General features: G+C 40.3%; 2 protein-coding genes across 7 annotated transcripts; one reads left to right on the top strand and one right to left on the bottom strand.

Annotated features, from left to right (window-relative positions):
• The first annotated feature begins 48,461 nt into the window (after window positions 1-48,461).
• POC5 (POC5 centriolar protein) lies at window positions 48,462-87,995 on the top strand. 6 transcript variants are annotated; one of them, XM_037032236.1, is made up of 12 exons: window positions 48,462-48,585; window positions 52,202-52,348; window positions 54,861-55,002; window positions 57,291-57,377; window positions 64,184-64,389; window positions 65,762-65,938; window positions 68,390-68,494; window positions 72,015-72,194; window positions 73,328-73,481; window positions 79,505-79,785; window positions 83,028-83,204; window positions 86,174-87,995. In XM_037032236.1, the coding sequence occupies exons 2-12, from the start codon at window positions 52,214-52,216 to the stop codon at window positions 86,315-86,317; spliced, it is 1,788 nt and encodes a 595-aa protein (XP_036888131.1). In that variant the 5' UTR covers window positions 48,462-48,585; window positions 52,202-52,213; the 3' UTR covers window positions 86,318-87,995. The 6 variants fall into 6 exon arrangements, with proteins under 6 accessions (XP_036888131.1, XP_036888135.1, XP_036888134.1 ...); XM_037032240.1 differs by having other exon boundaries at window positions 48,463-48,849; window positions 52,202-52,297; window positions 57,309-57,377; XM_037032239.1 differs by having other exon boundaries at window positions 48,463-48,849; window positions 52,202-52,297; window positions 57,294-57,377.
• A 1,498-nt stretch (window positions 87,996-89,493) lies between these two features.
• ANKDD1B (ankyrin repeat and death domain containing 1B) lies at window positions 89,494-140,040 on the bottom strand. Its single transcript, XM_037032398.1, is given in 21 exon segments — window positions 89,494-89,555; window positions 90,566-90,697; window positions 94,182-94,235; window positions 94,238-94,382; window positions 94,732-94,832; window positions 97,583-97,775; window positions 101,221-101,319; window positions 103,792-103,819; window positions 103,821-103,888; window positions 115,434-115,453; window positions 115,456-115,528; window positions 116,196-116,199; window positions 116,306-116,403; window positions 124,120-124,224; window positions 124,330-124,409; window positions 124,412-124,427; window positions 131,395-131,493; window positions 134,228-134,277; window positions 134,280-134,330; window positions 139,530-139,908; window positions 140,029-140,040. Coding segments are annotated over 21 exon segments (1,869 nt in total).
• Between the last annotated feature and the right edge of the window lie 4,139 nt (window positions 140,041-144,179).

The following is a 144,179-nucleotide window of genomic DNA, read 5'->3' as shown; positions in this document are numbered from 1 at the left end:
AGAAATCTTGTGCTCTGTGTATTTAGCGAGAATTTTAAATGATTAATGGAAATGTAATCATGCATTACATAGCTCAGCTGTGAACAGCATTTGCACACATATTCATAGTAACACAGCACTCATTATTTAGACAAAAATTTTAACATAACACTATTTGCAAAATAAAAGAAGCTTAGCTTGGGGGAGGATGGAAAAAGTTCAAGAGAATCAAATTTTCAATGATAAATTGTCAACAGATAAATTCTAAATTTGAAAAAATAGCATAAACATGCTTTTCAGAAACACAGGATAAACACCTGTGCTGGTATTAGGTGTTTATTCTCAGCTCTGTATTTCATCTTCCACCTGTTCTCTTCTCTCTAATAAGGGAGGTATCTGATCTCTGCAGGCATTATTCTTCAGGATGCCCTGTCAATTGGAAACAGATGGCTTGGCCAATGGGCGGCACTGTCAGGAAGCTAAATAGCAAGAGGAAGAGAAAAGACAGTATTTTTCTCCTCCTTCTATGCCTCAGGTCTCATCTCAAGCACTGTGTTTCCTCGATGACATCAGCTCCTTCCAGACAAGTCCCCAGTGGTTCTAGGTTCTGCTTGGTTACCCTTGCTACTGAGCTGATCCTCCCATGTCTCTCCATCCTAGGCTTCCTGATGTTACAAATCTTTCGGTTGCTCACCAAGCCCCATTTGGCCTCTCAACTTTTCCATTACTAATTCCTGCATAAAGGTTACTCTATCATGAGAGTTTTGGTTTTGCCTAGCATGTGGCTGAAAAAGCGTCATTCCAAGTACAAATATGGTAAACTACGAGTTCATTACTTTCTTTAACGCATCAGAGACTGAGATCAAAAAGCAACCAAGTAGGACCAAAAGCCAAGGAAAGACAGGAGCCTCCAAGGAAATAGAAGCACTTGCTTACTTATGGCAGAGCAAGAGAGGATGAAAAACTGGGCACCAAACAAGCGGGCGAGAAGAATTCAGGTAAATTCCTAAAAAGTTGCTAAAGGCTCTGTGTGGAATACTGTGATATGATAGAACCATGGAGTTTCAGGCACAAGGAGAGTTCATACTTATTTGCAGTTCTCCACAGATGTCCACATAAGAAAAACTGGGGCAGGGTGGGAGACAGGAGACACAAGGTCCACTGAAAACTTTCTCTTCTGTGGAACTGGGGTAAGGGCAGCAAACCCTGTCACCCCAATAGAATGTGATAAGCAAAGGATGTACATCTAAACTCAAAACAACCTTAAACAAACAAACAACAACAAAGAAAAACAACCCTAAACATAGCTAAGAAGTCAATAGTGGAGGTAAATGAAATATTATAAAATAATCAATTGACCCTCCTCAAAAGAGGGGAAAAGGAACAAATAACATATGGGAGAAATAAAAAACAGGAACAAAGTAGTAGTTTTAAATTTAACCATATCAATAATCGCACTAAATATAAATAACTAGAACACTTTAACTAAAAGGCAGAGATTATCAGAGTGATTTAAAAGAAATCCACAGACATGTTAAAAGTAAAAGGGTGGAATGAGATATAACAGCAGTCCCTCCACTCTGGGTCCTTAAGTCTGGATTTATACTCCCAGCTTTCCTGGTTCTCCAGCTTGCAGATGGCAGGTCCTGGGGCTTCTCCACCTCCATAATCATGTAAGCCATTCCCATAATAAATCTCCTCTTACAGATATACTAATGATTCTTTTTTTTCATGGAGAACCCTAAGACAACATACATGGGACAAAGCATTTGTATACAAAATACTATACAAGATCTCTTAAACTTAGATACAAGAAGAAAAACAACTCAAGAAAAATTTGACAAATGTACAATAAGCACATAACAAACATGCTCAGCATTATTGGCGATAAGGGAAATGCAAATTAAAAGAATCATAGGGGAAAAGGGATGGACTCACATGAACAAGTATAAAGGACACATGGACAATAACTAAGGTGGGGGGCAGAAATGGGAGGGAGGTGGGGAGCACTGGGGGGGCCAGGGCTGGGAATACAAGACAGAAAACTGTACTTGAACAAGAATTAAATAAAAATAAAAATTCAAAAAAATAAATTCAAAACCCAAAAAAAAAGTACATTGAAGATTCACTGTTCTCACTAGAATAGTTAAAATTTCAAATATTCCCATACCAAATGTTGAAGAGAATGTGGAGCAATTAAATTCTATCCATTGCTGGTAGAAATGCAAAATCAAACAATCACTTTGGAAAAAAGTGTAATAAACTCTTATAAAGTTAAACCTACTCTTGCCATAAGATTTAGGAATTCTACTCCTAAGCATTTACAAGAATGTAAATACTTGTAAAAGAATATTCACAGGAGTTCCATTCATAACAGATGAAAATTGAAAACAATACAAATATCTATCAATACATGAACAGATAAACAAGTTGATCTGTTCCTACCCCAGTGGCACTGCATGCGTGAGTCTGGAGAACACTACACTAAGTGCAATAAGCCAGTCAGAGAAAGACAATTATCATATGATTTCACTCATTTGTGGAATCTAATGAACTAAACTAACATGCAAAATAGAGACAGACTCATAGAGAATGGGCTGACAGCTCAGTGGGGAGTTGTTTGGGGTGGTGGAGGAATTAAGCAAAAAGGGGGAAAAAAGAACTCGTGGACATGGACAACAGTGTGGTGATTGTGAGTACGAGGGAGGTGGGTAGGGTTGGAAGAGAATACGGAAGAGATAAATACAATTAAAAGTGATGTAAAAAACAAGTTGAGTAAAAATAACTAGTTAGTGATATGTTTTAATACTTTGTCTGGCATGTTTTGAGAAATTTTGCAAATTTTACTTCCAAATTAACTCCCAAATATTCTTTTCAATAGAATAGAATACCCCCAACCCAAAACTCTGATAAATTCTCATTCAAGGAGGGAAATTGTGCAAGACTAAACCTACCTATCCAAGGATAAGGCAACATAGTCACTTCCTCAGGACCTTTTCAGGAAATGGAATTGCTCTTACTAGATATCTGCTAACCTACACCACAACTCACTACTAATCTCCCACTAGGACACTTTGATTTTTCTATTAATAGTGCTGTGTTCTTGAGTTTGGGGCGATGGATATCAAGAGATTTGCTGTAATCAGTACAGTTCATCATGTGCTCAAGGCCAGTTCTTCACAAACACAATCAGAATTAGAAAGCAATCATATGTTGTTACTGGAACTGAATTCAGTTTAGTTTAATTCAATAATCATATTGTGTCAGACAAGGTGCTAATTTCTGTAAGGACTCAAAGATGAAAAAGTCATGAGCCCTGTTGTCAAGGATCTTTCACTTTGTGATGGTGGCAACCACATAATCCAAAAAGCTTTGGGGAAGCAAACTGTCCTAAGGATGCAGAGAGGCTGTGTAGGCACAGAAGAGAAACTTCCTATTTAGATAAGAAAAATAGCAACACAACAAAACCAAAACTTTGCCCTGGCCAGTGTCGCTCATTTGGTTGGAACTTCTTCCAGTAACTGAAAGGTTATAGGTGTGATTCCTGGCCAGGGCATACACCTATGTTGCAGGTTTGATTCCCAGTCCAGGCGCTTATAGGAGGGCAACAAATCAATGCTTCTCTCTCATCTCATCTTTCTTTCTCTCTCTTCCTCTCTCTCTCTAAAAGCAATGAAAACAAAAAAATCCTTGGGTGAAGAAAAAAAGAAAAGCAAGATGACAAAATATTATATTAATATTTTAATATTCTACATTAAAATATTGATTTAATTTCTTATATCTTTTATGTAGCAAAACCTGAGGGCTAGAAACTTGCTGAACTTGGTGCTTTGGTGACTAAGTTCAGTTTGCTTCACTGCTCTTCCAACTGCAAGGTTTAGAACATTCTGAGCTTATATTTTGTTTTACAATAATATTTCTCACATTACCTGCTTAGGCAGTCATTCCCTTTTAGCTAAAAATAGAATTTTCCTTAAAAATTTAACAGAAAAGTTAATGCAGGAATGAATGGTAGGGCAACTTTCCATTTCATGTTTTATTGTTAATTATAAATTTACTGCATAATTTCATTTCCTAAGGAAGCTTACATTTAGTTCTAATTATAAGAGACAAGTGGTGTGTATCAGAAGCAGCTGCTCCAGAGAGAATTTCTGCTAATAGTCATTTCCAAATTACACACACACGAATGCACTCAGCTTGTATCTTTCCCTTTCAACCTTGATGTGTGTGGGTTGTAATTTTTTCACATGCAGTAAAAAGAAAAATCAGGTAATATCTCAAGATTTTATTAGGCCTATTTACTTCATTTTTTCAATTCTATGAATAGCTGTTCAGGATAACCCCATTAAAATCACTTTTTTAAATGTAGGGATGAAAGGGAGGAAGGACTAGGGAGAGAGTGATTGAAGAATAAAGAAGATAGGGAAGGAAAATGACAAGAGGAAAGAAACATGAAAAGAACAAAAAAGGTGAATAGGAAAAAGTTCAGATAGCAAGCACACTACTGGAAGAGCACAGAATAAAGAGAAAAACATGACTCCCCGTGCTGTTTCCACATTATAACAACACATCCTGGGTTAACAGTGAAATGTAAGCTAGAATGTTGAAGCTCAAGAGTTAGACACTCCATGGTCATTCCTGATTTCCTGTTCCCTACTATGTGAAGCCACGGATAAATTATTTTCTAAGAGTTTGATTCCCCGACTATAAAACAATATTAATAATAATACCTGCTACCAAAGGTTGACATCAGAAAGGAAAATAAGAACTATAATGTAATATTCACATCATACCCATCAGATAAGGAAAAATACTCATATCTGGTAATAACAAGTATTGTAGAGGAGGTCAAGAAGTGAGATTTGAATGCACATTTGGTGGGAATGTAAAGTGGTAAGTAATTTAACAACAGAAAAAGTTAGACATGCACATACTCTTCATCCCAGCTCTGCATTCAAAATCTGCCTTTGCTCTGTATTAACCACGTGCTACTAGGCATGTTTCTTAATCTCCGTAGGCTCTGATTTCCCAACTATAAAATGAAAGCAACAATAATACTCTTCTCATAGTGTAGTCTGATTCAGCCAGTACATAATGGCTGTCAATGCCCAGCCCCCTTGCCTCACTCAACTCAGGACAACTCTAAAGGGTCATCCGATTCTCGAGCTTGAAGTACAATTGGCAGAACCTTATGTTGCAGGTGCATCTTATTTCAACTTCTTCCTCTGCCCAATCCTTTCTCCTTTATTTTCTTGTAAGTATTATTCCTGAGAGCTTTTCCTAACTTCCTGCACACAAATCTCCACTTAAGACAAGTAGCATCACCATCACAATCACTTTGACGTCTGTTGTTCATTCCCAGGCCCCAGGTTCATGGCTTTATGTTCACTACAGTAACACATCCCTCAGTCCTTCATGTGAAGGACCACTTCTCCCCTGTGGAAAGAGTGGTCCTCACACTCTCCAAAGTGATGACCCACTTGAATGGTTAAGCTTTAACATCTCCTTAGCATTGCTAGTAACGGTGGTGGATGATGAGCTAGGATGAGCAGAAAGAACAGAAAGAGATTTTTCAGCTGACGAAAGTTCCCCAGTGCAGCCTAGACTGCATCAATAGAATAGGATCAAAGTGAGATCTGATGAAAGTTTAATGGCAGAAGTCAACTACTGAAATAAGTCACTATTAGGAAAGCAGAGATGACTGGTAGTTATTGAAATAGAGATTTAATAATTAGCTCTGGAAGGGTGGGATTTTCAGAGCTGTGTTAATTTGCCCACAGGCAAAAGCCCACAAAAAAAGTAAAGGATCCATGCCATGGAATGACAGCAACCTGGAGCAAGAAATAAAATGATACCTGATGGCACTGGGGCCCAACCAAACCCCACAGAGAGGAAATTATGTTATTAAATGTCAAAACTCAGTGATTCCCTTTCCTTGCTAAGGAAAGCCAGCTACTTCCATCCAGCAATTTATAGAATAAACAGATATTTTGTGTATGTGAATACATAGAAGTGGTCACATTTCTTTTAAAACATTCAGAGATATTTCTAGTAAACCTACCTACGGTCATCCTCTTTTATGTTTCCCCAAAATTAAGTGTGTTGACTCTTCCTGTCAACTTTAACATGAATCTTTTAGAACAATAATATAACAGGGGCCTCAACATGAGCAGTCAACCTGTCAATAGATTTTTCTTTCTAAAATTGGAATGTCAGTTCTCCTTTCTGCAGAGAGCTTTAATTATCTGATGACTACAGTTTTCAGAATTACCTAAATAGCTTTCCAGAATAGTGTCTGTGAAGGTGCAAACACTGGGCACTGGGAAAAGTTATCCAACAAAATGAGCACATTTTGTGACTTCTAGGCATATACCACTTGCAGTGGCTCAATTCCTAATTTATAAAGCATACTATCATTTCAGATTCCCATCTCAAAGCTTATTACTTATGTTTAAGCTACTTAAAAACAAAAGAAAATGAAAATGTAGAGACACATAAGAGATTCCATTAAGCCAGCTCTGCTACCCTTGAATTCACCAAGGCATAAAATTATCCCATGTCAGCCAGCTCATGTGCTGAAGTCCCAGCAGCTCATTGGCTGGGTCTTCCCTACTAATGAACTGAACCTACCTTTGCTAAGTGCAAGTCCCTCTGTGGAGATCAAGAAAAAAGCATGGCTAAGGGCAACCAGAGGTACAAAGAGCTTTTTCACTGGGCTCCTGGGGACCTAGCAAAGGTAGTGAATATCACATTACCTTGCAAGTCAGTGGGGACAGTGCCACAGCTAGAGGAGAGGTGCAGTGCTGAGCTCAAGACCACCCAAAGGCACAGAGAGGGCACTGGGAACCTTAGATGGAAACCAAATTGGAATTTGATGTGACCCAAAGTTGAGGGCAGAGGTGCTGACGATGGAGGGGCACACATTAATATTTTATGACCAACATGCAAAAAACAACAGAGAGAGAATAAATATTAAACTTGCTCACAACTTTAAAAAACAGCTAAAAATCTTTATTTCTATAATACCTCTTTCTCTGAAGAGCTCAGGACAATTAATACTCACACTTAATGAGTTCTCATAGTTTGAAGTTTCTCATAATTGAGAAGATTTTACAGAGATGACTCATACAAGAGACTTTGAAGGAATATTTTTAAAGAGGAAGAAATATTTATATGTGAAGTCAGGTCACTTTTGTCCACCATCTGGTGGGACAAATATTGTTTTCCCAAGTTGTCATGGGTGCTCCTCTGCCCAGCACACCCTTAGGACTGGGATGGAAAACCTCTTAGCCAGATCCCTCATTTGGAAATCCCTCGGAGCTCTGTATTGAGAGACATTCAGAGACCCAGCCCCAAGTGCCAACTGTGCGGGAAGGATGCTGTGATCAATTTATGTCTTGCACGGATAGAGAAGCATAACAAATATTTAACAGCAAGCTTGCCCTAACAGTTTCTTCTAGAGAAGATTGTCCCAGAACAGATAACCTCTTTGTGTTGCCAATCGGTCAACCAGAGCAGATTGGACTGTTGTGGTACATTTCCATTATCTGGTTCACAGAAAGTGGGTCAGGACCAACATTAATGCATAGAAGAAAGGCATGGGATGCTCACACTGTGTCAAAATGGAGTTCTCAGTCTCCTTTATGTTTCATTCCTTCCCAGGTGGTTGGGAGTCTTTTAATAAAACCGTTAAGCCATGAAAATCAATCCTTAATCTTGTTTCCTTTTTAAAGTATATTTTATTGATTATGCTATTACAGTTGTCCCAAATTTTTTCTCCCCTTTATCCCCCCTCACCCTCCACCCCCACCCACCCTCCAGCACTCCACCTTCCTTAGTTCATGTCTTGGGTTGTACATATAAGTTCTTTGCCTTCTCTATTTCCTACTCTATTCTTAACCCCCACCCCTGCCCCATCTATTCTATGCCTACCAATTATGCTTCTTATTCCCTGTACCTTTTCCCTCCCATTCGTTCCCCCGCCCCCTCCCCACTGATAGCCCTCCATGTGATCTCCATTTCTGTGATTCCATTGTTGTTCTAGTTGTTTGCTTAGTTTTTGTTTTTGTTTTCTAGGTTCTGTTTTTTATAGTTGTAAGTTTGTTGTCATTTTACTGTTCATAGTTTATGATCTATTTCTTAGGTAAGTCCCTTTATCGCTTCATATAATAAGGGCTTGGTAATGATGAACCCCTTTAACTTTACTTTATGTAGGAAGCATTTTATCTTCTTTCCCATTCCAAATGATAGCTTTTCTAGACAGAGTTATCTTGGATGTAGGTCATTGACTTTCATGACTTTATATATTTCTTTCCAGCCCCTTCTTGCCTGAAAAATTTCTTTTGAGAAATCAGCTGATAGTCTTATGAGAACTCCTTTGTAGGTAACTGTCTCCTTTTTCCTCTTGCTACTTTTAGGATTCTCTTCTTTAATTTAATCTTGGGTAATGTAATTATGAAGTGCTTTGGTGTGTTCCTCCTTGGGTCCAATTTCTTTGGCCCTCTCTGGGCTTTCTGAAATTCTATTTTCTTCACCAGCCTGGGGAAGTTTTTCTTCATTATTTTTTCAAATAAGTTTTCAATTTCTTGCTCTTCCTCTTCTCCTTCTGGCAGCCCTATAATTCAGATGTTGGAGCACTTAAAGTTGTCCCAGAGGTTCCTCATCCTCTCTTCATTTTTTTGAATTCTTCATTCTGCTCTGGTTGGGTATTTATTTCTTCATTTTGCTCCAAATCACTGATTTGAGTCCTCGTTCCCTTCCCTTCACTGCTGGTTCCCTGTATATTTTCCTTTATTTCACTTTGTGTAGCCTTCATTTCTTCCTTAATCTTGTGACTAAGCTCAATCCATTCTGTGAGCATCCTGATTACCAGTGTTTTGAACTCTGCATCAAATAGGTTGTCTATCTCCTTATCACTTAACTCTTTTTCTGGAGTTTTGATCTGTTCTTTCATTTGGGCCATATTTCTTTGTCTCCCTGCACCTACTACATTATAAGGCATGGAGCCTTAGGTATTCACCAGGGCTGAGCAACCCTCCATGCTGTGTTGTGGTGCTATGGGGCAGAAGTCAGAGAGGGAACAATGCTGCTCAGTCACTCCACTCTAGCCCCATTTTCCAATGAACTCTCCTGTGAGACTGGGAGTTTCTCCAGCCTTCGTAACCCCCACAGAATTTTATAGCTAGAGGTTTTAAGTCTCTAGTTTCCCAGTTGGCCAGCCCTGCCTCACCCACACCTTGCTACAGATCCTCTCCACCCAGCTGCCCATCTCTGCCCCTCCTACCAGTCTGAATGAATGTTTCTTTAACTCCTTGGTTGTTGGAGTTCCATGCAGTTTGATTTTCTGGCAGTTCTGGTTGTTTGTTTTTTCATTGGTTGGTATTCTTCTTTTGGTTGTGTGAGGAAGCAAAGCATTTCTGCCTATGCCTCCATCTTGGCCAGAACCAAAATCAATCCTTATTAACTAGAGAAAGGTTAGCTTTTGTTCTGGGTGCTCCTGTCACAATAAAAGACCTAAGGGAGCTATTGACAAGAGCTCACTACCATCTGTTCAGGAAATGACCAGCTGATTCAGTCCCTGTGGCTGAAAAAATCACCACAAATCGGTGGCTCAAAGCAACACACATTTATTCTCTTATAGCTTACAGTTCCTGATGTGAGAAGAGCTGAAATCAAGGTGCAGAGCTTCATTTCTTCCAGAGGCTTTAGCGGAGAATTTATTTCCTTGCTTTTTTTCACCTCCAACTGCATACTTTGCATTTCCTGGTTCATGGCCCCTTCCTCCAACTCCAAAGCCAGCAGCGTAGCATCTTCTGTCTGTCTTCTCATTTATTTTCCTTCTATAGTCAAAACCCCTCTGCCTCTCTTTTATGAGAACACTTGTGATTACATTTAGGGCCCAACCAGATAATCCTAGACAATTTCCTCATCTCATAATCTTTAACCTAATCACAGCTGCAAAGTCCCTTTTGTCATATAAGGTAACATTCACACCAGTTCCAGGGATTAGGATCTGGATCTCTTTGGAGGCCATTATTCAGAAGCTTACCACAGCCAGAAACCATGACTGCCCAGCCTTCACCACACAAGCAAAAGAAAGCTGGGCATGTGGAGAAAGGGAAAACACAGGAAAGGAAAAAGGGAAGGGCATGAGTACAGGAGGTAGTCGGTCTAAGAATGAGTTTGTAGGGTCTGGAAAAAGCAAAGAATGTCATACACCCTCCTCTGGACTCTGGATTGTTCTCTTTTTGTAATTTAATGTACCCACTTGCCCATCTAGACAAAACAATGCCCACCAATGAGGTTTTGAGTTTATTTTTTCTAGCTAAATTTTTTATTTTTCCTAATTATAATACTAATAGCTATTTATATCAGAATTTTGGGAACTTCAGAAACTAAAAATCACCTATAATACCTCCATTATTAACAGTTTGACATGTGCTCAATTCATCTGAATATCTGAGTCCATCTTTCTTAACTAAGTCCTTGACTTAGTTAATTTCAAATTCAGCCTTACCAAGAAATCCTTACTCAGAAAGTCAGAAACAGTCTTTAAATTTGTTTTTTTTGTGTTTTATTTTTAATGAAAAGACCAAGGTATAACAAAGGTGAAGTGCTTCATGCAAAATCACTTCATTACAGTCAACAGTAAACATGAGACTGGTCTCTTTCTTTTCATTATTCTGTTCTAGCCATCATCAAAGATTTCTTGGTATTTCACATTCATTTACACACACCCATATTGCTAGTCAAGATTTCAGTAATTTATTTGTTATATATGTTGATTGCACATCAATATTTTGACCATTTTCCAAGTCATAAATCAATATCTTCCTTTCCCTAGTCTACACTGTTATTGTAGATCATAAATTGAAGTACAAATTAACCAATAATTTAGCTTCTCAAATCCCTGGAGAAGAAAGAGCACAGATAAGCCCAACATGATTATTTTGTTATTGTTGTTTTTGTTGAGCATACTTTTGATGGTGAGAAAACTAGTGGGTGTTTTCCCTCATTGATGGTCAATGTGACTGTCACACACAAACATGTCAATTGAGCTTTAGTTATTAGACAACAAATCAATAACCATAGCACTTTTACACTTCAGAATGGGTTTCCTTCTTAAGTGAGCTAAAGGAGACTCTCAAAAGAGAGAGAGTTCAATGAGCTTGAAAATGAAGCTATTGAATGAGCTTGAAAATGAAGCTATTCATTTGAATTGAAGAGATCCAATGCATTCTCCCTCTCACTCCATATTAACCCATTATTCCTGTTATGGAGAAAAGTATAGGGGCGAAAATGCCTTCAGCACTGCCAGCTAAACACTACACAAATTTTTCTTTCGGGACTCAACTTTCTAGCTCTTCACACAGAGATTGCAGTATAGCTGGACGCTTTTGAGTTACTGTCTTACTCCATCTATCTCTTTGAGTGTAATTCTGATCTGATTGTTAGGATTTGAGTATTCACAGAGCTGGGTTAAGAGATGGGCTAGCAAGCAGCAGCCAGCTCAAATGGGCATTTAAAGAACACTGGAGTAAACCATAAGTAGAATGCCATTAACCCAGGCTTTCAAAATCCATCCCTTACATAATTGGTAAAATGTAATCTCCCCCTATTTCCTCTGAGGTAGAAAGTAATCTTTAGAGAGGGTAAACACACTCCTTGCTAGAGCCAACCCATGTCTTTTGAGCATTTTTGTGACACACAAAGGTTACAGTGGTACCAGTTCTAAGAACAGTCATCTAACAGAAGCCTGGACATTGACAAAATTAGAGTTAAATGACACACAGCATAGCGTGTTACTGAAAAGAAGAAAGAAATTTCAAGTTCTATAATACACTTCCAAGAACTTGTTTGATTTTTTGTTTTCCCAAGAAAACTGAAGAAAGGACAAGATGCACAGACAAGTGGGGGAAAAAAACATAAACAAGCTTTCCGATATAAACAAGACCCTCTTCCCAAATCCTGTTACCTCTAATCAGCTGGAAAAACAGAGAAATGAAAGATAGCTTTTAAAAAGTTAGAATTTTCTGAAGTAATTGTTTGTTTTGAACATTTAAAAAGTACAATTTTGGAAAAAAGGGAACAACTGTAATTGAACAACAACAAAAAGTTTAAAAAACTCACATGAACAAGTATAAAGGACACATGGACAATAACTAAGGTGGGGGTGGAAATGGGAGGGAGGTGGGGAGCACTGGGGGTGGGCAGGGCTGGGAATATAAGACAGAAAACTGTACTTGAACAAGAATTAAATTTTTTAAAAAAGAAGAATATGGAAAATAATGTTCCATAAATTGTACCATTTTAAATAAACTCTACCAGCCTCTCTAACCTTTAAATAAATAAATAAATAAATAAATAAATAAATAAAAAGTATAACTTTATGATTAATAGAAAATCAGTTTCCTTCTACCTCTACAAAACGAATATGTAAGAAAAATATCTTACATATTTTTAAATACTGGCTTGAAGAGAGCCCTGAAATGTCAGCTTGCTGACGACACCTACGAGTCTCACTATGGATCTTCGCTGTGTCACACACTCACACATTCTCTACCAGCTTTCACCTCCAAACAGCTGGTCCCACAAGGACAATCTCTGCAGCCAAATCACTGGGCTTTGCCACTTTCTATTCATACAGTTTTGTTGACATTTCCTAACCTCTGCACAGGCCTCAGTCTCCTCCTCTGTAAAAGCTAATAAGCATAGTACTACCTCGCATGGTTAGTGCGATGACTAAATGTTCAGAAACATGTAAAGTGCTTAGCATTCCTGGAAAATAGTAATCATTCACAAAATTATAACATCATTATTATAACTTGGGTGCTGATACATGAATTTAAATTTTATTGTACTTTATTTAGGTGTTATTATTTCAAGCTTTATTGAGGTATAATTGATAGAAAATAAACTATTTAAAATGTACAACTTGAGAAATTTTAACATATATACACACCCCAGAACCATGACCAAAAGCAAGATAGTGAACATATTCATCACCCTGAAAAGTTTCCACATTGTTCTTTTGTAATCTCCCTCCTGAGTCCACCCTATACCCCCAACATCAGGCAACAACTATGTTTTTTTTTTGTTACCATATATTAGCTTGCATTTTCCTAAAATGCTATGTAAATGCAAGCATATTGTATGTAGTCTTTTTTGGTATGGTTTATTTCACTCAGCATTATTAAAGATTAATTCATGTTACCACACATGGATTAATACCTGAGTTAATGGTATTGTGCTGACATCAGTCTTCTGGCTGTGCTGATGTACTGTGCTTATGTAAGATATTATCATTGGGGAAGCTTGGTAAGAGGTATGCAGGAATTATATTAGCATTTAGCAACTTGTGAGTCTTAAACCATTTTTTAAAAAGAGCTTTCTTTAATAAGTTATAGCCCAACCTCTACCATATTTTAGGGAAGTTAAGGGAAAGGTCTGTCCTACTTATGGAATGAAATAGGTAAGAAGTTGAGAATTCAATATAGATTGGCTAACCCAATCACTATTTTTAGAGATATACATATATAATATATAAATACTCTTGGTAGATAAATATGGCCACTGGACAGAGTTCTAGCCATAAATATATATGTAGAAGCCTGCTGGTGCTAACTCTTTCCTGTGTGCCTTTTTCCTGCCTGGACTGGAATAGGATCTGGAGGTACAAGCAGCCATTTTGCAACCATGAGGATGAAAACCACAGGATAAGATTGGTGGCACAAAAGGAGTATAGATTATATACCTCTGAACTTGTTTTGTGACAAAAATAGATTTGTATCATATAAGCCACTACAGTGTAGTGAAAGCTGAATGCCAATCTCTTTAAGGAGAAAACTATACCTTTTCTTCTGAAGCAGTGGAGCTCCCCAGTAGAGGGACAGCCGGGTCACACAAAGCATGAGAGCTATCAGCCACAGAGGTACCACTGTGAAGGTGTGCCAAGGAGAATGGAAGCAAGACAGTGAGGAAGTGGGGCTTACCACATATGAGGCAGTACCTCAGGATTCCTCCCACATATCTGAGTATACCTTGGGGAGGATAAATAAAGGCAGTGGGTCTTAAGCCATCATAATTTGGGTACATTTGGGAAACCTAGATTCCTTGCTGGTCCCCAAGATCACTACTATGGGAAAGGCAGGGTGAAACCAAGTAAAACATACTCACTAAACACCAAGCTAAATTCATCTCGGTAGCTAGTTTCTCCTCTAGAGACTAAATGAAACAAGGTCCTTTCTCCTGGGGCTTCTGACATTAAGGGCGTTCTGCAGTCCACGCGTCAGTAAACATCTCTAGTCCTCACCCACCATCAGCACCATCTCAATTACTTGAGGGGCAAGAGACTCCACCTCTTTTCTTCTCTTTCTACCAGCTTTGAAAACTTTTATGACATTATTTCATACTTGACCTATCTATGGGTTTGCGGTTTTTATTTGCCATGTTTAATGTGTGGTTTCTTCATGATTTTGTAACACGCTTTTGTAAATGTTGCTACATTTTCTAATGTTTAGGTTTTGGACTTTCAGTGACGTTCTGAGCAACACCATCCTAACATACAGGCCAAGGGCCAGCACATCCCACCTTACCATTCTGTTTTGGTAAACAGTTCTGTTGGTTCACTGCCATCCTTACTGTTCACTGATTGCCTATGGCTGCTTTGCTGAGTTGAGTAGTTGCGACAGAGATCCAATGGCCCCACAGAGCCTAAAATAGTTACTATTTGTCCTTTACAGAAAGAAGTTTGTCAACCCCTGGCATAGGCTATCATGTATTCCAAGTTAATAGAAAACATCAGCATATCCAAACTCAAATTTATGTTGTTTATGTGCTAGCCATTTGAAGGAAATCCTTAATTTACCTGTTGGTGATTGATTTTTGCCATACTTTCTGTAAAAGCACATTTATGCTTTTATTCAGTACCCTCAATTGCTATATAACATTGTGAATTAAAAACCTGATGTTAAAATGTAGCTTATTATTTGCAATATATGGTTTGATCTTCACATATAAAGCATAAGATACATGTAAAATACCATTCATGGATTTGTTATAGTATTCTTTCTGAATTATTACTGTTAATATTGGTTTATTTTCAAAGGAACTTTTTTGACAGGAGGAATCCTCCCATAATTATTTATATAAAACATATTATCACTCTTTTTGGATCAGTGAACTAGATGACAGCTTAATCTGAGGAATTAAAAAAACTTTAGAGAAATCATTTGCAGTTTTGGCAAAAAAATATTTATATATACATTGCCTTTTGGAATAGAGACACTGAATATCCCTGTTCATGAGGTTCATGATACTGAATAAGAAAACTGTAAGACAATAAATAATTGTGGAAAGCAAAATGCCTGCCCACTAAAATGAGATTTTTTAAAAATAAGTCAGCAACAGAGAAAAATAAAATGGAATGAAAATATATTTTCAATATATTTAAAATAAAATTGTGCAATTTAGGAAGCCCCAAAACAACGAGCCCAAAATAAAACTGCTTCCTCTTTGGGATGCAGAAAGGCCATCCTGGAAGTGTCAGTGGAAATTGGAACAAGTGCTAGAGAGCAATTTTGCAATATCCATAGTTGTAGTCTTAAAAGTGTTTGCACCTTTTAAACCTCAGGTACACACCTCTAGGTATGTACCTGAGGAAATAGCCTGATATGTGGATGAAGATGTGCACTTTGACATTAACTACAACATTACTCATCAGCAAAAATAAGAGTAAAATTAATCAAATGTTAACCATATTTTAGAAACTGCTGGATATCGGTGATTCAGTGAATAGGCTTCAGTGAGGGAGTAACATTTCAGCTGAGAAGCAAAAGAACTGGAAGTTAACCTTTCAAGAGAGAGTGAAAATGGATGTATTTGTGGTATCTAAATGCTGGTCTATAGAATAGTGCCGCTGGCTCCCAAGAATCACCCGGATCATACGGTATTCGTCTTTCACCACCTGGCTTACTTCACTCAGCATAATGCTTTCCAGTTCTAGCCATGCTGTTGCAAAGGGTAGGAGCTCCTTCTTTCTTTCTGCTGCATAGAATTCCATTGTGTAAGTGTACTATAGTTTTTGGATCCATTCATTTACTGATGGGCACGTAGGTTGCAATTGTGCTGCTATGAACATTGGGTTGCACAGGTTCTTTTGGATTGGTGTTTCAGAGTTCTTAGGATATACTCCTAGCAGTGGCTCACCTTTAACAGGAACCTAAACGACAAAACAAATAAGCGAGTAAAATATAACCAAAGACACTGAAGTACAGACCAGGCTGACAGGGACCAGAGGGGAAAGAAGAGGGAATTTCAGGGGAAAAGGGGGAGGATTCTTAGGAACAAGTATAGAGGACACATGGACAAAAACTAGCAGGGGTGGAAATGGGAGGGAGATGGGGAGCACTGGGGGGTGGGCTGGGATGGGAGTAAAAGACAGAAAACTGTACTTGAACAATAATTAATTAATTAAAGAAAGGAAGGAAGAAAATAAATAAATAAATAATTTTACAAAATGAAAAAAAAAAGAATCACCTGGAAAAAACATTTTAAAAATACAGATTCCCAGGGCCCTCTCCTCTAGATTCAGATTTTTTAAACTAGGAGTGAGGTCTGGAATGGGCATTTTGTTTTTACAAGCTTCATCCCATGATCCTGGTGCACACCCAGGGCTGGATATACATATATACACAAGAACTCAACAGGCCATTCAGTGGGTTCTGATATCCAATTCTCACTCCTCCATACTTCATAACTAATAACCATTAACATGACATTTCCACACTATATTCATCAGGACATGCTTTCTATGAGATATTAATAATAAATCATTATCTAAATGTACAAACAAAAGTAAGTTTCCACATTCAAAAAATTTGAGAAACACTGGGTTCAAATAAAGTTAGAGCATTTTCTTTACTTCTAAAAGCTGTCTCCACATGGTAGGATATGGTAGGTAGCATTTCTCTAGTTTATTTGACCAAGAAACCCTCTTTTTGGTATGTCCTATCTTAATGTTTTGCAGAACTGATGTTCTATAGAACACAGTTCAAGAAACTGTCTTACCCAGAAGGCCTAGGAAGCAGTATATGGGATGCTGCTATCTCAACGCTCTACCATGAACCCTGTTGTACTTGTCCCTCTTCCCAATTTTCCACCATGCTGTGATGTCTCCTTTCCACAGCATTTTCCATGCTGTGATGATCCCCTTGTGTCTGGTCACAGATGGCTCTCTCTCTTCCTCCATGAACTTGAGCATGCATAGTCACTGAGGATTAAGTCATTACCACTGATTAGCATAAAGGATTTGCTTCCCTCTAGTTAGCTCTATAGTATTGTTGTGGTTGTGGTAGAGGGGTGTCTCTCTCTCTCTCTGTCACTGGAGCACAGGTTTTCTGCAGGTGTCACCATTCTTGCATGCTGAAAGAGCAGGTGGAAAGGGATCCTCCTTTTGAGCTTCTCCAAGTCCTGCCTGACACCATTAAATCCCCTGAAGCAACCCAGGATATAGTTTTTGTTCTTGGTGCCAGATATTGTGTGGATAAAACTAAAAAGTGTTACAGATACAAGAACCTATTGCCCCTCAACCACAATCTCTAAAGTCAGATAGTATCCATCACATAAGAGGAACCAGTCAATGTCCAAGTCAGAAATAAATGTTCACATGGATTTTATAAGCTTTAAATATTACAGTAAGTTCTAGTTCTCCCCCAATTTGATTCCTCTCCTGTCACCATGGCAATTTGTAAGAGAAAAGAGAAATCAGGAGAGGTTCCTGATCTTGCCCCTTAAAAAGCACACACACACATAGTGTGTACAAGGTCCTTAGGGATTTATTTGTTTGTTTATGAACTTTTGACTCCCTTCACCCATTGATTCTGTCTTGACCAGATGCTCTTATATTCCTTTAGTAATAAAAATAGGTGGTTACTATATATAGAAAACATATTCTTTGCATTTCCTAATCAATACTCTACTTCATAAAGGCCTTCAAAGGTCTAAACAAAGTAAAGAATCTGGGGAGAAAAAAGAAAAAGGAACAGCAAAAACATGCAATTATATAACCACTCAAAATCATGCTGCCCTGAGGAAGATAACAAGAGAGGGAGAAAATGTGAAAGATTTTTTACCCGTCAATGCTATTTTAACATGAGATTAGTATTAATGCTCTATGTGATTGATTCATAATTGTATATCTCCAACAGAGACTGCAGAGGCTGGGCCTAAAATCACAGTCTGTGAAGTCTGGGTCATGCAAGAGTACAAAGTGACCCATATGGCATCACCATGGTGACCATACTTGAAACTGTTCCTCCCAGGGTGACTTGACAACAGATAGTAGCAGAATCATTAACAAAACTTCCGTAGAGACAAATGGAACTGATGGTGCAGTTATAACTAGTGAGCACGGGTGGAGCCCCAAGGAGAAGACAGGAGCTGGTCTTCTCTGGCCTTTATGAGTGCCATGATATAATCCCCTGGGTTTCTGCACTTCTCCAAAGGGAAATCCATCACCAAGTAATAGTATCAGCTATTGGAATTGGAGGTGCTTTTATAATTAAATGTTATATTTTTGTTCCTTTGAATTCTAATTCCTTGTTATAAAATTTGCAAGTGGTTATCCCAGAGAGTTTTACAACAATGAAGGACTGTTTGATAAAGGTATGCCCTTATTCTACATTTCTTTTTTTGATTCCCTAACCCAACACTGGAAAAACCAAGGACCAACCCATCAGTTCCATGGACTAGTAAACGGACTGGGACCTGCAAAGAAATGAGATACATGTTGACTAGAATATGCAATGAGCTGACAGCAAACAGCAGGTACACCTGGAAGCTTGGTGGTGTTAACTGAACAAGTTTAGCCTTTGTCAAAGTACCTTCTATGAATTACAACCCGGAAACTAGAGAATTGGCTGCTCCCAGTCCTGTGTGCAGTAATCTGATAGATAAAATAGAATATGGTAGCACCAATGATATTCCTCTACACTTCTGCGTGGGGGAGCCATGAGAATGCACTGCTCAGGTCTGTTGGCAAGAACAGAATGGACTGACTGGCCCAGCTGCATCCCTCTGGATCCATCACTGTGTCTGCACCAAGATCAGCCATGCTTCTGAGTCTTGACTGTGCATTGGGGCGTAGGGAGTGTGGTACTAGAGCAGTCCATCCTGTAGAATGTGAAACTCCAACAGGAGACAGGCTGGAGAGCTCTCCATTTATCTGGCTGACACATTCCTAGAACTGCACTGCAGTCTGAGACTCTCCTTCTCCACTCCTACTTCCATCTCCCTCTCCGTCACAGGTATCAGACTTGTATCAGAGCCTGCAGTTCTCTCCATCCCTGCTGTTCTCTCTCCCTTTTATCTTTCACTAGCATCTCCCTCAGTAAATCTGCACACCTACGTCTATCTGGTGACTGTTTACCCAAGAAACCAAATGATGCAGAGTTTTTACATGAAATAATCAACACCTGAATATTGACTTTAACTCTCTCAAAGTCTTTTTTGTACATAATCTTATTTGATTCATATAACTATTTGTCAGGTTTTACTGAGATCCTTCATGAATATAGAAGTTCTTCCTCCTTAAATAAATAATAATGCCCTACAAGTATCTGCGACCACACAGACCTATTAAAAATAAACTTCTTTTTAAAGCTGTATTATTCATTCATCCAGTCAACAAATACTGAATCACTTCTGTGAACCTACTGGTAAAGATTCTTTGCTTGATTAAACTTTAGTCAGAATCCTAAGCCCTCTCCTTGGCCCATCTGTGTACTACCATGTAAAATCAAGTTTTAACAAGAACCTTGCTAAGTCAGTTTAGCAAGAACTTCACACCCTCAATATCTGCTCACCCTGGATACCATGTTTTTGTGGATTGATATAATTTATTGCTATGAGACTATGTTCAGCATTGATTCTAATGTGTTTTGTGTGTGTGTGTGTGTGTGTGTGTGTGTGAGCTCTGAGAATCTTTGTTCATATATAAACAGATGGCACTGGAGAAAATTTTTCTCTGAAACAGTGTCATTCAATTCTTTGAACTATTCCCACTTTACATGCCAAACCACCCAGTGCCACATCTTCAAATATTATTTTTGTGACCCATCAGCTGACAATGCAATTAGATCCTCCTCAATTTTGTTGAAAGCACAGAAGTGAACATCATCCTGAATTGTGAAGAGATTACGCATCATTAAAAACATCTATTTTTCAATGTGGGGGAAATTCGTCAAAAACACTTTTCTAAGACTGATCAAAATACTACTAATTATACTGCTTACTCTTTTATTTAGAGGCATCTTCTTTGGCCTAATAGACTCATAATAGACTCAGGTTGGGAAAACTAAGATCATTAGTTATATTCAATGTTGTTAACATGTTTTTGGTAAATTGTTAAATCTGCAGCTTATAAAGTTTTTTTTTTAAATGTACTAACAAAGGTATATTGAAAACACTCATCATATAACCTAATTAGAAAAGTTACTTTTCATTGCCAAGCAATAACCAATCAGAATTCTGATTCCATTCTTCATTTCAAATAAACCCACCTTCTGAATTCCAGTTGTAGATGCCTACGTAGATGAAGCATGGAGCCATGCCGAGTCTGTCACCTGGATATGAGAGAGGCGTGGACAGCCCCTGTTCTAGGGGTAATTACGGCTTTTGACATGATTTGTACTAATTTCCGAAAAGGAATTATATTCATTGTTCCAGTCAACTTTAAGGTATTTACAATAAAACATTTATGTAATTATTATCATTAACATCTGTTTATATTCTATTGGATGTGCTTAATGATTAGGCTGATGGCATAGTTACAAAACAAAATCAAATAGGAAATCTTAGATCCAATACTTTGTGGTGGGAAAGAAAGTGGATGAGAGTCCACTGGAGGAACCGCATCATGGGCTACATGAAAACTTTTGCCATGGATCCTTGTGCGGTGTTGAGAGCAGGGTAGTGTTCATCACGCCAGTCCCATTTAATTCACTCACAAAATACAGCTGATTTTCATGCAACACAATGTTAGTATTAAGTGCAAAATAGGCCATGGTCCACATCCTGGCAGAACTTATATTTTTACTGAAAAGATAATACATATTCTTACCCATGTAAAATTTAAAAGCCTCCCCCCCACAAAAAGGCACAGAATATAGTCCTTCAAAAAACAAAAGGGATAACTGTGAACTGGTATAGTTAGAACAGGTTTCAAGGGTCTTGATCTGAGCCTTAAAAGATAGAGTGAAAGGAAAACAGGCATTCTAGGTAGAGGGGGAAAAAGTAAGGAATTACTTGGAGGTGAGTCACAGATCAGTGAAGAAACCACCAGTCTGGCACAGTGACATTGAATTTGAAAACAATGTAAGAAAAAGTTCAGATTATAAAAAACCTGAAATGAACTAGACAGACTGAAGCTTGATTTCATAAACAATGGAGAGCCATAGGAGCTTGTGTACAAAGGAGAAATACAAAATATCTTACGTTTCATAAACGGGAAAGTGTAAGAGTAAAGATTGGAGAGTGCTAAGAGCATATTGCAATAAACCAAGTCTCAAGTGCGGTGATAGTGATGGTATGGGCCATGGAGCCAAAAGGGCAATAAACTTAAACTTGACTTCTAGTCCCAGCTTTGTACTAACTGGCTTAATAATCTTGGACAAAGCACTTAAACTCTGCACCTCTTTTTTCCCCCCACTCCAGGGAATCCTTGAGGTTAAATAAAGCATCTTTGAAGGCAATAGCAAGCCAACAAGAATGGACCAAATCAGATTTAGTAGTAGTAACAGGGGTAGTTATTGTTGTCATCATTATAATAGTTAATTGGGGGTATCATTTGGAGAAAACCTTCTGCTACTTAAAAAGTTCTGAAAAAAACTGGACTATATGGGCTTTCTCCAAAGAGGTAAAATTTGAGATTCAATGGAGGAGAGCAGATTTACAAGAAAAGACTTCATAGGAGTTTGCAACCGAGTGCATAGAGAAGGAAAGAATGAAAGGTCTCAAAGAAGAATGAATGACTGGAAGACAAGAAGCAATAATGATCAAAAGGAGCAGGAGTTAGTTCCTGTGAGAAATGTTGAGTTTTCCCTAGTTTGAGGGCTAAACTAGGGTGAAACTTTGTATTTTTTCTTCACTGTTTTGTAATCCTTTCAAATTAGATTTTAAACTATAATCTGAAACATCAAAAAAGGTTATGTTATTTAAAAGATTATTTAAAATAATAAAATAATCTTTTAAATAACTAATGATCTCTTAGTTTTTCCAACTTGTTATGAGTCTATTAGGCCAAGAAGATGCTTTTAAACAAAAGAGTTATAACTGCTATAACTAGCAGTTATTTGATCAGTCTTAGAAAAGTGTTTTTGATGAATTTCCCCCAAATTGAAAAACTGATGTTTTTAATGATGGGTAATCTCTTCACAATTCAGGATGATGTTCACTTCTGTGCTTTCAACAAAACTGAGGAGGATCTAATTGCATTGTCAGCTGATGGGTCTCTAAAAATATTATTTAGGTGATATTCCCACTATCACCTAAAATATTATATATGGTACCTTTTGTCATTTATTAGAAATGGAATCAATATAATCTCCAATTGAGGATACAATTATATAACTGTGTACTTAGGAAAAAATAATTTTGCTTCTATGACACAGATATTTACAGTATATCTTTGGGGCTTAAATTATTGGCTTGAATTTTCTGTTTCCCACATGGAAACCAAACCACAATCTCAAGAAGCATTCTTCTCCTAAGGTAATTTGATACATCACCTTGTGAAATGTTACCTTTGCCTCAGATTGTTCCCACTAGATTCTGGATGGCATATTGAAGAATGCTTCGAGCAAACAAAACTATAATCCTTTCATATATAAAATCAGCATATATTTTAAATTTCTTATGCAATTACAGTATCACATGTAACTGGGGGCAAAAGCTACAGGAACAAAGTGTAATGGATCATGATGATTGTTTAGGAACAGCTTGAACCTCCTTACAGCCTACAAGAAGGCTATGTGGGCTGAATTCCAAAATACTGTAAATGGACTTTACTGCAAAACACACATTTTGGGGGACAAATATGTTTTCTTATAACTTACAACAGAGAAGGACTCTCAGGTAATAGGATTAATGCCAATGGAAAGCTATTATTCCCCATCTCCTTCCATTTTGTGTATTTCTTAATAAAAAGCACACAATCACTCACAGAATGGTTTCTAAACCATGATACATTTTGTTCCCACTGCTTGCCAGTAATGTAACAAATTACATTTTTCTACCATTTCACTGGTGCTGTGATTCTTCTCTTCTGAATGGAATTATTACACATGGTAAATTGATTGGATTTAATGTTTTGAGATGAAAGAGTTTTTGATTCATTGTCTCCATAATCTACATGTGCTATACTTATATTTAAAATGATTATATTAAGCACAGAAAGAAGGAAAGAATAGAAATGTACCACAAGTCCATTCCACTGTAGCTTCTAATATCCTCAAGCTCCTCGAGGATATCTTCTAATACCCTTAGCTCCTTGGAAGTAATTTTCATTGAGTACAGGGCTACTTTTGTTCAGATGAAATTTTTTCAAGCTATGGTCTTTCAGCAGGCTCTTAATGAACAGAAGCCTCCCACATCCTGAAAAATCATGTCCCTTTAGTGTGACTGAGATGATAACCTTCAATTCCCCACTGAGGGATTACAGGCAAATACATTAGGGAAGACTAATAGCCAAAGACATTTGACAATGGTAATGCCGTTCTGCCTCTAAGGTGACCTCCACCCCTAACCCCTCCCCGGAAACCTGGCATGCTCAAATGGAATCTTTCATCAGGAGAGAATGCCATTGTTAAATGGCTCTTTGGTTGCCTAAGAACCATGACACAGATTTAGCTGCCCCATAAGCATGTTAGCACCTTACTTTTGGAACACAACAGAAAACTCTCTTCATTAATTTCAATTCTCCCAATCCAAGTCCTCCCAGGCAGAACCCTCACACACACTCTCTCCTTATTTCTTGTTTTGTGACTCTTCAAACTATTTCTGATAGACTCACGCAAACATTTAATGGTGCAGAACAAGTAAAGCAGCAGTCCACCCCACCCCACTGAAGAGTGTGCTCCAGTCTTCACTGAAGACTCAGAGTGAATCAGATGGAGAGAAAAAATAGTAATAGCACAAAATTGCAGCCGAAGAACTAAATGTCAACCTGTGACCCAGAAAAAGGTGACATTGCTGATTACAGTTACCCAAGAGCTAGTTGTCGTGCCTGCTGCATTCTTCAAAGAACAGGTAAAATGGCCATGGCCAGTGTGGCTCAGTGGATTGAGTGCTGACCTGCAAACCAGAGGGTTGCTGGTTCAATTCCCAATCAGGGCACAGGCCTGGGTTGCAGGCCAGGTCCCCAGGAGGGGCACACGAGAGGTAACCATACATTTGATGTTTCTCTCCTTCTCTCTCCCTCCCTTCCCCTCCATCTAAAAAAATAAATAAAATTTTTTAAAAAAGGAAAAGAACAAGTAGAATGTAGAGCAGGTTTTTCTTCCAAAGGATATCAAAACATTCTGTTGTTTAAACACATTCTGGCAAAATAAAACACTTACCTGTTCTCCCAAGAAATCAGAGGTATGTGTCAAAAACCTGATCTTTGTATTTACTTTTTTGTAGTGTCCCAATTTTCTGCCCTGTGTATAGGTAGCTTTACAAAGTTTTATATATTGGGTTGCCCAGAATGTTCATTTTGGTTTGTTCTGTAAGATGGCTTTAATAGCGCTCAGTTGTCTTCAACTTCATTTGAAACAATTTTGTTAGACTGCATTGTGACAGCTGTCACCTCAGCATGCATTTTTAAAAAAACTTACCAGAACTGGTGAATTTTTGTGTAGCCATTTTAATATTGAAGATGGAAGAAAATACAACATTTTCAGCATATTGTGACTTACTTCAAGAAAGGTAAAAATGCAACTGAAATGAAAACAAAGATTTGTGCAGCATATGGAGAAGGTGCCATAACAGATCAAATGTGTCAAAAGTGGTTTGTGAAGTTTCCTGCTGGACATTTCTCACTGGACGATGCTCCATAGTCAGGTAGAACAGCTGAAGTCGATAGCAATCAAATTGAGACATCAATTAGAACAATCAACATATAGCTAACACACTCAAAATATCCAAATCCATAAAGTTATTGGTGAAAATGAAAAAATTTGTCTTTAATTTTACAGAAAAAATCAAAACAGACTCTTTGGTCAACCCAACAGAAAAAGGGAAGGGAAGGGAAGGGGAAAAGGGAAAGGAAGTGGAAAAGGGGAGGGGAGGGGAGTTGGGGGGGGAGAGAAAGGAAAGAAGGAAGGAAGGAAGAAGGAGGGAAGAAAAGAAATAGAGAGAGAGAAGAAAGGTAGGCTTATATACAAAATACAAAATATGTGTGTTCTCATTTGTATTTCAAAATATTGGAGAGGAGAAATTCTTTGGGTTATAACTACTTCCTTTTTCAATATTTTTAAATGAAATATAGGAAACCCTTCACTAGAAATAGCCAGTAAATTTGCTTATGTGTAAGAGAAGACAGCTCATGCTGACCCAGACCTTCTATCTTTCTACTTGTTACTGGCATTTTCCTTCCTTCCGCCATCCTTCTCCCATTGTTTCTATGCTTCCACTTCTTCCTGGATCCTCACCTACCTTCTTATTCCCACCATTCCACATACCATGATCCACTTGTGCCTTCGCCCTACAATTAGTGAGTTGAGTGACCATGACAAGAAGATAAATTGTCAGGGGAAGACTAGGGATCAGGGTAAGGAAAACTTCTCTGAACACTCTGCTTTTTAACACACCCAACTGCAATCTCTGAGGGAAAAGACAGAAAGACTTTGCTGCTCTTCCCTGTCCAGCCCCTCCCATACTTGCCTCATAGCTGACTGGTTCAGCCACAATTGGGGATGGGAGAAATGAAGGGCTAGATAAGAGAAGGAGGCCCAGGATCGGATGCTTACTCCCCTCCCCCACCTTGACACAATGTAAGCCCCTTGGAAAAGCGGAGGAGAAACCCTAAGTAACTGAAATTAGGATTTTGCCGAGTTGCAGAATAAAGACTCAAAGTACAAATTTACTGCAGTCCCTTTTCTCACACACTCAGGTTTGTGGCCCGGGAGTCATATCTAACGCAGCAGGAACAGGATTCTTTCTCAACATAAGGAGCATCTGCTCCAAATCAATACCCAACAAGTGACTTACAGAAAGATATTAGCAGCATTCTCATTGAAAATAAGGATTAAAACAAAAATATACGTACTACTATCATTCTTCTGTTGAGTTCTATTAAAAAGGAAAGAAATTGAAAATAAAAATAAGCACTTTGACTACAGGAAATGAGGACACAAATTATTATTGTTTGTAGCTCACATGAGAATCAATTGAAAAATTCAAATTATTATTTTTTATTTGGGGGAAGTAATCAGATACAAGAAAAATATATACTTTTGAAGTCTTGACTATATAGCATCAATGACCAAGAAGATGTAATGGGAGAAAACCAAGTCTATGAAAAAGTAATACAGGTATAAACCACAAATCACCTATGAGTAAACTTAAGCAAAGACAGTGTGATTGATATGAAAAAGCCAGATTTTTTTCTGAGAGACAGAAAAGATATGTATCAAAGAGAAGCATGGTATACATAAGGACGGAAACACCAAATACCACTAATGGCAATAAAAGGCATCACTGAGAGACACAGAGTAATGGGATTTGGTAAGACTTAAGTTATTTTAATTAATGAGCACATACTCTATGCCAGGGATTGTTCAAGGTGTTTCACATTCTACTTTCATTTTGTTTCATCTTTCCAACAAACTATCAAGGATTACTATCCCCATTTTACAGATACTGTACAAAATCTGTACTTTTAACCACTTTGATACATTACCTCTATTGAAAAGTCTAAGTCAGGGGTGTCAAATTCATTTTCACCAGGGGCCACATCAGCCTCAAGGTTGCCTTCAAAGGGACAAATGCAATTTCAACTCCTTAACAGTTGAGGAGTAGTTACATTTATACAGTCCTAAAATTATTTCGGCCCTTCGAAGGTAACCATGAGGCTGACGTGGCCCCCTCGTGAAAATGAGTTTGACACCCTTGGTCTGGGTTTCACTCCAAAAGCATATAGCTTTAAGAAAACACCTGTAGAAATTTTTTAAATGATAGAGCTATTCTAAAGTTTTTCAAAAATAAGGTGTAAAGGGGAATAAAAAAATTTAAAGAGCAATGCCACAGAAGAATTAACAGAGAAATCAAACAAGAAACAGACCCTAGTCTACACAAATTTTTAACACTTGGTCAAGGAAGCATTACAAGTCAATGGGAAAAAATCATTGATTATATTTTAAATAATGTTGAGAAAATTGACAAAGTAAGTTCTAAAACTTTTAAATAATTCATTTTTAAGAACCTAGATCCTTTCATTCTTACATAAAACCTTTTCCAGTGTAACATAATACCAAATGCATAATCTGTTGTTCAGTTACAGTTGTCCCCATTTTCCCCCACTACTCTCCCCTGCCCCACCCCCCCCACTCCCCACATTCAATCCTCCCCCATAGATGTACACATCATCATCACAAACTAGAAGAAACCATGTAAGGATAGACTAAGAATAAAAGCAAAAGAAAGTACAAAGCGGACTTCCGGCCAAGATGGAGGCATGGGTAGACATACTGTGCCTCCTTGCACAACCAAAATAAGGACAACAATTCAGAAACAAAATAACAAGAACTGACAGAAAATTGAATTGTATGGAAGTCCGACAACCAAGGAGTTAAAACAGACACATTCATCCAGACCAGTAGGCAGGGCAGAGTCAGGAAGCTGAGCAAAGGGCTCGAGGAAAAAAAAAAAAAAAGGAGTGGCACTCAGGGTACAAGTTGGGAGCAGACATGCAAGTCAGCAGCGGAGGTGGGGAGGGGACCCTGGGTATATAGGCGGCGGCTGGTGGACCCCAGGCAAGGGGTGCCAACAGGCAGACCCAGTGAGGAGGCAATTGAGAAGCCAGGCATAGCACACAAGGCCACTGGCTGACTGGATGGTCCCACAGTCATGCACAGATAAACCAGGTGAAACTGAGGAGTAAGACAGACCAGCAACCCAGGGTCCCAGCATGGGGAAATAGATGCTCAAAACACCAACTGAAAACACCCATGGGAGCTGAGGTGCCGGGAGAGACTCCCAGCTTTGCAGGAGAGTTCGTTGGAAAGACCCACAGGGTCCTAGAATATACACAAACCCACCCACATGGGAATCAGCACCAGAAAGCCCTACTTTGCTTGGGGGAAGTGCAGAAGGGACTGAAATCAGACAGAGCAGAGCAAGCACCACTGTTCCTTCTTGGACCCCCCCCCCAACATACAGGGTCACAACCCAGCAACTGAGTTGCCCCACCCTGGTGAACACCTAAGGCTCCACTCCTCAATGTAACAGGCACTACAAGACAAAAAAATGTTACAAATGGAAGAACAGATCAAAGCTCCACAGCAAATACAACTAAGCAATGAAAAGGTAGCCAACCTATCAGATGAACACTTCAAAGCACTGGTGATCAGGATGCTCACAGAACTGGTTGAATTTGGTCACAAATTAGATTTAAAAAATGAAGGCACACTAAGTGAAATGAAGGGAAATGCACAAGGAACCAATAGTGATGGGAAGAAAACTGGGACTCAAACTAATGGAGTGGACCAGAAGGAAGACAGAAACAACCAAATAGAAAAGAATGAAGAAACAAGAATTCAAAAAAATGAGGAGAGGCTTAGGAATCTCCAGGACATCTTTAAACGTTCCAACACCTGAATTACAGGGGTACCAGAAGGGGAAAAGGAAGAGCAACAGTGGAAAACTTTTCTAAACAAATAATAAAGGAGAACTTCCCCAATCTGGCAAAGGAAATAGACTTCCAGGAAGTCCAGGAAGCTCAGAGAGTTCCAAAGAAGGCGGACCCATGAAGAAACATACCAATAAATTGGAAAGGAAGAAACAAAACTGTCATTGTTTGCAGATGGCATGATAGTGTACATGGAAAATCCTATAGACCCTACCAAAAAACTGCTCAAACTAATAAATGAATTTGGCAAAACAGCGGGTTACAAAGTCAATATCCAGAAATCAAAGTCATTTTTGTGTACTAACAATAAATCAGCAGAAGCAGAAATCAAGAAAAAAAAATCCCACTCAATATAGCAAAAACAAGAATAAAATATCTGGGAATAAACCTAACCAAGAAAGTAAAAGACCTGTATGCAGAAAACTATACAATACTGAAGACAGAAATCAAGGAAGACACAAACAAATGGAAATATATACCGTGTTCATGGATGGGAAGAATTAACATCATCAAAATATCCATACTACCCAAGCAATTTACTGATTCAATGTCATACCTATTAAAGTACCAATGGCATATTTCACAGACATAGAACAAATACTTCAAAAATTTATATGGAACCATAAATGACCCCAAATAGCAGCTGCAATGTTAAGAAAGAAGAACAAAGTAGGAGGGATCACAATACCTGATATAAAACTGTATTACAAGGCCACTGTAATCAAAACAGCCTGGTACTGGCATAAAAACAGGCACAGAGACCAATGGAACAGAACAGAGAGCCCAGAAATAAACCCAACTCTCTACAGTCAATTAATATTGACAAAGGGGGCAGTAACATAAAATGGAGTAAAAATAGCCTCTTCAACAAATGGTGTTGGGAGAACTGGACAGCTACATGCAAAAAAATGAAACTCGAGCACCAACTTACACCATACACCAAAATAAATTCAAGGTGGATAAAAGACTTAAATATAAGCTGTGACACCATTAAAGTCCTACAGGAGAACATTGGCAGGAAAATCTCAGATATTTCACACAGCAACATTTTTACTGATATGTCCCCTAGAGCAAGGAACATAAAGGAAGGAATAAACAAATGGGATCTCATCAAAATAAAAAGCTTCTGTGTGGCTAAAGAAAACAGCATTAAAATAAAAAGACAACCAACTGTATGGGAAAACATATTTGACAATGATACCTCAGACAAAGGTTTAATCTCCAAAATATACAAAGAACTCACATGACTTCACTCTAAGAAGACAACTAACCCAATTAAAAAATGGGGAAAGGACTTGAACAGACAATTCTCCAAGGAGGACATACAGAGGATCCAGAGACACATGAAAAGATGCTCAATATCACTAGCTATCAGAGAGATGCAAATTAAAACCACAACGAGATACCACTTTACACCGGTGAGAATGGCTATCATAAACAAAGCAATAAACAACAAAAGTTGGAGAGGGTGTGGGGAAAAGGGGACTCGGGTCCACTGTTGGTGGGATTGCAGACTGGTACAACTATTATGGAAAACAGTATGGAATTTTTCTCAGAAAGCTAAAAATGGATCTGCCTTTTGACCCAGAAATTCCACTGCTAGGATTATATCCTAAGAGCCCTGAAACACTAATCCAAAAGAACATATGCACCCCAATGTTCATAGCAGCACAATTTACAATAGCCAAGAGCTGAAAGCAACCTAGGTGCCCGTCAGTAAATGAATGGATCAAAAAACTATGGTACATATACACAATGGAATTCTATGCAGCAGAAAGAAAGAAGGAGCTCCTACCCTTTGCAACAGCATGGATGGAACTAGAAAGCATTATGCTGAGTGAAATAAGTCACGTGTTGAAAGACAAATACCATATGATCTCACCTTTAACAGGAAGCTAAACAACAACACAAACAAGCAAGCAAAATAAAGACACTGAAATAGAGAACAGGGGAACAGTGACCAGAGGGGAGAGGGGAGGGAATTTCAGGGAAAAAAGGGGATGGATGTAGAGGAACTAGTATAAAGGACATATAAACAACAACTAAGGGGGATGGAAATGGGAGGGAGGTGGGGATCATGGGGGGGTGGGCTGAGATGGCAGTAAAAGACAGAAAACTGTACTTGAAAAATAATTTTTAAAAAAGTAACAGTGTACTTACTAAAAAAAAAACCAACTTACAGATTTTTCTGATCTAACTTCTAATATGGTAAATATAAATAGATGTAGCCCACATAAACCAAAGTCCTTTGGGTTTTTCAGTAAGGTATAAGGGGTCCTGAAAACAAAAAGTCTAACAACAGATGATTTGTCCCAATAATCATGTGACCCTCCTTGATTTTTCTTACAGCCCCAGCTGCCTCCATGGGTCCACTGCATAGCAGAACACACAGCTGTGCGCTGCTGCACTGAGAGGCCCCTGGCCCACTGCCTGTTTATAAATCATTTGTTTCTGTTAGACAACTAAGGGGTACTTTGAAGGTAGTGCATCTATAGCTGAGATCATTGCTTAGTGGGAGTGAGAGGTCCTGGTGATTAGGAGAGAGTAGGGATTTGACAAAAACTCACCACCCCCAAAATAGGCCTTTCAGGTTTCCAAGGCCAGAAATAGTTTTCTGACCAGTTCTTAAAGAAATTGCAAATACCATCTGAGTCACTGTACATCATAATATGGCACAGCAACACCTGCTTTTCATGTTTGGGATTCACCTCATACCCTAATCCCCAGCCCTGGAAATAAGTTGTACACAGGAATTAAAATTATAAAAGAATACACACACACTTATTCACTTGCCATCTTTCACAAACTTATTTGGAATTGGAAGCCAGGAGACAAACATAATAATAATAATGTAATAATTTTCTCTTCTGTGAGGAAACATAAACGGAAGCCACTCTCTTCTCAGGGGCGTGGTAATGCAAGAAGTCATAATTTTACACATATTCTGGTTTTTAAAAACATCTTCTTAGTTGATAGTAAATCAGTTTTATTGTATTTAAGGAGATTTTTTAACTCATGAAGCTAAGTTTCTCAAAACAATTTTTTTCTGATACGAACATTTTCTAATTTGCATCTTCAGTTTCTTGCCGGTTCTGAGTATGTATTAGTCAGAACTCTTTCTCTAGCAGGTGCTAGATCCCTCACTTAAACTAAACCAAAAAAAAATACATATTAGCTCAGAAAAATTTACTCAGCAGGTGCTGACACAGAGCTCAAGCATAGCCAGAGCCAGGCACTAAAGTTTCAGGACCTTTTGTCTCCACTACCTGCCTCTAAACGGCTTCATTGTGCAGGCAGTCTCTCCACCTAGGCAGTCAAGATAGTGACTGCAATCATGCCTAGTTTTATATTATCTCAGATTAGCAAATAAGGCAGAAAGAGACCTTTGGTCTGTCAGTATTCACAGTTTGTGTGCCCAACCATATAGTGCACTAAGATTAGTCCAGCCCTGGTCACACGGTGTCTTAGGATTCTTCGTAGAAATAGAACCATTGTACATATACTATATATCATAAACATATATATGTATATACACATATATAGCCACATATACAGTCATACCTCAGTACCTGTCTGCTTCAGAACCTGTGAAACCCTGTACTCATCGCATTTTGACAAGAAAAAAAGGTTTCGGCACTTGGCACTTGCTCAGGACTCACTGCACTTGCCTGATCTTGCATGAGTCATGATGCTGCCCCACCAGAGAAAATGCTTCATCACTAATCACTTACTTGCCACTTGTAGGTTTTTTAAAAGATTTTATTTATTTATTTATTTATTTACTTATTTATGGGCTTTTTTTTTTTTAAGACAAGAGAAGGGAAGGAGAAAGAAGGGAAGGAGAAAGAGAAGGAAAGAAACATCAATGTGTGAGAGATTCTCACACCCCCTCAACTGGGAACCTGGCCCACAAGCCAGGCATGTGCCCTGACTGGGAATCAGATCAGCAACTTCTGGGTTCACAGACCAGCACTTAATCCATGGAGCTACACCAGCCAGGGCACCACTCGTGGTCTTGGCATTTGTCACAGGTTCTGGAACCAATTAACAACAAGTACCAAGGTGCCACTGTATTATATGTGATATTTATCTCTATATGGCATATGGCTGCAGATATCATATAGAGGGAGATTTGTTATGAGGAATTAGCTCCCATTATGATAGAGGCTAAGAAGCCCCACAACATGCAAGTTGGAGACCAGAAACGCTAGTGGTATAATACTAATTTGAGTCCACAGCCCTGAGCACCAGGGGAACTAATGGTGTAAATCCCAGTTCAAGAGCAGAAGACTGAAAATGACCTGGCTCAAGCAGGCAAGCAAGAAGGGAATAAATCCTCCCTTCCTCCACTTTTTGTTCTGTTCAGGCCTTCAACAATAGAGGACTACATGATGCCCACCCACACAGGGAAGGGCCACATACTTCACTGAATCTGCGGATCCAAATGCTAATCTCACGGACACACCCAGAAATCATATTTAATCTGGGCACCTGGTGGCCCAGTCAGGTTGACACACAAAATTAATCATTGCCTTGTATCAACCATGGGAAGGGTATGTAGATGTGTAAGACCTCATTACAGACATAGATACATGGTGGAACGAAGCTGGAGAAAGAGAGATCCACAAGAAAAAGATGCTGGCTGAAAAAAAAGCTCCCCACTACAACATAAGACAGGAACTCTGTTTAATGTACTCTCTGTTCCCACCCACAGCAGAACATCTTATCAACAGTACGGTTTTTATAAATAGGCAGTGCTTTACTTATATTTTTCATAATCATTACTCTACAGTTTTAAGAACTGTCTGATTTAAAGGAGTAAATTGATTGACACTGGAAAATCAAATGCTTCTTCATCCCACTCCATCTAACTACTCAAGAGAGAAGAAATTACAATTGGCAATAAATTATTATATAAGTAGAGACAGGGAAAGTAGAGATGGACAATTCATTGTCTTATTCAGGAACTAAATCAGAAAAGGCTACATGATGGATCTACTTAATAGTGCTTGAGTTCTTCTTCCCGAAACACTGTATCAATAGAATAAAGAAACATTCACCAGTAGAGTGAAAGGAAACACGTAACTGTCTCCTAATTTTGTGAAAGGATTTTAGTCTAAAATAAAACCAGAGGATATGAACAGGAGAATCTCAGGCAGGGGCCCTGAGGAAAATGAAACTTACTAAGAGACTTACCTTATTGACAGAAAACCAGAAACTTATCTCCTGCCCAATGAAGTTCAGCCAAGAATCTCTCTCCCATCCTGAAGACAATGAACTCACTGTGTGGGCGCTGGCTGAACTGGCCCACTTTATACTCCTTGCCCATAAATAGAGTCTACCCAAACCTTCTCCCGTTCCCCTGTAGCCTGCCTTTCCTGAATTAACATTCCTGTACTACTCTGAATAAACTCAATTTCCGGTCATCTGCCTGTTTGCCTCTGTATTTAAGTGGACAATTTGTTCTCAAAGCTCAAGTCTACAAATCACAGGGCTGAGAGTAGGGGTCATTCTTCTGTCAAGGTCTCCAGCTACAGAGGACACTACTAGTTCCCCATCTAATCCCCTGACAAGGCCACTTCAGTGTGAGCAGACTGTTAATTAAACAAGGACACCATTAGACCAAGATGGTTTTAATGCCATGGTGGCCTGTGTTAGGCTACAAAGGCCTCAAGGTTATGAAACGAAAACCTAAGGACAACCAATCACACACAGCACACAAGGTTTTAAGCTGAAGCCTAGCCCAGGGGTGTCATTTTCACCAGGGGCCACAACAGCTTCCAGGTTGCCTTCAAACAGCCAAATGTAATATGAGGTCTGTATAAATGTAACTACTCCTTAACTAGGGGCAAGGAGCTCCGCACTGCCACTGGGTAGAAACAAGGTGCTGGGCCAAATAAAATGAGGTGACAGGCCAGATTCAGCCCCAGGCCTTGCATTTGCCACCTGTGGCCTAGCCCACAAGTAATTTTCTCACTGTTTCTACCTTTTCTCTATAAACACCTCTCTGAGCACTCCTGCCAGGGAATGCTCCACACCATTTTGAGCTTAGCCCTGGCCAACTGAATCGATTTGTGCTCAATAAGTTCTTAAATTTTTAACACACCTCCATTTTTTCTCCACCTTATGAGGATAGTGTATCTTTACCGGAAATCTGTCTTTGGCCACCTGCACACCCACCCCCGCCCACCCACGCAAGCACCTGTGCACACATGCCAGCACGCACACCCTGCACGCCCTGCACGCACGCACGGACGCACGCACGCACGCGGAAGTCCTAATGCTCCTTCAATGTACTCCACTGATGTCTGGGAGCTGGGGTCTGTGCCGTCCACCGGAGTGCTCAGTGGGCCGAATTCTGATAACACACACTGCTGGCTGCCTTCCCTTCCTTCTCTGGAGACCTGCTTCCCTGCATTTATTTCCTTCACCTTCCAAATAAACTAAGTCCTCAGGTAACATTGTCCACAGGTTCTGCAACTTTGAGTGAAAGAAGCATAAAGAAATCAACTTTACCATAGATTAATTAATAGAAACAAGTTACATTCCTATAGCATTTCATGAAATGTTAAAACAAAGCAACATTGAACACAATGATTTTATTTGAGGAATTGCTGTACTTAGTTGAGTCCTTCTTGCAGAATCTGCTTCTAGGACAAGAGACAGTGTGAAAGAACCATGTCTTCAGTGGGCCATTCATGCTTTTTCTAACTTTGAGGTACACAGATCCTTTTTTCTCCAGCTTTAATAAGGCATAAGTAACAAATAAGAATTGCATATTAATGTGATTTAATATGTGTACGTTGTGAAATAATTACCACAATCAAGTTACCACGTCCACCACCTCACATAGTTACCAGTGTGTGTGCGTTTGTGTGTGTGGTAAGAACACTTCGGATCCACTCCCTTGGCAAATTTCAAGTATATAATACATTACTACAAATTCTAATCACCATGCTGTACATTAAATCCCCATAAGTTATTCATCTTATAACTGCAAGTTTGTGAAGTACACACACCTTAGTTCAATACTGTGCCATGTCTCCAGAAGTCACTCTTTGGTCACTTTGATAAACTGGAAGACCTGTGGAACAAAAATAAGAGAAAAGGGCCTATAAATATATCCACTTGACGTCCACATAAAAGCTTTTGGAGTTACCCTTGGACCCCACTACAAAACCGAAATGCACAAGAATATAAAGTTAAGTTAGCGAGGGAATAACCAAGGTTATCTGGTTCCTTGCACCAACCCCCAGTCTTCCTGTTTGTAAATAAATAGAAGATTAGAATCAAATGGGTAAGGAGGCCACTGGGGGGAGAGAGGAGGCATTACTATGTGGCCCCATCATTTAATATATGGCCTCAAGCTGCTTTGTTGCCAATTTTCTAATCTCCTCCTTTGTGTCTGCACTTCAATAAACCTCAAGGGCAGCAACTTGGTGAACTGACATGTAATTGTTACCTACAGAATGCATAAGTTATATTCTATATGTTCTACTTAATATGGCAGGAATTCAAGCAATACATTTTTTTTAAGTAGTTCATTGGTTAAAAGAAAAAAGGCAGCTCTTGAAAGGTATTAGTTTTAGGTGTTCAGAAAATTTATCCTAACATATCCTTCCCCTCAAAGTCATATAATGACTTTTGAGAGCCCATTTATATTGGGCTCTAAGTTCCTTTAACCTCAATTTCTTAAATATTTTAAAGCCAATTCACAAAGCACTTGTGTTTCACATACAGGGCAGAGCAAAAGTAGCCTTACAGTGTGAGTACAGGAAATAGTTTATTTTTCTATTATTATTAATTATTGTATTTTTTCCATATGAACAACTGTAAACCTAGTTTTGCCCCATGCTGTGTAATAAATGTGCATTTAAGTGATGTTTGGCAACTACTATACTAAATGAGCAATTTAAAAACAGAAGCTATTTTACTTACAATTGCTCATAGATAGTCAATATAAATATACAAACAAAAGCCTACAATATTGTACTCCTGTCCCAAATAATCACGGACTTTAAAATGTCAATTACCTTAACGGTCCAAGCAGCTCATAAAAATTCATTGTCAGGAAAGAAGTGAAATTAGTGACGTAAACAATGTGTTCTTTATCTTTTAGTTCAATTATCTTAATGCCTAATTTTGTGATGGAATTTTTTGGAATATTGATTGCTTTCTTAAGAATCTACGGATTGCCTGGCTGGTGTGGCTCAGTGGATTGAGCGTGGGCCTGCGATCCACACGATCACGGTTCTATTCCCAGTCAGGGCACATGCCTGGGTTGCAGGCAAGTTCCCAGCAGGGGACTCACGAGAGCCAACCATACATTGATATTTCTCTCCTTCTCTCCTTTCCTTCCCCTCTAAAGATAAATAAATAAAAATTAAAAAAAAAAAGAATCTGCGGATTGCCTTAGTACATGCCAGAGGTTCAGTTGGGTATTTAAAAAGTATACAAGAAAGAAAAGCCCCTGTAAATTAGTTATAAACCTGAACTTGCAAATTGAATTATTTACTATGGAATAAATAATTCTTACTTTTGCTGAATTTGACAGTCTTTAATTCAATAACCCCCCAGAATCACTTAACACTTAAGGAAGAGGATATCTGACCCAGGTGTCAAAAGCTGTAATTCCATGGATCCAGGGGGCTGCTTCACTCCGGACCCACCTACAGGTGCAGTGGTTTAGTGGTTACCCTGCTAGAACTGAAAACAGCCAGCCTCCGAAAATGTGGTGGCCCTCTGGGGAGCCACCAACTGCCCATGCTTTCTTTTTTTAAGAGTTGCCCCTACTCTCAGCTCTGTGATTTGAAGACTTGCATTTTGAAAACAAAGAAATTGAGTTTATTCAGAACAGCAGAGGAAATTCAACTCAGGAGACACAAGCTACTTAAGGATTGGTTGCCTAAGAATATATGTGCATAGATCCCCAAAGAACAGAGATTAGAAAGAATATAGGGCAAGTCTATTTAATTATGAGGAGGGAGTCGTGCGGCCCCTGCACATCTGCATTTTTCCTTATTGCCATGACCCCACATTTACTTTTCATGCCTTCCTTCCTGGGGGGTGGGGGGGTGATTCCACCAGGCTTACACGCACTCTGGTTCCATTTGCCATTTTTTGTTCTTATTTCATGTCATTATATTATTTTTATTTTTGTCGAGGTATAATTAACATATCACATTAGCTTTAGGTATACAACATAATGATTTGATATTTATGTACATTACAAAATGATCATTACAGTAAATCTAGTTAAACATCCATCACCTCATTTTTTTTCCACATTCCCACCCACCCCAGCCATCCCTGCCTCCCACCCTCAATCCTACCCCCCGCTGGTTTTGTCTAGGTGTCCTTTGTACATGTTCCTTGATGACACTTCCCTCCTTTCCCCACTTTATCCATTGTTCCCCTCTTTACCCATGGTTCCTACACAGTAAAGACCCAAAGGGTTCATTTTGCCTTCACCTTCCAGCACAGGACTAAATGCTTCCCTCTCTGACCAACAGTTGTGGTGACTTCCCTTAGCCCTGTGAGTGTTAACAGGAAAATCCTGAACAAAACATTAGCAAATCAAAAATCAACCCAACAAAAATAAAAACAGATGATACATGACAGCAACTATAGTTTCTTGTATTTACCCAAGAATGAAAACATATGCCCATTAAACGACTTGTATAGGGATGTTAATAACAGCCCAAATATCTATTCACAGGTGAATAAATAAATTGTTATATATTTATACAATGAAATACCATTCAACACTAAAAAAAGAACAAATTAATCAGGAACACAGTAACATGATGAATTTTATAAACCTTACACTGGGTAAAAGTGGCTGGGGTAAAAAAGTACATACTGTATGATTCCACCTGCATGAAATTCTAGAATAAGTTAAAACTCATCTATAGTAACTTCTAAAAACCACACCAGTGTTTTGGTAAGGTGAGGGTGGAGGAGTGTTTGGTCCATCGGGGCAGGTATAACAAAATTACCATGGACTGGGTGACTTAAATGGCAAACATTTATTTCTCACAGTTCTGGAGGCCGGGCAGTCCAAGATAAGAAGCTGGCAGATTCAGTGCCTGGTGAGAGTCTGCTTCCTAGTTCATAGACGGCTGTCCTCTCTCTGTGCCTCACACGGTGGAGGAAGGCTAGCTAGCCCTCTTGTCTCTTTTTGTAAGGATACTAATGCCGTTTATGAGGGAGGCCCCACTTCACAGTACCAGCACATTACAGGTCAGGGTTTCAACCTGTGGGGTTGGTGAGCAGAAACACTCAGTTCACAGCAGGGAGGTTAATTGCCAAGTGGCACTGTTACCGAACAAGGGTCCGAGGGGGAGCAATACTTGGCCCACCGAGGGATGCCAAAAACTGCTTCAGAAAACAGAGGCCCCTCCCAAGGATGGTATACTAATATCTATTGGGCTCTTCTGTCCGCTGCCAATTGGAAAGACATCTCTCAATGCTAGAGATTTGTGAAAAGGAAACAAAATGTTTATTTAATGCTATTCAGGCCTAATGCCTTCATTAAAATATTAAAGTCTTTAAGGGTATATACCTACACACACACACACACACAGCACTCCCTTCTCCCACTGTCCCAACTCCGAGTACCGTAAGTCAGGAAAAGAGCACATGTCCGTTTTTCAGGTCGCTGGCACTGTGGGCTCTGTCTCCTTCCTGTCTAGGCAGGATCTCCAACTAATCCAAAGTCATGCAGCCACTGGCAAGAGTTCTTTGTACCAAGTTCCAGTCAAAGTCTCTCCTGCTTTCCAGGCCACTCGGCCAAAGTGAGCACCTCGGAGCCGCATGGGCCTCTTCTACCAAAGCCCCACTCCACCAAAAGCGCGCGTCTTTCTTCTTCACCTGGCCGCAGGGATCGCCGTTCTGGCAAAGCTGCGTGGTTTTCCCTTTCACCTGGCCAAGAGGGGTTCTGCACTCTGCTGAAACCGTGTGGCTCTCTCTCCTAATGGCTACAGGGGTCTACATCTTTCCAAAATAGCGTGGCTCTCCCCCTCACCTGGCCAAGACGGGGTCCTCACTCTGCTAAAGCCACATGGCTGTCTCACAGGCACTCTCTCTGAGCATCAGCCCCCAATCACTTCTGGGTAGCAGCCCCTCACTTCTCCCTGGCCCAAAACCTGGCCACAGCTATTTAACATACCTATGAAACCAGTTAGAGGTTATAGATATGTTAAATGACCATTCCACAGGTTATGCAAACTGTTGCTATGCAAAACAACTCTCAATGGCCCTGCTCCATTCGTCCCTTCCCCCAACTGACACCTGCGGGGGGGGGGGGGGGGGGGGGGGGGGGGGGGNCAATATTCCTGTACACTTTGAGTTCTGGACACCATTCCAAATCTTTTCTGCCCCCCCCCTTGGCTGCACCCTGTATCAGCACAAGCAAACTATGAAAAATGCGATCTTCTATACCTTGATTTTGATTGCAATTACATAGGTAGATATACTCAACAAGTCATGAACCCATATACTTAAAATATGTAAGTTTCATTATTGATGTGGTCACCAGCCAACAATGTCCGCGGCGTTGTGGGTGAGAGGAAACAAATTCACATGGACTACCGAGTCCTGTGGAGGAAAAGGGAAGGCTTGGCCACCCTCTCATGGGGAGAACACCCCAACCCTCGTGTTGACAAGCGTTTACTGATTTTCTGGGCACATTACATTGAGGATGGTCCTCATTTACTATGCACAGGTTCGCTTTAGTTAGTTACCTTTTACAGAAAACAAAGGAGAGGATGTTGCTAATTACATCAAAAAAGAAGGATATTTGCAAAGGTAAAGGGAAAAGTGGTTGAACTAGTTACACTCATCCTCGGAAGGTTTAGCATGGATTTTAGGAAGTTATTTTAAAGATAAAGTAAATGTTTTCTGCCTCAATTCAAGGTGAGGGAGGTTTAGCAAAAAGCAAGTCTCAAAGTGGCCTAGGTACAATGCAGGCCCGATTCCCCACAGGAAAACCTATCCATGGGCTTGGGTCCTGTGTACCAGATCTCAGTTTCCACTGGCCTTTCTGAGTGGGAGCTGGGCCCAGGCCACACAGAACAGTCTCCTATACAGTATTATAAACTGTACATTAAAATTGACTTAAAGAAAGGGTATTATTGAAAAGTGATGAATAAACAATCTTTTTTATGTAAAAATTTAAATATCAATTTCAATTTGAGGGGGGGGGTGCTCCGCTCACAGAGCTCTCCCCCCACCCTGCTCCACCTAAGACATGATCTGCTTGGGGAGGAAAGGTGTCCAGTCTCTCAAAGGAGAAGGACCAGCAGCCTGTTCCTCAGTGGACTTTCACTGGCTTAAATTTGCACAGAAATACAGGTAAATCGCATCAATCATTCTCAGGCAGTAAGAATCAAACAATAGATAACATGCAAAAAACTATGAGGGCTTATTCTGAGTTGGGGTCAGTTAGCTAAAGGGCCATAAAACTTTGGGAAACAAACTCATTTCCTGCTTGGTCCTTTATCAGAAAATTGAGGACATTCTTAGCAAAGCAGGTTTCACAGGATTTTGTGCATTCTTTCTTAGGCCTGATTGCCCTGGGGAACTGCCTGTTCCTGCCCAGAGCTGCACTGCCCTCCAGCATTGTTTCAGGCTTAAATCAGGTAGGGGGAGTAAGGCAGCCAAGAGATTAGGAGACGTTTTGCTAACAGAATGAGCACTCAGGTTATGTCAAAGCCAAGGGGTGAGGGCCCATTATCTGCTCTTTCTATAGGCCCCCAAGTCCTTCCCTGAGGGCCCCCTCAAAACCATGCCTGTCTTAGGTCATCCCTCCCTTGAGGAATCTTACCTGCCATTGGCTAACCAGTCATCCACCTGGGGCCAGGCAGGGTGAAGTAAAAGGGGGCGGAGGTGGTATTCCTGCCAGAGAGATAAGCTTTGTCTCCTTAGTGGCTTAAGGTCTCAAGGCCTCTTTACTCAGCCTTAGCCATGGGGGTAGTTACCGCTTCTGAAACCAGGCAGGGTAGTTCTCAACACAATTATTCCATTTTCTGACCACCACCTCGTCCTCTCCCTCAGTCTGCGTATTACCAATGCTACAATTCTTTGACCCTAGTGGGCCCTCCAACCTTCCACTCTCCTCCTACTTCCTGTCCTCCCTTTCTCCCTTATCTCCCTTAGGTTCCATTGTCTAGCTTTAGAATCCCTCATCATTCTTGCCCTCGCTTCAATTGGCTGAATGGTATCCCAAGTTAAAACACTGCCTACTTCACACTTTCATCTAAAGCTGAGTGGGGTTAGAGAAAACTACACAACTAGGATGACCGGACTCATTTTAAATTCATGACCACTAACTCCAGGGGGCCCATGGCGCTGCCAGCATGGCCCTAGTTAACCTTCTGCTCCACTCTTCCTAGCAACTATTTCTTATCTTCTCATGGAAGGGTTCCCCCAAATAGAAAAGAATTCTGTAATTAGAAGTAGAGTTCTGGTCAGAAAATGGCAACAGTCTTCTATTCTGCTTTTTAAAAGACTGGTACTTTGCTAAATTCCTCTTTGATATCAAATTTAAATGTTTCCTAGTATGAACATTAAAATTCCTAGTTTCGAACATCCTTTATTTGTAGAAAATATGCTACTTATAGAGGTAAATATTAAAATGACTTTACATTCAATCACTTGTGGTTGCTTTATCTCATTTATTAGATCTTTGATCATTTCCAGATTATAATTATTATATTCTTTCCTTTTTCCTTTCTTGTTTTCCTATGAAAATTTCCCTAGATTTATAACATGTTAGAATTTTTATAAGTTATCCCAAAATTTATGTCTAGAAAGAAGAGTAGATGTTTTTATTCTTTGTTCCCATCAGGGTTGGAGGTGGCAAATGATAAAATCTACTTTGGTTGGCTTCTTAGGTGGAAAAAGAATCAAAGGCTAGCAGGTAGCTCACAGAAGCTCTGTGGGGGCTTAAGAATCTGGCTCAAGGCTGAGCAGCCAGGAACAATGTTCAGTTACTCCTGCAGGAGCCACTACAGCCCCCACAGTCTGCCAGGACTGGCACAGATGCTGCCCAGCTCACACTGGTGATGCTCAGGAGCGGATGCCAGAAACTCTGGCACTGATGCCCCTGAACAGCCCAATACTACTGTTGTCATGCTTTCCAGCAGACAAATTTTGCATGCCTTCTTTCTTCCATTGCTCGCTCTGGATGCAAGTACATCTGATTGGTTAAATCCAAGCCACACACCTGTGCTCTTGCTGCAAGGGAACCTGGGAAAGCCAATTTTCTGCTTCAGCCTGCAGAAGTGAAACTGATAAGACATTTCCCAAGCATTAGAGTGTTTAAAGGATTGTGGGCAATCAGAAATGTTCACAAGACAAATGTCCACAGGAAGAGATTTCTCTCTGTTAGTGAGTGCTTCTGAAACCGGAAAAGTTGGTGTTCTTGCTGCCTGTCACTACCAGAACCAATAAGCAGAAGCAGGAATTGAATCATTATGGATGCTTTATTCAGATTGCTGGCAATCTAAGAAGACAGCCGGTTATGTACCCTAACAAACTGTCTTACATTTCCTTTCAAGCCAGCCTTTTTATAAGGAGGAAAAAGTGTAGGTAAGGGATTTGGAACTCAGGAAAGGGGTTAATCAGGTAAAAGCTGCAGTTTGGCAATTTCCCTAATGTCCTTTAATCCACTGCCCAGTGCTTTTCTATCTGGGTCCTGGGTGCTGGGCATCAGGGTGTCTCCCTCAGGAACACAATGGCTCAGATACCATCTTGATTGCTTATGGTTTCTTCTGAAGCACAAAGATTGAATTGCTCATAGTCTCCTGGAGTCAGGGTGGGCTGTACCTTCAGTTCCTAAAACAACAGCTTTTCACATGCTATTAACTATTAGCTATTACCTAAACTTAGGTAATGAAGTATTAACTATTAGCTAAAACTTATTAACTATTACCTAAAACTAAAATGTTCCAACTATTGAGTTCCTCCTTCACTTCCTCCATCTTAGGGTTCCATTGAATTCTCAGAAAACCTACTGACATGTGGAAATGATGATACTTACCAGGTACTGCACAGTGTGCTCCTTCATAGAGGAATATGGTACCAATACCAGAATAATGCAAGTGTCCCTTATTTCATCATATTCCAGATTCAGAGGAACTTCAGTTACAATCCCAACTCTAAGACAATAATGGTATTTGAAAGCTCAGAAAACATTTTGCACAAATAATTCACCTGCACCAAAAGCTAAGCATTTTATAACCCCCAAAATACTGTTGCTTGAGAATCAGATTAATATCTTAATTTTTTATAGGAAAGATAGTTTGACCATTTGCATTCTAAAAAATAATTGTGCCTTTAAAGCTACTCTCTTATTTACAAAATAATATAATAATATCAACTTTCAATATGATCATCTCTACTCCTTTATATAAATGCAGAAGTTGACTCTGATCTTTCAGGACACATATTTATTCTCTCTGTGTACCTGTTGACAGTGCAAATAATAAAACTTTTTTCACTGTTTCTTTTCAGTAGCAATTGTATAAATCACATCAGTCTGAAATTTCTTATTAAAATACAGAAAATTAAGTTCATTTACCCCTTTTGCGTCAAATTATTTTCAAATGTTTTCTTCATACAGTCACTGCCTTGTTTTTCCTCATAAACCTGCCTTGGTGGCTATGCAGGCATGGGTCACACTGCCACCTGGTGTGCTGAGACAAACTTACTTCCATTCTGCAGAAACTACTCCTGGCAGGGACCACACTCAGACCCTGCATTGCTGAGTCATACTGCATGTTCAACTCAGTTCTGGAGAACTTTGCAGGCGTACAGAAAGCCAGGAGAGAGGTTTGCATCAACAGCAAACACAAATCATTTCATAGAGGAAGGGGGAAACCATAAGTATTCAGCGTTTTTAATTCAGCAAATGTTTATTAAAGGGCCACTGCAGATAAGGTTTGTGCTTGGTCCTACAGGTGACCCAAAAATGAGGAAGACAATCCCCGCAGCAGAATACAGTATGGGTTAAGCACACAAAGTGCATGAGTGTGTACAAGATATAATATCAAAACAAGAGGAAACAAAACAAAAACAGACTTCTTAGAGGAGTGGTGTTAGGAATAGGCCTAGAAGGAGATTTGGGATTTTATGGTCAGAGAACTTGAAAAGGATGAGAAAATACACATGCCAAAAATACTAACATAATAAATTAAAACTTCTAGTTAAAAAAAAGAGAGTCTTATTTTATTATCTTATTTTATCATCAGCAAAGTGCACAAGAGAAAATTTACAGTTTTCACAATCACCTGTGATTAGAATCCTATTATTAGAAGGGTGAAAAATATTTAAATTGAAAAACTGAGTTAAACTTTGCTTTTCCTAAGAAGTAATTTCTAAGTGATAGTATTTGATAGCAATACTTCCATTAAGGTTTCTTTAACTCTCCTTTGCCTCAAAAAAAGACAAAAAACCTCCTATATAGATTTTTTGTAATTTTATTAAAATTATCATTGGAAATAATTTAGATAATATATTTATATTATGTTAATACAATTGCATATTCAGTGGCCATAAATGAATTAATAACTGTTTACTTTTAAAGTTTTTCTTAATAGAGACTTGGGTGTTCTTAGAAATTCAGCAAATTAGTTTCATCCCCTCATTCTAATTATAAAATTAATGCTTTTATACTGTAGATGTCAATATCTTCAAATACCATTTCAATTATTTGAATTATAGTACAGAGAGCTATCAGTTTATTTTGCAATCTTTAATTTAAATTTTGATTTTACAGAAGAGTGTGCCCTTGGCATATATTTTTCTTAGATTTCTGTAGTGTTTGCATAAACTCTGTAAGTGTTCTGTGTCATAGAAATAAATGGATGACCTGAGTTTTCATTACAATAGTCTTAAATACATACCCACTCATTTTGGGAAAATACTGTTTCATGTAAATTGAATAATACTCAACACAAAATACTTTCTAAATATATAATTCTATTAACCCTAACTTTTAAAAAGAACTTTTTGCTTTTTTCATGTTAACAAAATCTATATATTTTTGAAAGTTATATGATAGAGTTGCTTTACATAGTATTCAGATTACATATCTTATATATCTTAATAGATAAATATGACACTTGAGGATATCAAAATCTCATTTTTTAATGTAATTTCTCTTCTAGATGTTTGTAGACTAGACATAACCTTTAATTACTCTGGTTTCATGTATTTGCTTTCTTATTAATAAAAATTCTGAAGGGCAAAAATCATTCTAAAAATTCTTAAACTTTTGAGATAAATATACAATACAGTATTGTAATATGTAATAATAGTTAATAGTACATCACAATATTTTGCATATTATCCAGTTTTTACTGTGAATGTATTTCTGGTGCCATGGTTTAATGATGTAGAATTTTGTAACAACTAATAGCAGAATACGTGAAATGGCCTAGTATATTGTGTAATACATTTTGGGGTAAGCACCCTACAATCTAAGGATCTGCCCTTTCAGCGAGAAGTTACCCTGATGTGCAAGGCCACCCTCCGAAGCCCTAAAGACTCGAAACACAGCATCTGTATAGGACTCAAACATCAGTGGGACTCAGTGACACTGTCCTCTGAAAAACGAATTAACCCTACCTCACAGCTAGTCCCAGACTGCTTTATCAGGGGGAAGAAATGCTATGGGTAAGAAGAATTTTATATGGCTAGAGGATGGTAACAGAGAGGTTCAGGGACGAGTCTTTATAATTAGGAAGAACAGAAGGCTGATGACGGGGCTAAGAAATAAGTCCCTTCTGCAATAAAAAGGTCAGGAAGTGCAAAACACAACTGTGGAATCCAGGACACCAAACAAAATATTCTGAACAAGCTCTTACTCCACGACAAATATCCACCCCTGCACAGCACTGTCCGCTGCAGCCACGATGCCTACAACAACCTGTGTCTTTGCTTAGTGACAGTCTTTCTTCCTCTGCTCTTCTTGGCTCTCATTGTATGAAGCGATTCTAAATAGACTGTGTGGTCCAGCTACAGATCTGTTTGGAGACGTGCATGGTGAGTCACTTGCCCCAAAATAATCTACAATGTTCTTTTGATTGATGGATGGACAGATACATACATATATAAATACATAAGTATATATCCATTTATCCATCAATAGACATTTATTCCCTCCTTCTGTAATAAAAAAAATTGAAGCTGGGTGACTACCTGCCTAGTTAGACTACATTTCCCAGTCTACTTTGAAGTCAAAGTAACATGAATGGAAGTGACATTTATTTACCCTCGTCATCCCTTCAGTCAAAGTTGTTTTCATCTCCTTCCAGAACATCTAAAAAACATCTCATTGAACTCTAAATAAAATCTCAAATCCTTAACATAAGTCCCCCTCTCTATCTGTAGCCATAACTTGTGCCACTCTGCCCCTCACTACGACTTTTATTCATCATCCAAATACACTAAACACTTTCTTATATCAAGGTCTGAGCCACTATATTTATTTCGTAGGGATGCCATAACAAATTATCACAAACTGGGTGGCTTAAACACCACAAATGTATTCTCAGTTCTGGAGACCAGAAGTCCACAAGCAGCGTACCGGCAGAGCCATGCTCTCCTTCTGAAAGCTCTAGCCAAAGATCGTTCAGCCTCTTCCAGCTGCTAGTGGTTGCTGGCATCCTCTATGTCTCCTAGTTTATAGGGACATCACTCCAATCAAGTTAAATTTCCTTCGATAAGGACATTAGTTATTGAATTTAGGTTCACCCCAATATAGTATGATCTAATTTATTTTAACTTTATTACATTTATAATGCCCTACTTTCAAGTACGGTCACATTCACAGGTAGTAGAGGTTCGGACTTGAACATACTTTTTTTTGAGGACACCATTCAATCCATAACAGCCTCACTGTTCCCAGCAGAATATACTGAGAGATGAGAACACGGACTCCAGAGCCCAGATTGACTCAAGTAGCCAAGTGATCATAGGCAAGTCACGTAACCTCTCTGGCTTCTGTTTTTATATCCGTAAAATGACGATGAAAATAGCATCTGCATTATCCCATCTCAGGGATAATCTGAGAATTAAGTGAGCTGAGTACAGTTTCCAGAACATAGTTAAAATTTCACATTCCCTGGCCCTACTCAAAACTAAAGGAATGGCGAGGGCGGGGGGTTGGGGGGAATGGCGAGGAATCTGTACTTTAAAAAAAGTCCACATCCAAGAGACCCTTTTGCAAAGCACCTGTTAACGCAGGTGACTTTTATGCAGGAGGACCACACGCAAAGACCTGGTATTATGGAAAGACAACAGCATTCACCTCTGCTCATTTCAGGACTGCTCAGCGTGACCAAACCCCTTCTGAAGAGAAGTCACCTCCCAGCCTGCAGCCGCAGAACCGAACTGAGCATGCTCTCCCAAACGGGCAGGGTTCCTTAAGCCTCGCCTCTAGGGGAACTAGCCGGCGCAGGGGGCGGGGCTTTCTTTTCAAAGCTAAATTCGGTTTCTCCCAGCCTTGGTCTAGAACCCCGCCCCTGGCTCTCTGACCAATCACACGGTAGGTTGCTGAAGCTCGAGACCAATGCTCAGGGCCGTCCTTAATTCCTTTCTGCAGTTTGAAACTGTCAGGTTGCTGCTAAGGAAGTCCCTGTACTGGCTGTGGCTTTAGCTGTGACGCGAAGTGCAGACGCGGACGCAGAAGTCTGGGTTCGTGGAGAGCTGCGACGGTGAGTAGCTGCGCCCCCGGCCGACCCTGCACACCTGGCGGAGGCAGCGGAGTGAGATTTAAAGTTCCTTGGCCCGGATTTTCGCTCCCGAGGCTCGTACAGGACGGGGCTGGGAGCATCTTGCCCCGGACGTGGGCCTTTCTGCTGTTCTGCGAGGCAGCAAGGTCGAAAGCTTTTCCTCACCGAAGCGTCTGGAAGAGAGGGCAGGAAGGAGTGCCTGGAGTATAGCAGTTGCTGTCGCCTTAGGCTCTGGTCATTTAAAAAGTAAGGGGAAGAATAACCATTGTGTAACGCTTTATTGCTTTTAAGTAAGAATTTGATTAAAATGGGTGGGTAGGAAGGTGATCCAAGAGGACTACCCTCTTGGCTTACTCACAGCTGCTTTGCCCCTCTGCTTCTAGTCCTTGGCGTGGGAACGGCTGTTGGGCTCTCTTTTCTTGCCTGCATGTGGGGTCCATGAATGGGCGCAGGGACGTCACTCTGCCGCCAGCTTGCACCGAAATTCACTCTGCATCTGCCTCTTAGGGGTTACTTTTCAGTTCCCAAAACCCTCTTTCCCCATCAGCCAGGTCATCACCAAGATAAGATTTGATTTCTCTGGCAATAGAGAAGCACTCAGAACTTTTTATCTCCTGGTTTCTGATATGTTGGCTTAGAGAATAGTGAAAATTTAGTGAACTGATGATATACATCCGCCACCTAATAAAGCAAGCTTCATTTTCCTCCTTTGTTTCTGAACCTAGAAGCGAGGAAAATGCTACTTTATAGAGTTTCAAATAAATTGTTGTACCTTGTTGGCATCAGAGTAGGACAGCTGGAAGATTTAGAGCATATTTTCCAAAAGTATAATAGTTGCTTTGTGTCTGCAGTATCTATATTTAAAAACTCTTTAAGTCCAATCATACTTTTCAGTTAATTTGTTTTGCTTTGTTTTAATAATCAGCCTCACCCTACCCCTACTCCTATACCTAACTGGTCAGCAGGCACATCCTAAAGGGAGAAATGAATGAAAACAAATGGACCAAGTTATCACAGTGGTGGATTTGAAGTCCCAAGAAGCAGCCATTCCTTGCTGAGATGTATGTGCTTATTTTATCCTCCCTAATTGGCTTAACTAAAGACAGTCCTGCTGAGATTTAGTTTACTTATCATGTGCATACTCAGTGATACGCTTTGAATAAAGTTGAAATAACCTTTCCACAATCCAGCTCCAACCCATGTTTCTCCTATACAGCACTTTCTCCTTCAATTTACTCCCCTCTCACTTATTTTTTAGCCCACTGTGATTGAGACCTGCTCTACTTTCCACTGAAATTGTTCAGGCAAATACCATAGCAACTTCCCGATTTCGGAATTCAAGGGACTCTCTCCAAATCTCATCTTTCTTTGCCATGTGATTCTGACTTCTCCCTTCTTGAAGCTTTTGTGGTGCCATTCTTTCTGAAAGTTGTACCAATCTACTTCCTTTTTAATCTTTGCTGGCTATTCTCTTCCCCCTTTAAATGTTAATGGTTTTGGCTTTAACCTCTTCTCACTATGGTAGTGATCCTTAACTTTATTAGGGGTATGATTCCCTCTAAACACATATTGGCAGCTTGGGATCCTCTTCCTAGAAAAATACACGTGTGCATTTATACCAAAAATGTTGCATACAATTTGGGTATATGGGCTTCAGAGTAAGAAATCTTTCTTACACTCCTTCTCATAGGTAATCTTATCCTCTTCTTTTTTCAGCATTTCCTATTGGCTGACAATTCCTCAAACTGTATCTCCAACTAAAGTTCCAGTGCAGGGCTCCCACACTGCTGAACTCCAAGAAGCACCATTCACATCACGCCCCTTGTTAGTGGCAGTCCGTGGAGTGGTGTACAGCATAATGGGTGTGGCTGTATACTGCATACCTGCAGCTTCACCTCAGTGCCTTTTAGGGACCTGGTACCCAAAACATCTGATATTGAACCCACTGTTCTTCCTCCCAACCTGTTCATCATCCTACATTTTTTGCCTTGGTGAGTGGCACTATCATTCATCTAGTTACTCAAGCCAGACATCTGGAAGCCATCGACAATTCCCCCCTTTAACCCCTTAACCAATTATTGATCATGATCTGACATTCTCATTGCCAAAATACACCTGTCTCATAGTCAAACCCTCCATCCACTTCCCACTGCTTACTCCTGCATTCAGGGCCTCACTTATCTCCTGGATTACTGCCAGAGGGAACACTTACTTCTTGGACTACTTCATTCAGCTCTCAATTGATCTCTCTTTTTTCAGGACCCCAACTCTCCAATTCATCCTGAAAGTTGGCAGAGTGCTCTTTCTAAAAGACAAGCATGATCTGGTTGTCACTCATTTAAAACACTTTAATCCCTTCTCTCAAATAAAGACCAAACTTTTTAACATGACATAATCTTGACTTTCCATGATCTGACTGTTCCTAATGTGTGCCTGTTTCATCCTTAGCTAAGCCTTGCTTTGCACCCTGTGCTTCAGTCTCATAAACTACTTACGTTCCTGGCCCACATGTCTGTGGCCCTGTGTCTCTGCTTGTCCTGCTCTACTGCCTGGCATATCCTGATAGCTTCTGTCTGTCCTTCAGGTCTGAACACCGGGGTTCTCTTCTCTATTAAAATTTTCTGTGGGTCCACTTCTACTGCTTCACACCCTCATGATCTCACCCCGGGGGAAGTGGCTCCTCCTCCCTCCCTTGCACCTCTGTTGTTTTAGGATCTAACAGCACTTTTTTCTTTTTTTAAAAGATCTTTTTTATTTATCTTTAAAGGGGAAGATAAGGAGAGAGGGAGAGAAACATCAATGTATGATTGCCTCTCATATGTCCCCTGCTGGGAACTGGCCTGCAACCCAGGCATGTGCCCTGACTGGGAATCGAACCGCAATCGTGTGGTTCGCAGGTCCTCACTCAATCCACTGAGCTACACCAGCCAGGGCCTAACAGCACTTTTTTCATCAGTTGCTGGCCCTCTCTATAGACTGTAAAGTCCTTGAGGACTCTTCATCTTACTTCCTCACCAATGTTGTACATGTTACTAGTATCCAGGTCATTTGAACACTCACAACTTGTCTTTTAAATAACTTATTTACTAAAAGTACTTTGTTGTTGTTGTTGCTGTTTGGCTAAGGCTTTCAATAGTTTGTCTGTGTGTGTTTTAGAATCTGTCGTTTTGTATGGGCTTGCTTTTAAAATAATACTCCTGAAAGATAAGTTTCCCAAGCAGGGAATTAGCACAGATTGTTCGTTCTCCTTGGATCTGGATCCTCACAGAGTGCACAGCACTCGGGCTGTTGCACAATGCTGAACAGACCACAGTCTGCTGTGCTCTGCGGGCTCCGCTGCAGGTCTTCTGAGGAGCCTCCGTTTTTCTCTAACCTTTCGTGTATTTGTCTCCCCGCCTGTGCTGTCATATCCACTCACTAATTCTGGGAATGGAGTCTTTAACTACTTTCCCTTACCCAATGATTTCGTCCATAGTTGCTCAATATGTTGAATGATTTTAACATGTCACAATTATTGTTTATAGGTTAGGATGGATTCCATCTTTATTTTAGTTTAAATACTGTGGGGGAGAAACTAAAGTTTACGTATGTTTCACAGCGTTTGTGCAGAATGTCATCAGATGAGGAGAGGTGCTCCCCGCCAGCGACGCAGAACAACTCCAACCAAGGCAGCTCAGTCTCTTCAGACCTTCAGGTAGGACGACAGGCCTGTACCTGCCATGGCTTCTTTCCAGCAAGTAACAATGTGAGGAGAACCAGGGACACCTCTTCCACTCATGCGTGCCATTCACATTTATAGTTGTAATGTGTATATAATGGATAAAGTATATTAAAGTATATCAAACTTTGGGAATTATTTTACAAACTTTGGGAAATACCTTACATTGTTTTTTTAATAAATTTATTTTTTTAAGATTTTGTTTATCTTTAGAAGGGAAGGGAAAGAGAGAGGGAGAGAAATATCAATGGATGGTTGCTTCTCGTGTGTCCCCTGCTGGGAACTGGCCCCTGCTGGGGACTGGCTTGCAACCGAGGCATGTGCCCTGACTGGGAATCGAACCACGATCCTTTGGTTCACAGGCCCGTGCTCAATTCACTGAGGTACACCAGCCAGGGCCGAAATACCTTACATTGTTTTAACCTTTCAGAAAATAATCATTTTCACTCTGTACAAAGGCTTCAAACACACACAGGGAGGAAAAGCTGGAAATGTCAAGAATTTTTTCTTTCATGAATGGTGCTTTCACTTTCATGCCAATTAATACAATATCACACCATCCAGAGTTCTGGGGCCTGGACTCCTTAGTGTTCTAGGTTCCAGGCCCTGTTGCCACAACATGTAGCACATTCTGCTGCCAAGGTTTGGACAGTGACAGATAAATTGACTACAGAAGGTATGGATTTTACATGAAATATTTTATTCCTAAAAGTTTTATCATCAAAAATATGGATTCAGATCTCTAGAGTAGATTTTGAGAGAATACTGACATGGTCTATCTTGAGTTTTATATTTATATCGCTTAAGAGGAAAAAAGCTGGACATTATGTTAAGTAGAATAATTTCTTATTGACACTGTACAATATGAGAAAAGCTTTAGAAAAATATGAAACAAATGTGTTCCTTTCATTGAAATTACAGATTTAAAAAGTGGAAAGCTATTTTTAAAATATCTGTGATTAGCCCTGGCTGGTGTAGCTCAGTGGATTGAGCACGGGCCTGTGAACCACACGATAGCCGTTCGATTCCCAGTCAGGGCACATGCCTGGGTTGCAGGCCAGTTCCCAGCAGGGGACTCACTAGAAGCAACCACACATTGATATTCCTCTCCTTCTCTCCTTCCCTTCCCCTCTAAAGATAAATAAAATCTTTTTTTTTTAAATTTAAAAAATAAAATATCTGTGATTATTTACAGTAAAAACATGTGAATTGTGACAGATGTTATATCCTTGCCTCCCTTTGGATGGTAGCTCTCCCACTTAGTGCTGTCTTTTTAGGTGACAGAGCTTTCCTGTACCCTTCATGTCTGCTTTATGCGGACTTCGTTCAGGAAGGAACTGAGTAACTCATGTATACTTGTGATATTGTGATTTATAATAAGAGATATGTATTTGATTTGATCTTCATCCTGATTCCTGGCACAGAGTTCCTAAAACCATTGGGATTTCCTAAGTGATGAGAATGATAAAAGTACCTTTTGTTATCAGGTGATTTTTGAACCCTCACCTCAAGGTGGGGCCGGATGCCAGAGGAACCAACCATGCAATCAGACAGTTGGAACTTTCAGTCCTTCCCCCCGACCCCCATCCTCCCAGGAAGAGACAGGGTCTGGAAATGGAGTCCAGTCACCAATGGCCACGATTTAATCAATCATGGCTACGTAACGGAGCCTCCATGGAAACCCAAAAAAGAGAATTCAGGGAGCTTCTGGGTCGGTGGGCAGGTGGAAGTGCTAGGTGACTGGCGTGCCAGGAGAGGGCGTGGAGGGTCCGTGCCCCTTCCCCATACCTGGCCCGGTTCTATCTGGCTGTTCCTGAGTTACATCCTTTTATAATATACTGGTAATCTAGTAAAATGTTTGAGTTCTGTGAGCCACCCTAGGAAATTAATTGAACCTGAGGAAGGAGTCATTAGAACCACTGATACATAGCTGGTCTGTTAGAAGCACTGGGGATCAGAAGTTGTGGGTGGGGTGAGCAGTCTTGTGGGGCGGAGCCCTTGACCTGTGATCCGATGCTGTCTCTGGTGATAGTGTCAGAATTGAGTTGAAACGTAAGCCACCCAGCTGATGTCCAAGCACTGCTTGGTGGTGGTGGCGAAAACCCATACACTGTGATTGTTGGGTCTAGACACTTTATTACTAAAATGTCAACACCCTACAGGGGATCTCAAGTTGTTGTCAGGAGACAAAGCTTTACGTCAAAAGAATAGACCTCTGGAGTAGAATTTAGTAGAGGAACAAGGAAGGCTGTTCTAGACATGCCAGAAATCGTTTTGTGTTATTGGGTATCTGCCTGGAATGTCAGCCCAACTAAGATTCCATTTCTTAGAAACCCTCAATGTGTGACCCTACTGGTTCTTGACTACAGTTGAACGCCTACCCATGTTCCGTTATTGAAAACATTTCAAAATACAAATAACAAAAGTGATGTTAAAATAGCTCTACACTTTTATACGCAGTAAATATGCACCACCTTTGTCCTTTTGCCTGAGTCCGTTGTAGCAGTGCTATAAAACATTTGTTACTGGTTTCCCACAGGAAGAGTATGAAGAACTGCTTCGTTATGCTATAGTGACGCCAAATATTGAATCACGTGTTCCACAGCCGTCTCATCCTAAGGGAGAAGTGGTGGCAGATGTTAGATTTCCTACTATAATTGATGATATTCTTCATAATCAAGGTTATGTATATTTTTCAATATCTTCTAATTTAACATGTTATTTGAGCTTATTAATGTTATTGACGTACGATTGTGAGAATGCCTCTCCAGTTATTCTTCTCAGTCAACAATGTGTATCACTATTATCTGGGGAAACAGTTTACATTTTAATATGTTGTTCTTGGCTCTTCTAGGGCAGCTAGATTTTTATAAGCTTCTTTTTTATGAGCTTCTTTTGATTATTCTTATGAAAAGTAGTAAAGTTAAAGCAACATTGCATGTCTCCTAGTGCCGTATGTTGTGTCTCTGTACTTGCTCCAAGGGGAGTTTGCCATTATTATCTTGGAGAATAAATGCCCGATCTCTCAACTTAAAGATGGTCCATAGGCAGCCCTCAGAACCCCTTAAGTTTATGAACCACGTGCTAGGGCTTTGTCAGCAGTCTGTGTGGGGGCACGAAAGACTGGATTATCATCACATTTGTGGTGATAATCACAAATTGATCTCTCTTTTTTCAGGACCCCAACTCTCCAATTCATCCTGAAAGTTGGCAGGGTGCTCTTTCTAAAAGACAAGCATGATCTGGTTATCACTCATTTAAAACACTTTAATCCCTTCTCTCAAATAAAGACCAAACTTTTTAACATGGCATAATCATGACTTTCCATAATCTGACTGTTCCTAATGTGTGCCTGTTTCATCCTTAGCTAAGCCTTGCTTTGCACCCTGTGCTTCAGTTTCATAAACTACTTACGTTCCTGGCCCACATGTCCGTGCCCCTGTGTCTCTGCTTGTGCTGCTCTACTGCCTGGCATGTCCTGTCAGGGGACTCTGTCAGTGACAGAGCTGAGAGCTAGTACAGTCCAGGATGTATATTGATAGATGAGTAAAGGTAGAAAAAGGAGGGTGATATTCCTTTTACTTATGTGTTCCTTACTCGGTAAAGTACAGCATCCCAAACAACTTGCTCTGAATAAGGGTACAGAAAGCCCATGCAACACAGCCCTGATAATAGGCAGTTACACAACAATAGGTATGACTCTAAGGTTCCCTTCCTGAAGGCAGATGACACAGCTGTGTCAACAGGCTCCTGGGCTTCTGGTAGGTCTCAGCCCTAGTGTCCGTGGTCCTTCTCCCTCTGTAGACGTGGAGTTTACATTGCTTCTCAGTCTTTACCTACTGCATTGAATCAATAAATAGACGACAATTGTAAAGTAAATATATTTATTTACTCTACCACTGAAACATTCTAATTCTGAATATTTTCTACCCAAATTTTATTGATCTTGAAGTGATATGACCCTTAGATTTATTTATTCAGTATCAGTGATCCTGACAGTGTTTTGATCACAATGGCACCTCAATGGAGTTGGCGCCAAGCAAACCCAAAGTTCTGTGTACTGTCTTACAAATGTGCTCGGACAGCTGCGTTAGCCTCCTAAACCTCTGCCCTGAAGGTGGTCACTGAAAGCTTGCTTGCTTTCCCGTTGGCTACAGTACTGCTGTACTGTTGTTCCCAGTGACATGATGCGGAAGACCTTTCCTTGCTCCAACTCTGCAACCTTTCAAAGTACCATTTGGGATTTAAGACCCTGCTCTTTCTAGCATGTAAGATAGTATTTCTTTAAGCTTTGCCATTATCAAAAAGGACTTGGGACCTAAGCATACAACATTCAGTGAATTTAGATGATCCTGCTTCACACATAGACTGGGTTAGAATGGACTGTGTAACTTTACCATCGCATTCTCTTTACTCATAGCACTGCCATTGCTTGGTGCAAGCAGGGTGTGTCAAAGTTGGCAAGGTCATTCTTGTGAGGTTTTTCCTGGTTTCTTTTTCACCACGTATTGACTAAATACATGGAAGCAATACTGAGATGGAAGTAAGGAAGTCCCTGTTTTGAGGGGAGGTAGTATCACTTTAGTTGGACTGCAGCTAATGAAAAGCAGCAGGGCCCCTGGAAATATCACCCTTGGTAGGGAGCATAGTCTTTTCTAAGTTCTGATGTCATTTACCCACTGATTCTCGTAGTGTGAACTGAATGCCGCAGTACACTAAATTCTCCTTCACCATATTTGGTGGGTGAAATTGAGCTTATTAATGACACAGTAACACTCCTCTAGTTTGAGAGTCTTTATCCTCGTTCTTTGTTTTAACCTTCAACCTTGTTTTGACCCCAACATGTTGTATATTTCTTGTTCTAAAATTTTACTTATGTACCTTGCCTTCTTAAATTAGGTGCATGTGGTCAGGCATTTTATTTAAGAGTGCTTTGGTGTAAGGTTTTAAAAACACTTTTTCTTTTCAGCAGGAAATAGCCCTGCAGAGAGAGAAGCAAGGATGGAGGTTGGAAAAGGACGGGATGTAAATATTGTAAGTCATCCAAAGACAGAAGGTACGACTTTCCCTTGGCTCACTTTTTATTCATATCAACACTTTGTGGTTTGATGAATACCATCTATGTAGTAAGAGAAATAATTTTAGCATATTACTTATTGGCAAGATTTTAAAATGCTATTGTTGCTCATTTAGGGGTAGTATTATTTAAAATAATTTCACAAGATTCAAAATAGTACAGTTCAGACAGGTTTATGTATTACAGTGACATCCTTTCTTAGATCTGCTAGATTAAGGGCAAATATTTGTAAAGGTTGCATGGGATACCAGGCAGTTTGGCCAGTTTAAATTTTGTCCTAAACCTGTGCATCAGTCCCCAAGTAAGTGCACCAATGTAGTGATTTTCATCCTGTCTTTACACCACCTGTTCTATCATCCACATGCTTTTCTTCAGATATGTTTGTTTTTACCTTAACTTTATTTTAAAAGAAAAATTCACGTTATTATTGGTAACATAAAATGAATATACATTTGTCACCAATAAAAAGCAGTGGTAAAAATAAGTGAATCTAAAACAAAGTTACTAAAGTTTGGTTGAATACCAGTTGGTGGTGTGTTCCACCTGAAGTCTGCTTTTTCTTTGTTGAGAGATTAGCAAGTGTTACAGTGGTTTTAAAAGGGTACTAGCACCAGTTTGAAACCTTCTTTGACATAGAGTAATTAATATAATAAAAATAGAACACTTTTCATACTACGTGATTCAATGTTATTTAACTTAAGGGTCATTTAAGCCACTATTTTAAGAAATGCCTCTGTGCTTTAGTTTCCTCACTTGTAAATAGAGGGCTCGGGCAGTGTAACCTCTGAGGGGCCTTCTAAGTTTTTCTGTGCAACCTCCGCTTCTGGTTGAGGACAATCAGCTCGTTTTCAGGGAGGATCACCAGTGGGGTAGGGAGAGCTCCTGTGTGGGCTAATCTGCCCAGGAGCTCTGGAAGTTCTGTGCCACATCTTGGGAGCCTTGTTCACCTGAATGTGCTCAATGACCAGAGAATCTACATGTAAGCCCTCGAGGTCAGCATTACTCTCTTCATTTGTAAGCATGTGCAGCAAAAAATTAGCACTCTTTTTGACCCACTGACCCTGTGTCCATCTCCATTGTTTGGCGTGGGCACACCTACCAACTCCACCAGTGTATCAACAGAATGCCAGAATGTCTTGATTTGCGTGACTTTGTAGGGTTTTCTAGGTCAAGTGATTAGCAAATTATTTTCAGAGGTCACCTCATGCTGCTTTCTGGAAGAGCCTGAGCGCTTAAGTTACATGCTTCTATTTTTTTTTAAGATGAATATTTAAAAATGAATGAATAAATAAATAAAAGCCCTGGCCAGGTAGGCTCCATGGGTGGAGCAGCATCCCATACGCCAAAATATTGCTGTTCGATCCCCAGTCAGGGTACATAACCTAGGTTGTGGGTTCCATCCCTGCTTGGGGCACATATGGGAGACAATATTGATGTTTCTCCAGCACATCAGTATTTCTGTCTCTCTCTCTCTCTCTCTCTCTCTCTCTCTGTGTGTCTCTGCTTTCCTCTCTAAAACACATATCCTCAGGTGAGGGTTTAAAAAGAAAGAAAGAAAAAAAAGCAGAGGCTATTGCTTTTCCCATGAATGCAGATCTAGTTGGTAAAATCTACTAAAAGAGACGATTGACGTACTTTGTCATTCCATCGTATTGAGTTCCTAAACCATCTTCAGAATATATAGGTATTGTTTTTTAAATTTATTTTATTTATGCTTTTAAATTATATTTTAATTGATGTTGCTATTATAGATGTTTCAGTTTTTCCCCCTTTACCCCCTCTACCCAGCACCCCCCTCTCCCTCAGGTAATCCCCACACCATAGTTCATGTCCACAGGCCATGCATGTAAGTTCTCTGGCCACTCCATTACCTTTACTGTACTTTACAGCCCCATGGCTATTCTGTGACTACCTATTTGTACTTAATCCCCTTTTCATCCATCCCCCACACTGCTCTCCCATATGGCAACCATCAAAACACTTGCTGTACCCATCATGCTGTCTCTGTCCATGTTTGCTTAGTTTGTTTTTTAGATTCAGTTGTTGATAGATTTGTAATTTTTGCCATTTTCTTGTTCATAGTTTTGAGCTTATTTTTCTTAAATCTCTTTAACATTTCATATAATAATGGTTTGGTGAAGATGAACTCCTTTTTAAAAAAAGGTTTTTTTCTTGTCTGGGAAGCCTTTCTCTGGCCTTGATTCTAAATGATACCTTTGCTGGGTAGAGCAGTCTTGGCTGTAGGTCTCTGCTTTTCATGACTTTGAGATTTTCTTGCCAATAGCTTCAAGCCTACCAAGCTTCTTTTGAGAAATCAGCCAACAGTGTTATGAAAACACCCCTGTAGGTAACTAACTTCTTTCTTTTTGCTGCTTTTAGGATTCTCTCTATCTTTAACCTTTGGAATTTTAACTGTGATGTGTCTTGGAGTGGGCCTCTTTGCATCCATCTTGTTTGGGACTCTGTGCTTCCTGGGCTTGCATGTCTGTTTCCTTCACCAAATTAAGGAAGTTTTCTTTCATTATTTTATCCAGTAGATTTCCAGTTTCTTGCTCTTCTTCTTCTCCTACTTGCACCCCTATGATGCAAATGGTGGAATGCTTGAAGTTTTCCCAGAGGCTGCTTACACTATCCTCATTTTGGGTTTTGTTTGTTTGTTTGTTTGTTTTTGCACTTTTTTTCTTCTTGTTGTTCTGATTGGTTCTTTTTTACTTCCTATATTCCAAATCATTGATTTAATTTTTGTCTTCATCCACTCTACTGTTGTTTCCCTGTAAATTGTCCCTTATTTCAATGAGTATGTCGTTTGTTTCTGGCTGGATCTTTTTATGTTGTTGAGGTCCTCACTGAGTTCCTTAAGCATCCTTATAATCAGTGCTTTGAACTCTGCATCTGATAGATTGCTTACCTACATTTCATTTAGTTCTTTTTGTGGAGTTTTGATCTGGTCTTTCATGGGCCATGTTTCTTTGTCTCTTTGTTTAGCAGCCTCCCTGTGTTTGTTTCTATGTGTTAGGTAGAGCTGCTTGGACTCCATGTCTTGGTAGTGTGGCCTAATGTAGTGGCTGTCCTATAGGGCCCAGTGGCACGGCCTCCCCTATCATCCAAGCTGTGTACTCAAGGTGTGCCCTTCATGCAGGCTGAGTACACCCTTCTCTTTGAGCCTTGATTGCTGTTGATAGGATAATGGGAGGGATTTATCCAGGCCTGTCAGCTGGGAGGACTGTCTGTGACCACTGTCCACCAAAATGCCCTCTGCCCTCCTTGGAGGATCAGCTGTACAGAGGCAGAGTGGTGGTGCTACGACATGGTCGGCAGGTGTCCAGTGGTTGCACGGTCTCTGGGGTTTCCTGGTTGGTGCAGGCCGAGGTCACTGAGATAAAGCAATCTGAGATGGCTGCTGCTTGTGCTGGTCTTAGAGATTCCTTGGCAAAGCCAAGTTGTGAATCTCAGCTGACTGCTGCTACGGCCAGGCCTGGGGACACTTAGCAAGAGGTACAGGGGCTGGGGAAATACTGAAGCCTGCTGTTGCTTGTTTGGTGGGATTTAGGAAGTTGTGAAGCTTGATCCAAGACCAGCCATCATATGGAAAAGTCATGATTAACAGTTTGGATGGGCCTGTACATTGGGTGGGACAGGATCTCAGGGGATCTCCAGAGAGGGGCAAACAGTGTTAGCCAGCTCGATGGAGTGTCAGATATGGCACCTGCCTGCTGGCTCTGTGGCTCTGTGTGGGGAGGGCTCAGAAAAGAGACAATGGCCTCTGCCCTCCTTTCTGTCTGGGAGAAAACTGTCCCCCAGTTCTCACTTTGATTCCAAACACTTCAGTTCCTCTCATATACCACTGGTGCTTTTCAAGCTGCTACCCTGGTGCTGGAGCTCAGAGGGAATGAGTCTGAGTAGATGAGTCTCTGCGTGGGATTTTTAAGAGGAACTGCTAGGGGCTCTAGAATTTTCTTCCATGGACTCAATCTACCCTGGTTTTTGCAGCCAGGAGTTGTGGGGACTTTTCTTCCTGGCACTGGAACCCTGGGCTGGGGTCCCAGGAGTGGAGTTGGGACTCCTTGCTCCTGAGATATACCTCCCAAATTTTTGTCGTCCACACATGGTAGTAAGACCAGCCCGCTCCACTTCTCCGCCCCTCCTGCCCATCTTGATGGATGTGGTTTCTTTAATTTCGTGGTTGTCAGACTTCCATTCACCTCAATTTCCGATGCTTCTGAGTGATGGCTGTTCTCATTTCAGTTATAATTTTGATGTGGTTATATGAGACAAGCTGTGTTCACCTCTGTAGCCATCCTGACTGGAAGTGCCTAGGTAGTGGGTTCTTAGTTTAACTAGCTTGAAACATCTGTTGATGTTTTGTTGTTGGTTTTTGTTTTTTGTTTTTCAAAACATATATATTAGGCCTGGCTGGTATAGCTTAGTGGATTGAGTTCAGGCCTGGGAACCAAAGGGTCACAGGTTTGATTCCCAGTCAGGGCACATGCCAGGGTTGCAGGCCACATCTCCAGTGGGGACCATGTGAGAGGCAACCACACATTGATGTTTCTCTCCCTCTCTTTCTCCCTCCCTTCCCCTCTCTAAAAATAAATAAATAAATAAAAATCTTTTAAAAACAACAACAAAAGAAACCCATATATATTAGGTAATAATTTTCCTAATAATTTTTAAAAACATCTTCAAAGATTTCCTTTGAAATAACAAGTTCTATAGATTATCTTTGAGTCATTTTGTAAGGATGAGAGAAAAACCCTTCAGTCTTAGTTGTAGGAACCTCGTAACAAAAGTGTGATTATGTGAGAAATGATGATGAATCGTCTCCAATTCCAACATACATACGTGATAAAACAGTGACTTTTCTATTTTATACTTTTTAAAGATAGATATCAGTTCTCTTCCTGACTGTGGCTCTCACCCCCATTCCCATCCCCCACGTATATGAGCAGAGAATGGGTGTGTGAGTGTGTGTGTGTGTGTTTTATTTAAATATATAAATGTTATATTTCTCTTCTATGTGTCAGAGGCAAAAAGGGTGCCTTACAGTTGAGTGTCTGATGAAGTACATTACTGGTCTCTTCTCTACTTATAGGGTTGAATTTAGTAGTGTTAAAACCCACCCCAGCGTTTGACATAAAGTAGCAGTGACCTACATACAACCACTCTGACCTTGGTCAATTGTCTAACCCTTTCTGAACCTGTTTCTTCATCAGTAAAATGGAGATAATAATACCCTTCTTTTAGGGTAGCATGTATTTCAAGAGCTAATCCTTATAATATTGTTATTATAGAAACATACAAAGCACTTAGAACATGTTGATATGATTACACAGGTGATAATGGAGTCATCTCAGGCTAGAAGAGGATATATGAGGGGAGACCCCCCCCAAACCCAGAATTTATTTATAAAATACTGTACTGTATATTTATTCTTACATGTTTAAACTTCAGTCATCTTTAAGGTACCCTCCATTTGATGCAATACACATATTGAGACATTTTTCCACTGCTCCAAACAGTTACTGAATTCATCAATTTTAGTGCCTTTTAGTGTTTCTGCCTCTCCACCCCCCCCTCCACCCTTTTTCCACATCAGCAAAACATTTCCCTTTGAGGACTTCTTTTCATTCGAGGAAACAAAAAATTGCTCAGGACAGGATTGGATGAATAGGGAAGGTAGAGCACAGGGTCAAAAACATTTTTGGTCAAAAACTACTGAACATTTAGCGTGGTGTGGACAGGTGCATTCATAAGTCACCCATCATGAAATAGGCAAAAGCACTGGAAAAGTCTTCAGAAATAGCCAGATTAGCCCTGGCCAGTGTGGCTCAGTTGGTTGGGCATCCTTTTGCAAACCCAAAGGTTGCTGGTTCAATTCCCAGTCATGGTACATGCCTGGGTTGTGGGCTCTGTACCCTGCTCGTCAGGGCCCTTGAAGAAGGCAGAAGCCAACCTGTCGATGTTTCTCTTTCTCTGTCCCTTCCCCTCTCTCTAAAATGAAATTAAAATTTTTTTTAAAATTCTATAAGTTCTCTAGAAGGGGCTGGAAAGAAGTATTTCAAGTCATGAAATCCAAAGACCTACAGCCAAGATTGCTCTATCCAGCAAAGTTTTCATTTAGAATGGAAGGACAGACAAAGTGCTTCTCAGATAAGATCAAATTCAAGGAGTTCATCATCACCAAGCCCTTATTATATGAAATGTTAAAGGGACTTATCTAAGAAAAAGAAGATGAAAATATGAACAGTGAAAGGACAGCAAACTCACAGTTATTAACAACCACACCTAAAACAAAAGCAAACCAGGAGGACAGCTAGATCAGGAGTGGAACCATAGAAATGAAGAACATATGGAGGGTTAGCAACAAGGGAGTGGGATGAGGAGAAGGGGGAAGAAGGTACAGAAAATAGCATAGACAGAAGGGAGAAAACAGATAGGGGGAAGGGCAAGAATAGTAGGGGAAATACAGAATCTAAAGAACTTGAGACACGTCATCAGAAACTAAAGGGGGGGAATGGTGGGGGGTCGTGTGCAGGGTGGAGGGGAATGAAGGGGGGAATAGAACAACTATAATGGTATAATAAAATATTTTTTAAAAATAAATAAATATAAGAACAAGAAAAAATAAAAATTCTAAATAGCCAGAATATACGGAAATGTTTTTTCTCTGCATTTTTCTCAGCCTCTGTTGTAACTAACATCTTCTAGTCTTCTAATGAAAGTCCTGACTAATTTGGGTTGTTTTGAATTTGCCTTGACAGCTACAATTTTTTTTAAAATTCTAGGGTCGTCGCCAATATCATCACCAAGGAAGCCTCCTCACCCTGTCATAGATTTTTTCAGTTCAGATCTTTTAGGCAACTCTTCCTCAGCGGGGTCCAACTCGAGTCCTGCAGGTGTTCATGAATTGGCTGTGGGTGATCTTCTTGTTTCTGAGGAAAACCTTCAAAAGGTGGAAAACGTACTGGATCTTTGGAGTTCAGGCCTTAAGGTACTGTCATTGAATTGGCATAACAGTTTTGCTCTTAATTCCATTGTTTTTCTTTTCTTTGAATGAAAAGGTTTTTGTTTTGTTTTTTTTTTATCTTTAGTTTTTATAAGATCAGTGCAGTGTCTTAAATATGTGCTTCCCAGTCTTTAATGTCCATATAAATCACCTGGGAATCCTGTTGAATTGCATCCCCTTGGTTTTGGCGGGGCCTTGAGGTGCATTTCTAATAAGCTCTCAGGCGATGCGCTGGTTCAGAAAACGTACTTCGAATAGCATAGTTTTAAACAGTTGCTGGAACAGCTTTGAACATTCTACTGAATTTCTCAGGTTTTGAAAGACCCCGCCTGTGTGAGACTGGGACACTCTCTGAGCCTTCACTGTCTCGTAGCTGTGGCTAATGGAAATGTCTCCTTTTGTATGAAACACAAAATCCAACTTTAGCAACATATATTCATTTTATAGCCACTCTTATAGCACCGCGATATATAACTGATATGTCTATAAAAATTGATTCTTATTTTGGTGATGTTAGTGGCCTTTAAAACAAAGTATTATAGAAATGGCAGGGGTTTTTTTGCTATTTAAATATAATTAAGAAAATAATCATTTTTCTGAAGCAGTTTGAGAAAATAAAGCTGAGTATTAACATGAGTGGATAAATAATGGTCATGACAGTTCTGTGGTATCTGTATTTCTCAGTTATTTGAACTGTAAATTACAGATAAAATCTTTTCTACCATTTTCCCCAATGGAAAAGGTTTCATACTTCCAATCATGGTGTTGGTCAATTGAAATTGTGTACCACCAACCATTTCAATTGTTCTGTATTCAGATAACATGATTATTTGGTCTTTTTACTTAGGCCAATCAGTAGGGTGAAAATGGAGCAGACTTAGCAATTTGTTAAAGTGGCCATTGTGAGAAATGATCTGGGGGAAGAAAGCGTCAACTCCCGTGGTTCCCACCATCCCTACCTACCTAAACAACTTCTCAGTCCTCTGGCTCAGTGTAGGGCATAGCCCCTACATTTCTTTTTTCTTGATCCATCTTAATATGGACATTTAAGTCCTTGAATGAACAAAGGATCTGTTTGTTAGTGCCTGAGACCTGGAATTTTTTTAAATTATGAGATTTCATACAGGGTGACTTAAAATAGGAAATATTTCATAACCTTAGTATGGTGAATGTGAACTAAGAGGAACTGTAACTGTTAAACTTGTAGACATTTTCATTAGTGATTTTATTTTTTAAAAAATAGCTCTCACGTTGATTGCTTGTTCTGATTTTTTTAAATGTCTCTAAATTTTAGTGTAATTCTAAGAAGCACCATTAAGGAACAAACTGCCTAGTTATTAGTATCTTTACTTTTCAGACAAACGTCATATCTGAACTAACGAAATGGAGACTAAATTTTATTGACTGGCATCGTATAGAAATGAAAAAAGAGAAAGAAAAACATGCAGCACATTTAAAACAACTGTGCAACCAGATCAACAGCTTGAAGGAGCTGCAAAAAGCCTATGAAATCTCTATTGGGAGAAAAGATGAGGTGTTCTTTTCTTATATTTCTTTTTAACTAAGATTCAGTAAATGTCTAACTAAATAATAAACAGCAGGAAGTGGGTTTTTAGGTTATGCAAGATACAAGGGGAGGATCACTTCAGAAACTGGTAGAAAAATAGGTGCATAGATATATGATTTATTCTTCCGATTAAACATGCTATGGTCATGCCAATTTATTACCTTTGAAATCAACTTCAGTGTGCTTGACGTTTTAAGAGTGCATGCTAAATGTGGGAACACTGATTTTTTCTTCCTGGCTGCCCTTAAGAGAACTTTAGAAAACCAGCATTATCCACATTTTAAACCATCATTTTTAGGGGTCATATTAAGTATCTCACTTCTATCTGTGATGTTTTTATTCACAGATGAAGTCTTTTCTTTTTTTATTGATAAACAGCACTTTTTTTATCCTCACCCAAGGACCTTTTTTTTTTTTCATTGCTTTTAGAGAGAGGGAAAGGGAGTGAGAGAAACATCAGTTGGTTGCCTCCCTGATGGACTGGGATTCGGACCTGCAACCCTTTGGTACAGGATGATGCTCCAATCAACTGAGGCACACAAGTCAGGGCAACAAACAGCACTTTTTATTTCACTTTGTGTTTGCTTGTTTAGAACCTGAGAGTCGGGTTCAGGTGTCTGCTGATTTTGTGCCTCCAGATGGCAACTTAAACAAAGCAGGTGGGCAGAAATCTGCAGCTGCCCCCAGGAGGATGGTGGCTTTCAGGGAAGAGGGACTCACAGCAAGGTCTTCAGTTGCTTGACTGCAGATGCATCACTCACTGTTCTAGATGGAGACTACGACTAGATAGAATTAACTAGATAAAGATTATGAGTTTTTCAAAATTTAAAAAAAACATACATTTTTATTGGTATTACAAGGTGTAATATAAAATTGAACTTTTTCATAGTGTACTTTTTGAAACAAGATATTAATCTTAGTAATTTCTCTATTACCCTCAAAATTATATCCTAAGGTTTTTTAATATTTGAAGTTTAATGTTTTAAATTTTAAAGTATCACATAAAAAGAGTTGTATATATGTGTCACATTTTTGAAAATGAAAAAAGTGAATAACCATGTGCCAACATACAGCTTAAGAAAAAATGTTAACAATATCTAAGAATGTGTGCCCTTTTCCATTTTTGAAAATTTATACAGTATACTACCCAGCAGAGAGAACAAATGAACGCCTACCTTTTGTGACAGCATGGATGAAACTGGAGAATGTTATGCTAGGTGAAATAAGCCAGGCAGTGACAGAAAAATACCATATGATCTCACCTGTGAGAGGAAACTAATGAACAACATAAACTAATGAATAAAATAGAACCGCAGGCACAGAAACATGGAACAGACTGACAGTTACCAGAAGGGAGGGGTCACAGGAGGAGGAGGAGGATGGGAAGGAGGGGAAGGGACTAGTCAAAGAACAAGTATGAATGGCCAACAGACATGGACAGCAGTGTGGGGATGGGCTGTGGGAGCAGGAGGTGGGCTGGGCGGAGCAGCACAAAGGGGGGGAAATTGGGACAACTGTAATAGAATAACAGTTTGAAAAATGAAACTTATTTAAAGAACCAGAATAAATGTCTCTCAGTAAATGAGTCCAGTTTACAAAGTCTCTTTTTAATGTGGCCTTTTTTCAGATACATATTTCAGTTACTCGGTTCTTTATAAGAGTGAGTATTATCTTAGGATTTGAAAGATTTCGTGGCTTTTTATTAAAAAGAACAAGAATAATATCACTGAAGAAGTACATCAAAGTGTAATAATTATTTGCTTTTATGAGTTTAACAAATACAGAATGAAATTATTAAACAGTTGAGAAACATCTTATTAAAGATACTAAAGGTATTTTAGGGAATAGAAAAACGGTTATAATATGGCCTCTGCCTTCAATTCTAGTCAATAAAGACCTTTTTGTGTATGTAGCAAAACTTTCAATGTATGGTTGTTTTTCTAAAATTAAATGTCAGTGACCATACAGGGTTGGGCAAAAGGAGGTTTACAACTGTGAGTACGTGAAACAATTTATTCTTGTATTAGTTTTAATTGTATTATTTTCCATATGAACAACTATAAAACTACTTTTGCCCCACTGGTATTCATTCTTTTTTTTAACTATTTTAGTTTAAACTTGTATTTATTTTTATTTTTTATTGTATATTTTCCATTACCATTTTTATGTATATAAAATTTTTTGGTGATTACCAAGATACACATGAGATTTCTCTTTTGTTCCCCTTCATTCATTGATATGTAATATATTCGTGTTAGGCAGTTTGGGGTTTTTTTAAAAGATAATAATGAGGTTAACTGGATGAATATAGTAGTGATCCTTAGGTATTCTGTAGCATTTGTTGATATATGAGAAAAATTGCTTTACCAGTTGCTGTTATCACAACATCAGAATAATTGGTTTAACTGCTGCTTACAGGTGATTTCCAGCTTGTCTCATGCCATAGGCAAGCAAAAGGAAAGGATAGAGTTGATGAGAACATTCTTCCATTGGCGAATTGGCCATGTCAAATCCAGACAGGATGTAAGTATAAAAATGAAAAGACAACTGACAAATATTAGACTCCTGAACTTGAAAGTGTTTAGGATCACATACTAGAAAAAAGTTAAAGATGGTTTTATTTTCTAGTAAGTCAAAATGAATTTACAATTTAATGTATCTCTGATTTTAAATGAATTTGATTCAGTATAGTTTGGGATACAGTATAGTATAGTTATAACTATAGTTGTAGTATAGCTCATATTTTATAGATCTATTCATTTATCATTTCCCACTTCATAATACATCAATAAGAATTGTGCCTAGATTACAAATACCCTGGTAATGGAATGCCTTTAACAGATTTGACTCAGATGAAATTATGTGGGAAAAAATTTACAGTCTTTAACATATATGCTTCCTATATTGTTTCTACTTCTAAAGTACCTGAATACATTCTCTCAAGAAGAGGCAATGTTATATTTATACATTATAAAATTATGTAAATGTTTGTTATGTAGACTTACCTTAGAGTAAAAATTAAAGAAAGCCATGTCTGCATAGCTTTTTAATTATTCTCACTTTGTACGTAGTTTAAATTTGAACATTCTTTATTTTAATTAAATAAGAGCTGAATCAGTATATCAGAGTAAATAAAAACTGAGACAGAATAATAGTTTATTGTGTCAAAATTTGAAAAGTATGAGTATGGACTTCAGGTCCAGATAGAGGCATAGGTAAATATGGCTTGTCTTCTTGCACAACCACGTCAAATTACAACTAATATATAGAACAGCCATCATGCAGAACCATCAGAAGTTGAGTTGAATGAAGTCTGACAACTACAGAATTAAAGAAACCACATCCATCCAGACTGGTAGGAAAGGCAGAGGCAGGAATGTGTTGGTATCACATTTATCTATATATGGTAGATTAAAATTTGGGAGGAATATCTCAGGAGCAAGGACTCCCAATCCCAGCCCAGCCCAGGGATCCAGTGCCAGGAAGAAAAGTCCCCATAACTTCTGGCTGCAAAAACCAGGGCAGATGGAGTCATTGGAAGAAACTTTTGGAGTCCCAAGCAGTCTTCCTTAAAGAACCTACACAGGAACTTACTCAGACTTGCTCCCTCTGAGCTCCAGCACTGGGATAGCAGCTTAAAAGGCACCAGTGACATATAGGGAGGAACTCAAGTATCTGGCATCAAGGCAGGAGCTGGGGGAAAGCTTTCTCCCAGACAGAAAGGAAGGCAGAAGCTATTGTCCCTTTTCTGAGCCCTCCCCACACAGAGCCACAGAGCTGGCAGGTAGGTGCTATATCTGAGACTCTATCAAGCTGGATAACACTGTTTGCCTCACCCTGTAGATCCCCTGAGACTCCATTCCACCCAATTTATAGCCATCAGTGGTGGCTTTTCCATATGATTGACTGGTCTTGCCTCATGCTTTACAACTCCCTTAATCCTACTAACCAAACAATAGCAGGCCTTAGTTTATCCCCCAGTCCCTGAACCTCTTGTTCCATAGCCCAGGCAGAGAGTCATAGCAGCTCTACCTAATACATAGAAAGAGAAATAGGGAGGCTTCAGAAAGAGGAGACAAAGAAACATGCCCAGATGAAAGAACAGATCAAAACTCCACAAAAAGAACTAAATAAAATGTAGATAAATGATGTATCAGGTGGAGAGTTCAAAACACTGATTATAAGGATGCTGAAGGAACTTAGTGAGAACCTCAACAGCATGATAAAGGTCCAGTCAGAAACAATGGATACACTGATTAAAATAAAATAACAATTTACAGGGAAACAACAGCAGAATGGATGAAGCCAAGAATCAAATCAATGATTTGGAACATAAGGAAACCAAAAATCAACCAATCAGAACAACAAGAAGAAAGAAGAAATTAAATTCTAAAGGTTAAAGATAAAGAGAGTATCTTTAAAGCAGCAAGAGGAAAGAAGTTACATACAGGGGAGTTCCCATAAGACTATCAGCTGACTTTTAGAAAGAAATTTTGCAGACCAGAAGGGATTGGCAAGAAACACTCCAAGTCATGAAAAGCAGGGACTATGGCCAAGATTGCTCTACCCAGCAAAGCGATCATTTAGAATCAGAGGGCAGCTAAAAGCTTACCAGGCAAGAAAAAAACTAAAGGAGTTTATCATCACCATACCATTATAGGAAATGTTAAAGGGACTTATTTAAGAAAAAGAAGATCAAAACTATGAAGAAGAAAGTGGCAAAAAAAAATACAAATCTATCCACAATCGAATCTATAAAACAAACAAAGCAAACAGGAACAAAGACAGAATTATGGATATCGTGAGAGTTTTGCTAGTTACCAGAGGGGAGGGGAGTATGAGGGAGTGGGTGAAGAGGTAGGGGGATTAAGAAGAACAAAGAGGTAATTACAGAATAGCCATGGGGATGTAAAGTACAGTATAGGAAATGGAGCAGCCAAAGAACTCACACACATGACCCATGGACATGAACAATGATGGGGGAACTGCCAGAAGGATCAGGGCAGTGCTGGGTGGAGCGGGGCAAAGGGGAAAAAATCCACAACTGTAATAGCATAATCAATAAATTTTTCTAATTAAAAAAAATGAAAAGTATGAGTATGTATATATCCTAGACAGAGTATAAAGGCTCAACAGTGTAGAGGAAAAAACTATATATAGATATAGATATCTTTCATGTAATGCTCATGTGAGCCATCAAGTGATTGCTGTGCATTTAGTTCTAAGAGGTTAATATTTAAGGAAAAGGTATTTCTATTATATGTTTTTCTTTAAGCATACTTCTTAGTGCTTTTCAATAGATTAAATTTACATTAATCAAACTGAAAAGAGCTATGTAAAATGAGTATTTATACCATATTTTGAAAGCTATTTATCAAGTGACATAATGAGAATATATTATGTTTAAATGTTAGCTAAAATAGTTGAGGCTGCCATCACTTTTTGAATAGCTTTTCAAAGGTAAGAAAATTGAAAATTGGAATTATTTTAAAAGAATTTAAATTCACTGATAAAAAGAATGGCATATATTCCCGTTTGGATCAGTTTGGCACGATATATGATGCAAAGTATGTAAATTAAGTTAATCTTGCTGATGGTTGTGGCTACTAAACCGAAGAGAAAGCAGTGCCACCTGAAGCCACAGTCCGCTTCCTGCCTTCCAGCCACTGTTGTCCTCCTTGCCCTGCTTTCCGCTCCAGGGTGTGCAGATTCAGAACTAAGATGGCAATTGGCAAGTTACTCATTTTCTTTCACTTGGTTGTTGCTGTTGTTTCCCTAGCTTGATTAGTTACTTAAAATGATATAATGGATACAAGAGAGTTTAGGCTCTGGGATAAAGCAAGGATGGCTTTTTTCTGTCCACTGTGGGGCCTGGGCAGATTACTTAACCACTCTAAGCCTGTTCTCCTTTCTGCAGATAATAATTACACAGGGTTGAATGACAATGTATGCACAGTGCTTACCACGCTGTTACATTTCTTCTTATTACAGCTGGTACATTTTCTAGTACACTGTGTTTTAAGGTTGTATCACTTTCATTTAGGTTTACGAAGGTAAACTAGCTGACCAGTACTTCCAGAGAACTTTACTGAAGAAAGTGTGGAGGGCCTGGCGTTCCACGGTGCAGAAGAAATGGAAAGATGTGGTGGAGCGAGCTTGTCAAGCAAGAGCTGAAGAAGTTTGCGTCCAGATTTCCAATGATTATGAAGCCAAAGTTGCTATGGTAAAACATTTTCTTTATAAGTTTCACTTTCCTTTAATAGAAATAAAGACGAGTAGCATCACTCACAGTTAGTCTGTCGTTAGGCAGTATGACCTAGTTCTCTAATTCCATTTAATGCAGTGTATCTTCAGATGAGACTAGACTATTTGGGAAAGAACAACACTACTAAGTCAGACTTACAGACTTATTTATTCTTTCAAATGTTGTGACTCTTACGGCCTCCAAACTTGTGGGTACCTGTGTACCCGTCTCTTGAAAATGTAAATCACCCATCGATCCTTACATCTCCAAGAAAGTACACTTTCCTATGTTCTTCTTTGGCTTTTATTTAGATAAGAATAGAGACCAGAAAAAAAAAATGTTTATCCTCTTGTTAATTTAAATACACTTTGTTCATATAAGGTTGATTTAAAGCAGTTGTATATAAATTGGAATTATTTTCCCATTGACTTTTAATAATAAAGTTAGCATTGTTTCCATGGGAATACATTTAAAACTCAAAATGAAATAAAAACCATACTGAAGAATGCAGTAGGCCTCTTGAAATCAAACACTAACAGGGGAAAAAATCATCATTATAGTACAAGTTCTTAATATTAAAAGTCAATGTCATAATACTGATAATTTTCTGCAATTGAAAATGACATGCAAAAAAGAGTCTGTTTAGATTTGGTCTATGGGAAAGTGTGTTGTGTAACCAATATCACTTTGCACTTTAAATTTTATAATAACATTTAGTTTTTAAAAATTCTGTTCATATTGCAGGCATTTAGTTATTTTTTTTCTGAAGTGGTGAGGGCTGTCTGTGGCCCTTAATGTATTTTGTTTAACATCCTACATAAAAGATTTACAGTAAAAAGTGGCACATCTTTTTGTATAATTAAAACACATCAGCAACCTTCAGGGGGGCTGGTATGAAATTCCCTTTGTTTGAACTTTGACTTTATAGTTAGAAATGAAAATGGTTTGTTGACAGAAACAAGAGATATTGAGACACATAGCAGAAGAGGTATGTGGGAAATTATATTTAGTATTTCACCTAAAAGTCACTTCAAAGAATAAATTTATTTTTTAACAATAAATAATATTCTTCCTTTTATCATGAATCTTTAAAAAAAAACTCTTTATTTTAGTTATCTGGAGCTTTGGAAAATGCAAAAGCTGAAATCCAAAGAATGCAGCATGAAAAAGAGCAGTTTGAAGATTCCATGAAGAAAGCTTTTATGCGGGGTGTTTGTGCATTAAATCTTGAAGCCATGACAATATTTCAAAACAGAAATGATACAGGTTAGTGTTTACTTATGCTGCTCTGTCTACTTTCATAAGGGACTTGGGATTTCAGTGACTGGTACGGCCTACAGCGCTGATTTTCTGCAACAGCTATGTCTCATTCCGGCACTGTATTTTTAACTCCATGGTGTCGTTCCATTTCCAGTTTTAAATGTCATGAAAAGTCAGTCACATGGGGTTACTTATGGTATCTTAGATATGAACAAGTATACTGTCAACTCTTAAGTATTTAGGTTCATTGTTGCCATAATGCTTTGAATGTGTAACATTTTAAGGCGCTTTAATAATTATAATGCCTTTCAGTTCAAAACTTCTGTTGTTTTTTCCTAAGTAGCCAAATTCCTTGAACTATTTTTTTCATTAACTATTTCTTATCTAGTCATGGTTTCCTGTTTTTAAATATTGCTTGTTTTCTAGTTTGAGAGAAACCGCAACTAAAACTCATTTTCAATAGTTTTAAACACAAGACTATCTATAAAAGTAAAAAATAATAATAATAAACTAATTTCAAGAAAAGTCCATATATTGGCATGGATCTGAGTTGTTTGTGTCAGTTTCATCACCATGAAACTGACATGTGCTCTTGGAAGAGCATATGGTGAGAATCCTTTGCCACCAATTTATAACTAGCCCTATTTTTCTTATTGGGTTTTAAGGAATAAAGAAGATAATTTACCTTTTTTACCTGCTTAATAGGCAGTTCTTGTGGGAATACAGTGAAATATACTTAAAAATACTTTAAAAGACAAAAAATACTTGGGCCTGTAAGATGATAGCTGTGATATGGTTACTGTAGTCTTCATTCATTCAAGTTGGCCTCCCGTGCTTCATGCAAACACGTGAATATTTTTGCAGTATTATAGTAAATCCTATTTGAGCCTCATGGTTAACTTATCAATGAAACAATTTCATTTTGTAACAGCATTAACATGATTTCATCCCAGGGAATAGCTCCTCTGTGCTTGTTGTGCCTCATTTTTGTGCATCAACAAACTTTTATTATTTAAATTGTTCATGTTGTGGGTGGCACTGAGTTAAGGCAAATTGTTTTCTCTCTGAAACAGTTTGACTGTGGCCCATATGTAACTTAGAAACTTAGAATTATAGATTATCAAGGCTAAATAGTTTATCTTGCTGATACCCCAAAGTGTGCTTGATTTCTGTGATAAATCGTCTTTTAATTAAGTATCAACGCTGAAAACAACTCACTATCTCCGATAATAGGACAGTCTGCTTTCAGTTCTAATTATTATCAAATTATATGTATTAAATTGAAAATTTAATTATCTACTTAGAGGGAATATTGGGCTTCACAAGTAAGGTGACAAATTATTATTAGAACTTACATGCAATTTCTTAAATCTGTTTCTCATAATCTACTTATGGAGATTATGAATTGACTTAGGACAAAGTATTTTGCCACTTTTATAAATTGAACATCTTAAATAAATACAGCTGTCTCCTACAGGCAACCATTCATAACAGGATTCGGAGAAAATACATTCTGATAATTACCCAACATGATTTGTTTTGCTCTTGTTGCATTCATGATTAGCATCTTCTGCGGCTAATGTCAAGTTCTGGGAACCCAGCTGTTTTGAGTGGCCTTGTGCTTTATCTTAACAGTGAGGGACAGATATAACAGGAATAAGAAGACACAGAATAAGCAATAGTATTAGTGGAGCTACCAAAGGCAAAAAAAAGTTCAATGTATGAGGCAAGACCAAAAAACGGGGAATTATCTTTTGGAGGGTGGGCCCCGTGTAATGCAGGCTTCCCCCACTAGGTGAATGTTCCAGGAACACCTGTGTATCAGTGCACTAGCTGGTGGTGTTGTAAGAGGTTGTATTTGGCTTCAGTGAATTTTTCTGAAGACTCTTTTAATATTTGCCCATTTCATGATGGCTGTTCTACAAGTGCAATTCCACACACTGTGCTGAGTGTTCAGTAGTTTTTGACCAAAAATGGCATGACCCCTGTGCCCACCCTCCCTATTCACCTAATCTCACCCTGCGGGACTTTTTTTGTTGTTTTCCTGATTTAAAAAACTCCTCAAAGGGAAATGTTTTGCTGATGTGGAAGAAGTGAAATGAAAAAATGGCAGAAACACTAAAAGGCATAAAATTGAGTTCAAAAACTGTTTTGAGCAGTAGAAAAAAGTCTCAATAGGTGTAGTGCATCAAATGGAGAGTACCTTGAAGGTGACTGAAGTTTAAACACGTAAGAATAAATACACAATTTTTTATAAATGAATTCCAGGGTTTTGGGGGTCCCTCCTCATAACCTAATGCTGGATTTGCTCTGTGATGTTTAGGTTTTGTGGCATTTTAAAGACAGCTATTAATTCTCACAAGAAAAAATTACATTTGGCCTCTCTTTTTCTTTTAAGACAGTTGCCTTTTATAATACAATTTATTTTTAAAAAATTATTTAATCCTCACCCAAGGATATGTTTATTGATCTTAGAGAGGGAGGAAGGAGGCAGAGAGAGAGAAACAAACATCAATGTGAGAGAGAAGCATCAGTTACTTGCCTCCCACACCCCAACCAGGGATAGAACCTGCAATCTCGGTATGTGCCCTGACCAGGAATCGAACCTGCCATCTTTTGGTGTGTGGGACAGGGCTCCAACCTACTGAGCCACCCAGCCAGGGCATACTGCAATTTTTAATAATACAATGTTACAATGTTCTTAATGTATCTGTCTTATTAGAACAAAACTAGTATTTGATTTTTTTATTTGTCCTGATTCTCTGCTGTCTGTCATCTGCAGTGCATGTCAGTTTATGGCAGTTAAAGTAAGAGTAATTATGAAAACTTAGTTATCTCACAAGCAGGAACTGCATACATCTGCCACATCAGTGAGAGTTGGCCATCTGCCTTTCTTCCAGGGAGTCCCTTGGCCAGACATGACCTGTGCATTGGTCCCACATCACATACGAAGTCTACCATCCACCTAGAAAGTTATAGTCAGAATCACTTTCTGTGAAAAACATGCTAAAACTCTGTGTATGTGTGTATATGTATTTCAAAGTAAAAGTATTTTATACTGAATCAGTCCCTTTCGCCAAATGATTTCAGAAGACCTCTGCATTATAATCCTAATTAAACTTTGTTAATAAAGTTTACATGTTTTACACACATTTAGTCTAAGAAAAGGACTTATTCCAAAGCCTAAATTTGTAGAGGGGAAGAGAACAACATAGAATACTATTTATCCACAGGGTTACACACTCTATTCAGATAGTCTGAAACATCTCAGTGACTGAATTGTGAAACCCTCACCCTGGTCTTTGGCATCACATAGATAGAGTTTTAGAAATTTTGACCAAATTTTAATACTCTGAAAAGTACTCTAAAAAGTACCCTTCATCCTAGCTTGTGGAAGCTGATATTCACTCCCTTGATCTAAGGAGATAAGGTTACTTGAGTTTCACAAAAATCAGTTAAGTGTGCAAAATATGCTCTTAATTCATGACTTACATAATCTGCTTACAAGAGTTCATTTCTTTTACAATGTCAAAATTTACTTACTGATTTACTACTATTTGCTGAAAAATCAAAATTAAAAACACATTGTTTTGGTTAGGAGAGGAGCAGTGGAAGGAAAAGAGAGTGTATGGCAATACAAAATTATTCTGAAGATGTAAATAACGGGTCATTTATTGGGGTATTGCATGAAATAATGCAAAGGGGCCTATGTTCTTAGGCTCATGCGACCCTATTATTGTAATGATTGTGATAGCAGTACACTTGACTCAACTGAGGTACTGGCTGAGCACATAATTTATTTTTATCTTTTAAATAAGAGCAAGCCATTCATTAGCTTTTACATGTTGAAAGAAGTGGTCTGAAGTCTTTGGTGGTTAATGCTGACATTAACCAGTTAATACTGACAAATTAGTAGCTGAACATTGTATCCAATCTATGACAAATTTTTACATTTCTATTAAAACCAAATTGTAGGGACTTTCAGCCACGATGGAGGTGTAGGTAGATACACTTTGCCTCCACACACAACCAAAAGAAGGACAACAACAAATGTAAAAACTAAAAAATACCAGAAGTTCCAGAAAATCAAACTGTATGGAAGTCCAACAACCAAGGGTTAAAGAAGAAACACTCATCCAGGCTGGTAGGAGGAGCGGAGACTGCAGCTGGGTGGAGAGGACTCATAACAAGGCCGGGGCTGGTGGAGCAGATAGTCCCACATTCACATGCAGACAAACCAGGAGGACCAACTGGGGAGTGAGACAGACCGTGCAACCCAGGATTCCAGCACAGGGAAATAAAGCCTCAAAACACTGATTGAAAACACCTGTGGTGGTTGAGGCAGCGGCAAGAGAAACTCTCGGCTTCACAGGAGAGTTCCTTGGAGAGACCAACAGGGTCCTTGAATGTACACAAAACCCACCTACCTGGGAATCAGTACCTGAAGGGCCCAATTTGCTTGTGGGTAGCGGAAGAAGTGACTGAAAGCTGGCAGAGAGTGGAGCACATGACACTGTTCCCTCTTGGAGCATCAGCTCTCCTACATACAGCGTCACCACGCAGCAATGTGGGTTGCTCCGCCCTGGTGAACACCTAAGGCTCCGCCCCTCACTGCGTAACAGGCGCACCAAGACAAAAAGAAATATGACCCAAATGAAAGAACAAGTCAAAGCTCCAGAAAAAATATAACTAAGTAATGAAGAAATAGCCAACCTATCAGATGCAGAGTTCAAAACACTGGTAATCAGGATGCTCACAGAAATGGTTGAGTATGGTCTCAAAATAGAGGAAAAAGTTAAGGCCAGGAAAAGTGAATTAAAGGAAAATATACAGGGAAGCAACAGTGAAGGGAGGGAAACCAGGACTGAAATCAATGATTTGGAGCAGAAGGAAGAAACAAACATTCAGCCAAAACAGAATGAAGAAATAATAATTCAGAAAAATGAGGAGAGGCTTGGGAATTTCCAGGACAACTGTAAATGTTCCAATATCCAAGACATAGGGGTGCAGGAAGGAGAAGAGGAAGAGCAGTGAATTGAAAACTTACTTGGAAAACATAATGAAGGAGAACTTCCCTAATCTGACAAAGGAAATAGACTCCCAGGAAGTCCAGGAAGCTCAGAGAGTTCCAAAGAAGTTGGACCAAAGGAGAAACATACCAAGGCACATCATAATTACATTAGCCAAGATTAAAATGAAGGAGAGAATCCTAGAAGCAGCAAGAGATAAGGGGACAGTTATCAACAAAGGAGTTCCCATAAGACTTATCAGCTGATTTCTCAAAAGAAACCATGCAGGCAAGAAGGGGCTGGAAAGAAGTATTCCAAGTCATGAAAGGCAAGGACCTATATCCAAGATGACTCCATCCAGCAAAGCTTTCATTTAGAAAGGAAGGGCAGATAAAGTGCTTCCCAGATAAGATCAAGTTAAAGGAGTTCATCATCACCAAGTCTCTTATATGAAATGTTAAAGGGACTTATCTAAAAAAAAGATGGTCAAAAATACAAACAGTAAAATGACAACAAACTTAAAACTATCAACAACTCAACCTCAAAAGCAAAAACAAACTAAGCAAACAACTAGAACAGGAACAGAACCACAGAAATGGAGATCACATGGAGGCTTATCAGCAGGGAGGGGGCAGAGGGAGAAAAGATACAGGGAATAAGGAGCATAATTGGTAGGTACAAAATAGACGAGGAGGTTGAGAATAGTAAAGGAAATGGAGAAGCCAAAGAACTTATATGCATGACCCATGGACATGAACTAAGGTGGTGGAATGATGGCCGTAGGGGAGGTACAGGGTGGAGGGGAATAAAGGGGAGAGAAAAAGGGACAACTGTAACAGCATAATTAATAAACTATATCAAAGTTTAAAAAAACCTTGTAGCTATTATGTATTTTTTTCTATTTTTTCTTATTCTTTTTATCCCCTTCCTCCCTGCACCCTACCTATTATGTATTTTTATTGTTGTGGGGGTGAAAGCAATCTTGGAAGAATTTTAATGGAATTAATTTGTGATTTATAGGGATAGACTTCACAAATAATAAAAAGGAAGAATATGGTCCCGGTGTTCAAGGAAAAGAGCATCCTGTTCATTTGGATCCTTCAGCTCCTCCGATACCCTCAGCAGTTGCACCAGCACCGTCCTCCTCATCAGCAGCCACCATGGGAGTGACCAGCACTGCTGCCTTTCCCTCTGTGGCTTCCATCACTTCCACCGGGGCTGCTTCCGCTTCCTACACCCACCTTCCTGTTTCTGCTCCTCTCGCTGCTGGACCCACAGCTCCTGCTGCACCGGAAGAAATGGTTAGTGAGGTCCATGCGGGTGCCTGCACTGGGAAAGCATTCCCGACTTGTTTGCATATTGGATATTTTGAACTTAGAACATATTTTCTCTTGGAGAAAATGCCTATATGGTTTTAGGCCAAGTCACAGAAAGTAATTAGTACACAGAGTGGCTAAAACATTAATTTGTAAGTTCTTTGAAAAGTTCTATTACGGTAGTGATAATTGAACAAAACTAAATAACTTCTTCGTTTTACATTTGCCAAAACTACTTGGGAAAAATAAATTTAATTTAGAGGTTTTTTTAAATTTTAAAGAAAATTTGTTATATTAAAGGACTTACGAGGTAATGGCTCTTTTGTATATTTGCTGTTCAAAGGCAGCTTCCCCTTTTCCTGGATGCAGGCATGTTATTAACAGTATTGCTCCATAGCAACACCATCTTGGTTTGGTTAGGCTTTAATTTTTAATTCACAAATGAAGTGAAAATAGGAACAGTGTTCCTAGAGTCACCATTGCGGAATGCTTAGAGGGGAGGAGTGTTGTCTGGGGGTGGAGTAACTGTGCAAGAACTGACCGGAAGTGAAATAACCATGCTGTTAACACGGTGAGAATCGCAGCCTCCCTGCGTTACAGCCTCTCCGCGACTCCTCAGCCTCCCGGTGCTAAACCTGTATCTTCGGCGTTTCTCAGAGAAAGGTGTAGGGATCCAAGGCAAGCTTATCAGACTCACCTCTGCAGGGCTTTTTAAAAATCTCTATGCTCTTCCCTCCTCTAGCTCAGCACAAAGGCATATATAACTTTGTAAAGATCCTGAGATGGTTTTGATGTGCTTGTCTCCCTCTTCTTCCCCACCTGACCACTTACACAAGAGGAAAGGTAATGGCAGAATAGGTCTTAGGTCTTACAGTCCCCACAGGCCATCGGAAGGTGCCTTTGCTCAGAGTTACCAGGGCAGTTGGTGATGCCTAGCATTCCAGCTGCCTTTTGGGAACTGCCAACTTTAGGGAAAAAATATATTGAGATCTGCTCTTTATCATGTTTGCTCTTAATTGAAAGAAGTTTAAAAAAATGTTAAGAGAAATTTGAATGTGTGAGGGAGCTTTGACTTAGAAATAAGACACTAAAATTCAACCCTGGATATGTTCAGCTGTGTTTATTTTTCATGGTTATGCACTTTGAATTGTGATTCTATACAGATGATCTCATTTAAATAAACATTTAAATTTCCTGTTTATCATTTACATTGCATATAACACACATGAGGTAGATTTTTTCAAAATTCTTTTAAAATATGACTATACCATTTATTCATCTGCATTTATATATAAATCTGAAAATGCATGGGAAGAATTGAATGAATGTGCTTACCACCCTTTTTGTTACTAACTTTTAAACTGATCACCTGAGTTAATTTTGAAGTCTTTGAAACTTGAAAAACAGCTCTTATTCGCTCCCACCCTCCAACTATGTGCTACTCCTTCAGAAACAAATACACATTCAATTTCATTCACAGATGTACAGCCTTTGGGGCTAGGGAGAGAAGAGAATCACAAATCAAAGTGTAAGGCTACTTTTGTGCTTCCTTATATAATTATAATACTCAGATTCACCTCAATATGTCTTCTTGTTTTTAAAAAGAACCAAAATAACAAAAGTAGGATTTACAGTTGTTCGTATTTAATGCAATAAACAATAATACAAGAATAAGCTCTGTTTTGTGCTCTCACAACTGTGCACCTACTTTTCCCCACCCTATATATTAATTGGGTAACTTACCTAATGTGAAATCATCATAGTTAGGAAAAGAAGAGAGATGCGTGGTCCAGGCTAGTTATTGTTCTGTTCATTTTAATCACAGAGGCTTCCTGTGGACATTCAAAACTTTTCCCAGTCTTCCTCAGTACATCCAATAGCTAAAGGGAAGAGTGTCATTTGGGAAACAAATAACTGGAGAAAGGAGGATAATCATTCTAGTGAAATAATCTCCTCATTGTAAAAGTCTTTCCTTTCTGCTTATATCCTCAAAGAATTTCGTGGTGGGAAACTTTTTTCAAAAATACCTTAGACAGTTACACAGGCAAATAAATTGCAGTTTGTGAGTTTGAACAATAGATGGCACTTCGCTTTTTCTAACTCCATTTGAGATATATAACTGAGGGATTTCCGTTGGATTTTGAAGCTATTCAGTAAAGTTTCTCTTCGAATTTTCTCTTCATCTGAATAACTATGAGAGGGTATCATTAGGCCATTGCTGCTGCTCTCCCATTTTGTAAATGACGAGCTTGAGGCTTAGAGTAACTTGGCCGTGGACATGATTAGTAACAAGTAGAATATAGAACGCTTCGGTTCCCTCTTTTCCTATTCCTCTTGCTTTTGGCCTGGCTAATGTAATTAGTTATCAGAGGGAAAAAGTGAGTACATATATGTATTGCTCCTAATGTAAATATAATTTTTTATGGAGTGTTGTCTAGCAGGAAGCAACAAAATCTGTAAAAGCTACCATGTGTGACCTTTTCATCTGATCATTGCATTGTTTTGCAGTATATTTGACAGATAATCTCATAAGAAAATGGGAATTCTTTTTTTACAAAACTTTGCTATGTATAACAATAGTAAGAGAACTGAAATAATTAGATAAACTGTAGTTTGTTGACTTTAAAATCTCTCAAAAATTATAGCAGTTCTCTAGTCATGAAAAATTATACTAAAAAGGTAAGAAAAAAGGCAGAACACAAAACATATGCTTAATGATGATATTAATTCTGCATAAGGATCAGAAGAGTGAGAGAGGTGGTGAGAGAGGGAGATGGAGACGACTGAGGGTGTGTGAGGGGGATCTTCGTGGTGATGGGATAGTTCTGTGTGATACTTCTTGATTGCATGACAGTTACAGGAATCCGCACATGTAATAAAGTGATACAGATCTACCCACGCATTATGCCAGTGTTAGCTTCCTGGTTTTAGTATCACAGGGTCTCTCTACACCTTCTTGGCAACTTCCTATAAATCTACAATTCTAAATAAAATTCTTTTAAAAACTTTATGAAGTCCTATAAAATAGTTGGTATACCAAAGTTAAAGTACAGTGTTCAGTTTTGTGTTTTTTTGTCTCATTGTTTAAAATTTTTATATTATCCATGTTAAAGTTGGTTAAATATACAATTATTTTAAGTGCCTGTGTATTTTCCTCATAAGTTATAGAACCAACAGTACTATAAATTTGGATTTTGTACCAACTGGGTATTTCTTTGCTTCTCTAGCACATACCCAGAGTTGTGACCTCTGCACAGCAGAAAGCTGGAAGGACAATTACAGCCCGCATCACGGGGAGGTGTGACTTCGCTTCAAAACACAGAATTAGCAGCAGTTTAGCTATAATGGGAGTTTCTCCTCCCATGAGCTCGGTTGTAGTGGAAAAACATCATCCAGTCACGGTGGTAAGTCCACATTTAATAACCTTTTGTCGAAATCGTTTTCCTGAGATTTATACACTAATAAACAAACACTTAAATAACATGCTGAGGAGATCAACATTCATGATGACCAGTTCTTATTCTGCCTTTTACTGCTATGTCTTTCTATACTTAGAATTATCACACCTGCTCTGAATCTGCCTTTTTTCTTTTAAGAAATTAATTTCAAAAACATCATTTTTTCTCGATAGTATAAAAATGATCACATACAAAAAGTAATCTAGTATGTCAGCCATCAGAAGGGTAAAATATATAAATAATTACTCATTAATTTAAAAAAGGAATAATGTCCGCTCATTAACTAGCTGTTCATGTAGCAGGTTTTTGATCACAGGAAACACTTTCCTACTTTAATTTTTGCTCCTTTTAAAAAAAGTCTTCTTCCCCTTTTCCAATAAAATGGTCAGCATATTTCTAGTTAGGAAAACATTTTAAATTACAATAAATTCATGTGCCATAAAGAAAAGTACACCGAATTTAAGCAATAACAAACAAAAAAACCCTAAGTTAGTGCCTCGGGTATGCTATTTATTGCCTCTGTGATCATGTGGAAAACAAGTAAAACGTGGGAGCCTCCATGTTCTCTTGTGTAAAGTGGGAGTGAGGAGACCACTCGGCTCCTAGGGCTCGTTGTCAGAATTTGGGGTCAATGTGAAAATTAAATGAGATGTAGAAAGAAAGACTCTTTGTAAACTGTAAACTGTAAGCAAATTTAATTTAATAAAAATTACTTAAGAAAGATACAGGGATACCTCTGTTTTGTTTCTTATAACTGTATGTAATCAATAATTATCTCAAAAAGTTTAATTTTTAAAGTTACAAGAATATATCCCTAAAGAGAAACAGGATTGATTTCAAAAGAGAATAGCCCTCTATATAAATTCTTAATACTAGACAGCATCCTTCCTGCTTAGTATGTCAGAGTATTAGCAAAAAAGACATGGAATGATTTTAAATCCTTTTTTTCCTGGTCACTAGATTAAATCCAGAGAAGCTGGACTATTTAAATTTAGTCTCAGGCGAAGTGTGACCACGGGGAGGTGGAAGAGTGACGTGGAGGCGCCGAGTCAGAGAGGGGACGGGGGGGAGGGGCTGTGGCAGCCTCGTCGACTGGATGGACTCTGAAAGTCCTTAGTGCCGTCTCTGTGTATTGTGTAATATGTAGATAATCAGAAAGCAGAAGACATAAATGCATTTCTATTTGTATCAGCACTTAAGATGTATGTAAAGAGGTCTGCCAAGACAAAGAAGGCTCACAGAGAAATGTGTTTATTTTTAATTTAGACAACCTTTTGCTTTTGGATTAATAATAGAAATTCACATTCCATAGAAGAGAAAGAAGGACTAAAGACTTACAACCTGTTTCTGGTGTCTGTCTCCCACACTGCCCTTTGCTTAGTCAGCCTGTGCAGCACTTCTGCAGTAATTGGCCCCGAATCAGGAAGCCATGCCCTGCTCCAGTCGTTGTTATGTGACAGACACGGTGGCAGTCCTCTGTAAAACTTTTCACTTTTCCCAGGAATCAAGATCTAGAACCACCAGAAGCACTTACTACTAATAAAACAGTAATCGAATCTCTGACACGGTGGCCCCACCTGCCTGCCCGGTGGTTGCTTGCCCTGGGGCTGCTTCATTCCGGGTTCTGAAGATCAAGATAACAGTGGTAACAGGAATCCACTCCCTCAGTTCCTCTTGCTCATCCTCCTCAAGGAAAAATACCTCTTTCAACGGTGTCAGATTTTAGGGGGTTAGCAACTAAAATTTTATACTAGTGGCAAGACTATCTTCCATTTGCAATGATTACCCAGTTATTTATGCACAAAGAAACATTTATATAAAATAGTTTAAGAAGGTTATTTTTCCATTTTATTAAAATGGAACTTTTATTCTTAAAGCAGAATCTGAAATGAAGACCTGTGTAGCTGTATCATTGAGCTTTTGAAATACATAGTGAATGTTTTAATCAAATACATAATTTTACTTCAAGTATTTGACATGACTTTTCTAAGTAGAAGACTTAATCAGAATCTACACGTGCTGGTCAGTGACGTGGACTAAGTGCCTCAGCTGCATAACAAATGCCACTACTGCCTACTAAGAAGCTGTTTTGGATATAATACAGGGAAGTCTTATATGTGTACATATTATACATGTATATACATGTAATGTGTACTTATAAGCATAGTATGAGCTTAAACATGTTACATGTATAGGTGAAGGCAGATGTGCCCTGACTTTAATGCTTCCGTGCTCATGTCTGAGATGTTCCTCTGAGCATGGACATAGTGTACACATCCTCCCCTTAACATAGGTGCTCAACATCTAATTATCTCCTTATTTAGAAAGTTGTTGTCCATATTAAGAGAGCACCAGGCCTCTGGGAAGACTGCCTCATGTGTAATCATAAAATGTTTAGTCAACTCCCAGGTGAACCAGGAGAAATATGAGGGACCTGCTTTACTGGTGTGAAGCAAGGACCAGACCGGATTCCTCCAGGGCTTCCCGCATGGCCCCCAGGACTGGACTCCACGTATTAACAGTCAGATACAAGGAGGAAGAAGTTGGATAGAATGAGCGGAGAGGAGAGCTTGGGGCAGACCTTCTTCCAAACACCACAAAGTCCTTTTCTATACTTAGCTTCTATACCCATGACAAGATCCCACCCGAGTTAGTCCTCCTTGAGGAATGGATGGGTCCCATGGCTCCTCTGGAATACAGCTCTGATGTAAATCATGGGCACTGGGCAGTTGGTCTAACTGGTGTGGGCTCCTTTCAGAGGAGGACCACATCTTCTTTGTCTCACTGGCTGCTTCATCCAATTCATTGTGGATCTCCACCGACACAATGATTGTTGGGTTAAATTATAGATGATAAAATGATATTTGATATGTATAATTCTGTGGGATTATTAAAACAGATTTTTATCTTTTCAGCAAACCATTCCTCAAGCTGCTGCAGCAAAATATCCCCGGACTATTCATCCTGAAAGTACTGCTTTGGCTTCCAGGTCTCTCGGGACCAGATCTACTCACACTCAGTCTCTCGCGAGTGTTCACTCCATCAAAGTGGTTGACTAGAATGGATATGTTCGTATGAGGCTCTTTTAAGTCCTCCGGGTTTACCAAGGATTAGAAGTCTTTAGTTTCACATTTGTCCATCATGGGTACATGATGCTCATCTTTTCAAAACCACAAGAGACTTTTTCAAGCCACACCATCATTTGTAACTATATGTAGGATTATTTTAATGTTATTTTTTAATTTAAGCAATTAAGTAAAACTTTTTTAAATTAAAAAGAAACTGGACTATATTTTTTAATAGATTCAGCCTGTGGATGATTATATCATCAAAGTATATAAATTCTATTCTCTATATTATTCCAAAATTAATCATTTCCAGTGTTACCAAATAAACTTTTCAAAAGTATACTTTAAAAATTATTAAAACAATTAGAAACTAAGGTATTTTTATCTTTAAGTGAAAAAGATAAAGACCAAGAGTAATGATATTTTCATCATTACTTTTTTTGTGACTGTAGTATATTTATCTTCATTTTTCTAGTTCTGTAGTAATTAAAAATGGGGGAAATAGCAATACCTATGAATAATTTTTAATGTTAAAAGGGAAAAATTTACCAGCACAAAAAGTTACAGAAACATCAGAAGATAATTTCCTTTTAGAGTGAACCTATTTGTGGTATTCCTCCTCGCCTCTTTTGAATCTGTAGTTTTGAACTCATATTGTGTTCTCTGAACATCCACACAGCATCCTGCGGTAGCATAGCCCCTGGCAACGCAGCAAATCTTCCAAGCCTGGTAGAGACTTTTCACTGGCTGGCCACTAGGAGGGAACCACCAGGGTGAAACTGAGCCAGAACAGGACCAGGCTTCTGATGGTTTGGTTGCTGGCTACCTGGGTTGAAGTACTTACGGGTTACATAAAAACAAGTACAGTCTGGAGGATCTGTCTAGGACCTCAATTTTCATATTTTCAACAGAAATGTGTGTATTTAATAATGTGAAGCCTGTTCCATTTTGAACATGACCTAGCTGTATGCTCTAATAGTACTACAGGAAACAGTTTTTCTTACTGCCTTACATTGTCAACAGGACATCAGAGAATATGTGAGAGAGGCAAATATCCCATTTTCTAAAGGGGCAAACAAAGGCTTTTGTGTATTATTAAGAGTACCTGGCCATGTCTTAAAGAGTGTTAGATCCTTCTCACGCAGCACTTGTCCTGGGTTCTAGCCAAGCTACTCCTGTGGCAAACAGCTCACAGATAAGCACAAACCATCAGCAACTCATCTGCTGCCTGTACAGAGGCCATACTCCTCCCCTGGGCTTCCCCCACTCCCAGTCCAGTCACGAGAGGTGGGCGGGCTCTGCCGTTGTGGTAAACAGATCGGTTCCTCCTCTCTTCCCTGTGTGAAGTGTCCTGAGATGCACAGCCATCCCGTCTCTCATCTCTTGGAGGAGAGTGCCCCCAAGGTCAAATCAGTTGTGCTTGATACCAAACGGCAGCCAATTTAGTAATTCACCTTGGTCTTGGCTCTCTCTCCTTCCCCATATCACCCCTTTTCCTTCTCTCCTGTTTCCTTGGATTTGTACGCCTGAAAAAGGCAGTGGCAAATAAACTTGGGCTTCAGGCTTTGCTTTTTGAAGGACCTAGATTACAATTAGGAATGGTTTGCAGTATGCAAGCCATAACCATGTGGACAAACTGAAGGCAATTCTATGAATACTAATTAAGAATATTATAAGTATCTGCCCTGGCTGGTGTAGCTCAGTGGATTGAGCGTGGGCCTGTGAACCACACGATCGCAGTTCGATTCCCAGTCAGGGCACATGCCTGGGTTGCAGGCCAGTTCCCAGCGGGGGACTCATGAGAGGCAACCATACATTGATGTTTCTCTCCTTCTCTCTTTTCCTTCCCCTCTAAAGATAAATAAATAAATAATAAAATCTTTTAAAAAAAATATTATAAGTATCATTTTAAACTTTACCTGAGCTCTGAAAACTATATATTGTCTAAAGCATCAAGTAATTAGTGTTAGTCTACATTAACTTAAATTCAATGATTAAAACACTTTGTACAATAAGAGTATGTTTTCATATTTATTTTTATATAAAGAGGTTACCAGATTTTGGAGGGGAGAGGATTAGCAAAGTCACTAGAAACTGGCCAGATTGAAGACCATATGGAGGCCAGACTTTTCACTAAACACCTGTTAAAAACTTTTGGGAATCACATGAACATGTTACCTGTTTTAAACACTCAGAATGTTACATGGGCCAAAAATGTAGAAATAAAGTTCATGACAGAACAACTGGACCAAAACTGTTCATGATATTATTTCTGGCCTTAGACCTAGAGCCAGAATTTGACAATGAAGGACCTTGAATTTTAATGAATAGGTGCATATATGCTGACATAAATTGATACTTGATTTCATATTTATTTAGTAACTTTCTCAGATTATAAAAATAATACATGTTCATTGTGAAAAAATTGGAAAGTACCAAGGAGTACAAAGAAAATAAAATCACCTTTAATTAAATCCCCAAGAGAAAAAAAATATTGGTATATACGCTTTGGTATTTTTAAGTAAAATATTACACACATGTGTATTTAAAGCCAACAGCAACTACAAATTTCCAAAGCCAGTTTCTCTTACAAAAGAAATAGTAAATGATTTCAACACTATGGACGTGAGGTGACACATTTCACAGGCATTGTCCCGTCATCCTCAGCAAAATGCTGGGGTAGGCATTTCTCCCATTTTGTAGAGAAGGAAACTGAAAATTTGGGGATTTGAATATTAGAATGCCCAAAGGTTCATAAATAAGGAGCAAAACCATAACTCAAAAGCATGTCTCATTAAAACCCCAGGTTTTCCCATACACTGTGATGCTGCCCCCATCACGTTTTTAAACCATGATGTACAAAACCCTCCTAGACTGTGCTATCATACACGTTGCATCAAATGAAAGAAATGGGAAAATCTTATACAACTTGCCTTATGCAAAACCCTCCCAACATTTCGACTTCTCAGTGGTTGGAAAGTACACCATTTTTTCATCTGTTAAAGGATCCTGCTACCACCATCTTCACAGTGGAAAGGAAAATCAATCCTACTGCTAGAGGAGCTTTATGGCATTAACTGAATTTAAAAGGACTTTATGGCATTAAGTAAATTTAAAAGGACTGGACGCTGAGTGGAAAATCCTTTAAATGCAATTTCTCTAGGCACTTATGAAACTGCACGTTTCTTGGGCTCTGAGTCAGTTTCACTTTTGAATTGACAGATCTTTTCTGGAAAAAATAGCATAACATTTATTATTAATGGCTAACATTTATTAAGCACTTCCTATGCAGGCATTATTATGCACTTAGCCCCACAACAGCCCTTTGTCATAGACTGCGTCTTTCACTAGTTAATAAATGAGAATGCTGGCAGACTGGCACAACGCCTCAAGGCCACACAGCCTGTGAGCTGCGGTGGAGTGCAGGTACAAGTCCAGAGCTCATGCTCTTTACCACTTCAGAGAACTGCTCTAGTCACCCCCTGGGAATTCTTATGGAGACACTTTCACAGGAATGAATAAATATAAGGTTGAGGGGAAAACCCCAGTGCTATGAGTATAATGTCGTAGAAGGTAGGCTTTATCCATCTGTGCATTTATGGTCTCAGCTTCTGGTAAAGCTGCATCATGAGAATTATGGTAGCTGCTGCTATATTTTGCTTGAGTGGCTATTATTACATGCAAGTTATAACAACACCTAATTTACTGATAAGTTTTCAAAACATCTTCCCTGACAATATAATCTTTGACAGAGTGGTTTTTTAGCAGTAACCTCAGCCAGCAAAGCAACAGCCTGTCTACTCTTTTCTTTCAACCTAGACACCTGGACACACCATTTTTAAGTACACTGACTTGCAGTTTCCCAAACAGGGACCAAATAGCATCTGGAGCGAGACAATTCTTAGTTGTAGAGAACCTACAACCTGATACATAGATTCCTGTCCCCTGTCACCTCCCCCACCCTCTCACCCCTGCCCACACAGACACATAAACAAAAAGACCCCTATACTTGTTCAGATACCCAGTTGACACTGAGGTAGACACAGAACCACAGGGCTAAAGAAAACCAAGACGAGTACTGATTGAGTCATTCACTAGAGGAGAAGCTGCATGTTCTAACTGAGCCACAGTGATCACCCAGCTGGGGCTGTTGCTGTTCAGGGCAGTTGTATTTCTGTCAAGGGTCCCCCCACATTTTAAGGGAGCAGGAGTGTCTGTTTATTGAAAACCACCACTCACTGGCTAGTTCTGGGAAACCTGCCCACACCCGCTCTTCGTACAGGAGCCTGACTGGCGTGCCCTGCATCATCAGGGTCCCATGCAGCCAGATGAGCAGAGCCCTGTAGCCGTGTTCGCGGAAGCTGTTCTTCCCTGTGCCACACACAAAAGGTCAGAGGCCAAACTCCACCTGCAGACAATGTCTCTTTATTGCTGTGATCTCAATTCTGAGGTTTCTCCGGCTATGGTTGCAAATTCACTCCCCTCCTGATGAATGTTAGGTCATGGCCCAGTGGATGAGAGCCCTTCCAGTAGGCCTCACTGGGGCTGCTTCTGGGTAACCAGTGTTCGGACTGACCCCAGTACTTCCCGTGCACCTAGGCCTAGCCCTAAGGAGCTGACAGATTGCATAGCTGTGTCAGCTGTGTCCCTGCCCTGCAGTCAGGAACCATCTCAATGAGAAGTGGAGCTTTTCGAACACAAAGGGCATTGTTTCACCTGGGGATCTGGTTAAAATGCAGATTCTGGGACTTATGGCCAAGATGGAGGTGTAGGTGGACCCACTGTGCCTCCTCGCACAACCAAAATAAGAACAGCAAAAATTTAGAAACAAAATAGCAACCAGAACTGACAGAAAATTGAACTGTGTGAAAGTCAGACGGCCAAGGAGCTGAAATACACACATTCATCCAGACTGGTAGGCAGGGTGGCCGAGCAGAGAGGGGTTGCGGCACAAGAAGTGTTGACACCGAGTTCACAAGGCACCCTAGGTGTGCAAGATGGCAGTAGGCAGACCCTGGGCACCCAGGCAGCGGTTGGAAGACCCTGGGTGCGGGGCGGCAACGGGCAGACCCAATGACGGGGCGAGTGTAAAGTGAGGCACTGTGTGCAAGGTGGCTGCCTGACCAGGTGGTCCCACATTTGCAGGCAGATAACTGGGGAGCAAGACAGACCGTGAGACCCAGAGTCCCAGCACTGGGAAATAAAGCCTTAGAACACCAATTGAAAACACCTGTGGGGATTGACACGCAGGGAGAGACTCCCAGCCTCACAGGAGAGTTCATTGGTGAGACCCACAAGGTCCTACAATGCACACAAGCCCACCCACCTGGGAACCAGCATCAGAAGGGCCCAGTTTGCTTGTAGGAAGTGGCAGAGGGGACTGAAATCTGAGAGAGAGCGAAGCAAGCACCATTGTTCCCTCTCTGAGCCCGCCCCAACATATAGCATCACAACCCAGCAACTGGGTTGCCCCACCCTGGTGAACACCTAAGGCTCTGCCTCCGCCCCTTACTACATAACAGGTGCAACAAGACAAAAAAAAATGGCCAAAACAGAACAACAGATCAAAGCTCCAGAAATAATACAACTAAGTGATCAAGAGCTAGTCAACCTATCAGGTGCACAGTTCAAAGCACTGGTGATCAGGATGCTCACAGAATCCAAAACTTATTGGAACAGATAATAAAGGAGAACTTCCCCAATCTGACAAAGAAAATAGACTTTCAGGAAGTCCAGGAAACTCAGAGAGTCCCAAAGAAGTTGGACCCAAGAAGGAACACACCAAGGCACATCATAATTACCATTAGCCAGGATTAAAATGAAGGAGAGAATCCTAGAAGCAGCAAGAGATAAAGGGACAGTCACCTACAAAGGAGTGCCCATCAGACTGTCAGCAGATTTCTCAAAAGAGACCTTACAGGCAAGAAGGGGCTGGAAAGAAGTATTCCAAGTCATGAAAGACAAGGACCTACATCCAAGATTGCTCTATCCAGCAAAGCTATCATTTAGAATGGAAGGACAGATAAAGTGCTTCTCAGATAAGGTCAAGTTCAAGGAGTTCATCATCACCAAGCCCTCATTATATGAAATGTTAAAGGGACTTATCTAAGAAAAAGAAGATAAAAAAGATGAATAGTGAAAGGACAGCAAACTCACAATTATTAACAACCACACCTAAAAAGCAAACTAAGCAAACAACTAGAACAGAACAGAACCACCTAAATGGAGATCACATGAAGGGTTAGCAACAGGGGAGTGGGAGGAGGAGAAGGTATGGATAATATGTAGCATAGATGGTGAGGAGAAAATAGACAGGAGGAGGGCAAGAGTAGTGTGAGAAATGTAGACGCTAAAGAACTTATGAACTAAAGGGGGGAATGTGGGTGGGAGGGGATGTGCAGGGTGGAGGGGAATGAAGTGGGGGGAATGGGACAACTGTAATAGCATAATCAATAAAATATATTAAAATAAATAAAATAAAATGCAGATTCTGATCCAGTTGGTCTGGGGTGAGGATCTGCACATCTAAAAAGTTCTCAGGTGCTGCTGTTGCCACTGCTGTGTGTCACCCGCACTCCTAGCAATGAGCATGGACTGTCCCTCTGCTCCAGGTCCTGACAGAAGTCTGCATCCCCGCCATCTGGGACACTGCACACAGGGCCAAATACTCACTGGATACTGAACCCTGAGAAGTGGGGGGAGGGGTGCTGCAGTGCGGAGACGAGAACCCACTGCACTCCAAGCAGGAGTTCACAGTTACAAACACACGACCAGCTTCTAGCTCTATCAAGTGTGTGCCCCTGAGCAGACAGATGCCACAAGAGAAGGGACTGAGCTCCAGGGAGGGAGTTTGTCAGACAGACTGTGAGAGGGGCAGGCATTTTGGGGAGAGCAAAGTATATGCATGAAGAGTGTACTCTGAGGTGAATCCTCCTAAACTTACCCTTGTCAAACTAATTTTTCTCATATATCATCAGTAACATGTCACTCTTTTGCTCAAAAATACACAAACTCCCTAGTGCCAGTACCTGGGTCACACTAGAAGCAGATCGTGAATGTTACTGTTAGACCAACTGGAGCACAAACTCCCTCAAACATGCGCCAGTTTACCCAGCAGACGTACCCCCGCCTGGCCTAAACACGCTCCAAGCACTCTAACCCTGGACTGACACATTCCAAATTCCCCTCACCCCGATGGCAAGTACTCTGAGGGCACCCTGTAGTTCCAACTCATTTCTTTAGGTCAACAGAGATTTCCAGAAGACAACTTTCCTAAAGACTTCACAGAACACTATAGATGTCTAATTAACGACAAAGGGAAAATAACAAAGAACTCTTTCTGGAAACTGTAGTCAAGAGTCAACATCTATTTTTTTCACACGAAACCATGTCGTTAGAAGTAGCCGTGAACATGCCACAATTTGTGGTCCAAGTCGCACATGCCCACGGGCTGTGCTCCTGCACCTACGATGCCCAGCAGGAAGCAATGCGATCTGGCCCCAGCACAGGAGGCGTTCACATCTCACGGTATCCACGGCGGGGAGTGCTGTAAGTAGGAAATGTTGCCAAGAAAAGTGTTTAATTTGCCCTTCTGTGTTTAATTAGTTGGTTAATGCCAAACAAACTCTATATTTTCTAGGTTTGGGCCAAATCATTAAGAAGCAAAGCTAAGGACTCCAGCGGATGTGACCTCACTAATCCTGACAGCTAGCCTGGCTGAGTGAGTCCATGGCTCGGCATCTTCTGAGGGACCCGGAGTCTGTGTCCTTGGCACTTACTTGGAAGACCTGTCCCCGGAAGGACTGCTCTTCCTAACACGAAATGCCTCCTGCCACATCATCTAGGCCACGCTCACCTGACCACTGTTCCTGGATGGCTCTGATCTGCTCCTCCGTGAAGTTCCACGACAGGCCAGCCTCTGCCACCCGCTGGCCTTCGGCTGATGGTAAGCCAGGTGCCAGAGGAGACTGCGAATAAGCTTGGTCTCCTGACTGTGATCTTGCTTGAATATCAGAGGAAAGTTGGTTGTTGGGTCCCTGATGTCCTCATCGAGCTTCTAAATCAAAGTATCAGATGGTTTCAGACTTACTGCCTTTTCTGTTTATTGCCTTATTACAGAATATATATATTTTTTCAGATATAACTGGTAAGGTGGTAACCAGGACCATGCTTTCAATGTTACCTGCTCTTGGATCATTTTTGTCATTCAAAATGTAGACAAACATCTGAAATAAAAAGCTTGAGTACTCTGTCTGACACAGGTAATGCAAGGGATTTTCAGTGTCATGTCCCTTGCTTCTGTCTCAACCTGCTATTTACCCGCCTCCAAAGAAAACAGAGGTGGTACCTTGGCTAAAGAAATGTCACAGCAGCAGATGCATCTTTAATTGAATCATTCTTTGTACCTCTCTCCAGGCATAGTATCTCTCTGCTTTTATGAGCATGTCCCCAACGAGTCTGTGGTTGCTCCTGGAGGCCACAGCCAAGGCCATCTTGTCTTCCCTTGCTAAAAGTTGAAAATGAAAATCTCAGGTGGTGTGGCCTAGTGGTTAAGAGCGCTAAAAAACAAGAGAGCCTGGGTTCAAGTCTGTACCCTACTGCTTCATTGCCAGGTGAACCTGGGCCAGACCTTAGCTTCTCTCCATCTCAGTAACTACCCCATGGTGTAGTGGAAGAGGTGTATGTGATAACACATATCATGCCCTTAGGACAGTGCATGACATGCGCAAATTGTCCAAGACATAGTAGATATTGATAGTGTCTGGTGCTGTAGCAACTGGTCAAGGGAAAGAGTTTGGGCTCAGCAACCCACCATCAACAAGTAATGTTTTTTACACATGGTCTATCAACGAGAAAATATTCAGGTTCTCGTTGATAGAGAACCTGAATATTTCCCAATACCCTCAGGGGTCTCCCTGGCTCACTGCACTGGGATGTCCTCAGCAAACAAACAACATGATTGTACATTTTTCTCCTCAAAGGCATACTCCACCTGTGGCAGAAGCTTTAGCCAGTGGCCATGCCCCACCCCTCAATAGCCTTTTCTTCCTTCCTTGTATAGGCAAAGACCTCTGGGTTTTAGCTGGGCATTTGCCATTCTAAACATTTTCTAGCTTTCCTTGCATTTAGGTATGTGACCTAAGTTCTGGCCAATGGTATAAAAATGGAAGTGGCACACGCATCTTCTGGGAAGAATCTTTAAAGAGAGGAAGGGTGCCATTCTCCTTCTGTTCCTCTTCTTCCTGAGTAGAATGCTGTCACTAGTGCAGGACCTTAGGCAGCCACCTTAGACCAGGAAGTGGAAGCCATGTGTTGAGGCAGGCAGAGTAGTAAGACAGAAGAGGGCTGGGTCTTATTAAAAGTAACATCAAACATGACAACATGACTAGTTCATAGTACAGAATTCAGATTGCTGGACTCCTTGCTAACCTTTTTTCTACTATATCATACTGCCTCTAACCCAGGGTGAGGATTGAATCTTAACCAAATAGAATGATGGGTAAGGGCTGTTCTAGACATAATTTGGGGTATGAGTGGTCTGGTGCCTATACGGTACCTCACACAAATTACAAAATACACACCTCTGCCAAGATAGATACGTACAGGTTTGCAAGCAGTGTCCCCCTAGATATGTTCCCCCTAGATTTTATGCAGCACACAACCAAGACATCTCTACATTTTTTCCCTAAGCAAAAGGTGGTGGTTTTCATTTGTTTTGCAAATCATCCATGAAATTTTATTCAAGAATCCTAACAAAAATTATAATGAGTGGTCAGACATAACCCCAAAAGAAGTTCCAACCTTAGGAACTGATGTTTCTATGCTTAGGAATCCACGAACGTATCCCAATAATTCTCTCATATATGACTAGTTGCAATTCCCACCAACCCAAGTGATTCGGCTGTTAATTCAGGCATTAAGACCGAGGTGAGCCTGAAAATTAAGGCTGAATGTAATCAGCTTCTAATCAAAAGAGACAGTAATGAAATTAGGAAGAACTGCATTTTGCAGGCATTTACTAAGTCTCTAATTGTACACTGTTTAAATTCTGGCTTGTAAAGCCATTTGCGTCATCGTAATTAGTCTATTTTGGGAAAGCAGCCTTCTGAGAGCCAGAGTTTCCAGGCTCCCAGGAAACCTTGCCCGGGAGTGTGTGCTGGGGTGGAAATCTAAATACTGAAGCCATTGAGGGTAAAAGGCCTCCAGGGCCTTGTGACGTAAGTCTCAGGCCCAGAGAACAGGCTTCTGAAAAGTCCAATTTACACCAAATCTTGGCTCCTTTTATCCATTAGATCTTAATTCAGTTTTAGAAACAGTCACTTATCTTTGGTAAAAATTGTAGGAGCATATAGAAAAAGCAGCTTTTATTCATTAATTAAATATGTATTTGGTGCTAGCTATATTCCAGACCCTGAGAAGAAAGAGGGAGGAGAATGGAAATCTAGGAAAGTCAAGTCCTGAGGTCTAGTAAACTGCGGGCTTTTGTTCTGAAAACAAAGCCTAGTGGTAACATTAATGGCGTTTACCGGAATAGCCAGTCCACTAGCACAGGGGACCCAACGTGAATTCCCTGCCACTGCTACCTAGATTATCTACCCACAAAACTTCTCTGGGGTTGTGATGTATTCATGAGAAAGTAGAATAAAGTACAAAGAGAAAGCATTGGAAAATACTAACACTAAATGTTAATACTAATGCTAAATGCTATCAGAAGTTAACTGGTGGGATTCCACCTAGGTGATGAATCACGGGTTATTGTGTTTTCCTCAAGATGTTCTATGTTTTCCAGATTGTCCGCAGAGGGCTTGTATTACTTTTATGATCAGAAAAAAATGTAAAGTTAATTTTAAAAAACTGACATACAGAGATAAGTAGAATAGCACGTCACTACTTCAGGTCCTAAAGATATAAAATAGATGATTCTGAAATAGAGCAGGATGGATTCAGGCTTGCTCTAGGAATTAGGGATGCGCTGAGCTGATGACTGGTGTGCGGGAGACGAGGGCAGGAAAAGCTGCGAGTCGTGGAAGCTGCCTTTGCTGCCAGTTCCAGGAAACCATTGGACAACCTACGGGCCTACTGGGTTTGAGCCTTGGGTTTGGGTTTGAAGCCAGGCTTTTACTATGTGTGCGTCCTGCTGTCATTAAACCTCTCAAATCTTGTCTTGAAAATGGGGATTACTTTGTCCGCCTCACAGAGGAGACGTGAGGACTGAAAATACAGTGTGTGTGCGAGCCCCTAACAGAGCTGTCCCACAGTGGTCTCCTGCGTGGGCACCTTTCGGTGAAGTCAGGACAGCAGCAGTCATCTCACTCCGCTCCGACCGCTGAGCCGGCACTACTTCATCAAACAAGTCTACGCAGCAGCCAAGGGGAGCGAGCCACCCAAATGTCCCTTCACGGATGGAAAAATAAAATGCGGTACATTCATACAATAAACACCACTCAGCCTTAAAAAGGAATGAAATTCTGACACATGCACAACATGAATGAACCTTGAGGACATAAAGCTAAGTGAAATAAACCAGTCACAAAAGGGCAAATACTGTATGGTTATACTTACATGAGACATATCTAGAGACAAAGGTGAATGGCGGTTGCCAGGGGTTGGGGTGGTGTGGACGAGAAAACGGGTGGTGGTTCACAAAATTTCAGTTTCGCAAGATGAAAAGTTCTAGAGATTGGTTGCAGAATAGTGTGAATGTAATTAACAATTCTAAACTGCACTCTTAAAAATAGTTAAGATGGTAAATTTTATGTTATGTGTATTTTGTCATAATAAAAACTGGTTTCAAAGGTTATTTTTTAAATGAAAAAATACTTATTTAACATTAAAAGTCTTGGGAAACAAGGAACTGACACTGTATTTAGCCAAGCTATTTCTCTCTCTCTCTCTCTCTCTCTCTCTATATATATATATATATATATATATTATAAACACATACCATTGTTAACATAACAAGAACAGTTTGCATGACATCTATGTAACCTGGCAGCCAAGGAGAGGACTGGAATGCACATGTGAACAATGACAACTTCAGTGTACCAGTCAGTGGGAGTGGTAGATTCTGTTGAGTGATCACGTGTACTGTGTGGCCATTGCATTGAAAATGACTTTGCAAGTAGAACAACAAATATGCGTCAACTTTTGCATTAAGCTCAAACATTCCTCCACAAAAACTAATTGGATGAGTTAGAAGTCCACAGCTATAGGCAACTGGTACTGGCAGTTTCATCATGACAACACACCTGCTCATGCATCAAATCAGATGCAGAGTTTTTTGGAGAAACATCGCGTCACCCAGGTGACTCAGCCCCGCTACAGCCCAGATTTGGTGCTCTGGAACTTCCAGCTTTTCTCAAAACTAAAATCACCTTTGAAGGGGAAGAGACTGTTGATGAGATTCAGGAAAATCTGATAGGACAGCTGATGATGATTGGGAGAACTATGTGAGGTCCCAAGGTGCCTACTTAGAAGGGCACTAAGGCATCATTGTCCTGTGTACAATGTTTCTTGTACCTTGTATCTTCTTCAATAATTGTCTCTATTTTTCATTTACATGGCTGAATGTTTATATATATAAAACTCAATATACATAAGAAAATAGCCCTGGCTGGTGTGGCACAATGGATTGAGTGCTGGACTGTGGACCCAAAGGTCACTGGTTTGATTCCCAGTCTCGGGCACATTCCTGGGTTGCAGGCCAGGTCCCCAGTAGGGGGCACGTGAGAGGTGACTACACATTAAAGTTTCTCCCCCTCTCTTTCTCCCTCCCTTCACCTCTCTAAAAATAAGTAAATAAATCTTTTTTAAAAAGAAAATACATCAATAATGTTTAAAAATGATAATATCTAGATGGAGGGATCAGAGGTTATTTTTATTGCCTTCTCCATTCTTTTATATTTTGTAAATTTCCTGCATTGTAATATATATAGAACTATAAGACTTCAATTTTTTTCTGGAATAATAATTTCCCTATCAAGAGAATGAGAGTATTTCAACGAATTACATGAAATCTCAAGAAATCATCCATCGTAACCCCTCATCCAGACTAATGCTCATGTGAAACACTTCTAAACTATTAGGACAGAAAAAACATTGGTTATGATACAGCCCAACCCCCAAACCAGACAGAGGAAGCAACTTCCCCAGGGACACACAGCTGGGCAATAGCATCTAGCCCATCCTCTTCCGACCAGAGCACAGGGACAATTTGCTTAGGATGTTAGCATAACTGAAGTAGAAAAGCACTTACTAAAGACCCCCTTTGGCTGGCAGTGTGCCCCTCGGGGGGCTTATCATCCAAGACATTATTACATTTACACTGACAAACCTATCGAAGGTCTGTACTAACACGGAATAGAGACACAAGTGTAATACATCAAATGCCAATGAAATTTCATGTGACAATAGTGTTGTAAGTCTAGAAGGCATGAAAATGCATCAAAGTGTTAACAAGAGTTCTCTTTTGGGGGGGATTACAAACAAATTACAAGTTGTCATCTTGTTTTCTTATTTTTTTAACTTTCTTTAAGATTGTTATTTATTTATCTTTAGAGGGGAAGGGAAGGAGAGAAAGAGAGAAATATCAATGTATGGTTCCTCTCATGAGTCCCCTGCTGGGAACTGGCCTGCAAACCAGGCATGTGCCCCAACCAGGAACCAAACTGCAATTGTGTGGTTCGAGGCCCATGCTCAATCCACTGAGCTACACCAGCCAGGGCTTGTTTTCTTATTTTTATACATTTAGTGTGTTCCTGGTCCACCAATGAAGAAGTCTAGCTCTGTAACTGGAGGGTAGTCTGTGGAGTGGACTTAGCCAGTTGTGGTGAAACCAAAATCACATCTGTGTTCTGTCTGTGTGTGTAGCAAAGAGTCTGCCCATGAGGAAAGGCTGGGGGCATTAACATTTTTTGAACACATGATTGTATTTAATGACATGAGTTTTTCTTTCCTCAAACATTTGGGATGGTAAACGATGAGGGGAGGAGGAAGGCCCTGGGGAAGGAAAGGACCAAAGGGGAAGTAAGTCTCCATTCAGCTCAAGGCACAAATGACCTCACAGGAGAAGACTGCAAAGATTTGAGTCGGTGCTCTGGTTGGACAAAGGAGAAGCAGAGTGTTACACAGCCGGTTATGATGACCAGACCACCTGGCCTGGCTGGTCCCCCCGCCAGAGGGCACTGCTGAGGCTTCTCTGGGAAGAGGCAGACAAAGGCAGGAGGAGCCCAGAGGTCTCTGTCCTCAAGATTCCTGAAAGGCTCCTCTCTGAGACTTTCTCCTCCCAGTCCCTCCCTCCAGCTCCTGGAAGGGGCAGCCCAATGGGCCAGGGCAGCAGGGCCAGAGCAGAAGGCCCTGATGCCAAGAGTGCCCCTCCCCATCCTTTTTAGTCTTCCACCATTGCCATTTCCAGCCGCCGACAGATACTGGTTATGAGGAATATGATTCTGCTCCAGTGGATTGCATTCATGGTGATTTTTTATAGCAAGATTTTGCCTCTGGGCTAAAAGAAGACACATTTATTGTCTATAATATAATATAGAAACAAAGCTTCCTTCTAGAGGTGAGGGCTCCCCCAGGTACAACATTTCATACAGGGCAAGTGGCTTTTCACCTAAAGAGCTTCTGGCAATGTACCTCTGAACTATTGCTTATCAGAAGTGCTGGGCCTGTTAAATGAATGCACTGGGTGAATCCCAGTTGTACATTTGAAAAAGACACAGTATTTATTTTCAGGTTACAGAAAAACAAAGGAATAAGAAGAAAAAGAACATGCACATTCTTCCCAAGAAATTTTAAAGCACCTTGAATTTGATCAAAACTACCCCTAAACACACACTGAGTTGAAGCATATAAGAAAATAGACACTCCAGGTGCTGACTTGCTTGACTTACTTGATTTAAGATGCCAGTGTCATGCTATGCACTTAATAAGCTATTTACTACAGCGACATGGTTGTTGATAACAGCTAAATGAAGAGGAGACTCCTTAGGCTGCAGGAAGAAATGACAACTTCAAATCCAAAATATTCTGGCTTCATCATTCAGATCAAAAGCAACTCATTTCAGCAGATACTTCCTGATACTCTGCTGAGAACTGAAGGTAAGTGTCCAGCTGTCATTTCCATACCAACGCTACGCAGCAAACCTGCTCACCAGCAATCAGTTTCTCCCTTCACTCATTCTAGAACTGTACACTGAGCACCTGCTGTGGGCCAGGCTGGGGACTGAGTGGCAGCATGGCCCATTCTCAGAAGTCTTCCAATCCAGTGTGGTAAGCAACTATTAACTGTTTTTAGTCACTATATATGTATACACACACACAATTACAAATTCTGATAAGTGCTTTAAAGGAAAAGTAGAGAGTAGTATGAGAGCACATGTCGGGGTTTGGCAGAGGGCCAACCTCATTCTGGAGGTCAATAAAGGCTTTCCTTAAGAACTGACATGCGAGCTCAAATATGAAGGATAAGAAAGCAGTTAATAGGCATAACTGCAGGACTTCTCAGAGCCTTCAGAGAGCTACCGTGCAGTGGAAAGAGCCACCAAGAGGAAACAGCAATCACACTTAGCATTTCCTGAATTGATTTGATCTCAAGCTCTCCCCACTCACCCAGGGGCACCATTCTTGTGCTCAGCCCTCCAACCTACATGGAGTCCTGCCTTGATGTATTCACCGCACACTTGCAACCTGCTCCCCCTTCCTTCTTGTTTGTGGCTAAAATTCCTGTTTTCCGGCCACAACCCCACGCTATCGCTCATCTCCACCTCGTGCTTCTTACCCAGCCCTCTGGGCAGCAGTGCCCACCTCCAGGAACACACTTGGCCTCCTGCTGCCTCACTCTTACCCAGCTGCCACCAGCCCCTGAAGGCACGAGAGAAAACATGTTTCCAGGGCAAAAAAAGGCAGCTGAAAGTGGGGGAGGGGAAGAACAGAGCTGTGAGGGAGAGTGAGGTGAGAGGCATCCAGTGGAGAGGACTTAGGCGGGTACAGGTGTGAAAGAACAAGGGCAGAAGATCCAGTGAGACTGGTGAAGGGTCGCTGAGCTGAAAGCAAAGTGAGTGGAGAGAGGGAAGGCAGGTGTGTGTGAGCATGGGCAAGAACGGAGGCAGTGGTGCTCGAGTGGAATAGCTGTTTATACACATCAGTTACTTGCATCCAATGTATTCTTATAATGATAGTTAGTATACTCACTTCCCCAACAGTACTCTGTATTAAATACTTTCCATTCACAATAACCCTAGCAGTTAGGTTTTCTATTCCCTGAGTGGTTTATGAGGCACAGAGATATTAAATAACCTCCACTAGGCATTGGAGTGAGAAAGTGGCTGAGGCAGGATTTGAACCCAGATCTTCCTGATGCCAATATTGCATCAGGCTCCTTCCCAGAAAACAGGGGTAGATTGACAGAAGAGAGAGGTAGTGAGTTGGCAAGTGTGTCAGCAGCACACAGAGGAAGAGGAGAAGAAGGGGCACGTAGGATGCCTATGTAAATCAGGTTGTCTGAGGGTGAGCAAAGGAAATGGGAGACAGACGGGGCTGGAGTGGGCAATGTGAGGGGAAGGCTTTCTGTGCAGGACCCCTCCGCTCAGGAAGACCATCTCTCTTGACACACTAAGCATAGAAGGAAAGAAGGAAGGAAGGGGGCGAGGAAGAGAGGGAAGAAGGAGGGAGGGGGAGAAGGGAGGAAGGAAGAGTAGGCATCCCTCCTCTCAGGAAGTGGGCAGTGTCCTTCCTGCTGGGACCACCAGCCTTGCTGGGGCCCAGCGCCTCCTGAGACACAGGAAGCATCTGTGGACCAACCAGGAGAGTTCAGGGCCAGTTCCCTTGACGCCATTCTCTGAAAGCTACCAGTCATGATTCAAATCACATCCCTTCTCTTGAGTTCATACAAGAAACAGTAATGGCTAAGCAAGATCGGAGGAAATAATATTCTCCCAGGAGAAATGAAAACAGAGTGAAAAATAGAGGGATGTTTCCCATCTAATTCCAGCACAGAGAACTTTTGTAAATTTTACCAGAGCCAATTTAAACTTCAGAAGACCTAAATCAGCATAAAGGATTGCTTTTCAAAAGAAAAACAAGATTGTTCAGTGAAGGGGGTAAAAATAATCATTCTCATTCCTATGGACAGCAGCTTCATCATTTTCCCAGACTGATAAGTTTAATCCAAGAATAATGGCATCTCTAGACACATGATAAAGTTTTATTACAGCGAATATAAATATTTAAAGCGCACAGATTTCATTTTGTTCAGGAACTTCAATGACTTTCTAAAATTCAACCCTCGGATTTTATTTCTCAAGATTAAGACTCAGCCGCCCAAAGAAGTCAGTTGGCCTTCCCAGGAAGAATTCCTCCTTTGTGAACACCTCATCCCCACCGCATATCTGCCAGGAGCATCTCCCAGCCCAGCCCGCCTCCCAGCGAGAGGATCAAAGCCTGAGTTATTAGAATAGACTCACTTCCCCATTCTGGTGCAGATCAACGTTCACTGAGAAGAAAGCTGACGAGCGATGCATGGCCATCCTGGGTGGCTATCTGCACAGCACTGACATTGAGCTGCAAGACAGGGGGAGAGGGCACAGAGAGATTCCTGTTAGAATCCAGCATGCTTTCTGGTTGATCACATGGCGATCAAATAACACAATGAAGTAGTACAACTATTTAATAAAGAAAATCCAATGTGTTTGCAGGGCATGGGCCTTTGGTTGCTTCTAAGTGTCTCCCAAGAAAGAGTCAGAGTCCTAGGTGATACATACCTAGGACTAGATACCTCTTGTCTAGGAAGTGCAAAGTAGACTAGAGACAAGTCTATACACCCTACAACCCCCCTCCCTGAGCTAAAATAGCTGACTTGGTCCCAAGAAAAGCCCCAGCAGTCTCCTGCCTCCCTGACTGTTTGCTAGCAGCTCTCCCCTTTGCCATAGCTTAGCAGGATTGCTACCTACGTGCAGTGTTCCCTCATGGCCCCTTTTCTCAAATCCTCTAGCACCTCCTCTCCTTCACGGCCAGCAGCTGCGCCCTACAGCTCCCTGTGCTCAGTGTCTTCAGTCAGTGTCCTCACCAGGTGCCAAAGTGTTTCACATCAGGGCCTGCTTTTACTGATCCTGCCATCCTCCAAAAGGCCTAGCAGGAGCCTTGCAATAATACAAGATCAATGAATAGTTGTTGATGAACTCATTGTAAGATCACTACAAAGTATTTTCAGGTCCTCCAAATAAGGATGCTGTAGGATATTATGTTTTCCCAAAAAGGGTGCACAAGTATCTCCCATCCCACATGCTCTTCTGCAGTGTGACCCTGCCACTCCCCCATCAAGCAGTGGAGTTTATTTCTTCACCCCTCTGAATCTGTGTGGTCCCAGTAACTGCTTTAACCCCTAGAACATGGCAGAAGTGACAGTGTGCCAGTTCCAGGTGTGGCCCCTGCCTGGCCTGGCAGCTTCTGCTCCCTATTGCGTGGAAGCCAGGTGCCATGCTGTGAGAAGGCCAAGGCATGTGGAGACACCACATGTTGGTCCTTTGCTCCAGAACCCCAGCTGAGAGCTGGCCTTGGCTGCCAGGCATGTGAGTGAGCCACCGTGGACCTCCACCTCAGTTACGGCTTCAAATGACTAAAGGCCTGGCTGGCGACTGACTGCAACCACATAGCAGACCTAAAGTAAGAATCTCCCAGCTGGCCCAGTCAACCCTCAGAACCACAGAACATAATACCTGTAACATTGTTTTATGCCACTTCACTTTGGGGTTGGTTTGTTATGAAGCAATAGATAAGTGAAACAAAGGCCTACAGGGATAATACATATTCTGACCAACTGGAATCTAGTTGAGCTGATACGAAATACCTTTATCACCTTGGAGAAGGTGCCACTCAAATATGGGCCACTTTGTCTTCCTCAGTTAAAAATGATATTACCACCTATATTAGTTTTCTATTGCTGTTAATAACAAATTGCCACAAACTTAGTGGCTTAAACAGTATAAATATATTACCTGTCTGGTCTAGAGGTCACAAATCTTTTTTTAAATTATTTTTTATTGAGCTCTAACTTGTGTGGCTTGGTAGATTGAGCGACAGCCTGGAAACCGAAGGATTACTAGTTAGATTCCCAGTCAGGGCACATGCCTGGGTTGCAGGCTAGGTCCCCAGTTGGGGGACACATGACAAGCAACAACACATTGATGTTTCTGTCCCTCTCTTTCTCCCACTCTTCCCCTCTGTCTAAAAATAAATAAAATCTTTTTAAAAATTATATTTTATTGATTATACTACTACAGTTGTCCCAATTTTTTTCTCCCTTTTAACCTCTCTGCCCTGAATCCCCCTCCCAGCAGCATTCCCCACACCATGTTAGCTCATGTCCATGGGTCATACAGATAATTTCTTTGGCTTCTCCTTTCCCATACTATTCTTAGTCTATTTTGTACCTACCAATTATGCTTCTTATTCCCTGTACCTTTTCCCTCATTCTCCTCCCTCCCCCTGCCCACTGATAACCCTGCATGTGATCTCCATTTCTGTGAATCTGTTCCTGTTCTAGTTGTTTGCTTAGTTTGTTTTTGTTTTTGAGGTTCAGTTGTTGACAGTTGTGAGTTTTTTGTCATTTTACTGTTCATATTTTTTTATCTTCTTTTTCTTAGATAAGTCCCTTTAACATTTCATATATGAACTCCTTTAACTTGACCGTATCTGGGAAGCACTTTATCTGCCCTTTCATTCTAAATGATAGCTTTACGGGATAGAGTAATCTTGGATGTAGGTCCCTGCCTTTCATGACTTTGAACACTTCTTTCCAGCCCTTTCTTCCCTACAAGGTTTCTTTTGAGAAATCAGCTGATAGTCTATGGGAGCTCCTTTGTAAGTAACTGTATCTTTTTCTCTTGTTGCTTTTAAGATTCTTTCCTAATCTTTAATCTTGGGTAATTTAATCATGATGTGTCTTGATCTGCTCCTCCTTGGGTCCAACTTCTTTGGGACTCTCTGAGCTTCCTGGACTTGCATGTCTATTTCCTTTGCCAGATTAGGGAAGTCTTCCTTCATTATTTGTTCAAATAAGTTTTCAATTTCTTGCTGTTCCTCTTCTCCTTCTGGCACCCCTATGACTCAGATGTTAACATTTAAAGTTGTCCCAGAGGTTCTAAGCCTCTCCTCATTTTTTTGAATTCTTGTTTCTTTATACTATCCTGGTTGAACTTTTATTTCTTCTTTTTGTTCCAAATCATTGATTTGAGTCCCAGTTTCCTTCCCTTCACTGTTGGTTCCCTGTATATTTTCCTTTATTTCACTTTGTATAGCCTTCACTTTTTTATTTTGCAACTACATTCAATCATTTCTGTGAGCATCCTGATTACCAGTTTTTTGAACTCTGCGTCTGACATCTGAACTCTACATCCTCCAGCCACTGCCTTACTGCATGTCCTCTCTGCCCCAGCTGCCCACCTCCACTCCTCCTACCAGTCTGGATGAATGCTTGTTCTTTAACTCTTTGGTTGTCAGACTTCCATAGAGTTCGATTTTTCTGTCACTTCTGGGTTTTTTTGTTATTAAATTGGTTGTTGTCCTCCTTTTGGTTGTGCAAGGAAGTAAAGCATATCTACATACACCTCCCTCTTGGCTGGAAGTCAGAAATCAGAAGTCTTACATGGGCCTCACTAAGGTAAAATGAAGGCCTTTTTGGAGGCTTTCAGGAGACTCCATTTATTTGCCTTTTCGAGTTTACAGAAGCTACCCATACCCCCTGGCTCATAGCCCCTTCCTTCCAACTTCTAAGCTGGCATGGGTGCACTGAGTCCTTCTCAGGTTGCCCGCCTCTGACCTTGCCTGCCTCCCTCTGACACTTTAAAGGACCCTTGTAATTACATTAGGCTTGGCTGGGTAATCCAGGATAAGCTCATTTAAGGTCCGAGGATGAACAACATAAATTCCATCTGCAACCTAAATTCCCCTTTGCCATGTAACGTAACACACTCACAGGTTCCGAGGACCAGGCCATAGATATCCCTGTAGCCAGTCACCCCGTCCTAGCTCTTTCTCTCAAACCACAGAAACACTGGGATAGTAAATGAGCTGGTAAATGTGTATGGTAACTGTAATTATCACCTTAATCATTTCACAAGAAAATACTGATTGAACATTTATTATGTCCCAGGGTTTTGACCAGATTGACAAAACCTCTGGTATTACATTCCAGGGGCCTGAACAACAAATTGAGCTATAGATTTGTAGATTGGTAGTTCATTAAATCAGTAGATTTAGAATAAGTTTATTATATTATAGGTATTATTACATGAATAATGTCAACTGGTGATAAGTACTACAGTCACAAGTGAAAACAGAACCGGAAGACTACTTTCCTGCAAGTAATCAAGAGAGTCTCCTTGGATAGGGTGACATTTAGAGTGAGATCAGAATGGTAAGAAGGGCCCCCAGTAAGGGGATGTGAAGCAGAAACAAGTTTGTGAAGAACCCGATGCCAGGGACCCTGTAGCAGGCACATCTGTGGGATTCTGCAGCATTTTATCCATGAGGTACCACAGGCTCAGTGCACAGGGCCCACAGACTTTTTAGAGCCAAAGAAATATTTAAAATCTTAAAAAAAATGTTTCCAAGATACCAAAAGAAATTAAATAAATATTTAAGTGACATATTCATACTTCATTGATAGTTAAATATAATATTCATAAAATATACATTACATTTGTAAACAATTTGTAGGTTAAAGTTTTTCACTTTCCTGAAATTCAAAGTACAAACAAAGGCCTAAGAAATTAGTCAATCAGAAATTAGGAGGGTATATCATATCCAAGCAATGATGAAAGCACAAATAAAAAATCCTTTAAAAATTATTTTCAGCAAAAAAAAAATTGTTTAACTTGAAAAACGGGAAAATTTAAACAGGTTTAATAAGGTGAAGATAGGGTCTCCAGAAATATGAATTCTTACCATCTACAAATGTCTTCGCTGGACCTGGGCAGATAGTAGGCCCTGAAGAGAGTCTACTGCCCAGAAGCCTCAGCAGTCTCTCCACCCGACACTAATGGAGGAACTCTCTACCATCAGCTAAATCCATAAACTACCTCAATGACCTCCTCAGGAATGACTCAACCCTTTACCACCCCATTTGGTTGGGGGTGGGGACACAGAAGCGATCTCCTGGAGACCAAGACTAACCAATGTCAGCAGGTGGAGCACTTCCACAATCAAACACAGTAATCACCTACAGATGTGAAAGCAAAACGAGTCTGGTGTATCCCCTGAGTAATATGTGTGTCCAGGAGGCTGGCCTCTTGTTTCACACAGCCTCTTTCCCTGGGGTCCTCACTAGATTGGGCAGAGACAGGTGTTGTGGCCAATAGGAGCTGAGGCTGTAGTTCCAGAAAATATGCTAATGAACTCAGTGAGAAACCTCAAGATAACAAAAGAGCTGAAAAACAGACTCAGGACAATGTCCAGGCTGCCGACGTGAAGCCAAGACCATAAAGATACAGACAACATGGAGTCTGTAGTCTTAGACAGGTGAAGAGAAGAGAGCTTGTAAAAGATATTACAAAGCAAAACACCTCTGAGGGCCGAATAATTAAGTCCAGAAGGGTGGGACAGTACACATTCTGAATATTTCCCGGGCCCCATGAATTCTTGACTTCATGCTCACTTATTGCATAAGTAACCTTGCAACACCAGTGTGACTCACTTTACCCTATCTGTATTTTTCACACTCTCACAATCCTGTCCATGTATATATAAATTGTATATGATGAAAATATATGTATAAACACATACTATTTTTCCATTAGTGTTCTATCATGAATATTTTTCTATATTGTAATATATTTAGTATTTATCATTAATATTTTAATGGTACACAATTTTCCATGAAACAGGTGAAGCAAATTTTTATTCAGCCTTTCCCCTACCATTTGCTGCACATACAGGTTGTACCTAATTCTTGACTATTGGAGGAAACTAACATCTCTGTTAGTGCATGAAGGTTTTCCCCCTTTCATAGTATTCCCCTAAAATAATTTCTCAAAAGTGGGTGAAAGGAAAGTGACAAACTGCTTTTCAGGAGGATTAAACAAATGTATACTACTGCCAGCAGAATACAAGTATATAAAGCATTATTGGTTGGGACTTTATTCTTTAACACTTCTGAAGAAGAATTGTTTACACATTGTGCTGATAAGGAACGATCTCCAAGAGATATTGGCAATTAAAACAAAAACAAGGCCCTGGCTGGTGTGGCTCAATTGGTTGGGCGTCATCCCACAAATCGAAAGGTCACCGGTTCAAATCCTTGGTCAGGGCACATGCCTGGGTTGCAGGTTCGGTCTCTAGTGCATTTGAGATGTTTCTCTCTCACATCAATGTTTCTCTCCCTCTTTTTCTCCCTTTCTTCCCCTCTCTCTAAAAATAAAAAATAAAATCTTAAAAAAAAAAAAACAAGGTACAGAGCAACATATATGTCTACCACTGAGGTGGTGCCAGTGTGTATATGCACATGCGTTTAATCACATTTTCCTTGTAAGATTAAATCATCGGTTAATAATGTTAATTCTGAAGAGGTTAAATTGAGATGTGGAGGTGGAATAAGACACTTGCCATCATATACCCTTTGGTACTCTTCAAAACTTTTTGTATTGTCATTATAATACAAAACTAATTAGAAAAAAAACAGAAAAAGAACATAAAACCATCTGAAGACAAGGCCATAGCAGTGGTTAAAAGCTCAGGCACTCAGCTTGAATCTGTACTGCCAGTAATTAGTTGCATGACACTGGATGAGTTTCTCAACTTTTCTGAATTCAAGTTTTCTCATCTCAAAAAAAAAATGAAGGTAGGTGTCAAAGGATCTGAGCACCGAAGTTTTTAGAAAAAGCCGCCATTCTGTTTTCTCTAGGCCCTGGACTGAGTGCTGGGACTTTATTTTTTATGTATATATACATATTTTTTGCAATACCTACTGTGAATAAGCCAGGTATGCACTAGTTGCTAGGGGAAAAACAAAGCAGAAGAGTGTCTCCCTATTTGAGAAATAACAACTATCTGCTCCTTTTGCCCCATTTTCAATTATTCCTTCCCCAAATAAATAGGGAGGACAGCATTGCTTTTGAGGAGACATTAATTAGGGAATATCAGATATAAGTCATTGATTCTTATCCCAAACCAAACAAATTATAAACATGAATTCTACAAAAGCCCAAGCAGTGGATCGGCACAGGCCCGCGTTCCCCAGGGAGCGTCCTGAGTCCCCCTCACTGTGCGAGTGAAGGCCGTGTGCAGCACGTACTTTATCTGCAATGTTGATGTCACTTCCTGCTGCCAGCAGCACTTGGCTGCATTCTTCACGGCCTCCTGCAGCAGCTAGGAAGAATGGCGTTTCTCCATTCTAACAAAAGGAAATATGTTAAAATTAATTACCTCTTGGCATGGAATGAAATTACTTGAGAAACAATGTGCTTTCTCTATACCTTTTGTGTATAACTCTTAATAATGGATAGTGCTTATTAAGCATCTATGTGCCAGCATACACTGCCAAGGCTATATGCTTTGGCACAGTTCAATTGCATAATAGCCCCCTGAGGTCAGGATTAATATTACCCTCTTTTTACGGATATGGAAACTGAGCCTCAGCTGAAAAGTGGCAAAACTGGGATGCAAGTCCAGCTGTTTGGCTCCAAAACCTGCATTCTTAACCATTTGGTTATACAGCCTCCTTTCAGACTTCCCCTCCACCTTGTATCAATTCTTAACCTTCCCTCTGAACCTTCACCAATTTATCCAGCAAACATTTATTAGACACCTACTATCCAGACACCTCTTAGATACTACTGGGCACTGGGACTGGAAAGACAAATAGGACACAGACCCTACCCACCAGATGGTAACAGATTGTTAAGAAAGATAATCGCAGAAATAAGGAATTATGATGCAGTGAAACATACAAAAATAGAAGTACACTCGCACCAAGTATAGCTTTAACCTTTAAAACTGATTTAAAATGTTGTATATGTCACTAAAAAAAAGTAATATGCTGTCTTGGTAATTAAGTTTCCTGAAATTCCCGATCAACACTAGCAGGACAAAGCGAGTTTGGATTAGGCCAGAACATAGAGGGAAAAGAAGAAACTGGCCTCACACAGAACAGCTATTTGGATATTTTCCCCTCCTTGTGTGGATTCTTTCCTATAAATATTGGGAAGGAATGCAGAATTCCTCACTCCCCAAACATTTCCCCCATGGGATGCTAAGAAAAACATCCTTAACAATTGCATTAGCATACATTCACAAGGTTTCGCTTGTAGCTATTTAGATATAAACAGTCATGCTGACAGGGATGCAAGAGCCAGGGACCAATATTCCCATTCCGACAAGAGGGAAAAATTGTATCCCAGGCAGTTTTACCTGAGTGCCTGCGACAGCCATCTGTTACAATGGAATTTCTCTTCATAATCTACCTTCTCATTTTTCCAGGAAAAGAGATGCCAAAAAGCAAACCCCAGTGGAAAAATATTTGCAAAAATGTGAAGGAAAGAATTTACATCTTTAACATATTAAGAGCCTAATAAACGTTCATATCTGTGATCCAACAATCCTACCTCTAAGAATATACCAAAAAGAAACAGTGAGAAATTCACACTAAGGTATGTACAAAGAGGTTCATGATAGCATAAAACAAAGAAAAACTGAAATAAACTAACTAAATATGTAACAAACTAAATGAATTTAGGGCAACCACTACAATGTGTAAATGCATAGGAACTCAAAGGAAACTGGCAGAAAAACACATCAGATGTACACAGGACAATCCTTCCAGTGCAGGGAAAATATGAGAACTGCTATTTATATTTATGCTTATCTCAAAATTTTAAGATGCCTATTTATGGCCTATGTTTTATAACATATTTATTTAATCATAAATGTATATGTGATAGGAACATACACAAACTTTCTTTACTGGTACAAGTTGGCTACCAGCAAATATTTGGACACAGCTGTTCTAGCGCATATTCACATGGGTCACTCCAGCTGCCCTGTTCAGCTTCTATTGAGAAGCAGAGGCAGCCCGAACCTCTATGAATATTGTGGGCCTTAACCAAAAGGCTAGTAATATCAACAGACACTTCACTTTGTGCAAATGAATCTTCTCACAATCTTTAATTACACTTTGTTGGATGTTATGAGTTCTCTCCAATGTGCCCTAACTCGAAAATAGCTAAAAGGTGGATGAAACCCAAATGCACACATTCCAATGGTAAAGCATTAGAACAGGGCAAGCACGATGAAGACTTTAAATCCTGTGACTACAGGACTCGATCTCTGTATTGACTTGTGAATGCAAGTCACGCCTGTGATATACCCAGGGTGATTCATGTTCATTTTGAGTTTCTAAAACATTGGCCCTGACTTTCATTCAAAAAGACCAAGTTCCTGGGGTCTTCTTTAATTGAGTTAAATCAATTAAACCTGATCATCATGCCAGATGGTCAGAAAAGAGTGAACTCACACACACAAAACAAAACAAATGGAGGCTCTATTTTTGGCCAGGATCCTCAGCTAAAAGCCTGGCTTATATTCTCCTGGAAACTGGAAGAGAAAATAATGGAAGTGGTAACAGCATACGCCACTGACACCAACAATAACCACAGTCCCATTCATTGCACCCAGACAACACCATAATAACAGCAGATACCACTTGCTGCACACTTACCACATGTGTGACACAGCCTTTCCATTTAAAGCTCACACTGGCCTCATCAGACTATTTTACAGGTGAGGAGATTGAGGCTGAAAGGGCCTAGGTAACATGCCCAAGATCAGCCAGCTGGAAGAGTGATGGAGCCAGGACCAGCAGTCAAAGCCCTGCTTTTCACTTCAGTATGCCCAGGTCCAGCAAAGCATCAGCTCAGGCTGATGGGCTTCCCTGGCCCAAAGGGAATACTCTTGTCCCAGGTATCACACATGCTCACTTGCATAGCCTTCAGTTTCCATTATGTTACCCACAGTTGCTGTTTTTATGACCACACACCACCGGTTCTAAGTCACATGTTCTTTCATATGTTAACCTATCTGAGATCAGGACCCATCTCACAAACTCTGTTGACCAGGCAGCGGGTGTGACACAGCTGTCATTGCTCATTATGTGCAGAATGGCTGTCCCTGGCTTAGAAGACAATGTCAGAAACAATAGTGGGGCACCCTTTGATGACACAGAGGACAATATTTTGTTTGGAAAAGCAAGGACCTCATGACTCTGAGTAAGAAAGGGATTTAGAAGAATAAGACTCAATATGTGAAGTACAGGAATACTTAATTTATTTGTTCCTTTACATATGCATAATAAAAAATATAAAAGTCTAAAAAAAACTCTTTCAATAAGTACAATGTATTCTAAGAGACAAGAAAGGGTTTTTTGTGTCCTAGTTTAATTGGCAGGATTATTTTTTTAGTATTATATAAAATAATGATGTGCCTTAAAATCAATGGTGTCTTAAATTACATGATTAATATACAATATTCCTTATAGTATCTCTCAGGAGAGGTGCCAAGTTTAGAATTTATCAGAACATTAAAGTCCAAGAAGACTCCACTCATCTGAGTTTCCAGAGAACCAACCCAAAACTCATTGACCCAAAGGTTAAAAAGTGACGGACTATCCAGAGTGAATGACCCGAATCTACCTCCATAGGCATAGCCTCCCCACTGAACCTCAGACCCAGTTTTTACCTCCTATTCTCCACTGAACCACAGAGCCAGTTTATCTCTCCCCACCTCTCTCCACCTGAATATCCCCCACTGCCCCGCCCCAGGCACTTCAAAGTGAACCCATCTAAACCCTTACTATAGCCCTTGCTCACCTGCTCCTCCCCTGTGCTCCACAGTTAGGGATGGGTACCCCACCACCCCAACAGTCCAAGCCAGAAAGCTGGAGGTCAGAAAGCCCTCCCTCTCCCTAATCTCTGGTCCTAATTCCCGTGGCCCCTGCTTCCACTTATCACCTCATCCTGTTTGCAGCCCACGCGTGGCTCAATGCGAGCCTTTCCAGAGCTCTTTCCACAGCTCTTGCTTTAGCCATCTGCACAGTCACCTGAATGGGAACCCCCACCCCGCAACCTCTCCAGGCACTGTGACAGTGAGTTACCTGCCTGCGCCCAAGATGGATCCCATCCTTCTTTGCTGCTTCAAACCCTTCTGCTGCCAACAGGTCAAAGCCAACCCCCAGCCTGGTAGGTGTAGCCTTTCCTCACCTCTCTGCCTTGGCCCTCTCTGCTCCCACCTTTCCTGGCCCACTTGTCCTTTCTTTGTTCCCCACTGAACTTGTAATCCCCAGGACACACCATGCTCTTTCATGCCTCCATTTCTTTATATGGGCTCTTCTTCCTTTGTCTGAAATACTCTGTGCTTGCTTGCATTCCCCTCAAACCTCCTCCTACCAATGTCTATCTAAATGGACCTAGATAAGGAGGTCATTATATTACCTCCTCATGAAGCCTGGGTGATTTCTGAAACACAGTTTCCTCAGTGTCTCCACAGTAAACTGTATAGATATCTATTATATAATTCAGCCCAATATATTATTTTATCACACCCTTCCTGCCCTATAGGTTTCTAGAATAAGTATATATACTCTACCTAGCATAGCATACATAGTAAATATTTTTTGATGAATGAGTGAATAAATAAATGGATTAACAAATGAATTGCTATAGGTTACTTAAAAGAAGTAAGTAGGAATCAGCCCTGGCTGGTGTAGCTCAGTGAATTGAGCGCGGGCATGCGACTCAGGCGATAACGGTTCGATTCTCAGTCAGGGCACATGCCTGGGTTGCAGGCCAGTTCCCTGCAGGCCAACTCCCAGCAGGGGACGCATGAAAGGCAACCATACATTGATGTTTCTCTCCCTCTCTCCTTCCCTTCCCCTCTAAAGATAAATAAATAAAATCTTTAAAAAAAAAAGAAACAAGTAGGAATCTTTCAACATCACATTTCACACCCTGTGACATGAACATCTTTGTTTCCTTCTCATTCCTTTCTCAAAAGTTACCCCTGCCACCCTTCCTTCCGCTTCTGAGCCCCATGCCCAACTGTGACAAGCACCTCCACATACCTCATTGGTCTCATTCACCCTTCCCAGTCGGGGAGCAACAACCGCACCACAGAGCTGTGACCACGCTTCACTGCACGGCGCAGGGCTGTGTTCCCCTCCTGCAGCACAGACACACTCAGGCAGAGTCCGCTGCGCAAAGAACACGCCCTTTCTCTGGTCAGGCTGCAATGGGGCTTCTGGGAGGTTTCGTTTGGTTAAAGCTGTGATCCAGGCTGTGGGCCACATTATCCACAGTTTCAAGTGAAATTTATAATATTTTAAAGTTTTAAATGAAAATACATTGCTGTTGGAACTAATAGAAAAACACTCTCCATACTTTTTGTTAAATCTTTGCTGCTAATTTGATAGTAAAAAGTAGAAAAATAAAAGTAATTCCATATAAGTTCTATGAAGGTAAACTGAAAAAAAATTTAGCAATGTACCCCAAAACATTTTAAAAAGTACAGAACTCTCTGACCTACAATTTCACACCCAGGAATTTGTCTTAAGAAAATAATCGATGATGTGACGTAGATACAGATGCCCATTTGGGGTTTCCCTCCACAGTCAGGCGGGGCTGAGCCTCCAACAGACCTCAGGGGAAGAAAGGAGAGGAGTGCGGTGAGAGGACTGCAGTGAGAAAGGAAACCCAGGTAGTCTATTAATTTCCAAATCATTTATGGGTCAAAAATTGACAATCTGGGCAATCCACTGCAAAAGTGGGTTCATTTGACAATCTGGATATTCCATGATTTTCTCTGATGGTAGTAACAACTAAAGAACTCCACTGGTGACCAAAATGTCATCACCAAAATATATACTGTCATTCCCCTTCCTCTTATTCTTTAAAGAAATAAAAGTCAAAAAATAAATAAATAAAAGTCCAACTCAACTTGTCCTTTTCTGAAGTATGCAGCTCAAGGAAGATAAGTTTTTCTATCATTTGGACATGGCCCCTTTCAGGGGCCAAAAATAATAGTGTCCTTCCCTTCTGAAAATCAATCATAAGCCTCCAGTGTATATTACACACTTATTGAACAAGCAAGACACCTGACAAGGTAGGCAGTGTTTTGAGGATGATGAGGAAGCCAAGATGGTGTTTCTGGTCATAGCATTCTGGGCCCTTCCTGGGGAGAGTGGTAACAATTTCTCTAACCCTATGCCAGATCCAGTTCTGAGCTATTCCTCCAAACTTTGGGAGTTCCCCATCAGCCCACAATCACTGGGGGAAACACTGCTCAGAAAATGGCCCTCTCCAGCAGCTGGGAAGGTGTCATCTCACAGCCAGACAAGTTTCCCTTTCAAATGCAACCATTTTACCAATTTCCTGTGTTTATTGAATAGTTCTTTCACTCAAGTATTTTATTACATGCCCGACCTGCCTCAGACACCTGCATATCACACATTAAGCCTTGCCTTTTTGACAAAAATGTCTGAAGCAGAAATTTCCCAGGGCTCAATATTTACATGGCCATTCAAACACGACCTTTTAACCACCGCTCCTTTATCAGGCCTTGCTTGCTTACTCATATGTTTATCTCCACCATTCACGAAGAATCAAGAGAAAAACTCTTGAGAATGGCCTATGTGAAATGGAATCAAGAAATTAGGCATTATGAGAACACAGCTTAAGAGGGATGTTCAGGTGTGATTTGGGGGGAAGGAAAGTTCAGTGCAGAATTTTCTGATTATCATAATTTCTCCAATTTTCCACATTGCAAATGGAGATTGCATTTGTAACAGCCAAACTGTCATCAACAAAAGTAAAAGATGCATAGAAACTTAAATTTTCTAACTCAACATATTTAAAAGGAGAAGAAGGAAGTTGGGGCAGCAGAATGGAGGCAGAAATATTTTTTTCAGCTAAAGAAAACTCAAATCGGCTTGGTGTGTTTTTAGCTAAAAGCTTAGCAAGATGTGTGAGATGTGAAAAACAAGACACAAGCCTCTGTATAAGAAGGTCCCTGAGTTTGAGATTTGTCATCTGATCTCCTGCTAAGGTGGGTAATGAAAAGACTGTGGTCACTGTTAACTCGAGATACAGCTCATGATTTCCCAGAAACCAGAAGAAAAAGGAAAGAAAAATGCTGAAATAATAAATGGCAAAAAAAAATGTCTATGGGGATCAGCTCCATATTTATGCATACACAGAGGCTAGAGAAACAACTGGCACCAAAAAGTTCCACTAAATCTTCATTCTTGAGCCAGACAGGCTGCCAGTGAGGCCTATATTCCCAGCCCTTCAATGTGCTGTCAGTGGCCAGGCCTCTCCTGCCCCATGAAGTGGTCACATAACCCATGCACGTTACAGTGATTGGTCCTGGGTTGGGCATATGATACCAGCAAGGCCAAAAAGAGTTGTTCCTGAGATTTCTATATGAGCATTAGATGATGAGAAGTCTTCTTTCTTATGAATTAAAATCCATAAAAAGCTCCATAAGAATATAAACTTGAGGCTGCTAGCAGCCATCTTTCCCAGCTTGTGGCCTATCAATAATGCCAACACAGAGATAGCCAAGAGATGGGGGGGCGGGGGGGAAGAGCTAGATCCAGCCATGCCTGAAGCTAGCAAGATATACCCTCGAACTCTTTAGTTAGGAGTTAAAAAATATCTTTATTGCTTAATCTAGATTAAGCTGATTTTTTCACTCATAACAGAAAGCATTCTAACTCATATATATTTAATAATTTGGGGGAAAATACTACTAGAAGTATCAGAGAGTCTGTTCAACTTTAAAATGGCCTTATTGTTTTACCCTTGCTCTGCAGTCTAGCATTTCTGTATATCCAAACAAAATGATATCCACCCAAAAGAAATTCTCATCTGGCAGGAAATGGGAAGTTATCACAACTGAAGCATCTTTCCTTGCCAAAAAACAGTTGTTACTTTAAACTTTGGATGCCCTTTTAAAAAGTTATCATCAAAACAACAACAAAAAATTAAAGCCAAATTATACAAAGTAATCTATATTTTATAAACATACAAAATAGCATAAAGTAATATATATCTTTTTTTTAAAGTTAAGATTACTATGGAGTAATCTTATGGAGTTTCCTCAAAAAATTAAAAATGGAACTGCCATTTGGCCCAGCGATCCCACTCCTGGGAATTTATTCTAAGAATCCCAAAACACCAATCAGAAAGAACCTATGCACTTCTATGTTTATACCAGTGCTATTTACAACAGCCAAGATCTGAAGCAGCCCAAGTGCCCATCAGTAGATTCATGGATAAAAAAGCCGTGGTACATTTATATAATAGAATACTACATGGGTGGAAAAAAGAAACTCTTACCCTTTGCAACAATATGGATGTACCTAGAGATTATTATGCTAAGCAAAATAAGCCAGTTAGAGAAAACAAATACCAGGTGATCTCATTCACATGTGGAATCTAATAAATAAAATAAACTGACGAACAAAACAGGGCCAGAGGCATAGATGCATGGGACAGACTGACAGATCTCAGAGGGGAGGACTGTAAGAGAGTAGCCAAAGAACATGTATGCATATATGCATAGCCCATGGACACAGGCAACAATGTGGTGAAGGCTGGGGATGGGGGGCAAAGGTGGAGAAAATGGGGGACATCTATAATAGTATTAAGACTGACTGAATGAATGAATAAATAAATAAATAAAATTAAACATTTAATTGGCTTTATTCAACAATTCATGAATCGGGCCGCACCTCCTCTAGTAAATAGAAAGCTGCTCCCAATATCTTAAGAACATATCAAAAATAACATAAAGAAAGATAAGTAACTGTAAAATGAGATACAGATCTTTTCTCCCACCCTAGAACATGAGGAAAATACACAGCACCCAACAGGAATTTCAAAAATATGTTTTTAAATATAGTTTCCTATCATGTCTTATTTCAGTTTTAGGCACCCAACCCTTTTTAATGGATAGGCCATGACCCAGTGCAACCTCATAGGACGGCCCCTCCTCACTGGGGAGGCGAGGAGACAGGAAGACGTTTCCGCCAGAAGAACAGTGGAGCCTGGTGTCAGAGCCCCAGATTTGGGGTCCTAGACAGGTCACAATGCCTTCCCAGCTCAGGATCCTGATTCCCTTTCCTAATTAACAAAAATAAGGAGGCCCCAGAATTCCTGCTCCTTTTTTCTTTTATTCCCTAATGTATATGTAACCTAGTATGTTTTAATTCAGTTCATTTAAATTTTTTTGCATGTGAATAAGCCTGAGGAGTACCAATTTTTTATTAGAAATTATTTTTCATTTTTAAGTTTACTGCCAGGGTTGTAAATTTGACAAGGTACCAGATTCAGCAATAATTTCTATAAATAGTCATTAAATTGGCCCCCAAAGTCCCACCTGACCATCCATTCCCACGGGGATCCCAGAGATGTTGCCCTGGGTAGACTCTGAGGGAAGGAGGCCGGTGGAACCCAGCACACAGCGCCCAGGGCCTGTGCACAAGTGGACGCCACACATTTCCCCTTCTGCTGGGGTAAAGAACTCAGCAGAACACCAGCAGAAGGGGAAAACCAGCAGGTGCCTGAATAAGCAGAGATCTGAGAGGGAAAAAGAATGTTGTCATAAGGTAGAAAGTGCTGAAACAGCCAGCAATGAACATGAAGCTGTGGACCTAGTGTAGGCAGGGTTAGCTCTTCCCTTACACACTGCAGCCAATAGATTTGTTGACTCTAAGGCTGTTAAATACTGCTCTCAGGTTCACATAAGAGGATATGTCTTCTCAAACTCATGATCATTACTCCCAACACTTCCAAAAAAAAGCTTCTTTGCATTTTGATCTCTAGCAACTTCCTATATAGATCCTTTAAACCAACACCAGTTTCCATATATCTGCAGCTGAAACCAATCCAACACTGTACCACAAAATTCTTATAAATATTCAGGAAATATATGAATGGCCTCTGAGGCCACACCTTTCTGTGTCGCCCCTTGTAGTCAGAGTACTTATTTTTGATCACTGGATGGGAGTTTCCATGGAGATTCAAAAGATGTAGCCAAATTTACCTATAACTTCTTCCGGCTGCTCCTGTCTCTGTCCCCTGGAAAGGCCAGGTGATTTCTGGAGCTATAGGGTTGGGAGCAAGTGACGCGTGCACCGACCAGCAGTGCCCGTGGCGTCATGAATGAGACAAGAGACAAATTCACATGCACTACCCAGTTCCGAGGCAAAAAAGGGCTGGCATGGCTACTCCCTCAAGGCAGGGAGAGCCTCTCAACAGCCTGGCCACCCTCTCAAGGTCAAGGGGAGAGTGGCTTGGAGCAGCCTGGCAACTCTCTCTCAGGGAAAGAGAGCATGCACTGACCCTTCCTTAGACAGCCTTTTATTAGTTTTTTTGCACAGGAGTTCAGGTACAACTTATTAATCATTGTCAGGCAGTAAACAATAGATGGTATACAAAGAACCTCTAGGGCATCTCCCAAGTCAGGGTCTGTCAGCTAAAAGGCTACAGAACTTTGGGAACATAAACTCAACGTTCTGCTTGGGCCTTTATCATTTAACTAAAAGCATTCTCAGCAAAGCAGGTCTCACAGGATTGTTAAGAATTCTTTATCTTGCCAGATTACCCAGGCCTGCGCTAGCTGGTGAAAGGTTGCACCGTCTTCCCCTGTCACAGGTCTTCAGGCTTAAGTGGATTAGAGCCAGGAAGCCCTTCTCCCAGAGTACATGGGGACTTGGGCTTCGTCAAAGCTGGCGGGTGAGGGTCCATCACTCCCTCTTTGTCGCAGCGCCCCCCTTCCCACAGTCCTTCCATGATGGCCTCCCAAGTGATTGTGTCTGGCCTAGGCCTACCCTCCTCTGAGGGTTCTCACCTGTCTCTGACCATCTGACCATACCTTGGGGGCAGGGGAGGAAGCAGAGGCAGCTACCAGAGACAAGCTTTGTCTGTGGCTTGCATTCCCGAGAGGTCACTCACTCAGCCTTAGGCGTGGGAGACGGTTTAAAATTCCTGAAACCAGGCAGAGCAGTTCCCAACAAGCCAGCTCCAAAGATTTTCCAGTGCCCTCCATCTCTCCTATTTAACCAGGCCACACAAACTCTCCTGGTCTAGTTAAATCCATTTTATTAATAAAGACCTCACACCTGGCCTGTCCTTGTTAGCTTTTGGAGTTCCCTCCAGGCTAAAGAGAGGATTTCACTAACCCTGGGCAGATAAACAAGACCTCAATCGATTTCTGTTGATGAGACAGTAGGCCAGAGGGCCAACTGTGAAGGTGGAGCAGTCTTTTCTATCAGATGTGTTTCAGGAGCTCCACGATATTTTTAAGTGAACACTGACAAAGCACCTAATGGTGAATTAATACACCCGGAACTCCCAGTTTCTACTGGCTTATGCCAGCATCTTCGACCCCACTCACAGATTTCAGAAGGAGAAACTCTGTTTGCCTTTTGCATTGATCCGTCTAGGTTTCCAACGGGACTAAAAGTGAACTCAGAGATTCTTCTCTCCCTAGACACCCCAGTGGGCTCATTATTTGCTCATTCCTCATGTCTCTAAACCCATCTCTATTTTGAGATCTCTCAGCAGGACATGTGACTTGCACAATCTGTTGCCAGGGCTTCATGGCCTTTTACCCAACAGATAGTCAGAGGATGAGGAAGAGGAGTGGAACAGGACAAACCCAGACCAGTGGAAGAGATAAAATAGTTGCTGGCTGGCAGAAACTCCAAAAGTAGGGAAGGGTCCCCACAAACGTGCGTTGGTCTTTGAGCCCTTTCACCTGCCTGGTCTTTCCCACACTGCTATCTCCCATGAAAGCAGCCAGAGTCCACGGATCGGGAAGGCAGTCCTGTGTCTTAGGTATAACAGGCCCTGAACAATATTTGCCGAACTGAACGGAAGGGAACTCATTCGGAGGCTACTCCCCACTCAGGATCAATCAAACTGGGAGACCCAGCTTCTTCACCCTGACACCTGATACTATCTGACTATGATTATCAGTCCGAAGAAGTCGGGCCATGTACTTTATCCTATCATAGCTGCTATAACAGCAATCGTTTAGTGAGCGCTTGCTGTGGGCCAGTCTCCTTGCTTGGTGCTTTAGTCATGAACCCATTTAGGCATCCCGAAAGTGGCTGCTCTGACATCTTCTACATAGGAGTGGCTTAGGGGGTGGTATCTGATTGGAAAGGGGTGATAGAATGGCTTACCATGAAGCTCATTGGCATACTCGTTTTTACAGAATATTAACAAAATATCATCAATCTTCTATATCAAAGAATGGAAGTGTTGCCAAAAAAGAATTATAGTGAAGTCAACCCATCCTCCCCAGTCATTCCCTTGATTGTACCAGAAGCAGGTTTTATTATTCTCAATGTACATATGGAGACACTGAGGCTTTCAGCAATTGGAGAATTTGCTTAAAGCCACATAACTAGTATACACCCAGACTATTGCCCAAGTCTCTCTGCCTCTGAGCTATAAATGTATAATAGTTACTTAGTCACACTCAGAGGAAGTAAAAGAAATTTATAGCCCTGGCTGGTGTGGCTCAGTAGATTGAGCTTCAGCCTACAAACCAAAAGGTCCGGTTCCATTCCCACCCAGGGCACATGCCTGAGTTGTGGGCCAGGTCCTCAGTTGGGGGTGTGCAAAGGCAACCAGTCAATGTTTGACACATCAGTGTTTCTCTCCCTCTCTTTCTCCCTCTCTCCCCTCTCTCTAAAAATAAACAAATAAAATCTTTAAGAAAAAGAAATTTGTAGGCTTTATTTGAAGAAGTAGTTTTTGTTATTGTTGCTAATTTTAAGTCTAAAGTCAGAAAACAACATAAAAGTTGTGTTTTTTTAAATGAATGCTACTAATTAACTTCTGGAGACTTATGAAAAATAACATTCTACAGGCACAGTGAAATGATGGTCCCATTCAAAATAAAACTGCCAATCCCACAGAGAATACTGTCCTGTGGAAAAAAGCCTAAGAGGTACTGCAGAGAAAAAACAACCCCTGGTACATGAACAATGCCCACCGTCATCTGGAAAGGGAGACAGGGCAGCACAGTGACTGGGTCAGCCAGACCCGAGCTCAGTTTCTGGTTCTGTCACTTTCTAGTTTTGGAACTTTGGCTCAGGTACTCAGCCTCACTGAGCCTCAACTTCCTCGGCTTTAAAAATAGGCAAAATATTCCCTTCTTTATAGGATTACTGTGCATATTGATAGGATAATTCATTCATTCAGCAATGAACTGTTTAACATCCATGTGTGCCAGGCTCTAGCCTCCCACTGAAATGAATGTAAGTGGCTTTCCTCTCTACCTAGCTCACTAATAAATACTCAAAAGTAGTACTTGCTATTATATATCTCCCTATGAAAAGAAAAAGAATATAGACAAATATGGTAAAATTGCATTATATTTCATGGCTCATTGCTGCAGAGCCTTAGGTCAAATACATTCCAAAAAGGTCAGGCATCATAGAGTAAAATGCGGTCACCCATTCTGAATACCAAACAGGGTGGATGCTGTCCATATCCCCGCCAGCATGAGGAAGTAGAGAGGGAAGAAGAAATCTGGGGGCTTCCTCACTACTGCCTGCGCTCCCCACATGCAGGGGCCAGGGCCACCACCAGCACCTGCACTTTCCTTCTGCTCCGTGGTCCTCTAGGATGATGGAGGGGCTTGCTGCAGGTTCATGCTGGCTGTGCTGGCATCTCCAGCAGGGACAGAAAGAAAGCCAAATTTGGTGGGGGGGTGTGAAACCTGTGTGAAACCTCATCAGGTTGGTCCACGTCCTTCAGGTGCAGATCTTGAATGAGGTACTCCACAGTGTGCACATTATTGCTCTGACCTGCAAAGTGGAGGGCATTCATTCCATCCTGGAGAGAATCAGAGTACAGGAGGTAATCACACAGTGATCTCAGGACCTCCCCCTCCTGTATTGTGAGGTGGGAGCTCTGTCCAGGTGTGACCCCCATACCTACCTGATTCTTGGCTCTCTGGTCTGCTCCAGTTCTAACCAGCACGAGCATGATCTTGAGGCTCCCAGATCAGGCTGCAAAGGAATTACTGTCAAGCTGTGCTTCCCCAAGAAGAGAGAGAAAAGAATCCATCACTTGGATGAGCCACACCACATAATCTTAAGTCACTAAAAGCCAAACTGACAGTCAACTGTAGAAAATTAAGAAATAGAGAGAGAATTTCATATACAGCAAAGGTGGTGTTTTAGTTCTATGGGGAAAACAAATATATTTAACAAATGATGCAGGCACAAGTGGTTCTCCATCTGGAAGAAAACAAAATTAAGTCCTATATGTCATATTGCCAACACACAAAAACACAATAACAATACATATACTACAGGTAAATCTAGACTGCAATGTACAGTGCCTCTATCCAGAAGTTATAAAAGGAAAGACTGATGATAAAATCAGTAAACAAAGGATAGATTCTTTAAATGTTTCTTAATAAAGATAAATGGCTACTTTCTCTAATATATGAAGCACTCCTACAAATCAAAAATAAAGAGGCAATTGAACCAATTGAAAACTGTACCAAAAGTGCTATCAGTGGAAACGAAACCAACATAATTTAAGCAATCTGGCAAAATCTATTAAAATTTTAAAATGACTAGCAATCCCACTCCTGAGAATCAACCCCATGAGAATAAGTTTTAGGGCCCAATGTTATATAATCAAGGATATTAATTTTAACACTTAAAACTGGGAGCAAGGTTAATGTCCATCAATACAGGAATGCTGAACAAATTAGGAAACACATCATGAAGCCATCAAAAATAATGAATAGAGCTATAGCAATTGACTGACTTGGAGTGATTTCCACAAGGTAGCTGTTAAAATGTAGAAAAGAAGGTGCAGATAAAATATAACATAATCCTATTTTTATAAAATAAGCAATGACCAAGAAAAACCCTCATTTGTGTATGTATGTGTATATACACATATATATACAGTTGGCCCTCCATATCTGCAGATTCCACATCTATGTATTCAATTAACTGTAAATTGAAAATATTTGCAAAACAATGCTACATAGTTTCTGACATGTACTATGCAGTTAGGCCTACATACTCTATGTAAATATTTATAATTTCAGTAAAAAGAAAATGTTTACCAATTTCTGTACTCTTTTCCTCAAGGAACAATAATGTACAATAACTAGTTGCGGTTAGCCTTCTCTATAAATCAATGCTATATACTCAGTTAAACTAAATCCAGTTTCACATATGGTCAAAGAAGAGGCCAGAAATATTTGAGATAGAGGATAAATCATGTTTTGATAGGAGCTCAGGTTTTCCCTAAGAGATCATTCCTAATTTCAAAGCCACAAACACATAAAGATTTCAAACAGTGATCATAAAGTGCAAAAGCCAGAAATTCAAGCTGCAAACAACCTGAGTCTTTGAAAATAAAAATTCAATGTGGAGCCGTTATTCCTCGGAGACAAAAAGTCACTGCTTACCAGTGCCGGTTCCACCACGAGAACCGTCATAAAACTAAGTCTTCTGATATCGAACAGACATGCCTGAGACGGCACATGAGCATGTGGCACGGATCATACTAGTGGTTGGTACAAGATGCTCTGTAAAGTGTTAAATGCCCACCACCACTGACAGCCTGGCCTCAGTACAGGTCTGGTCACAGGTGAAAAGGTCTGTAACTTCCTCTGGGGAACACTTGTACTCCAGGAGTTTCCCAAAAATAAGAAGCTCTGAGAGCAGATGCTTGTCATTATTCTCTGAGCATCATCTGCACTCCAGCCAGGATCCTTTGTTCACATCTGGAGGAAGAGCCTTCTTTTACCAGCCTGCCTCTTCCCAAGCCTTGGGGATGCTGTCCACTCTGAACCTGGAGTCCTCAGCATCTGGGCTATGCATTTGATCCTTATGTGGTGTCTTGAACAATGCACATCTCTTACAGTTCTGGTCCTTGCTTCCTCAGTAGATTATCAGCCCCTCAAAACAAGGACTGTATCTCATGCCAGTACTTTTGGACACAATCACCTGGGGATCTTGATAAATCGCTCATTCTAATTCAAGGGGTCAGGGGTGGGCCCAAGAGTCTGCATCCCTAAGAAGCTCCCAGGCAATGCCAGTGCTTCTGGTCCCAGGACCACACTTTGAGTAGCAAGAATTATATCTATCAATAGTTGAAACCCCAGTAGTTGGCATTGGGACTTACCCATGACAGTCACTGAATAAATATTGATGGTGAAGGGCTTCGTTGTTGACTCTTTGCAAACAGATATTAGAACTTACAAGACAGATCTATTTGCCAACACAAACTCGGGGCTCATAGCCCAGATAAGGGATCTTTCACATCTGACCAAACATGGCCTTGCATGAATTAAAAAATCATTTTATTAGTTATGTACTAATTTCACTATGAGTAATAAAACTAGTCAGAAACTAAGTTAAGAAATACTTAACTTAGCAAACCTTCAAGGCAGAATATGGTGATACATCAGAAATTACTGACAGCATTTCAGTCTCACAAGGTAAGTTAAAAGAGGCTTCCAAATGGGAAAAGCCTCAAAGAGAACAAGTGGGTAAAAACATTTGGGGATTAATTGACTTACATCATAACATAAGCCAATAGTACACTGAATATATTAGCAACATGGTGTTTAAAAGAAAAGGTGCTATTCGACCGGGGCAATGGATACACAGTTGTTTATTGTATGAGTCTCTTCCCTTTTAGAGAATGGAAAAGATTTTTNATCAATAGTTGAAACCCCAGTAGTTGGCATTGGGACTTACCCATGACAGTCACTGAATAAATATTGATGGTGAAGGGCTTCGTTGTTGACTCTTTGCAAACAGATATTAGAACTTACAAGACAGATCTATTTGCCAACACAAACTCGGGGCTCATAGCCCAGATAAGGGATCTTTCACATCTGACCAAACATGGCCTTGCATGAATTACAAAAATCATTTTATTAGTTATGTACTAATTTCACTATGAGTAATAAAACTAGTCAGAAACTAAGTTAAGAAATACTTAACTTAGCAAACCTTCAAGGCAGAATATGGTGATACATCAGAAATTACTGACAGCATATCAGTCTCACAAGGTAAGTTAGAAGAGGCTTCCAAATGGGAAAAGCGTCAAAGAGAACAAGTGGGTAAAAACATTTGGGGATTAATTGACTTACATCATAACATAAGCCAATAGTACATTGAATATATTAGCAACATGGTGTTTAAAAGAAAAGGTGCTATTCAACCGGGGCAATAAACAACACAGTTGTTTATTGTATGAGTCTTTTCCCTTTTAGAGAATGGAAAAGATTTTTGGTTTCAGTCCTGGTTAAGATGGGGTAAGTATGCTCCCCCCGTCTCTCTCACCAAGTGTGACTAAAATCTCTGGATGGAATGCGTAGAGCAGCTATCTGAGCACTCTGAGAAGTTAAGTGGTAACAGGCAAATTGGGAAAGAAAGCCAGAACCCAAACTATAAACAGTAAAGATTTCCTGATTTTTTGCTTTTGCCTTCCATATCTTTCTCCTTGAACGCATGGCAGTGCAAACCACAGAATGGCACCCCAGGCATGGACAGAAAGAGCTCCAAGAGAAGCCCTCTCTGGTCTGAGGAGTAGAGGGGGACCCTATGGGACAGAGAAGGGAAGGGAAACCCTGTTTCTTTTTTCCCTTCCGGTCCTGCCCCAGGCAAGCCTCATTCCCAAAGCTGCAACCCTATGGTAGGAGAGGCAGAAGCTGTGACTGAACAAGCCACTAAAACTCTGACAGTGGGAATCCTTCTCTCTGACCAGAGAGATTGTGGTCAGAAAAGGGGCTGATGGTGACGGTGGGGAACTCATTGCTTTTTTTCTCCTTAGTCCCAAAGAGAGAACCAAATGTGGAAAGTACACAGTGGAACTGGGAGACTACACCCTTGGCTCTCTAGTCAGAGGACCAGAAAAGGCGGGGAGGGGCCCTGGAGCTGGAGAATAAGAGAGAGATAATCTTGGAGAGGTGGAAGGCCGAGATAGCAACCCCATTAGGTTGTGTATGAATTCCTAGCCTCACCTCTGACTTATATATGGACCTGACCCTAAACAACAAGACAAAGGCTTGGAGAACTGAACTAGGGGCTAGGTCACTGCCCAGGTCTCAGACTGGGCCCCCCGAATGGCATGCATGTGGGACAGGTCCAAAGAGCACTGTAAAGGTGTTGAAAATGTAGTGGCATTGGTATCAAATGGTGTTGGTGAAACTGGCTATCCATACGCTCGAAAAAATAAGCAAACAAATGAGCAAACAAGAACCTGGAGCTATTCCTCACACCTTATTAACTCAAAATGAACAATAGATCTAAATGTAAAACACAAGGCTATAAAATTGAGGTTTTGTTTTTTGTTTTTAACTATGAAGGTATGTTTATTGAAGATGGGGACGGTGAGACACAGAAGGGCCTAGAATAGAAGTAGCAACAAGAGAGAGCCAGGCTGGGCTGCCTTAACTCACTGGGAAGTCAGAGAAGAGAGGGCGCTGTGGACAGGTTCAGGGCATTAGCCCAGGACAAGCGGCGATGCCCATTGCTTTCTCAGTTTAAGTTTTATGGGGACCCTTAGAGTTTAGGATATTTGTGCCTGTGGGAGAAGAAAAGAGAGAAGAGGGGAAGGGAATGGCGTCCCTCTGGGGACAGAGGGAGAACATGCCTATAAAAGTTTGGCGGGGAGGGAAAGAGAAAATCTTCATGACCTTAAGTTAGGCAAATCATTCTTAGATATAACTCCAATATCCAGATTCATTTAAAAAATATAAGTAAATTGTACCTCACCAAAATTAAAAGCTTCTGCTCTGAAAAACACTAAAAAGCTACAGGACATCAGGAAATATTTACAAATGACATATCTGATCAAAGATTTGTATCCAAAATACATAAATAATTCTCAAAGTCAACAATAAGAAAACAACTGAATTTTTAAAAAAATATTCAAAAGATTTGAATAGATACATCACCAAAAAAGACATGCAAAGGGTAAATGCTACAAAAAAGATGTTGATATGCCATTAAGGAAATGTAAATTAAACCACAATGAGAAGCCCATAGGAAGCTATTAGAATGGCTAAAATTAAGGGGAAAAAGTGACAATCCCAAACGCTGATGAGGAGGCGGCACAACTGGAGCTCCGCCGTATTGCTGGTGGGAATGACAGTGGGACCGCGACTCTAGAAAACTGTCTGGCAGCTTCTTGTACGTAGGTACTATACAATCCAGTAATCTCACTTCTCGGTATTTACGCTGGAGAAATGAAAACTTATGCACGCACAAATACCTGTATGTGGATGTTTACAGAAGCTTCATTTGTGACAGTCAAAAAATAAAAACAACTGTCATGTCTTTCAACTGGTAGAATGGATCATTAAACTGTAGTACATCCAAATACTGAACTGCTATTCAGGAATAAAAGGGAGGCATTAGTGATACAGACGACATAAGCCAACCTCAGACGTGTTTTGCTGAGTGAAAGAAACCAGTGTGAAAGGTTATATACACTATGCAATATCATTTATTTGGCATTTTCAAAAAGGCAAAGTTATAGAGATGTAGAAGAGGCAAATCATTGCCAGGGATAGGGAAGGTTTGACTACAAGCCCAGCATGAGGGAATTTTCTGGTTGATGCAATTTTTGTGGATTTTGGTTGGGTTAGTGGTTACATGAATCTATAAATGTGTTAAAATTCATAGTACGATATGCCAAAAAGAGTGTTAATTGTAAGTATGTTAATTTAAAAATTAAAGTAAAATAAAAAGTTATTGTGTCAGGGTTTCAATGTCAGAATAAGAATAGATCCTTGGCAATCAGGTCTATGACCAAAGCATCTTTTGTAGGCTAATGTTAAAAAATAATCAGCCTAAAAAACATGTTCCTTCAGTACCATTACCATAATACAACTTATTACACTTACAACACTGGGGTGCTTTTGGTGCTGATTTTTAAAAAGGGGTAGTTCTTCATTCTGATTCTGTTATGGATCACACTACTTGCCCACCAACACCAGAACAATAAATAGACAGAGAAGGGTGGACTGTACTTGTGAAACAGAGAAATTCTCATCAGTTCCAAGTCTAGACCATGTCTATAACTGCCAACAAGACTAACAAAATGAGCAACTGGTTTGAACTGACTTCACTCATTTATCTTCCAAGGACTCACTAAACACATACTGAATCCAAGCCCTGTAAGACATGAAGGTAGAGCAATGCTGAGTCTTACCCTCCAAAGAGTCATTTCAGAGAGGAAATAGAACAGCTCTGCGGGAATCTGCTGAATGGTTTATCTTTCAGAACCATGGTCCATTGAATTGACCAAAAACCAAGGCTACCATTTCTTTCTGCAACTAGAGTTGATAAGCATGATGTTGGGTTTCTCCAGCCCAAGTGGTTTCTTTGTGCCATAGTAAAGTATTAATAAAAAAGTAGGCGGAAAATCCTTAGGATGCAGGCTGATGTCTAGCTAATGGTACGGTCTCTGGAATCAGTTGAGCCAGGTTCAAATCCTGCTTCTACCCTTTCTTAGATGTAATTTTTCAAGCAAGATATTTAACCTCTCTGTGTCTCAGGTTCCTTGTCTGTAACTTGGGTATTAATTCTCTTCCAAGGTTGAGGGGCTAAATGTTAAAGTCCTAAGACTGATGCCTAGTATATACTATGTGTTTTAAAAGTCTATTTATTTATCAGAGTTCACAGGGCAAAGTCCCCGAGGCCAGTTAGTTTCTGTCTTCCATTGCCCCAAGTTGTATTCTGGGCAACCATCTCATTCTTATAAATGCATGCCACTGACAATCAGGTCAGCATGGGAAAACAAGTAAAAGCCCAAGTCCTATAGGTAATGGGTAAAGAATTTAGTCACCCAAAACAAAGAGCACACAATACATGTATTCTCAAAGAAATCTTTCTGAAATGAATACTTCCAATGGAAATATTTTATGTATATGTAAAGAAAAGGTGACCAAAGTGACCAGATTGACCATACATTCCTTCTGTTCCAATCCATTTTACCAAAAGAGGAAGACCTTACCTTATCAGCAACACCCACCCTGGCCTTACGATTAAGCAAAAAATCCACTGCAGATAAATGACTTGCCCCCACTGCAAAGTGCAAGGCTGTGCGGTTCATCTGAGGAAACAGAATTTGTGTTCTCAATCATCTGATTGTTCTTTAGCCTCTTTAAGATTCCTGTTTCTTGAATGATCACAATTTTCTATCAGGTGCTTGTATTTTTTATTATTTATCCACTCTTTATTCTTGTCTTTGAAAGTAGTAAGAATTGGGTCTAGCATAATCTTGCCTTCATTTATTACTAGATAATACCAGAGAATTTGGCAATCCACCAGAGGCTATGCCCCAAGCTGACATCTACTGCACAACCTATCATTGCTTATAATAATATAATGGATTTCAATTGGGGAGCAAAAGTTGTATTTTTACCCATATACAGTCATTAATAATGGTACTGTATTTTTTGGACCATAAGACATACCTAAGTTTTAGAGGAGGAAAATAGGAATAAAAATTTTGAAGCAAAAATGTGGTCAGATACTTAATAACATAATATTTAACCGATATAAATGTAAACAGAACTCAACAGCAGCATTAACAACCATTATTCCTCCCAAATTTGGGTGGGTGGGGTCAGAGGAAAGATGCATCTTATAGTCCAAAACTATGGTGAATATTGTCTGGTTAGAATATATTGATAGTGTTATAATAAAAATTTTCCTACATTTTTATACATACATAGTTTTTTATTCTGTAATTTTTTGAACTGCAAATTTTACTGAAGCGAACAAATTACTTCTGAAAGGAAGGGAAGAGGAGAGGAGAATGAAACAGACACAGAAAAAGAAAGCTACAAATATCTTTTGTGTCAAAGGAAAGCCACCAGGTGTTCTAGAGACATCCAGAGTCAGTCCAATGCATTCCAAACGACGGATGTTTTGCATGTAAGTAAAATTCATGTCATATTTCCCATAATCCAAACACCGTTTTTGCTTCCAAAGAAGGTGCCTGGGCATGCATTTACCATCCTTTGTTTCACATAAGTAATTTATTGCAAAAATATGAGAAATGTTGAAATTAAATATTTGACTTCCTTGGTAGCTAAACTGGCGATAAACTAAGTTTGACAAAACATTAGTTATCTTGACATTGTCTGCAATCTAGAGCTATATTCTATTATGTCAAAATTGGGCTTATACAATTCCTCATTACCTTTATTTTGAATAAAAATGCAAGCCAAAGCAACATCCAAGATAATTCAGTAAAATCACCTGCATTTTTTTCATCTCTATCAACACAGATTTCAAGGAACATCACAAGTAACCAAGTGAATAATTTGCTGTAAAAAGGCCTAAAAGAGATGGTATTAGAAAGTATAACACAATTCATCAGTAGTTTTAATAACTTGCCACACTGAATATAAGTTAAAGTGGTCTAGGTTGCACTGCTTCCCCAAGTACTTTAATATAAAAATATGGTTTAAAATATCAAGAACCTGTATAACCAAAAAATGGTTATAAAAGCATACTTAAGAGTCTATTTCCTGCTACTTGGAAAAATGATTACTGCTTTATTTATTCAACCATCAATCTAAATAATAGCATCAAAAGTCCTTGCTTAGTTTTTACTTTTCTTTCCCTTTCCTCCTTGATTCCTTGATGTTTTTCTTTTTTTGTTACTAAAATTGTTATGCTGCAAAATTTGCTATTTTTCTACTCTTTCCAGGATGTCTATAGACAATGAATAGTATATACACCCATAACACATCAGAGACACGTGCACACACATGCACATAATATACACATAGACACATAAATTCCCACATAGGCATAAACACATACTTCTTCAAATACACACATGAACAACTGCTAAACATCCTTATACTGCATATGACACAAGATTTCAGTTTCTACGACCTCACCACCTGGGACAGATTCAGGTTTTGTAGAATTTGAAGTTTACACTCTTTAGGGAACCCTCTTTAACACCAGAGTCGGGAAACTTAATAGATTGTAGTTAAAATTTCCTACTTTTTCAGATTTTACAAAGTCATAGAACTATGGGAACATAATCCTAGAACCCTTCAAGTGCCTTGGAAGAGAGCTGTATAAGAAGGAGCCCTAAAACTTCTGTTTCATTTAGCATTTCACCTACCTCTGCCATCCCTACCTTGAACCACTCCACAAACTGTCCTACACAACTGACACAACCCCAACCAGCTCACTTCAATGAGCTCTGCTTTGAGGGGCTGTCAGGAAATCCCCTTAAAACCAAGCCATAGGAAATTCATATCCTAGCAGTGCGCTTCTCCTGCCAAGCCGAGCACGTGAAAAACAACTAAGAGCCAGGTTTCTGAAAGGGCCCCCTTGTCCAACATGCAGATGCATCTTCAAAAGCAGTAGAATGAAAACCCATATTCTACTTTAGATTTTAAATTTGGAAGAACCAACTACAAAGGACATAATTGGAAAGAAAACCACCCAGATTGTGTAGCAAAAGATGTTCTGCCTTCCCAGAATGTAGGAGCCAAAGTCATCCACAGGCCGTAAACTAGGACCGAGTCCAGGCCCAGAACCTTGACAGCTGGCTTTACTGCCCACCCACAGACTTTGCACAGATGTGCCTAAAGACCCGTGCACTTCCCCTCTGTTGAGATCAATGAAAATGCTAGGAGCCTATTCCAATGCTTGATTGCACCTTTAGCATAAACACTCGAATTACCAACAAAGGAGGTCTGCCTTACCTCATCCAGCACAATCATTTTTATTTTTATTTTTATTATATTTGGTTGAACTGTGTAACCCAAACCACCCTCAGAGCAGTCACTGTCACATTCGCAACTTCCACTCACATGGTTCACAGCATTAATGTTAACCTTCTTTTCAAACAGCTTCTCCATAGATGCAAATTATTGCTTTTAGCAGCATTCTGGAAGATTCTCTCACTTGGCAATACTGAAAGAGAGCAAGCAAGCAAGCATGACTGAGGGAATTTATGGGGAATGAAGAAAAAGCAAACATCTTTGGTAAACCTTTTAACTCTAAAAACTTGAATCGACAACCTTGAGCCTTTCTCATTTTACCATTCTGAAGAAGGGACCTCTGCTTCCATATTTTATAAGCTGTGTTGTTACGATTCCACTTTCTCCTCACTCTACAAGTGTTTTCACATACTTAAAAATATTCTCGGTCCCAAACAAAACATTATTCCCGGGACCACCCTGAAGTCGGTAATGCAGTCTCTGGCTCCAGGAGATTGTAGGGTGGCCAAGGACTTCCCAGGGGACGTTGCTTGTAAAATGTTTGTATAAGATTAGACAGGGAGGAGCCCAAATGCTCCATACAGAGATAAAATCATTGTCTGCAGAACCCTGTACAGCCAGGCCTGCTGAAACAAAACTTTAAAATGCAGCACATCACATAAATATATACAAAGTCTAAATGGGATGAACATGTTTTATTCTCATTTATATGGAAGGAGATAAAAGTAGATTCACAATTACTATGAACATTATACATCACACACATACACATTCAGATGGCAGGTTTCATTACCTAGCAGAGAGAAGATTGAGATTATTTACTGTCATGTAGGGGAGATAGAGGGCTCACAGGGGACACCCTCAACACTAGAGGATAAAGTCAGAATTGGAACAATGTGAAATCAACAATAGACCATCTCCAAAAGGTCCCTAAGAGAGGTTTTGTAGATATGTTCCTGAGTGGTTTCCCTAGTATCTGCCAAAGACTCTTTAGAACACCACAAAGTCCAGTCAAAGACCAGGGGGCATCTTCATTCTTTCTATCCTAGGTCCTTTTTTTCCTTTCTACCCATCCTACTATTCCCACTCTGTGACTTCAATGTCCACAGAGATGAGTCATCCCACTCTGTAGTTTCTCAGTTCCCTGACTCCCCTGCCTCTAATAATTTTTCTGACCTCAGCCATCCAATTTCAGGGTCACATTATTGACCTGATCACCCTCAAAAACTACACTACCTCTGACATCTTCAAGAATCCCATTCTCTGAACACCACCTCATCCATTCAGCTCGAGTTCCTCCAGTCCGGAAATTCCACAACCTCATCAAGTCCTCTAATCTACTGTTCTCCCGTCGTTTCATATTCATCCCTTACGTCCTTACTTCCCTCCTTACCCAGTTTCCATCCCATCGTCTACCTTTGCAATCACTTCTGTGTAAACACCTTTACCTCCCTCACCATGTTGGTCAGAATCCTAATTCTGAGGTTAAGACCAACTGCTATCTCCTCCATGTTTGTACTATGACACCTAAATGATTCTGGAGAAAAAAGCACACGACCATGCTGTGGTAGACACTGCTAGTGTCCATCAAAATCTGATTCTTCTCCTATCCTTCCTGAACACATGATGAGTGCAGATCCCAGCCTACATGCAGTCAGGTGAGGTAAGTCCAGTGAGCTGAGAGCAGAAGTGATGGTGTGTCACTATGGGGCTAAGTCGGTGAAAAGCCTGGGTCACCTTCCAGGTCTTTCTTGTCCTGTCTTGTCAACCCTGAAAGCTATGTGTTTAAATGTAGGGGTGTTATGACTATATTGCATCCCCTCAAAATCATATTTTGAAGTAAGTCCTAACCCCCAGAACCTAAAAATGTCACTTTATTTGGAGATAGGTTCTTCATAGAGGTAATCAAGTAAAAACGAGGTCATTAGAATAGGCCCTAATCCAAGATGACCACTATCCTTATAAGAGAAGAAGTTTGGACATACAGACAACAGAGGGATGACTGACTATGTGGAGACAGAGGAAGAAGAGGAACATCTACATGCCAAGGACAGAGTCCTCAGAAGAAACTAGCCCTGCTGACATCTTGATCTTGGACTTTGAGCCTCAAGAACTATGAGATAAATTTTGTTGTTTAAGCCACCTAGTCTGTGGTCGTTTGTTATGGCAGCCCTGGCAGATGACTACGTTACAAGGTGGTGGTGCCTCCATCAGCATGGTATTGGGAGACAATCCTCCACGGGTCTCTTGCATTTCTGCACAGCATGCAAGCAGAATCGCTGGCTGCCTTTGTTCTGGACTATCTTCCCAAGGATTCTGCGTAGTGAACTTCACTGGAAAAGAGAGATAATGTCTTCCTCTGAGCAAGAGGCAGCTTTGCTGACAGCCTAAAAAAAAATAGTGAGAGCCCTGGCTGGCACAGTTCAGTGGCTTGAGCATGGGCCTGCAAACCAAAAGGCTGCTGGTTCAATTCCCAGTCAGGGTGCATGCCTGGGTTGCAGGCCAGGTCCCCAGTAGGGGGCACGTGAGAGGCAACCACACACTGATGTTTCTCTTCCTCTCTTTCTCCCTCCCTTCCCCTATGTCTAAAAATAAATAAATAAAATCTTTAAAAAAAATAGTGAGAATAAGGCGTCCTTACTGCCCATTACAAAAGATTTGGGTTTCCTAAGTCAAGAGCCTCCTGTAACACAACTCACTGCAAGTGCAGGTTGGTATTATTTCTATAGTACTTGGGGCTCTTTGCATCTCACTGTGGGAGATGGGGCTTCAATAAAACTGACACTGATGCTGGCACTCTGGCTACTGCTTCTGCTGTGAGTAATAAAATCCTTTGTATCCAGAAGTGTCTTCTGCCAGCATCTATGATACCATGATAGGCTAACTTGGTAGCCTGCAAGTAGAGTAAAATCTCAGACCTTTATAGTTCTTGACATGTGGGGTCCTAAGAGTCTAGGTAAAGCAGATACCCTCCCAACCCATGTAAGACATGTTGTATGAGCAAGAAATAGATCTTTACTCAGGTTTAGGGGTTATTCGTTACTGCAGGGAAAGCTGGTCTATCCTGACTGACACATGTACTAACAAGCAACAGATACCAAACCTACTCCTACATTTTTACCCACTACTTTCAAGTAGGATCTCCGTACAGCATTTCCCTAGCATCTCCTACCACAATTCCCTAGGCTTCCATTCTCCAAAATTTATGCCTTTTTCTTTCTCTTCAAATATCCTAATCTATTAATTTACCTTATTGGCCACCATTACTATCACTTAATTGTCAGTTTATAATAGTGGAGAAAGTATAAGCAATCAGATAGGAATTCCCACATCTTCTCACCTGTAAGTCTACCCATGTATGTACATTTATACCATACCCTCTGCTTGTATTACTGTTACAGTCAGTGAAAATCCCTGTGCCTCACCAAGGCTAGCCCCTTCCACTTGGGCTCTGGATCATACCCCTTCTTATCAATTATTTCATTAGAAATAATTAGTTTCCTAGAAATTATCTTTTTGCTCCACTGCATCATTTAATCATTCACTTCAAAATACCCAGCAGCAATGTTATACCTCCAGTGTAAAAAAACCAAAACCAAAAATCCTGTCTCTTAATTTCACATTGCTTTCCAACTGCCACTCCATTTCTCAATCTCCTGTTACCCCCAAACTTGTAAGAGTTCTATAATTTCTGATTCTACTTCCTCACCTCACAGTCTTATCTCAACTCATGTTAATTAAACATTGTTCTCATCATTCTACTGAAATTGCTCTTGTCAGGTCAAGATTGAGATTTGTCAAAACACACTCATCACTTCTCTGTCGTGTGCGGCAGATTTGACACAGAGGATGACACTTCCCTTGTAACATGTTCTTCTCCAGGCTTCTGTTAGGCCACCTATTGCTTCCAAGTCTCTTTTACTGGCTCTTCTCTGCTTGCTCTCCAAATGTTGGAGCACCCTAGGGTTTTTATAAAAAGACAACGTAATGGAGTAGGCGTTAACGCTCCTATCTCACAGATAAGGAACTGAGACTCAGGGGGGAAAAAGTGAAACCACTCGCTCATGTCTTTTTAAAAAAGTTATTGATTTGAGAAAGAGAGAGAGGAAGGGTGAGAGAGAGAGAGGGAGAGAGATGATTTGTTGTCCCACTTATTTATAAATTCATTGGTTTATTCTTGTATGCGCCCTGACTAGGATTGAACCTGAAACCTTGGGATATGAGGACAACACTCTAACTAGCTGAACTACCTGGCCAGGGCCTGGCCCTTTTGATTTTTTTAAGATTTTATTTTAATCCTCACCAGAGGATATGTTTACTGATTTCAGAGAGAGAAGAAGGGAGAGAGAAAGAAAAAACATCAACTGGTTTGCCCCCCAAACACACCCTGGCCAAGGATGGAACCTGCAGTGTAGGTACATGCTCTGACCAGGAAGGGAACCCAGAAACTCTTGGAGTATAGGAGGATGTTCCAACCGAGTTATCTGGCCAGGGCTGGCTTACTAATTTTTGACAAAGGTTTGAAGGCCCTGACAATGGAAAAAGGATAATTATTTCAACAAAATGTATTTGAATAACTGGACATCCAAATGAAAAAAAAATACGAATCTTGATGTAAACATGACACTCATACAAAAATTAACTGAACATGGATAACATGTAAATGTAAAACACAGGAGGAAAATTTTATCAGCTGGGGTTAGGCGAACAGTTCTTGGACATGACAACAACAGCATGACCATAAAAGAAAACAATGATAAATTGGGCTTCATCAAAAGTTAAAACTTCACTCTGTGAAAAGCACTATTAAGAGAATAGAAAGACAAGCTGAAGGACTATATTGGCAAGTCACACATCTGGCAAATGAACTATATTCAGAATACACAAAGAACTCTGGAAAACCAGCAGGAAAACAAATAGGAAAAAAGACTTCAATGGACCAAGGAGGAACATTCTCGATTTTTGGAAACTCTCCAACAGCCTGCCTCGCTTTATATTATAAATGTATTCCTAAGGCATAGTTGATCCGTTCCATGCTTTAAAAACCAAGGAACGGAACATTAAGTGACTTATTGAAAGTCATACAATAAATCAGTACATGAGTCAGAATAAGAGACAAGAACACATGAAACTCCTATTTGTAAAAAGGCTTAATCATTTCTACAAGCGTCCTCTTCCTTATGTGGGAAGAATAACACTTTACTTCCATCCCACAGGGCAGGTTTAACCCGAAGTAAAACCACCTGGGAAACGCGGCCCCAGACGGGGGTGGGGGTGGATTCGGCAGTCGAACGGGGGCCTGGAGGGTGTGGGACCGGCCGGGCTGCGAGAGCTTCCGCCCGCATCCCCTCCGCGCGCCCCGCCCCGCCCCGGTTCCGTGTAGGGGACTCACGGAGCTCGGGTCCCGCCCCCTTCTGCGGAGGCCCTTGCTGCTTGGGGACACCGGACCGGCCTCTCTCGTTTCGCCGATCCCCCTTCTCGGCCGCGGCGAGCAGCAGCGCCCTCAGCGCCGCCCTCCGTCCCGGGGAGCGCGGTGCGGGGTCCGTGTCGGCCCCGCGGCCCTCGGGCGGGCGGCACGGATTGCTCGGAGCCCCGGGTTCCCCGCAGCGCGCGCCGGCCCGGAGGCCCGCCCTCGGGTGTGGCGGCGTGTGGCAGGGCTCGGTTTTACCTGCAGTAAAACACGCTGAGGAGACGCCCGGCTCCCACCCCAGCAGCTCTTCGTGCAGTTTTGGAGAGTTGGGGAGGTTGGACTTGAACCAACATTGTTGGGACTTCGACAGGAAACCATTTCAACGTGGGCTTACAGCATTTCTTTTAAATAAAGTACACTCTCAGTTTCTTCTCCGATGGTGTCAACCTTGGTGTCCCATTTTAATGCAGCTGTAATTTACGGGACTCCTCATCTTGGGTATTATCGCTTTCGAGGTTATAAAATAAAGAACTAAGGAAATACAGCAACCTATTCTGGCCAGTCATGGGCCGCGCTAAAATTCTGATCACGTGCAAGACAAGTAGAATATGGAGGGTCGACCAGGATCTCAGCCCTCATTCCAAGTGCGTACAATGGACAACAAAATAAAATAAACCTGTGGGAAGTTTTGCATATTCTAGGAGAGAAAAAAATTGAGAGACCTCATAATAGAACTACATTTGACCCCAGAACTGACGTACCCTTTTTATGTGTACACATGTGCACACACGGCCATAAAAGTGCTATTAGGGAAGCACGGTCTATAAAATGCACGAGATGGTCAAGAAGGGAAAGAAATTGAGGAAAGTTGAGAAACGAATTGGGAGACCAGAGATTAAGGGCTTGACAAAAGGAATGCAAAGTAGTAGATTTTTTCAAGAGGCCACAGCAGGGTAGACAGAATTCAATAGCAGATACGGGTTTAGCAGAGGTCGTGTTTGTGTGTGTGTATAATGTATGTTTATCTATGTATATGTATGTATGTATGTATGAGTTTGAAACTATAATAAACTTAAGAGACTGAGGCCAGAAGGAAAGGGTGGGCACCATTTGCTTCTCAATTATCTTGTCTGCCTGAAACTTGTGTGAACAGCAACAAGGAGATACTGCCACAAATGAGTTCCCACTTGTAAGGGGGAACTCATTTCAACATTATGATTTGCTTAATAAATTGAATCATGTTCACAATTCTCACCCTACCATCTGAGTTTTTCTTGAACTGTTAATCCAATTGTATATTTCAAAAAAAGTGAGTATCCTTTAATTATACAACAAAAGAAAAATTTGTGCTCCTGAGAAACAAACACCACCTCTCTGTGAAGTTCACCAAAATCCTTGCAGGTATATTTAAACATATCACTGCTGTTAAATGGAGCATTGCTTTTTTAAAAAAAAAATCAAGCACCAGGCACCAGGTATTGTTTTCAAAATGAATATTTCCTCAAAACACACTTTTAAGCTCTAGGTTAACTGTCATATTTTGAGCCTTCTTCTAAATATTTCTAAGCCACCCCAAAAGGACAAGTAATAAAATGAATAACGAATAAAATGAATATTTATAAATATAAAGTAAACCATTATCAAATAAAGGGAAAGAAATGCAATTCCCTCTTTCTGGAATGCCCATCCCTTAGGGCCCAGCTTGGGTACAGCCACCTAGATCAGCCACCACCCTGTCTTCCCAGGGCAAAAATAGTAAGATAGTAATAGACACCACTCTTTGGGCATATACAGCAAAGCTACAGCAAAGAATGTTTCAGGGTCTTTATAGAGAAACAAGACCATGAAGGAGTGTCTGATCAGTTTTTCCAAAGGATAGGGCCCCTTTCCTGAAGGTGGCCCTTGGGCTAAGCTGAAAGAAGAATAGTTGTGTACAGTGGGAGAGGCCAAAGGAACATTCAGGAAGCACATTGTGGGTGGAGGGAGCAACTGAGCAGGACTCCAGAAGGAAGAAATAGCTTGGTCTATTCAGGAACAACAAACTGCAGTGATTTGCTTGGCCTTGAATGCCAAGCCCAGTGTTTGGTGTACATCATGGACAGTGAATGGTGTGTGGAAGCTAGTTTGTACTGGTTTGCAAGTGCTGGTTGCCAAATTCTCAGGAATTTTTTGAGAACTGGTTGATATCATGTCCACAGCTTAAAATCTGTTATGGTATTTACACCACAGAAATCATCATTCACTGAATATCAGCTCCCCTTTTCTAACCCCCTACTGATCCTGGAAAGAGTTGAGAGCTTTTGAAATCTTTTGTTTCGTTTCTAACATGAGAGTGACATTATAAAAGTGCTATTTACTGCTAATCTGCAAAAAATGCACAAAACAGTTTAGACAGGGAAAGCTGAGAAGTCAGTTGGAAGGCCATAGTTTAGGCAACTAATAAGGGCTTGAAAAAAGAATGGAAAGAAATGTTTTCAAGAGGCCCTACAAAGGTACAGAACTCAACAACAGATGGCTGAGTGGGTTGGGTGAGGTTCCCTGGTTGGCGGTACTTTGCTGCATGAGTTGTGCCTGGTCCCCCCTGGACTTTGCCCATTTACCTCTTTCCCTTTGCTTATTTTAATATGTATTCTTTCACTGAAACAAACTGTAACTATGAGTATAACAAACAGCTTTTTGAGTCCTGCAAATAATTTTAACAACATATTTGGCCTGAGGGTAGTCCTGGAGGCTCATGACATAGTAATAGAGATCACATTTTTTAAAAATCTATAGATAATCATTCATGCAAGCATCATTTATTTAATAGGCAATACTTTTTTTGTAATGAGTCATCTACAATGTCCACACCCATGTCAATACTGCTGTTAATGTGCTGTATTACTATAGCTTTATAATAAATTTTAACATGTAATAAGGCTTGTCCTTCTACCTTCTTATTCTTGGGCCTTTGCTCCTCCATATACCATTTAGGGCCTACTTAACAACTTCCCAGAAAAAAATATGGGATATTTTGTTTTGAATTCCACTGAACTTATAGAATAATTTGGGGAGAATAGTTTTAAGGTAGTCATCCTACCTATCATGAACAGGGTTACACTTTTCATTCACTCAGATGTACAAGTTCATCTTTCAGTAATATTTTGTAGTCCCCAAGTTACTACACATTTTTTTAAAGATTCCCCACCTGCTCTTTAAGTACCTTGTTACATAGGAGATTATTTTTATTATATCTTCTAACTGGTTATTACAATGGTACCAGGATGCTACTTCTTTTGTGTACTGATCTTGCAATCATAACCTGGTTGAACTTTTATTAAATGTAGATTTTAAAGAATGTAGACAAACACACCATCTGACAATAAAGTTTTATTTTTATTTCTTTGTTTCTAGTTTTCATTTATATCACTTATTAAATTGACTAGAGCCCTGGCTGGTGTAGCTCCGTGGATTGAGCATGGGCCTGTGAACCAGACAATCGCGGTTCGATTCCCAGTCAGGGCATATGCATGGGTTGCAAGCCAGTCCCCAGCAGGGGCCAGTTCCTAGCAGGGGACCCACGAGAGGCAACCATACACTGATATTTCTCTCCCTCTCTCCTTCCCTTCCCCTCTAAAGGTAAATAAATAAAACATCTTTTAAAAAATTGACTAGGATCTCCAACAAAATAATAGAGGGCACCCTTGTGTTATTCCTAAGAAATGCTTCTAAAATTTCACCATTAAATGTGACAATTTGTATAGTTATCAATAGGAAAATTCTTTAGAATTATGAACAGAACCTGGTTCTATTTGGGGTAGCAAAATGCCCAACTAAAAACTGCACTTGCAAGTTCCCTATAATATGGGGAAGCCTTATCAGTTGCCCTATGACAGTTTGAGATGTAAGTGGAAATTATGTGGGGCTCCCAGGAAAGCTCCTTAAAGTGGGACAAACTTGTTGCCCTTTTATCATTTCCACTTTCCTGTCTTCCTACATGGAACACACATGTGTGGCTGCGTGTGGAAGAGCCCATCTTGTGACCACAAATCTACTGCGTGAGGCTGAGAAAGTCAGAGACTGAGCTCATCTTTGAACCACTGAACCAATGCTAAACAATGATATTCATCTTTCAAATGCAAAGTACATCCAATTTTTCCAAAGGGACTCTGATTTGAGTCTTTGTAATACACAGGTGAAGTGAAACTCTGAACTCATACAGAAAGTAGGGTGCTGCGAATAACAAAACCTAATATATAGAATTGACTTGGTATTTGAGGGAGAATTTTGGGGAGTGGGGACACGAATACCACTGGCTGAAAAGCGGGTGACTTATTTGGCAGTGACAAAGTATTTGGTCAAGTTGTCAACTGCTGTCCTTTGAAAAGCAGACCAAATGCTGACTGAAGCTATATAGCATTAGGGGAAGTACTAGGAGAAAAACTCAAAATGTTGGTGTAGGATGGCTCTCCTGTGCTGTGTTCAGCAAAGTTCTAGAAAAGCAAAATGTACTTTTTTCTCTATTAACACTAGTATATTACAGAGACAGAGAAAATATCTTACTAAGCAAAGCAGTTTCTGCCATTTTTTTCTTTTCACTTTTTATTGCAATACAGGTCACATATGAACAAGAGTGTATAAAATATATTTGTA

This window comes from Sturnira hondurensis, unplaced genomic scaffold (assembly GCF_014824575.4).
Source record: "Sturnira hondurensis isolate 20B ecotype Veracruz unplaced genomic scaffold, ASM1482457v3 Scaffold0021354, whole genome shotgun sequence".
Taxonomy (NCBI): domain Eukaryota; kingdom Metazoa; phylum Chordata; class Mammalia; order Chiroptera; family Phyllostomidae; genus Sturnira; species Sturnira hondurensis.
Note: the sequence above shows the minus strand (reverse complement) of the source record. Positions and strands in the feature narration are given on the sequence as shown.

Bases quoted from the DNA above. Each gene is read 5' to 3' on its own strand.
- POC5 (XM_037032236.1), top strand. From the start codon at position 52,214: ATGTCATCAGATGAGGAGAGGTGCTCCCCGCCAGCGACGCAGAACAAC. The intron at 65,939-68,389 runs GTGTTCTTTTCT...TGCTGCTTACAG, and splicing joins CTATTGGGAGAAAAGATGAG to GTGATTTCCAGCTTGTCTCA. The intron at 73,482-79,504 runs GTTAGTGTTTAC...TGTGATTTATAG, and splicing joins TCAAAACAGAAATGATACAG to GGATAGACTTCACAAATAAT.